Below are 125,707 nucleotides of genomic sequence, written 5' to 3' on the forward strand. Positions count from 1 at the left end.
ACAAAGAACCAAGTGTGCCACAAACTTCCCCTCCAGCCCCTTCGAACACAGTTCCATCAAACACCACAGAATTGGCCCCAAAACTGCACCCTGCTCGAAAGCGCTGACGCGATCGCAACGCCTCCTCTACAGGGAGCTTCTGAAAACTCCGTCTCCACAACGCTGCCTGCGAGAAAGCGACCAATCAGAATGAGGTTGGGGGAGGACGTTGCATTCTTCGCTCCTGTGCCTGTGCCGGCGGACGCCCCGAACTTTGTCTCTGTCTCGCAGAGCCTGCGGGCGGGGGCGGTCATGGACGCGGGCGCAGACAACCCCGTGCGAGGCCTGCAAAAGGCAGCCGTTTGCTCTATCTGCCTAGAATACTTCAAAGACCCGGTCTCCATAGAGTGCGGGCACAATTTCTGCCTGGGCTGCATCACGCAATGCTGCGAGAAGTCCAGGAGACGGTTCTGTTGTCCCCACTGCCGGCGAAGAGCTTGCAAGAGAGATTTCAGGCCCAACAGGGAGCTGGCGAGCATGGTCGACATCGCCAAGCGGTTCAAGCTGCAGGCCGACCAAGCGGCAGGAGGGAAGGGAGCTTGCGGCAGGCACCAGGAGGCCCTGAAGCTCTTCTGTGAAGATGACCAGACCCTCATCTGCGTGGTATGCGATCGATCCAAGGAACACCGAGCTCACGCTGTGCTTCCCATAGAGGAGGCTGCCGTGGACTATAGGGTAAGACAGCGCTGGTCACAGACCCCAGCTGCACTTGCACTAGCGGCTGACCTTTCTCTGTGTGAGAGTTTGGTCGCCAATTGGATTCTGTTAAAACAGGAACGGTACAGTTATACTTCCAGGGGAATCAGAATTTTCAAAGACGTGATTTGCACAGAGACAAATTCTGGAAGGGTAGCTTTGTTAGGGCCAAAGCTTGATGTGATACCATTCATGCAATTAGCAATTGCGGGAATTTTCAAAGGTGTGGAAGCCTTGGATCCAGATTAGGATTCGGCGGGGGCGGGGCTGCTTTAAGACTTTGCCTTCTGCTGCAGATCCAATCCAGATTGGGACTCCTGCACCTCCTATTTGCCTTGAAAGGAAAGTTTTCATCCGCATAAATGGGAACTTTCCTTCCAGTAGAAAAAGGAGCTGCAGGTGGTAAGGGCGTGGGGAGAGAGGGTGATGGGGGAGGGTGCTTCCAGACTCTCCTGTGTTTGTGGCCATGCAATGCTTTCCCACCTCTTCTTCCATCTTATTTCTTCCCAGAAGAAAACCTCTTAAGGAGCAAAAGATGGAATAGCCTCACAGTGCCTTTTGCCTCTTAGCGCTCAGGAGCCCTCTGTTTGGAAGCTCCCTGGGATCTGCCAGGGTCCCAATCCAAACTGAGGGCCCTACACCTGTGATTTACTTCAAAAAGAAAACAAAAATACGCATTGCCTCATTGTGTGAATGGTGTCCTATTTATTTTTGTCATTGCAAAATTATTTCATTTTTTCCAGGAACAAATTCGGAATCAATCCCACAGTCTTCAGCAAGAGAGAGCAAAGCTGCAGGAGCTTAAACAGGCTGGTGAGAGGACAACTGAGGAGGAACTGGTAAGTCCCTGTTTCAGTTAGCTAACACAGACTTGTGGGGAGGAAAAGCCTTGGAAGTCAGTTACTGGATGAAGAGCCACTGTGAGGGGAAGAGATGATCTGCCTTATCTGAGTTTGCTCACCAGTTGCAGATTGAGTTCTGGGCCTGTGTGAGCTCTTAATCGTGGAATGTGATACGTGGGAGTTCCTGTTAGGCATTGGCTGCCCTAACTGCTGTTGCAAAGTATAACTGGGCACACGTTATATGCTGGGCTGAGGGTATCTGGTGTGAAAAACAAATCCCTCCTATGCTGCAACCACTAAATACTTATTTTTAAATTTTCTAAACTGCTCTTCATCCAAGGGTTCCCAGGCCAGTGCACTAAACATTAAAAAAAAAACACAAATCCAATATAAAAGAAAAATTAAAAGACAAAAAATCATAAAGGCAGTGATAAAATGCATTAACTGTGCAGTCCTATGTCTTCTCAGAAGTAAGCTCAACTGAGTCGAATGAGACTTACACCCAGGTAGGTGATTAAGATTGCAGCATAAAACATTTTTTTAAGATTTAAAAGCAGCAACAATAATTTAAAATAGTTTTAAAAGTAGAAATAAATATCCAAGCAGCTCAAACATGGGAAAATAGTTTTAAAACATAGCATTAATCATATCATTAAAAATAAATTAAGAAGCAGTTTAATAATTATTTTAAAAGGCCTGGGAGAATAAAAAGGTCTTTGCCCAGCACTGGAAAGTGTTTTTATTTTTCTAATTCCATTTCTATATCGCCTAGTAGCCAAAGCTCTCTGGGCGGTTCACAAAACTTAAAACCACAAAGTACAGTATAAAACAATATAAAATATAAACACTTAAAACTACAATACAAAACTAAAATGACAACCAGAATAAAATCTAGCAGCAATGAAGAGATATAAAATACAGATTTAAAACAGCAGAGCTAAAAGACTAGAATGCTAAAATGCTAAAATTCCTGGGAAAATAAAAAGGTCTTCACCTGGTGCCAAAAGGAATACAACGTGGCCACCAGGTGAACCTCTCTAGGGAGCTCATTCCACAACCAATGTGCCATAGCAGAAAAGGCCCTCTTCCTTGTAGCCACCCACCTCACTTTGGCAAGGACTCTTGGAGAAGGATCGCTGAAGATGATCTTAGGGTCCGGGCAGGCACATATGGGAGGAGGCGATCCTTCAGATTCCCTGGCCCCAAGCTGTTTAGGGCTTTGAATGTGAATACCTGCACTTTGAATTGGGCCCAGACATGGACTGGCAGCCATATGATCTCATTGGCCAGTCCCCATTAACAATCTCTCTGCCCTGTTTTGGACCAGCTGAAGTTTCCAGACCATTTTCAAAGGCAGCCCCATGTGTAATGCGTTGCAGTGATCCAAGTTAACAGAGTAGGTGTCAGGCAGATCTCCCTGAGGAGAGCATTCCATAAGTTGGGGGCCAGCACAGAAAAAGCCCACACATGAGCAGACACACCAAGAAATATAAAGAATATAATATATAATATAATATAATACAGAAATATATCAGACTATCTTGCATTTATGTAAGGCTTTTCCTAGCTGCTTCACATATATTGTTATAGTAATCATTCCATTAGCACAGCAATATTGTATCACGAAGAAGGAGCAGATGCCAAACAACTTGCTGAAAGCCATTCAGTGAGTTCCTAGCAAAGCTGACTGACATTTGATGTTGAAGTGTGGGTGGGGGAGAGACTTCCAGCTTGCTGTTAATTCATTTATACTATGGGGCCCAGAGAATGTCCTTTGATTACTTAGTATTGTAGCACTGCTGAAGCAGGAAGCTACGCACGTGCGACCGGATCAGTGCTGTAATGGGAAACCGCCGCATAAAACCACTCTGAACTGTTAACCACACCTGCTCAGGCACACGTGTATTGAACAGGATTCATAATCCGGTTCTGTGGCCAGTGAGTGCACCCCTCAGGAACAATACATGATTGGGGAATTAGTCTGTTACATCATTCCTCTTCAGCCTTTGGCTGTATTTTCACCAGAGGGCAGGCAGCTATCTGTCTGGTAAAGCTGGCTCAGAAAACTTTCACCTTGGCCAAAGTAACAGGAATTTGCATGCATAACTTAGGTTGAGGTGGGCAACTTGTAGCCCTCCAGATGTTTTGGCCTACAACTCCCATCACTTCCAGCCAGCATAGCCAATGGTGAGGGATTATGGGAGTTGTTGGCCACCCCTGGTCTAAATAGTGGCCTTTCATCACAAGGTTAGAGGAAGGACAGGGCAAGGATTTCAGGACGTAATCAAGTAAGTATGTTTATTAAAAGAAAGACAGAGACCACACCAGCTTCTGAATGCAACATTACAAGTTAAGGGTATGATGCTGAAGGCTGTCCCAAAGGAGAGGGGAAGCATAATGGGTAAGACGGCTGGAACAGAGGTGATGGGGCATGTGAATGAATGAGAACAAGCACTCAGCCCAGTGGGAGTTTCAGGAGTGAGTTGGGCAAAACAGCTCCCAGCAAGACTGCTCTCAAAAGCATATCAAGTACTCTCAGCCAAGGACAATGGTTATCTGAAGAAAATAAAAGACAGGGTGAGTCTTCTGAAAAGAGGATATTCTTCTGTGTATTTTAGGGGGGCGGGGGTCCCCAGGAAAAGTTTTTTGCCCCTTTGTTGGGAGGCATATCTGATAGAAATTGGCTGAGCAAACATGTGAACTACTTGTAAATACTGATCTTTATGTATCTGATCAAATAGCTTTATTTGCTGTGGTTGCTAAAAATATTAGAGCAAAGGTCCTAAAAAACATTGCTGTAAGCTGCACACATGATGAATTGATTTGATTGGCTTGCTCAATCTTTGTGTGTGTGTGTGACTATGTCTCTTTTGTGGTCAAACAATAAGAACCTATGGTTATATGCAATAAAATTAGCAGACTGACTCAAAAGGGAGTTTTCATGAGAAACAAAATGCTTCATGCAAGTAAAAAAAATTCCAAAACACCTCCTCGCAACTCAGGAGAAAGAATCTAAGCTGGCCCTATTCCTTGTCATGCTGGTTTCTACTTGCAGGGGAACTTTAATTTTTTTAACCCCTACCTGCAGTCTGAAGTGGTACAATCCAGAATTCTACCACGTCATTCTTCCCTCATTGTGCTGCATATGTGGATCAGTCCTCTCTTGGGAGTAAGTTGAAGAGATGCATTTGTAATGTAAAAATAAACAAACTTGTGGCACATTAAAGACAAACACGTTTATGTATTTTATTGCTGTAAGCCGCCTTGGGAGGGCTTCTGCCCAGAAAGGCAGCCAAGAAATATTTTAAATAAATAAATTAGTTTATTTTGGCATAAGCTTAGGTGCACTTCATCTGATGCAAGTGATGACGTGGGAAGTGTGAGCCCAGGCTTAATGCCACAATAAATTTGTTAAATCTTTAAGATGTCACACGACTCTGTTGTTTTTGCTGCAACAGACTAACAGGGCTACCCCTCCTGAATTTGTAATGTAAATGAGCATTGACATTAGGGAGGTAGTGGGCTCTCCCACACTGGAGGCATTCAAGATGAAGCTGGACAGCCACTTGTCAGGGATGCTTTGGATTCCTGCATTGAGCAGGGGGTTGAACTCTATGGTCTTATAGGCCCCTTCCAACCCTGTTGTTCTATGATTCATTCTGGCCAATATAAACCTTAAATTTGCATTACAATATGCCAAATGAAACAAGATCACTAACCATCCTGTGTGAAAACCAAGAGATCATGGCAGGAAAGTCCTTAAACATTTAAAATAATGAAAGCCAGAAAATAAGGATATATACACTTAGGTACAGAGCTGTTGTAGTATATTTATTTCAGTTCTATTACCAGTGTCACTGCATTCTGTCTCAAAGATTCCACCTCCTATTTCTGTAGCTGTCTTTCACACTAGAAAAGACTAACAGCCAAGGGGAGGAGACCTTGTGCCAGGAACAGCACGTACCCTAAAGATCTGATATTGGACTGGACACTTGAATTGACTCCAGAGCACTGGAGTTCCTGAGTGGAGGGGAAGGGGAAGGGGCTGTGGCTGAATGGCAGAGCACATGCCTTGCAGGCAGAAGGGCCCAGGTTAGATCTCCAGCATCTCCAGGTAGGCTTCAGAAAGACTCCTGCCTGAAACCCTTGAGAGCCATGCCAGTCATGTTGACAATACTGGGCTAATGGACCCATGGTCCAACTCCATATAAGGCAGCTTCCTGTGTTCCTGATCCTGCCAAGCCAATCACGAACTCCATCCCCACAGGCAATCAGGATAACACCCTCTCACTCATTAATTGACATTACTAAGAGCCTTTCCAGTCATCCTGCTTAGTTGGTTGCTCACCCATTCAGCACCCACAACATTTCATTTCAGAAATAATTCCTGGCAACTCTGAATTTGGCTGGCTTAGAATCTTTTTCCTGAGGCGAGATTTTTAAAACTTGCATGAAGTATTTTATATAGGGGAGAAACAGCCCTTGAATATATGAACTACCCATCTGCAGTACAGTCCATTCTGTCACCTCATTCCACTGTCCGTGTAGGCCAGTCCCCAAGTGTTCATTGGAACGCATTGTTAGTACTTACCTCTACCTCTGTTGGCCTTTTAATTGTAGGAAAAGTTAGATGCTGAAAGGAGGAAGGTGGCTTCTGAATTTGAACGGCTGCATCAATTTCTTGAAGAAATGGAGGAGGGCCTTCTAGACCAACTGAATGTGCTGGAGCTGGAGATTAATAAAGGGCAGAAGGAAAATAACACCAAATTTTCTGAGGGGATTTCTGTTCTTGAGGACCTGATCAGTGAGATGGAGGAGAAGTGTAAAAAGCCGGATAGTGAATTCCTGCAGGTGCAAACATGAATCTTTGCCAAGAAATGTTGACTAAGGACTAATAATGGGTAAAATATTTGGGTCTGAATGTCCTGGATTCAGCAGTGACGATAGAATTCAGGGGTTATCATATAAGGTCTGTTTGCACATCATGGCAGCCCACCCTGGCTTAATTTACCCACAAAGGCATTGTGTTGTGCTAGGTGCCCACAGGCATAATTTTTTCGTGGCGTCTGTGGGCGCCAGGCTTGCTGTGCGAACCCAGGCGGCAGGGATTGGTTGAGGGTTGGACAACCCAAGAATAACCCTAAAACCTGTGATATATTTGGGGGTCTTACCCCAAGCCATGGCAAGCCTGGGATCATGTGACAGCCCCTGTAAGTAAATGAAGCCACTGTGGGTTGTTATGTCAGCAAACCAGGCCATAGATTAGGGCTGTAAGGCCCAGTCTGTTGGCGAGATGCCCCAGGGCATGTTTGTGCGATGCAAGGGCTTTTGTTAAAATGCTAGCCTTAGAAGTACTGCACCTGCACAACCCTGCAGCTGTTAAACCTGCAACATTTAGCATCTTTAATCCCCACGAACTCCTGCCCTGAGTTTTAACAGCAGCGTAGTAAAAAGGAGTTCAGCAGGTGCTACAGTGCACAGGATGGAGTGCTAGTGTCCCACTGCCAGTTCAACACCATAGCAGATGGTGTTTCACCTGTAGGACCTGAACATAGATGCCCCTGATGTGATGGAGTCGTGAATCTTTATGTAACATTCTAAGGCTGATTTGCTGCCTCAGAAATGGCACCTTAAAGACTAGCACATTTATTCTGGCAGAAGCATTTGGGGACTATAGCCCATTTCATCAGATGCATGGAGTGTTATCAAGAATTTCAGGTATATATACAGCACATATGGGGAGTGGGGGGAGAATTGTATACAGTGAGGTCAGAAGGAAATGAAATGCAGACAGTACTGACAGTGACAATCACATTATTAATAGTGGTCATTCACTATTAATTTCTTGGTGGGACTTCTCGTTGCAGCTGCAGCCATGATTGGGGTGTGGCAGGGGTGTGGTGTAGCTTCTCGTTGCGTGCAAACCTGGTGAGGGTGGGTTGTTGGGGTGCCACCTGCAACCCTAGAATAGCCCATGGGTTCTGGGTGGCAGCAGCTTGAATGGCCAACTTGGTGCCCATGGGCACCACAATCCACCATGGCTAATAAGTGAAACACGTCACAGGCCAGATCACTAATGTTGCCTAGCACATTTCCCCTCAGTGTTAGGGGCTTCTTACAGTGTTACCAATTAGCTAGTAGAAAACCCGCCTGGCCTACTCTGTCCCTTTAAAAGAGGCTCAGCTGTGCAGAAATTAGCAAAGCAGGCAATTCCTTTCATGGCAAGGAGGTAAGTATTATCACCTGCTAATTGCTGCAGCTCCACCTGCTGTTAAAGGGAGGGGGGTGGATGGGCCATCCTTACTTGCCTTGCCATGGAATTATGGGAGGAGCAGGAAGGCTGTTGGTTGCTTACCAGTTGTATGATATAGTTACTACCAATGTTGCTTACCGATTGTAGCCATGGTACTATGGCTCTGTTCAAGAGATTTAGATGTATGACCATTCTTCAGATTAGCTAAAGGAAGAAGAATCTCCTAGACCAGATGCTGGACATCCTGTGGTCTTCCAGGTGATATTGGACTCCAACTTCCATCAGCCCCAGCCAGCATGGGCAATGGTCAGGGATAATGGGAGCTGTATTCTAGCTCCCACTGGAAGCCTACAGGTTCACTACCCCATTTCAGACAGGGGCTGTTTGCACAACATGACAGCCCGCTGCAGGATACAACACTGCGCCGTGTATGGGGCATATGCGACTGCCATTTTGAATATGCAACCCCCACTCAGGGTTGAGTCATGCGAACTCGGCAAGCATGGGCTATGCAAAAGTTAAATAACCCTCATATAATCTATGTCCTGTCTTAGGCTTATGCAAGGATTGCTTAACCCTCAGCTAACCCACACTCGCCAGGTTTGCATGACATGACAACCACTGGGTGGGTGGACCTGTAACATGGCACCTGGATGTGCAGTGGCTCATCATGGGTTAAATAACCCATGACGAACCATGGTGTCTTATCCGAACCAGTCGCTATGACAGCAGAATATACTTGGAAAGTTTACATGTTCATAATGTGAACTCTGTCTTCTTTCTCATCCCTCCAGAACGTCAAGGAGTTACTGACCAGGTATGTGGTTTTTTCCAGCTCCTCTTTACAAAGGGTCCAAGGGCTGGTTCACACATGCACCTACATCACTTGATTCCTGAACACATGATAGTTCATAGCGAAGTATATACATTGGCTCCACTGAAAAGTTTTTGACCATCGAATCATAGAATAGTAGGGTTGGAAGAGGCCTACAAGGCCATCGAGTCCAACCACCTGCTCAATGCAGGAATCCATTGCCAGCTTTTAAGTGCACCAACAGAAGGATTCAGATGGCTGTCAGAAGGTAAAGATTTGGAACAACAGGCAGGAGTTGGAGTATAGCAATGTAATCTTCGGTTTATGAGGAGGTGGTCTGGACAGACAGAAAAGCAGATAGATAAGTGGGAATAAGGCAATTACAACATTTAACAGTTAAGAAATTTTAAAGAAGTAGGATGTGAGAAGAGAGCGCCAATGCAGAGAGCAGAAAAGAGACGTGATGAGCAGATTAGGGGAACTGAAGAATTCAAGACAGTGAGAAAAAGTTTGATGAAAGAGACAGGAAGGCCAATCAAAAAAATCTTATGAGGGTATTTTGATGAACCATAGCAGGGGAAGCTTGCCAGACTTACTTCCTGTGTTGTATCTGCTCCCAGGCCAAAATGATCTTGCCTCAGAATGCATACAAAAATAATTTAGTTTTGAGTTTTCTCTTTGCTAGGTCATTTGATCTGCCATCAGAGGCTTCTCCAGATCTGAAAAAGGAACTTAGTACATTTGCTAAGAAAACCATTTCCCTAGCAGAAACCCTGAAGAAATTCAAAGGTAAAGGAAAACTGACCATTTCTGTTCATAACTGTACCAAGCTGCTTCTGTCTGGGTTTCTCTCCCCTCGTCAGAAATGTGCCAGCTTTTGTCACTGACCTGGTTCACACAATCCCTGCAGCAGCCCACTATGACTTACTTAACTCTCAGTGGATTGTGGCACCTCTTGGGGCCAGGTTCCCGATTCACAAGGGAACGCTATTGCTTGTGGGCTTCTTGGAGGCGTCTGGTTGGCCACTGTGGGAAGTCAGATGCTGGACTGCAAGGACCTCCAAGGTCTGATCCAGCAGGGATCTGTTGTCTCCCTTTCATTTATTTTATAAAATGCAGCCTCTGGGGCTGCAATTGAAGCAGGGACTGGCATGGCAATGGGGAGAGGGGGCTTGATCTGACCCTGGGCTGTTTCTCTATGAAAAAGCACCCCCCCTCTTGTTGCTTTTGCCCCTATGAGGAAAAAGGCACAGCTACCCCATTGGTGGTAGGCAAGAACGCAGAAGTTCCGATCTGAGCAGAAGGATTCTTTGGGGGTGGGATGGGGGTTCTTCCAGTTGGAGATTATATTTATAGCGCTATCGGAAATGCACTACCTAATATATCAACCCCTCTCGTTGGCAAAGGGGACACACATGGATTCTTCACAGCGGAGGATCTAAAACAGGAGTGTACAACCTCTTTCTCCCTGAGGGCAAATTCAGTGTCAGAGAAGCTGTCAGGGGCTGCATTCTAGTAGTGGGTGGGGTTGAAGGCAGTAAAAGGTGTGGCCGGGGCAAAGGGGGCAGGGCCAAAATGCCAGCATATTTAGCCTAAAGCACTTACTGCCAGTAACTAAGCCTTAGGAGAGGCACTAATGGGGAAGAACTGCATAAAACATGGGAAACCACCAAACTATTGTCAGTTCAGGGTGGGATGAGGGGAAGGGGGTGGGGCCATCTGGGGAACCCAGGATGGTCCGATTTGCCCCCCACCCCGCCCTGAAGTTCAGCACCCCTGATCTAAAAGGTACCTGCAAAGACGATCCATTTGGGAGAGATTGGACACTGCAGATCTGCATGTAACGCTTCCATTTCATGTCCTCAAAGCCCAGCTGCTCTTTCTCCTTCATCAAGTGGAAGGGGGAAGACATGACAGAGAGCTGACTGGTGAGTGGGGAAGGACCCTCAACCCTTCTGCCACTCCCCCCTCCCCCCCCCCCCCGAGCCCAGGTTCCAGATACCTGTTGGTGATGGAAAGACAGCTCTAGAAATTCCGCTGGAGGGAAAGTGACTGGAGAGAGGGGCAGGTGGGTGGGAGTTGGAGAGGAAAGTCAGGAGCTGAGGGGAGGGTTTAACATCCTCTGCCTGCCTGCCAGCCATTCCTGTCGTGAACGTATCCCCTCCAACCCCACAGTGGGCAACCTGTGGCCCTCCAAATGATGATGATGATGATGTTGGACTCCCCTTAGCCCCAGCCAGCATGGTCAATGGTCAGGGATAATGGGAGTTGGAGTCCAACAACATCTAGAGGGCCACAGGTTCCCCAATCCCTGAGGTGGGGGGCAGTGCATATGCTCTGAACGTATATTTCTGCCTTGAAAGGCTTGCTAAATTCAGGCATCACCCACCTTCTACTACTACTTGCTTATCCTGCTGCACATGCTTCTCTTGCCCCATCCCACCACCTGAAATATTTGGAGGGGGAATATGGATTGGCAATGGGAGGGTACTTAAATTTAAATATTACTAACTTGCAAAATTGACAAGGACTGTGGAATTTGGGTCTTTTGGTGGTACTGCAGGTATTGCGGCACATTGGATTCCAGATTTCCTGGTAATAAATCTGGGCTCATTCTCTGCCTCTGCACATCAGCTTCTTCCTCCATGATTGTTGTCCCGTAATAGCATCATAACGCATAACATATCAAACAATGTACATGTAGTTTCACTCCCCCCATTTTTTTTTTTTTTGCTTTTCTCTAGACTCTTTATTCACTGAACTTCAAGAAAAAGAAGAGAAAGTGCCTTCAGCAATAGGTGTGCAGGACCTAAAGAAAGATGGGATTTTCCATGAATATATTCTCAGACTACAGATTATTCCAGCTATTCGTCTTTGGGGCTCTGAATTAATTTGCTAAAGTATGACGAAGCTACTGTGATTGATCCAGTATAGAGAAGCACCTTTCCAAGAAAGACAGATAAATTCCTTATATCTGCTGTTATTGAAAAGACCCCATGTGGAAGCAGGGCTGGCCTGGGCAAACTTCCTTCTGTCCACTCCCATGGCATCCTGGTGTCACCCCCCGCCCCCAAGGGAAATGAAGATAGTGGCGGCTGCGCTAACTGCTGTGCTTGGTGCTTCTCTGCTGATCGCTGCTAGCTGCCACTGCACGCCCCCCCACCTGCCCCTGTGCTCACCAGGTGACAGTGGGCAGCAGCACTCGGTCTAGCACTCAGCAAAGAAGCACTGAATGGAGCAGCTGTAGCAGTTCCTGCCATCTTCATTACCTCACAGTGTCTCTAGGCTCCAGCATAGGCCTAGACCTCTAAGCCCAGAAGCCTTCTGAGGTAATGAGACAATGGTCGTTGAAGCTGCTTTGCTTGGCACTTCTCTCCAGTGCAGTAGGCCAAAACAAAAGTTTATCATATTTTAAAAACGTTGAAAGGTTTTACGGTGTCAGCCCTGTGGGCCCTAGCGTTTGCCTCACCGTGCCTGGTGCTGACACTGGGCCTGTATGGGAGTGACAGTGATTTATAATTACGCAGTGTAACCTTGTTGGCAATATACCTCTTTGGACAGCCGGTGGAGGATTGCTTTTAGAGTGGCACCCAAGATAATTTCCACAAGTGCTAGTTATTACATTTTTTATCCTGCCCTTCCTCCAAAGAGCTCATAGTGCCATACATAATGGACTTCTTGTATCATAGAATCATAGAATAGTAGGGTTGGAAGGGGCCTACAAGGCCATCGAGTCCAACCCCCTGCTCAATGCAGGAATCCAAGTCAGAGCATCCCCGACAAATGGCTGTCCAGCCTCGTCTTGAAGGCCTCCAGTGTGGGAGAGCCCACCACCTCCCCAGGTAATTGGTTCCATTGTCGTATTGCTCTGACACTCAGGAAGTTTTTCCTGATGTTCAGCCGGAATCTGGCTTCCTGTAACTTGAGCCCATTATTCCGTGTCCTGCACTCTGGGATGATCAAGAAGAGATCCTGGCCGCCTTCTCTGTGACAACCTTTCAAGTACTTGAAGAGTGCTATCATATCTCCCCTCAGTCTTCTCTTCTCAAGGCTAAACATGCCCAGTTCTTTCAGTCTCTCTTCATAGGGCTTTGTTTCCAGTCCCCTGATCATCTTTGTTGCCCTCCTCTGAACCCTCTCCAGTTTGTCTGCATCCTTCTTAAAGTGTGGTGCCCAGAACTGGACACAGTACTCCAGATGAGGCCTAACCAGTGCTGAGTAGAGGGGAACTAGTACTTCCTGGGATTTGGTAGCTATGCTTCTATGAATGCAGCCCAAAATAGCATTTGCCTTTTTTGCAGCCACATCACATTGTTGGCTCATATTCAGCTTGTGATCGACAACAATTCCAAGATCCTTCTCGCTCGTAGTGTGGTTGAGCCACGTATCCCCCATCTCGTAACTGTGCATTTGGTTTCTTTTTCCTAGGTGCAGAACTTGCCATTGTCCCTATTAAATGCCATTCTGTTGTTTTCTGCCCAGCGCTCCAGTCTATCCAGATCACTTTGAATTTTGTTTCTGTCTTCCAAAGTATTAGCTATCCCTCCCAATTTTGTGTCATCTGCAAATTTGATCAGCATTCCCTGCACCTCCTCCTCCAAGTCATTAATAAAAATGTTGAAGAGCACTGGGCCCAGGACTGAGCCCTGCGGTACCCCACTCGTTACCTCTCCCCAGCTTGAGAAGGTCCCATTGATAAGCACTCTTTGAGTCCGATTCTGTAGCCAACTGTGGATCCACCGGATCGTTGTTGCATCTAGCCTACTTCAAGCTAGTTTGCTCATCAGGATATCAGGGGTGAGCAACCTATGGTCCTCCAGATGTTTGGGCCTACAGCTCCTATCATCCTGCACCATTGGCTATGCTGCCTGGGGCTGATGGAAGCTGTAGGCCAAAACAACTGGAGCCACAAGTTGTCCACCCCTTCCTTGTATGGAAAAAAAAATCAAGCACATTAGAGACTGGAGTAGGATAGCATTTTTGTAAGGTATCTGTATGATGGTTATGGCTTGAATGGGGCCCAATAAACTGAAGCTGAATCCCATTAAGACAGAGACCCTACAGGTTGACAGTTCCCAGGTCCAGGAACTGATGTGTTTGCCTGCTCTAGATGGGGTTGTGTTCCCTCTGAAAGAGCAAGTCCATAGTTTGGGGATGTTCCTGGATCTATCTCTGTCGGTGGAGGCCCAGTTGGCTTCTGGCCCGAAGCGCTCATTACCAACTTCGGTGGGTATACCAGCTATGCCTGTTCCTGGATGGGGACAGCCTAGCCATGGTGATCCATGCACTGGTAACCTCACGATTAGACTATGGCAATGCGCTCTGGGGCTGCCTGGTGCATGGTTCAGAAGCTGCAGCTAGTGCAGAATGCAGCAGCTAGGGTACTCACTGGGACAGCTAGCAATGCTCACATAACACCTGTGTCAAAAGAAGCACACTGGCTGCCTGTTCGTTACTGAGCCACGTACAAGGTTATGTTATTGTCGTATAAAGCCCTAAACATCTTGGGACCAGGATACCTAGCAGACCACCTTCCCTTATAGGCGATCTTAAAGATATCAGAGGAGGCCTTGCTGGTCATTCCAAAATGAACGGAATGTCGCCATGAAGTACCCCAATGGCAGGCCTTTTCTGTTGCAGCACCCACCCTTTGGAAACGCCTCCCTTGAGCAGTTCAGGAGGCAGAAAATGTGGCATCTTTTAAACACCTCCTGAAAACACACTTGCTCACCCAGCTTTTCCCTGGGCTGTAATTAAATTAATCATGCCACTCCATTTTACTGCTCCTTGAATAGTTTTTATTATAGTTGGAACTGTTTTTAATGTGTTTTTAATGTTGTATTTTAAATGTGATTTTAATATTTATTGTGAACTGCTGAGGGGTGTCATTATATTCGGCAGTATATAAGTGTTGGAAATAAATAACAATAAATACGTTTCCCTCTGTGGGACAGATAACTTCGGGGGCAGGGGGAAGAGAGATTTTCACTGTGAAAATGGTGAAAGATTTATTTTATTTATTTATTTATTATACTTATATCCCACCTTGCTTTCATTGTGGAATTCAAGGTGGCTACATGTGTTTCCCAGGTGGTCTCCCCTCCAAGCACTGACCAGAGCCAGACCTGCTTAGCTTCTGCAAGGTGGCTGCCTCAAGTGCCTTTAGACCATGTCTTTAACCCCTTTCCACCACGACTGTAGTCTTGATCCTAACTGGACCCTGCTGAAGCTCCTATTAAGCCTTCAAAAAAATCCTGAGAGATCGTATACTGTACATAGATCTCCCAAGTCGCCTCTAATTTAGCCCTTAGGCTGGGATTCAAATCCCAGATTGGCCCTAAGCCTTACTTTCGGCCAGTTGCTCTCCAGCTAACTTACTTCATAGGGCTCTTGCAAGATAAAAGGAGAGGGGCCATGTGTGATACCCTGAGCTTTTTGGAGGAAGGGCGGGATAACAAATGTAATAAATAATACTTGTGGAAAACTTGTCGGGTGCCCATATTATCACAAGGTAGGCAGTTCCTAGGACCACCCTTTGCTGAAGTGGCAGAAAGAAGGAACTCTTGCTAATTAATGCGTTGCCGCAAGATGTGGTGATGGTCACCCTCTTAGATGGCCTTTTTTTTAAGTGTCAGGCAAATGAATGGAGGATAGGTTAAGTATTAGACATGATTGTTAAATAGAACCTCCATGTTCAAAGGCAGTATACCTTCAAGTACTAGATACCAGAAATAACAGGGGAAAGACACTGCCTTGGTCCACAGCTTCTGAGCTTCTCTGAGGCACCTGGCTGGCTGCTGCTGGAAACAGAATATTGGGCTAGAGGATGGACCTTCTAACAGTACATCCAGTGCGGCTCTGGAATGGTAAAGGAAAGGACAGACCCTCCAACCAGGTCCTAGATGTAAGTTTGCTGTGAGTGCGATCAGCTTAAACATAGTGCCTGCCCATCTGTCCTTGTCAGACCTAGAGGTTCAGCTGTGATAGGTTACTGCACTGGAGAAGTTTGGTTTTGTAACCTTTGTCATACAGAGAAGCTGAATGCCTGAAAAGGGGGCGAGAGAGGCATTGGTTGGTAGCCCAGAGAATGATGAAGTGACAAGGTTAGGAGAGATGCTCAGATGGAATTTAACATGCGCTGAAAATCTGGGTGAACAGAAAGATGGGGAAAATTCTGTGATGAACATAGAAACCCAAGAATGGGAAAGTTGGATAGGTTCTCTTTCTTAGAAACTGACAAAGGAGAACAGAGCATTAGATCTCTTAATATTTACAGAGACTATGAGCTGTTGTGAAACTTAGAATGAGTCAGGACAGTTTAGCTTTTAAGTAGATGGACACGGGCAGGGAATCTGTCCCACCGCCAGTGATGCTGGGCTCCAGCTTCCATCAGCCTTAGCCAGCATGGTCAGTAGTCAGGGATGATGGGAGTTGGAGTCGAACAAGATCTGGAGGGCCACACATTTCCCCACCCCTGCTGCAACCTAATAAGCAAATGGGAGTCAGTGTGGTATAGTGGTTAGAGTGTTGGACTGGGATTCGGGAGATTTGGGCTCTTATCCTCATTTGGCCATGAAGTTCACTGAGTGACTTTGGGCCAGTCGCTGACTCTCAGCTTAGCCTACATTACAGGATTGTTGTGAGGATAAAATGGAGAGGAGGAAAACCATGTAAGCCGCCTTGGTTTCCTTGCAAGAGGAAAAAAAGTGGAATATAAATGTAATAATAAGTAGGACTGGAGTTTACTTCGGTCTATGCTTGAGAAGTTGCTTTTATTTTTTATCCATGGCCCTTCTGTTCAGTAATGTACCTCAATAAACTACCTACTTCGTTCCTGTTATAATACTGAGTCAGTGGTCTAACTGGTTTGGCCATACCCACTGGGGTGCTGTTTTGAACTCTAATTTTCATTGGTGGATTGGCCAGGAAGGCTAGATGCTAGGACAGGGATGGACAACTTGTTATGGTTAGAGTGTTGGACTAGGACAGAGGAGACCCAAGTTCAAATCCCCTCTCGGCCATGAAGCTCATTGGGTAACTTTGGGGCCAGGGGCCAGTCACTGTCTCTCAGCCTAACCTACCCCACAAGGTTGTTGTTAGAATAAAATGGAGAGGAGGAGGAATATGTACAACACTTTGGGCTCCTTGGAGGAAAAGGCGGGATGTAAGCGTAATAAATAAAAACACAAAACAAATACATTATCCCTAGCCAGGATCGCCAGTGGTGAGGGCTGATGGCAGTTGTAGGCCAAAACATCAGGAGGCCTCCAAGTTGTTCGCCCCTTTTGCTAGGGGACCCCACCATAAGAATCCTGTGCCACCCTGTGGTAAAGTAGTGTTGCAGGCCACCCACCCTTACCCTATGTTCCTCTCTCATCTCTTCACAGCTGATGTGACGCTGGATCTGGACACAGCAGGCCCTTACGTCATCCTGTCTGACAATGGGAAAAGCGTGTGGTTGGGAGGCACACGGCAGAAACGCACCTGCTCTCGGGACCAGTTTAATGTGTACCCCTGTGTGCTAGGCTGCAACGGGTTTACCTCAGGGAGGCACTCCTGGGAGGTCGAAGTGGTGGAAAGGGGGTGTTGGGCAGTGGGCGTAGCCAGAGAGTCTGTGAAGAGGAAGAAGAGATTCAGCTTCCGGCCTGAAGAGGGCATCTGGGCTTTAGAGCACTTTGGGGCTGATCATTACAGGGCTCTGACCTCCCCTCCAACCCCCCTGCCCCTGAGCAAGGCCTACAGAAGAGTCCGGGTGTGTCTGGACTATGAAGGAGGCGAGGTGGCATTTTTTGATGCAGTGAATGACAACTGGATCTTCACATTCCCAACGAGCCTTTTTGCAGGGGAGAGAATTCATCCTTGGTTGTGGGTGGGGCTCAGGTCCCACCTCAGACTATTTCCCTAGGTTTGCATAGACTTTCTTTTAACAGCGACAACCAGGAGTAAAATTGCCCATTGATTATTGTTGTACAGCAAGTTGGCCCTCCAGAAGCAGAGAAAAAACATGCTGTATCTGTCTCATGCTTCCTTGTCTGCCCCCCAGTATGTTTCAAATTAATGCCTTTCTAGGCATCTACAATGCTGTGATGAGAGACACACCACCTCTGGTTTAAATGTGAATACATTTGTTATTTGAAGTACATTATTTCTAAAAGCTGCAAGAGATCTACCTGCAAGAGGCAGCTAGATCTATGAGCAATCTGAGAATCTATACAGTTCTTATGTTCCTGTTGCAAGAACAGTACATGACAATCTACACAATTGAGGAAGCTACATTCCCATTCATAAGGGAACTCTTGACTTTTGTAACATTTGGTGATACTTGCTTGGCTAGGGACAGGTGACTCAGTATCCTAGAAACTGTAACTTGTGAAGAGGGATAGATCTGCACTGATAGTTTAATGTAGACTCACCCCTAAAGGACCCAAACTAAAGCAGATTTCTTTTTTTTAAGCAACACAGATTGATTTCAAGCTCTGAGAAAGATTTGTCTCCTTTGAAGGAGACATATGGATGAAATAGCTCACTGAGGTTCTTAGTCAAATCATTGGCTCCTTCAGCCTTTTGAGTTGTAAGAATCTGCAGAAGAGCTTATATCACAGCTGCTGAATATAGTGATGGGAATGCAGCACAGACTTTTCGAAAGATGTTCTGTTTGATTTGATGGGGCAGGGAAAGGGGATTTTTCAAATCCTTAAAATCATATGGCTGGGGAGGGGGGCACTAGGGTCTGAAACCAAATCTTTACCTTAAGTGCTGTCAGTTTACATAACAGCTAAAGAAATTTAAAATAAAGAGACATAATATATTCTTATCGGTAGTTCGTGTTTGCATAGTAGGCCTTAAGGGACAAGTCTCGGTTATGGGCAAGTGAAAGAAGAGGCCCATCACCCCACCCCACATGGGATGCTCACCCCGTGTTAGAACTAGACTGGCAAGTTTACCAGGGACAATTCTTATTTATAACAGGGATGGGGAAATGTAGATCCTTCTGTGGGTTGCTGCTCCATCTGTAATCCTTGGAGGGATGTGTGGGGAGATGGAAGATAAAATGTAGGGAACACCACAGCATTTCCAGTTTATACTTGATTATCAGTACCCAGTTCAATTATATCGTTTGAATTCAGGAATAACCTTGTCCTTTAATGATCCCACCAAGATATAAAACCAGCTCATGTTTGTAGACAGTTGGGTAATTAATCTTTTCCAATACCTAGCCATAATACCATGATAAAACCAGAACATTTATTTTTAAGGAGTTCATGCCACAGGAACACCCCTGCCTCCCTAAATGTTTCTAGTACAGCATTGAAAAGGCAGATATAGCTTCAAGCATTACTTTGTGTAGTCCAGTCTTTCCAAACCGTGGCCCCCCAGAAGTTGTTGGACTACAACTACCATTGCCTATGCTGGCTGTGGGTGATGGGAGTTGTAGTCCAGCAACATCTGGGAACCCAAAGTTGGTTGGGTATGTCTGGCCCATATCCATATCTGAAGTCCACCCTCCATCCAAACTCTGAACATGCACCATATAATTCATATACTTGGGAAAACTACCGTTGCGGGGGATCACACAAGATTTGACTATACATTTTTGAATAGGTTTAAAGTTTGTTGCACCTAATACTGATCTCTAGCTGTGTCCTTTCACAAGCATTACACTTATGTTAAAATCAGTCAATTCACTCAGCTAAGTTAGTATAGTCGGCCTTTTAGAGTAAGACAGACACCTGCCCAATATTTTTAAAACATAAACAAAACGTTTATTAAGTAGAATTAATAATACAAGAACAAAAAAAGTTTGGCTTACTGACTGCTGGCGAAGACATAAAACGCACTTCCAAAACTAGGAATGCTCTCACAAATTTGGGTCTCTTACCTTTCCATGGTATTTTGCCTGTATATCTTGTATATCCAGTCCTCAGATCACTCACTATGAGGGACCTGTTCACCCACTAGAACCCTTTGTTCTCTATGAAAATAATTTTGAAGAGCCTAATTAATCAATCTGATCAGGCCCAAGCAGCAACTTTCATCCCCTGAACAAAAGTGGCTTCCTTTTCCCGGCAAAGAGGAGCCGAGCCGTCTGACTCTGCCACTTCTGTTAGATTATGGTGACATGTAAACATTTCCCATCAGTCTGCTTCTAGGAGTGTGGAACATGCTTCACCCCCACAAAAAAAGATCAGATTTGACAAGTGCAAAATTATTTGCTGTAGCGTTATCATGCACCTACCCCTGTATTTTGTTTGGTACGATATTCCTATAAGCTCTGATCTTGCACCAATAATGCAACTGGAGTCTGATTGGGGATGGGTGAGAAGCCTTGCTATGCTGCTGTTCACAACCTTTTTTAAAAAGCGTTGAATGCTCCAGTATTGCAAGGAGAACAGAGCCAGCTTTTTCTTCTTTTTTAAGGTTCCTGAAATGCCAAGACAGAGGGAGAGCGTGGGTATGTTTGTGTAGCAGCCTTATTGCTTTTCAAACTTAAAAACCAAAATTTGCATGGGAAGAGTACTGTAATGGCTAGACTTGTAGAATGAGAGTGCATATAAGACCAAAATCATGAATGGGGAAAAACCCCATCACAAAATGTGATAGGCATTATATAGCTTAGGGGTGTTAAACCTGTTTCAGGCCAATAGTCACATTCTATTTTGGAGAAGCTCTGAGGGACCACATTGCAATCCTATGCACACTTAACTGGGCATAAAAACAACAAAGAGTTTTGTTGCATCTTAAAGACTAACATATTCATTGCGACATAAGATTCCATGTGCCAGACCCCACTTTGTCAGATTTATTAAGTGGTCACCCATGTGTGGAACTGTAGATACCCTGAGTAAAGCGAGAGAAAGAAATTGCAGGGTTTGGGAGATTTGCGATTTTTGGGGCAGAGCGAGGCCAAGAGATCAAGCAATTCAACAGAAATCTTTAGGTGCATCACCATACTAGGTGGAGCACAAATGAATATGGAATCCAATTAAAAGAGAACGATCCAATCAGCTGAACATAGGAGTAAGTGACTTCTGAATAAACACCAATAGGACCCTGCTGTAACATTCTAAGCCGGCTTATGCCTGAAATCAGTGGGACCTGCTTCCACAGAAACACAGCGAGGACTGAACTGCAAAGGTTCTTGAGTTTAATTCCTCATACTGCAAGTAAAACACACTAAAGAAAAGGGATAAAATTTGAATGTACTGCAAAGCATGTACATTTTCAAATAATAGCTGCTCCATAGCACATTTTGGACACAACCAGGGCCAGCGTCACAGGTCAACATGGTTGGGCACCTGCCAAGTGTCTACACCTCAGCAGGGCTCCACCAACAAGAGTCCCTTGGAGTTTCTCGGCCTCTTCACAATTGCAACTTATCATTCACCTGCCTGTCACTCTGGCCAGACAATGGTAGTGGTGAGAAGGAGTCACAGCAGATGCACGGCCTACTTGCTCCCTGGCTCCCTGCCTGTCAAGCAAGCAAGTGGCAGCAATGATGAGAAAGAGGATGAGGAGCAACAGCAGCTGGTGACAATGGCGGCGAAAAGGCAGACTCACTGGGGCCCACAGACGATGCCTTGCCTAAAGGCTCTCAAAAACCTGGAGCCAGCAGTGGGCATAACAAACCCTCTCTGATTCTGGTTGGTTGTGCCATCAGGTAGCTTTGCAGTACCTGGACAGAATTTCAAGCAGAATGAAAGGACACTTCAGTTTCAGGTGGAGAGGGGGCAAGGCTCAACAGACTGGAAAATATGATGCCCAAATTAGATGTGACAAATGGAATCCAAAAGAAATCTCACATAAACACAGTAGGTTTCCTAATGAGAATTGCGGGCGCCGGGGGGGGGCACTTATTATTTCAGATTTGGTATCCAAGTTCCAGAAGCACTTTTCGGCTGAAGCAAATGTATACACACTGAAGTTTTAGTGGTTGCACATACACATACCCTCTACCTCAAAATAAAGTCATCGAAATGTCAAAATTAGAAATGTAAAATTAGAATTTCTACATACAGATTAGGCATTTGGGCTGCAAACTACATCCAATTGAATAGGGATGATCACTTTGTGGCTTTCCAGATGTTTGGCCTACAATCCATCAACCCTGGTCAAAATAGTCAATGGTGAGGGATGCTAGGAATTGTAGGCCAAAACTCCTAGACAGCCACAAAGTGCCCACCCCTATCAACGGCAAAATTCCCATGATGTAATTTCTTTTTTAAAAAGAGAAATGGACTGCACGCTTTGATGCTGGATTATTTGTTCCGCATTTGCCTCAGCTATGATGAAATGTCAGTAAGTGCCTGATAAAGGTTTATAGAACAAGACAGTATATACGTACATTAGTATATTCTACAGGAATTATCATCAATGGCCATATTCTTTAATAATTCAACCATTGTCTCTTGGAAAGTGCACGGGGGGGCGGGGGAGGCAACAATTAGTTTCCATCATCCAACTAATCCATTTTATTTCATGACTGAGTTACAAAATTTAGATAGCCATTTATTTCTTTTAAAAATACAGCTCTTCTTCCTGGTTAAGACTATTCTTCATCTCTAATGTTTTATTAAGATACAGGAAAAAGCTGTAATGAAACGTGGTTATTAAAAGCTGGCTGGATCTCTATTCATTTTGAAAGCAAATCGCTGGAAGTACATACAAACAAGACTCACAGAAAATAAACTATTCCAGTTTAATCTGACCCTTTGTTTCTCTGTACCTTTGGTGAGGAGATCATTAAAGCTTCCTGCCCTTCCCCTCCCTCCCACAAATTCTCTGACCTTTAAGTTTCAGTTTGATCAGCTAGTCTTATTGGCAAGGTTTCTCTCATATTAAAAAAATAAAAGGAAAACTTAACAAGCCTGACCAAGACACACTGTTCTGCCTCACTTGCCTTAAATAGTATGTGCAAGACTGTGTATTCCATACGCTCACAAGGACACATAGTAGTGGGCACAAGAATCTCACTTCTAATTAAAAACAACAACCCAAGTTTCTAGCCTTCATAGCAACAAAAATAGACTTGAAAACATGTAGACAATGCCTGGGAAAATCTCAGAAGCCAGAGAAAGGCCAAGCAGGATCTCCCACCAGCAGGATTTCTCAGTGCCTTGCCATCTCTCTTTGCCCTTTCCTGTGACCTGCAGAAATGGAACAAATTATTCAAATATATGTAACTTTGTTTAATGTGCATAGGGCATCCAGGCCACAGAACTCAGCAATCCTTGATGGAGAATCTGAACTGCCTTGGAGCAGAGTTTTGTTTAGTTGGGAAACATGGAATAAAACACAGTCCTCTTTGTAGTTCAGTGCAATGCTATGCAAGTTTACTCAGAAGTCCCACTGTGTCCAATGGGATTTGTTCCCTGGTAAGTGTGCACAGCACTGCAGCCTGAACAACGGACCAGCAGAGGGATGTTACAAGGAGGATCTTCAGGAAGACTCTATTTCCTGCTCCCCCGGGGCACTCGCATTCGCGTCGGGAGTTTTCGCGGCGCCTTTGAAGTGGACTCTCCGATGGCTAACCAGGTGTGAGCTCTGGTTAAACCTCTTCCCGCACTCAGGGCACTCGTAGGGCTTCTCGCCTGTGTGGATTCGCTGGTGCTTGCTCAAGTCCGAGTTCCGGATGAAGCTCCTGCCGCACTCGAGGCACTTGAACGGCCTGTCCCCTGTGTGCATCCGCTGGTGGGCCAGCAGGGCGGAGCTGTAGCTGAAGGTCTTCCCGCACACCAGGCATTTGTAGCGCCGGTCTTCCTGGTGGGACTTGCGGTGGACCAGGAGCTGGTGGATCATGCGGAAGCTGGCCGGGCAGTCGGGACAAGCGTGCAGCTTCTCGGTGTGAGTCTTCTGGTGGGAGATGAGGTGGGACTTGTGGCCAAATGGCCGGTCGCACTCGGTGCAGATGTAGGGTTTCTCGCCCGTGTGGATCCGCTGGTGGGCTGAGAGGTTGGAGCTGGTGCTGAAGCATTTCCCACAGTCCGGGCACTCATAGGGCTTCTCGCCCGTGTGGGTCCGCTCGTGGGCCCGGAGCTGCGAGCTTTGCCGGAAGCCCCGGCCACAGATGGAGCACTTGTACGGCTTCTCCCCCGTGTGGATCCGCCAGTGCTTGATGAGCACCGATCCTTCGCTGAAGCACCGGCCGCAGTCCGAGCAGACGTACGACTTCTCCCCGGTGTGGGTCCGGCGGTGCACGATGAGCGCTGAGCTGGTGTTGAAGCTTTTCCCGCAGTCGGTGCACTTGTACGGCTTCTCCCCAGTGTGGAGCCGCCGGTGGGTCAAAAGGCTGGAGCTGTGGCGGAAGCTTTTGTCGCAGACGTCACACTTGAATGGTCGGTCATTCGGGTGGATTCTCGGAGGGCCATTCTCATAGCCGAAACAGATGTCCCCTGCGAACGTATCCCCAGGAGGTTCCAGATCCCCCTTGTGGGCTTCTGGCTGCTCAGAATCCAACAAATCCTCACTCTCCTCTGACAACATCTCAGGTGGTTGTTCAGGATCCACCGGTACAGGACCCGTTTGCTCGGCAGTCTCCTCTTCATTTTCTCTCTTGATCCAATCTTCACCTGTTATGACAGTTAAAAAAAAAAGAAAAGAGTCTACCATCAGCTGGTCCCTGTCCACAATGAGGCCAAAGGCAATCTGAGATATTGGGAGTGTAGTGGTGGTGGCAGGGTGTGTGTGTGTGAGTGAAGTGTAAAAAGATTAAGCTTCTAGGGAGAAGGAAGACTTGAAAGACAGAGATTTGTTCTGAGAAGCCCAACAGCAAACTCTTTGGCCACTAGGTAATACTCAAATGTGACCTGCATTGACTTAAAAAAACAAAAACGAATTTCCTCCACTACCAAGTTTATAAACACAGTATTAAAATTTCCCTCCCTTCCAGTGCAGAATAATCCATTGTCTCTGTTACCACAAGCTTCGGACTATACTGAGTTAGTATAGGAAAACAGGGAAAGGGGTAGGAGTGAAAAAAAGGAAGTGGAGGAGTAAAAAAGGACATGAACAGCTATAGGGTGGTAGGATATTGGGGGATCTTCCTCAATGGTTATATCAACCCTGACCTGATGGCACTTTCCATATGTATCCCCAGCACTATGAAGTAATGAACGTTGTGTTTTGCCTTGCCTTCTCACACAATTGCAAGGGTATTAAGAGGCCCAGATGAGAGAAGGATCATTCGCAGTGCTTTTGAAGTGCTGGGGGGTGGGGAGGGGGGGAGCAGCTGTGGCTAGAGCACAAGCTTTACATGCAGAAGGCCACAGGTTCAATCCCTGGCTTCTCTGGAAGGGTTAGAAAAACCCCTGCCTGAAACCCTGGGGAGCTGGTTCCAGTCAGTGGCGACAATACTGGGATAAATGAACCCATGATCTGACTCAGCATGAGGCAGCTTCCCATGTTCCTAAGTGGACTCTCCAATGGCTAATGAGGTGCGCACTCCAATTAAACCTCTTCCTGCGCTCAGAGCATTCGCTGGGCTTCTCCACCTGAGTGGATTCTCTGGTGTTTGCTCAAGTCCAAATTTCAAGTGACATGCTTCCTGCGCTCAAGGTGCTTGAAAGGCGTGTCTCCAGCATGCATCCTCTGACAGTCAAGTTGAGACTGGTTACTATGTTATTTTTCTGACTGTCCCCTTCAAACCTTCTCTGGAAGGCTGATACAAGGGCACGTGAATGAGAACATGCCTCAGAAGCACCCTTAATATGGTATGCAAGGCCCAGAAAAGATGGTCCCAAGGAGCCTTTGTTGGATATAAAGGAAGCCAAAGCAGTTTACCTGCAAATCCCACTTTGGAAGTAGGCAGTGGCTCATATATATTAGATGCGGAGGGAGAAGGGAAGAGATGGACATGTATCGGCTCATAGGACATCAATGCAGACCTGTGTGTTTTGAGCCTCGTTCTTCTTGGCTTAAAGGACCAGCAAAGGGGACAATGTGTTTGTTGCCAGCCCTGCTTGTTCTTGCTTTATTCAGGCCAGGTTCCAAAGAAGGAAACACAAGCGTACCGGAGAGACCCACACACATAGCCAAGGACATTGTGTACAGTTTGGCCATCATTGAGTATTTGCTTACAACAAATCCCAGGGCCACAGAGACAAGCTGCTGTTCGATATTTTTTTTAGCAGGGTGTCTCTTTGGCGGTGGAGGGAACTGCTGCATTGAAAATAACAAGTGATGGTCCGGCTGAGCATGTGGTTCTCGCCTTTACACACATCACTGCTTTGGATCCCAGACTGTAAGGAGAAAGATAATGCAGTATCAGAACTGCAAATTTAGATCAGCTTGATTGTTTGGCAGGCCTGCCCAGTGTTGTGCAGAGCCCTTCAGATGGGCTCACATGCTATACCAAACTGGGCCCTCTTATTATATAGCAAAAGGCCACCTCCCTAGAATGTGCTTTTGCGGGATTGTAAACCATGTCAAACTTCCAGACAAACACATACACAAATGTACCTCCTATGTGCACCTCTGTGTCACAGTAGTTTCAGCAGCATAGGAAGCTGTCTTATACTGAGTCAGTCCATTGGTCCATCTACCCCAATATTTCACTTATGGTCTGAAACAATGCAACCTGTGTCACTTCAATGACACAAGGATCTCCCCCCCCACACACACACACCCTAAATTTCTCCCATGTTTAAATTTGATTTGTGAGCCTTCTTGGGACATAGCACCCATCTCATGACCTTAGGGGTTGAGCAGTCTTGTAAGTGTGAAAAATAAATTTGGATTAAACCATGAGCTAGGCAGGCAATCGATAGCACAGGGATGGGCAACTTCAGCCAGTCCGAGGGCCAGTTTCCAGTTCCTGGACACCCGTCCCACCAGAGGCTGCACTCTTGCCACTGCACAGCCTACAGCGACAAAAAACTTGGTGATTTGCCACCAAAATGTGGCAGCAAATCACTAAAGAGGCACAAAAGAACCACATTTAGCTTGAAAACAAGTGAAATTTGGCACTTCTGACTCTCTGTAGCAGTTTGCTACCAAATTTCAATAGCATCTGAAATTTGGTAGCAAATTGTGGCTTTTTCCTGCACAGCAGCACTGAATTATAGTAGTATGGGAGTGGAGGGGCTGCACTCAAGGCCATGTGGTGGCCATGAGGGAACACCCTGTGATAGCACAACCTGTTTAGCATGTGGCAACTCTGTCTACCTGGACCTGGCTGGCTCACCATGCCACTTTTGTAGTGGCAATCTGCCCTTATCTACCTCTCCATTCTGCCAGGTTAAGAATTTTATGTTACTCCAGAACACTTTTGCCCACAGTCTAGCCCAATGACCTCCCTACCCATTTTCTCTCACGAAGAGGCACATACTGAAGATCGCTTCCTTAACACGAGATCAGTTGCCTCTTGAGCACCACTGCTATAATCAGGGAATACAGCCCACTCAGTCAGGGATTTTAAAACTAGAAGGATGAAAACGGGTTGGAATTTTCGACCCTTCCAATATTTGGGTGACAGGTGAAACCAGGATCCTAACCTAGGTTGCAAATTGCAAGTAAACAGCCTGGGTGTGGTAAGTAAGCCAACTCAAAAACGAGCGTAGAGGGTGTGTATGGGTCATTCATTTTGAGATGGTAAAGAGGAAGTAAAAATATAATGCAATAAAAATAAAACAACGTGGTTACAGGAAGCGTTTCTAGAAAAAAAGGTAAACAAAGGCTATGCAACAACGATCTTTCTGCCTGCTCACAGGTGTTTCAGGATACAGGGCTTGGCGTTTTCCCTCGACAGGAAGCAAGCAAGTTCTCCACCTGCCTTGGCCCTGCCGTCTCAACGCCCACGGGAGCGCTCCTCTCCCGATGCGAGCTGAGCCGACAAAGCGGCCAGCAAAACGCTCCAGTCCTGACCGTGTGCACTGGCGGCATCAGATTCCTTGGGACGCTCCCGCAGAGCTGCCCTCATCAGTTCTCCCCCTCCAGCCCCATCTCAGGCACTCACCGGGGTCCATCCTGTCCGCAGGCGCCTGCTTAGGGTTTTAGCCTGATGAGGATCCGGGGCGCAGCGCAACAGCGCGAACACCCATCTCACCGTCAGGGTCCGTCCGCATTCCTGTGGCCTTTTGTGTCGCCCCCGCTAAGCACCATGGGAAATGTAGTCTTGGTGGCAAAGAGGCGGAAGGGCTCCGGGCAGGGCACGCTGGGAATTGTTGTTCTGTTTGGGCTGGCCTGCTTTGCGCGCTCTTGGGCTCATTATGGGCTCCTTGAAAACAGTGGTGCCGCCAGGGGAGGACTTGAGGGCAGAAGTCCAAGGGCCCCTGTCAGAAGAATGAGGACGAGGGCCCGCAAACGGAGCAGGGCTGGCTTACCACATTTTGAAGAGAGTGAAGGAGTGCACATTACAGTCAAAAGAAGACCCCCCTGCAAAGTTCAAAGTCTCTACCCAATAAGACCACTGAGTAAAATCCAACACAAGCCTTACTTCGAGTAGACCCATTGAAATGAATGAGACTTAAGTTAGTCATGGCTAACTCAAGTCTCATTCACTTATAACTTAACTTGAGTTAGTCATGGCTAACTCAAGTCTCATTCATTTCAATGGGTCTACTCTAAGTAGGACTTATGTTGGATTTTTCCCATTAAGTCCAGAATTTAAAATTACCTAACTGCACCACTGTCTGAAAATCCCAACATTCTTGCAGGTCGCACGACTGGTTCTGAAATTCCTTTCCCAGATCCTTAAATGTGAGTTCTAGTGGTGTTCAAGATTCACTCTGCACATGCTTGGGTGCACTTTTTCCCTATTATTGTTCCATATTCTTGATAGTTACAATTGTTTAGATATATGTGTGTTCTGTCTGTTTATATGTTTGTACGTAAACGGTTTTTATATTGTGTACAATATTGTATTGTTAAGGTTTTTAATCTTTGTAAACTGCTCAGAGAGCTTTGGCTATTGGGCAGTATAGAAATGTAATAAATGTAATAAAATGAAAAATATGCCCCAAGGCTCCGTCTTGACTCCGATTATATGTACCAGTGTTGAGCCCGCGCAAAAATTAAAGCATTCTGAAAAGCGATGGAACAATGAAGAGTCCAATTAGAGTAGTATTTGATTTACCTGGGGGCAGCATGCAAAAGAGAAAGGCAAAAACGGGTACAAGGAAGAAAGCCTCCTGTACTCACAGCTCTGCTTCGCAAACAAAAGTTGGGGAAACGTATGCACAGGATTATTATAAAATCGTTATTTAGGAATGAAAAGGGGAAGGAGAGGTTAAATAATTCTCCTTTTCCTTATAAATCGCGAAGCTCATCGATATACTAAACACGCTTTCGGAGGGTTCTGTCTTTGCCATAACACAGAGAAAGGCAAAAGCCGATTTTGGTGATTTGCCTTAAAAAGCGTAGTTTATAAGGGAAAGACTTAAAAATGACGCTACGCCCAACGTGGGGCTCGAACCCACGACCCTGAGATTAAGAGTCTCATGCTCTACCGACTGAGCTAGCCGGGCCGCTGGTAAATGTAGGTGCGAATTCTGTACTTAGAATGTAGTGACTGCAAGTTTTGTCGCTGCCGTCCCTATGTATCATACGAACCACAGCACAAATCTAGCCTAACTATGTATGTCGCTCTAGAAAGCAGAGTTTAATGTACATCCCAATATGCACATGGCACAGCTGGATTAATTGTGTCAAAGCGTTGCCATTTTTCTTTAGCTTTAAAATAATTCCCTCATCAAAATAATACAACCCACTTCTCAAATCATCCCAAGATTCTTCTCTGTTTTTTTCTCAAGTCTTCACCATTTGTCATTCATTCTTTCTATTTGTTCACTGTTGTTGATGTTGCTGTAATCATGACTTCATAATTAGAATCCTGCTTATTTGAAGCATGTGTGATCAGCACTTTTCTTGCTGCTTTTACATATTATGTATCCGGAGCAACATTTTTTTGTGAGAAAATATTTGAAGAATATTATAGTGGAGACGGGGAGAAAAAAACGTGCTGTTTCTGCCCGGTTTCGAACCGGGGACCTTTCGCGTGTGAGGCGAACGTGATAACCACTACACTACAGAAACCAGCTGGCTACCAACTTTTCCATATTAGCTACAACACTCTGTAAATGCGGATTGGCGATTTAGTAAAAATGGTTTTGTGGTTTGTCACTACTATATATTTTTCAATACCAGCTGATCAATAGGGAACCCTCAGAGCATCCTCCAGCCAAAATGGCAGTGAGATGCGGCAAAATGGCAGTGCCTGAGATGTGAGAAGCCGCAGAGGGACAGTTTTACTTCACTACCACAGTCTGACCAAGTAGTTCCAACCAGGGTTTGGCAGATGAAGGAACAGCGCCATTAATATCCTGACATAGCATATTACTACCACTGGGAAATGCATTTGAACCGTGCGATCTACAGCAGCATCAGTGTTCGTATGAAGCCTTGGAAGGCAGAGGCATTGCTCCCCTACAGAAAACTCAGTGCAAGAAGTTGTCCTAAGACAAGCCTGGTGCCCACCAGACAATGTGCTATACTACAACTCCCATCATTCCCAGCCATCATGACCATGATGGCTGGGAATGATGGGGATTGCACTCCAATACATTCGGAGGGCAGCTGGTTGGGGAAGGCTGTCCTAGAGGAAATCTGTCTCCCAAATCTGCAATATGCCTCACTTGTTGCCTTGAGATTTAAAAACAACAAAAGCATGGCAGGACTGGGTCAGGAAACACCATTACAGGCAGCAGGGCTTAATGGGCGATGGGCGATGCTGGAGGAGCTCAATTTTTTTCTGGAACCACCACCTCCTGATCTGGAAGTCCTCAACTCTCTGAAGTTCCTCAATGATGAAAAGAATGCACTGAGCAAAAGCTCAGAGGCCTTTTCAACTTTTCTTACTTCACGTATTCCAGGGTAGAGTCCCGGCACTGAAAGCAGATGCTGGGACCAAGCTTTGGCAAGCCCTGCTGTAAATAGAGCCCTGCTGTAAATAGAGCCCTGCTGCCGGGTGGGTTTCTTGCTACCTGTTTTGCTCTGATTTTGTTTTGCTTTCAGCTTTAGCGAATGTGGCATTACAGAGTTTCAGCTTTAGCGAATATGGCATTACAGACTTTCTTTGGCTTTATTCTTATCTCCATCATAGAAGGTGTTCGTGTGGGGCCAACATCAGGGGTCGGCCTCATAGGGGACCTGCTGAGACCCACACTCCAGTAGCCCCCCCCCCCATGCCTCACTGCTGACCCCTGGAGCCTCTTGGCCCTGCTATTGCTTCCGTTGTTGACTTTTTACCTTAGTCCCACTATGTTCAATGGGGCATACTTGACGTATGAGTGAAAGAGGTAGGGGTGCCATGCTCCCCGCCCCCTGGTAATCTGTGCTGGAAAAACCTGGTGAAATCTGCATACATGACCTGTTTGCCATGCGTATCTTGCTGGCAACCACAACTTTCCAGTGTATGCATGCAATAAAAGAGGTATGTCATGATTTTCACACATGAAAGTGTACTAATTGGCGCCCCTTCCCCCCACAGTTTGTCCCAGGCTCCTGAATATTATGAATATTACCATGATTTTGAGAAAAGGAAAAATATCGTATACAAAATGACCTCGAGCAGAGATAAATTGTGACCACCTTCAGCAATTAATGCAAGCAGCCGTTAAAGGCACAGGAGCCCTTCTGGGGCAAAAACGTTTTTCAATGCCATGTGCAGTGCAGGGGGAAAACATGTCCCAGATAATGCTTACACAGCTAGTTATCAGGCTGCAACCATTTGTCTCATAGAGCTCTGTATCTTTAACGGCTGTGTGTTAAGCATCAGAACTCTTTCACAGATGGAGTTCTCTCCAACTCTACATCTACATGCCAGGAAAAATGGTGTCTGTTGATTTTTGCAAGACCTGCTTCCGTTAAGCACCCTGCCCCAGGTAGCAAGTGTTCTATAAGGTATAAGACATTAAAAATAGGTGTTGGTGACACAGTGTGATTTTATTTTTCCTATTTTTTTCATGTTTTCTTCCCTATATCTCCTTACATCCACATATATTTCCTTTAAATATTTAAGTTTATACTTTACTTCTAATACCTTATCACTTTCATTAATTTCTCTCATTTCTTAAATCTACCTTTACTTGATTTTTGCCAATGATTGCTTCCCTCTATAACTTCTCTTTCTGCTCCTAGTATATAACCTTGTAGGCTTCAGATGCTACAATGAACTCTTGTCCTCTTTTTCAATGTAACAAACATGGTATGAAGCAAGTAGAATGCAAAGTTTGACCCTGAATATAGCTTGAATCGTAAACATCCTGAATGTACCCTGTAACCCAAAACATTTAAGTGTCCATTCAGAACATGATGAAATGTGAAAAGGTTAACTTTCAACCATTCCATGTCATGTACATATGAAGTATTCTAGCCCAGGTCAGGAAGGGGAGGAGCGAATGGAGAATGAATGGCTTTATTGCAGGAGGGCCAAATGCAGATGCTCTGGCATGTGCTGAAGATTGCCAAAGTATCAGTTACAGAAGATGGAAATGGGCCAGTAAAAGAGGGGTATCTGCAGACCTTTGATAATGAAGGACGGCGCTTTATGACCACAGAAACAACTTTGGGAAATGTTGGGGAGTCGGAGAGAGGTGCCAGTCTGTCTTCAACAACGGTCTATCCTGGAAATTGGGAACATGATGTATTATCAACAAAGAACGTATTGAACCCCTTTTTGATCTCATGAGCCTCAACGAGGGAAAAGGGTATAAAACCCCTGAATCTGCCATTGGTCAGGAGGAGCGTGGTTGCATCTGGATCATTTGTATGTGCACATAGCAGCAGTACCCTTGGTCCACGGGACACGTATTAAGCTCTCTGGCCAAGTACTTGATAGTGTGTGGTGAGTATGTGTTGGGTAGAATTCAGGGAAAGGATTTTTAGATAAAGCGCAATTATCTTTGTTTTGTCATATTTACTGTTTGGGTTTGGATATAAGACAGCAGGCTTAGGTTTGGGTCTGGCTGACACTGTATCACTGTTGCCTCAGTGGGCCGGTTGCGGCACAGACTGAACCGGGAGCTGTGCAACAAACAGGGACTAATTGTATATTTAGTCATTTAATGCACCACATTTGGGTAACTAAGTTTTGACCAAGAAGTGCGCAGCTTCTTGAGGATTGATTTGTGATAAGCTCTTGCCTGAGAGACGCACAACCTCTTAAGCCTCAGAGAGAGTGCAACTATGATTCTACTTTTGCTTATTTCTTCTATTTCAATAAATCTCCTTTTCTTTCATTTACATTGGTTATGTGTGTGTCCTTCTACACCTCATAAGATCTCAAACCTCTCAGTCTGATCAACTGAGTCGTCCTGGGTAAATTGAAATCCATATTTCACATTGGGGCTTTGCTTTGGAACAAACTGAACTCCATGGGTGCAGAACAGGACACTTTGCTTGTTAACAGAGCTGGCAATGTGTTGGGTTAGGGAGGCAGAGAGTGTAAGATAAACAACCTCACAGCTGAAGGTTGTTTACCTCTCTTACCTCATCCCACTCTGATATATTGCTTCTACTCTCCCATGAGAAACTGGAGCTGACACCCCCTTCTCCTGAGGGGAGTGATTTGTTTCCCAGCTTGTGTTTGTCCTGACAGTTTTTGGAACTCAGGACAGACACCTATAAAATCTAGCAGACCCATTTGCTTTTTTTGTTCACACTTGGGGAAGAGGAAGAGTGCTCGCCTGCCCAGAGACTGTAGGCCCTTGGAACGACACCCTATTGCATCCTGGGAACCAATACAACACCAACTACTTGGACAACTACTTGGTTTTCCCGCCTCCCAGCTGAGCAGAGCAGAGCAGAGCAAGCTGCTCCAGCTGGTCCAGGGACTACAGAAGCAGGCAAGCTCCCAGAGAGCGAGCGAACAGAGCGAGCAGACAGGGGGAGCAAACAGGAGTTGGCCAGGGGAGTTCGGCAGGGGAGGTCAAGGGGGAGGCCCCTAACATTTTTTATTTTATTTTATTTTATTTTACTAACTTTTTTTCATTTATTTGTCTTGTAACACACACTTCCACACCAGTGGGACTCTGCTTTTAACCTCTACTGAGTAGAGGAGCAGGCACAGGCTAGTCTAGAACAATCACAAAGCTAGACACAAAAAGGGAAAAGAGGCTATGGAAGGACAAGACTCTCCAGTGGTGGTGACCTGCAAGGTGTGTGCAATGTTTGTTTTCTTGCCTGAGAACAACATGGCCTACACCTGCAACAAGTGCAAGTTGATCACGCTGCTGGAGGAAAAAGTAAGTGGACTGGAGCGGCGACTGTCAACCCTCCGGGGAATAAGAGAACACGAAGAGTTCTTGGACAGAATGGGGGAACTACAGCAGCAAAGGGCAGACCAGAAGCTTGAAGAGCAACAGCAAGATGAGGCAGTGGGAAATGCTGAGGTGAAGAAAAATGGAGTAGAGGATACTCCTTGGAAAACGGTGACAGGAGAAGAAGAACTAGACGACACTCTGCACCAGTGGAAGCGGTGGAGCTGTGGAACCGATTCCAGGTACTTGCAGATGAGACTGGAGGACAGCCTGCAGAGGAAGAATCACAGGGGAACCTGCATGAGAGTGAGCAAGAGGTTAAAGGTCAGTCAAACAGAGGCGATGAAACCCAGGCCTACAAGAAGAAGAAGAGAAGAGTGGTAGTAGTGGGAGACTCCTTGCTGCGTGGGATCGAGACCCAAGTATGTCGCGAAGACCCGTGGACTCGCCAGGTATGTTGTCTCCCGGGAGGACAGATTAGAGACGTGACTGAAAGGTTGCCTGCACTCATAAAGCCCACTGACAGGTATCCCTTTCTTCTCATCCATGTGGGAACAAATGATACCGCCAAGCGGAGCTACGAAGAGATCACGTCAGACTTTGAAGCTTTGGGAAGGAAACTCAAGAACTTTGGGGCCCAGATAGTTTTCTCATCCATCCTTCCAGTAGGTAGAAGAGGGATAGAAAGGGAACGAAAAATACTCCGGGTGAATGACTGGCTACGAAGGTGGTGCCGACGAGAGAGATTTGGATTCTGGGACCACGGGCTATACTTCCTGGAAGATGGGCTGTTGGCTAGGGATGGGTTGCACCTCACAAAGGCTGGGAAGAATGTGTTTGGCCACAGCATGAAGAACTTCATCAGGAGGGCTTTAAACTGAATCCTACGGGGAAGGGAGATGTAATGTTGGGGGTAACAATGGACGTAGGCGCATGCACTGCAATGGAGAGAACAGCTCTGATAGCGTCCAATAATAGTCTTCAGACACAGGTAGGAAGAAAGCCAGACTATGAAGCACATGGTCTTCGATGTCTATATACTAATGCCCAGAGTATGGGAAACAAACAGAACGAACTTGAACTCTTAATACAGGAGGGAAATTATGACTTGATAGGTATAACTGAGACTTGGTGGGATGACTCTTATGACTGGAATACAGCAATTGAAGGATATAACTTGTTCAAAAAGAACAGGAGGAACAGAAAGGGAGGTGGGGTTGCACTGTATGTGAAAAATACATATCTCTGCACAGAAATACAGGAGGAGGAGCTTGGTAGCCCCATCGAGAGCATCTGGGTTGAAATAAATGGAGCAAAGAATAAAAGGAACCTGGTGGTCGGAGTCTACTACCGGCCACCCAATCCAGGAGAAGACAAGGATGAAACTTTTGAAAAGCAAATAGCCAATGTTTTAAGGAAGCATGATGTAGTAGTAATGGGGGACTTCAATTTCCCTGATATTTGTTGGGAGACAAATTCTGCAAAACATGGCCCCTCCAGGAAATTCCTGACTTGTGTGGCGGATAACTTCCTCCTACAGAAAGTAGAGGAAGGAACTAGAGGATCGGCTATCCTTGACTTGATCCTAACCAACAGAGATGACTTAGTGGAGAAAGTAGCAGTTACAGGAACTCTGGGGGAAAGCGACCATGTTGTACTTGAGTTCTTGGTTCTAAGGGAAGCAAAAGCCGAGTGTACTCAAACGCGTACCCTGGATTTTAGGAAAGCTGATTTTAATAAACTCAGAACAATGATCAGTAAGGTCCCATGGCAAGCAATGCTAGCGAGAAAAGGAGTCCAAGATGGGTGGGAACTTTTAAAAAAGGAAATTCTCAAGGCACAATCACAAACAATTCCAACAAGAAGAAAAGGTGGAAGACAACAGAAGAAGCCAATGTGGCTTCACAAAAAGCTTAGGGATGACCTGAAAACAAAAAAGGACACATATAGGAAGTGGAAAGAAGGCCAAGTAACAAAGGAAGAGTACAGGCAGGTAGCACAGAATTGCAGGGATGGCGTCAGGAAGGCTAAAGCGGAGAACGAGGTGAGGTTAGCGAGGGATGCTAAAAACAACAAAAAGGCTTTCTTCAGCTACGTGCATAGTAAAAGGCAGAGGAAAGAAATGGTTGTTCAGCTATTAAATAAGGATGGCAAAATGATAACAGAGGACAAAGAAAAGGCAGAGGTGCTCAATTCCTACTTTGGCTCAGTCTTCTCCCAAAAGAGGGTCTATGACCCCCCTGGCAAAGGCGAAGTACAGGCTGAAGGGGCAGGATTGCAGCTTGAGATCGACAGGCATATGGTCAAGGAACACCTCATTACTTTGAATGAGTTCAAATCTCCAGGGCCAGATGAACTGCATCCTAGAGTCATAAAGGAACTGGCAGAAGAACTCTCAGAACCGCTGTCTATTCTCTTTGAGAAATCATGGAGGACCGGGGAAGTGCCAGATGACTGGAGGAGGGCTAACGTTGTCCCTATCTTCAAAAAGGGTAAAAAGGAGGAACCTGGGAACTACAGACCAGTCAGTCTGACATCAATCCCTGGGAAAATTCTGGAGCAGATCATAAAGCAATCCATCTGGAAGCACCTTGACAACAATGCCGTGATTACTCGAAGCCAACATGGATTTGTCAAAAACAAGTCCTGCCAGACAAATCTGATCTCATTTTTTGATCAAGTCACCTCCCTTGTAGACCGTGGGAATGCTGTAGACATCATATACCTCGACTTCAGCAAAGCTTTCGACAAAGTGCCCCATGATATCCTGATGAGCAAACTTGCTCGAAGTGGGCTAGATGAAACAACGATCCGGTGGATCCACAGTTGGCTACAGAATCGGACTCAAAGAGTACTTATCAATGGGACCTTCTCAAGCTGGGGAGAGGTAACGAGTGGGGTACCGCAGGACTCAGTCCTGGGCCCAGTGCTCTTCAACATTTTTATTAATGACTTGGAGGAGGAGGTGCAGGGAATGCTGATCAAATTTGCAGATGACACAAAATTGGGAGGGATAGCTAATACTTTGGAAGACAGAAACAAAATTCAAAGTGATCTGGATAGACTGGAGTGCTGGGCAGAAAACAACAGAATGACATTTAATAGGGACAAATGCCAAGTTCTGCACCTAGGAAAAAGAAACCAAATGCACAGTTACAAGATGGGGGATACGTGGCTCAACCACACTACGAGCGAGAAGGATCTTGGAATTGTTGTCGATCACAAGCTGAATATGAGCCAACAATGTGATGTGGCTGCAAAAAAGGCAAATGCTATTTTGGGCTGCATTCATAGAAGCATCGCTTCCAAATCCCGGGAAGTACTAGTTCCCCTCTACTCAGCACTGGTTAGGCCTCATCTGGAGTACTGTGTCCAGTTCTGGGCACCACACTTTAAGAAGGATGCAGACAAGCTGGAGAGGGTTCAAAGGAGGGCAACAAAGATGATCAGGGGACTGGAAACAAAGCCCTATGAAGAGAGACTGAAAGAACTGGGCATGTTTAGCCTTGAGAAGAGAAGACTGAGGGGAGATATGATAGCACTCTTCAAGTACTTGAAAGGTTGTCACAGAGAAGAAGGTCAGGATCTCTTCTTGATCATCCCAGAGTGCAGGACACGGAATAATGGGCTCAAGTTACAGGAAGCCAGATTCCGACTGAACATCAGGAAAAACTTCCTGAGTGTCAGAGCAATACGGCAATGGAACCAATTACCTGGGGAGGTGGTGGGCTCTCCCACACTGGAGGCCTTCAAGACGAGGCTGGACAGCCATTTGTCAGGGATACTCTGACTTGGATTCCTGCATTGAGCAGGGGGTTGGACTCGATGGCCTTGTAGGCCCCTTCCAACCCTACTATTCTATGATTCTATGACCATGATCTACCAACTGAGGGGTGTGTGTAAGCTTCCTTTCGCATTCATTGTGTAGCAGCCATGTCGGGGGTCAGACTAAGTGGTCTCCTGTTCTTGCTGAGCTAGCATAGTTTGGCAGGAACAGCAATGTAGAGACTTCCCCCGTCAGCAAGCCGAATTGCACAACACAGTCATGATTTTGCCTTTTTGCTTACTGCAAGACTGTATCGTTGTTCTCAGGATAGACTGTCCTACGGCCCATTTCCTGTACTATAAACAGCTGTACCAACTGTAAAACCACAGGAGAGGGGGTGGGAGAAAGGGTCGCTTGTGTGTCATCATCTCTATGAAAGCAATGTGTGGCTACGCCTCGGGGCTTCTGGCTCTTTGGAAGTGATTCCAGCCTTGAGCCCGCGCGTTAAATAAAGTACTCATTTTCCTTCACTCCGTGGTCTCTCTGACTCTGGGTTCTGCTACAATCGTTTTTATCCAGCATCCACATTCCGACTGCATATTCAATAAACTGTATACAAACTATTCTTTTACGGAAGAGGTCTTGTTTCTTCTTGGTAACCCCCAAATCCATTTTAACTGGGCCTTGAGTGGATCGGGCTCTCCAGTTAATACAGGAACATGGGGCGGGGGGGAGACGTGGGGGCGGTTCCAGATCTGCTATGACTCCCCGCAGCATTAAGCTACTAATTTCCCCCAGAAGCCATTATTTTATATAATAATATTAAAACATCAGGATGTTTTCCCGAGTTTCACAAGGAAGCCGTGCACAGGTCTCCAGTTTATAATGTAAAATCCCCAATCGGAAAGACAACAAAGGAAGGGGAGGGAGATAGGAAAAGGATAGCGTGGGATGAATGTGCGCAAATGCGGGGCCACTTCCGGCGGCCGACCTTAATTATGTAAAAAAGAGCCTTTTCCTATCTCTATGGTGCCGGCCTAGATTGGAAGTGGAATCCTCGGGAACCATAGAGACGAAATATAGAAAGCCGTCAGGCTTCCGGCGCACTTCCGGGAAACCTTCTTGTTAGTGACCATAGCGACGTTCGCTATGGTGACGTCATGTCATTTCCGGCATGCCCGCGAGTCGAAATCGCAGCAGGTCTCTGCAGCTCCTCCTGTTTAAACTTTGTGCTGTCAGCCTCCCACGCAGCCACTGACTGCGGAGATTTGGTTGCGGGTAGAAAGGTCCCACGCGTTAAACAAAGCCTAGCGCAGCCCAGAGTCCTTCGGCCGGGCGCCCTCGTATCATAGAGACGAGCAATGGGAGCCTAGAAAGGCTCCTAGAATTTCCCCTTCGGTTCCGGTGTCAAGGCGCCCTTAACCACTATAGAGTCGCGGCTGCGGGGGTTGATAGAGCGTCGCGTGGCTACTTTGGCGGTGGGAGTTCGGCCGGTGCACGGAACGTCTGTGCATTCGGGGCTGTTACTGTTTCAGCGGGGCAGGAAGGGGGGAGCGAGTTCGTCAGGGGCAAGAGGGGGCTGGGAGGACTGACGAACCTGAGGCCAGGTAGGAGGGAGGGAAGGAGAAAAGTAGCTGTAGGGGAGGGAAGGGAAGCAGCTCTGCTGGCAGAAGGCAGGTGCGTGCCCCCTCCCTCCCGAGTGTCTTTGGGCTGGACAAGGTTCTGTGTGGAGGAGGGAGGAGAGAGGCTGGAAGTCCTGGGACACTGACAGCAGGGCAGAGAGAAGCAGCCCATTAGGGAGTGCTCCCTTCCGGGGGGGGGGTGCTTCTAGGAAGGGAGGCATAGGGGGTACCCAGTAGAGGGGTTACTCTGAAGGAATTTGGGATCCTATGGCGGCGGCAGCAGCACCTGCAGGCAGTGGGTATGGGGGCCCCCTGAACCCTGTGGCAACCCTACACGAGGAGGCTGTTTGTGCCATCTGCCTAGACTATTTCATAGATCCGGTATCCATTGGATGTGGCCACAATTTCTGTCGTGTCTGCATCACCCAGCTGTGGGGCTCAGGTGAAGGCCAGGGTGAAGAAGAAGGAGATGATGTGGGAGCATCTGGCTCAGATGGAGGGTATGGGCCTGGTAATGAGGGCGCTGTCGACGATGGAGGAATAGATGACCTGGGACCTGAGGAAGATGGGGATGATGAGGAAGACGATGACCTAGAGGATGATGAGTACTTGGATGATGGAGACATGGGAGAAGAGGACGAGGACGTGTCTCAAGATGAGTATGATGATGAAGATGAGGAAGTGTGGGATGAGGAAGATGACAGAGAGTACTGGGACCAGGACCCTGGGTCAGATGAGATGTGGGACGATGCTATGGTGAGTGATTTATTGTTTGATAATTATGAGGAGGAGGAGGAAGTCATGGATGAGGAAGAAGAACCAGAGGAAGAGGTAGAGTATACCGTGTCGGCAACCCCACCCACTCCCCCGCAACGCCAGCCTTTTACTTGCCCCCAGTGCCGCAAAACGTTCCCCCGCCGCAACTTCCGCCCCAACCTTCAGCTGGCCAATATGGTGCAGATCATCCGCCAGATGCATCCGCAGCCCTTCAAGCCTGTGACAGCATCAACCGAGGCAGTGGAGTTGGCAGCAGCAGGGGATTCATCTGGAGCACCATCCGCTTTAGCTGCAGGCAGAACTCCGAGTGTTGAGCGCACCCTGTGCGAGAAACACCAGGAGCCCCTCAAGCTTTTCTGTGAGACAGATGAGGAGCCCATCTGTGTGGTGTGCAGGGAATCACGAACCCATAAACACCACAGTGTCATGCCACTGGAAGAAGTTGTGCAAGAATACAAGGTGTGTAGAGTGATGGAGCATTGTGAATGTTAGTCTTGTTCAACAGGAGTCCATAATATGTGCCTCTTGGTTATAAAGGCACTTACGGTGTGTGCTGTGGTATTGGCAAACAGGTGGGGGTGGGATAACCTAGTGGTAGAGCTCATGGTTTGCCTGCAAAAGGTCTCGTGTTCCATCCCCAACATCTCTAATGAAATTATCTAGGGGATTTTAAAGGATTTCTTTAGTGAGAGGTAGAATCTCTGCCTGAGATCTTGGAGAGCCTCTACCAGTCAGAATATTAGATCATACTAGGCTATATGGACCCTTATGGTCTGACCGTATAAGGTAGCTTTATATGTTAATTATTAACAATCTGGACTACAACAATAAACAATAGCCGGGTATTAATGCTCCTTTGTTAATGCTTTGTAAATTAATGGACGTTCTGTTCACATTTTTTTCCTGAAGTCCAGTTATATTTCCAGGAAAATTTGTACTAAGAACATTTAAATTCCATGTTCTATGTTATGGAGATCAGTGATGCTCATGTTACTTGCAGTTAATACTTATGGTGTGTTCGAGGTTGTGTTCTTAAAAATATTTTAAATGCTTAATCTGTTGTGATTCTTTGGGGTGTTATTACTTACATAATCTAGAATTTTGCAAGTCAGAATTTTTTATTAAGTACTGAGGGACTAGGTACAGAAAGCTCAAGACCCCTGAAAGATGATGTGTGTTTATGCATGTGCACATGCATGTAGGTCAGTAAGAGCCTGAGGAATAGGGCAGAAGGATGAGAGACATGCTGAGCAACAGTTCTCCACTGAACACTCTCTGGTTTCTAATTCTTTAGCAAAAATGGGCAGTCAACCCTTTTGGGCGGTTTTCTTCAATAATAAAAGCAGAGAGATTCAAGATTTTGCAGAAGCTGTTGCATTCTATTGTATAGGCTAGAAATCTTTTTATACCAGTTGCATCCAAGTGTGACAACTTTGTGGCTAGGAAGTGGGGTCATGATGCAACTTCCCCCAAAGTGGGATTTGTACTAAATAAAAAAGATTCTGCCTAAGCTCCTACTCCTTATAATTCAGAAATTCCTGAGAATTATAATTGCATTGTTTATCCTACTCATAGTGTCTACCTAATTCAAATGCTGCAACAACCATTATGGTTGTCTCTTCAAGATGAAGTGTTCTAGTTAGTTGTGTGTTTTTTAAAGGCCAAACTCCAGGGTCACTTGGATCCGCTCAAGAAGAAACTGGAGACTGTTCTGAAGCAGAAGTCAAGTGAAGAGGAGAAGATAGCAGATCTCAAGGTATATGAGAAGCGTCCCTTAATTATCCTTCTACGGTCTTGACTGGTCAGTCTCTTGTTTGACAGGCTGACCACCGTGTCCTTGGTGTGTTGCTAATTTGAGCAGACATATCCTTGATTAGAGCTTAGGAGTCTCTTTTTTGGCCTGAGGAGCAGATAACTTCTGTCATAAGAAGAATATTGTGTTTGGGAGTTACGGCCTTGAGCTTGGGGGTTCCTAGGGCTAAAAAATCCAGATTTCTAATTGTCACACCTGGGTTTGATCTGAACCATAGGGAAACTCTGTGCACCCTAAACCAGCCTACCTTTGCATGTGTATTATGGGGAGTGGCTCATGTTAGACACCAGCTCTGCCAGCATCAAGGATTGTGTGATTGTATGATTCATGTGCATGCACCATGGGAGAACCTCCAGGTACAAGCTGCTAATCTTTAGAGTGGATGGAATCAAAGGTATTGGAACTGGTGTAGGTATTTCAGTTCTAACATCATAGTTTTCTGTTCTGTGATTCCCTTAATACCCCTTAGTGCTCACCCGGAGGTGGTGTTACAGCAACCTTCCAGATCCTGGCTAGGGGGACCGCCCCCCTCACATCAATAAATGATCAAATGAAATAGTTCTGATCTGCATATTTTATTACTTTTGCAGCATGTGGGGTTTTCTCATTGTAAAATGTGTAATTTTTAGGGCTGCTGTCCAGTTAAAGAAATATTAATCAATGCATCATGTGAGTTCTGGTTGGTTGATTAAGGGTGCAATCCTATGCAGTTTAGACAGAAATAAGGCCTACAACTCCCAGCATCCCCCAGCCAATGGACTTATTTCTGTCTAAACTTGCATAGGATTGTACCCTAAATTTGCATTCAACTAAAGCGAGATTCTGAAAGGGAAAAAGGTTTCCTTTTTATGTGGTGGACTCATGTCACACAGGTGACGTCTTGGAAGAGGCCTTTCCTTGTAAATGAGAGAAAAGGGGAAATATCTTTTCTGAGATGATGTCTATCACCTTCTGTTTTTCTAAGCTGTTGTACCAACAATAATTTAACATTTAAAAACAGAGACACATTTTTAGTTTATCAAAGGCTAATTGGCTAACAATTAAGCACTACAGGCCTAGTCACCTTGTTTCAGTCAAGAATACAGGGATTTATTTATTTATTTCATTTCTATACCGCCCAATAGCCAAAGCTTTCTGGGCGGTTCACAAAAATTAAAACCAAACAGCACACAATAAAACAGTTTAAAATATATAGAACATTAAAACCACAATATAACAATACAACCACAATAAAACCTAGCAGCAGTGCAGGAGTTTAAAATACAGGAACCATGCATGTACTGTGAATACTGTTGCTCTTAATGACAAGGACTTTATCAGATCCTAATTCCTGTTAAAGAAAGTGGTATGTAATTTGACTGTGCTTTGCTGTGAACTAGGGTATTCCCAAACCTCTGCTCCAGCCACCCTCAACCTTGCCTTCCTTACCCCCTTTTCCCTTCCCACAGAACAAGATGAAGCTTGATATGAAAGAGTTTGAGTCAGACTTTGAGCGGCTGCACCAGTTCCTCATTGGGGAGCAGGCACTGCTGCTGCACCAGCTGGAGGACCGCTATGAGGTGCTGCTAGCCAGCCAGAGTAGCAACATCACCCACCTTGAGGAGCAAGGTGCTGCGCTCAGCAGGCTCATTGCTGAAGCAGAAGACAAGAGCAAACAGGATGGCTTGCAATTGCTCAAGGTGACTTCCCCATTTGCCTGGGTTCAGGGTGGCCGCTGGTCAGGAATTGTAGCACTGTGATTTAGAAGTGGTGTTGTTTGGACATGAGTCTCTAAATGTTGGGGTGTTTTAAAATGTGAGTTTGCCATATGAGATTTGCATATCTCCAGAAGCTGCCTGGCCAGTTCCATGTGATGGGCTTGCCTTTGAAAATCCCAATACTAGAAAGCCTGCTGTTCCCTACCCCTACCCCCCTTTCTTAGACACGCATGGGGAACAGTAATGTTGATGTTCATCCCTGGAAGAGTCTAAGGGAGTAGACGTTACAACCTCCCTGGATATATAATCCTATGATCTGGTCATCTTAGGGAGTATCATCCAACCCACATTCCTTTTTCTGGTCTTGAAAACCACCGCTTTACGCCTCCTCTCAGTAAGCTTGGAAAATGGTCTGTCTCCATCTTAAAAGAAGCTACAGATTTTTAACTTTGCTGTTGTTGTTCCCACACTGCCTATCTTTTTAACCTATTTTTTCCTCCTCCTCCTAGGATTTCAAAGGCACTTTAGTCAGGTTGGTTGAATTTCTTATGCTGCTTCTACTTTAAATTTCTCACTGATTTCTGATTTATGGGTAACCTGGGTGCATCTGGAAAGTCTCTTTAGAACTTGGTGGCTTGCCTCAGGGTCCTTTGAGCAAATTCTATGGGTGATTGAGATCTGATACTCCATAGTACTGTTTTCTCAAGGAAGGTTGCACTAAATCTTAAGTTAAACTCAGCTTCTTTAGTATTACATGAGCTGAGGTTCTCAAATTTTGTCATCAGCTACCCATCACAGGAAAAATATACACCTGAGGGCATGGTCTGAAGATACATGGTGCAGTAACCTTGCTAAAGCTAAGTAGGTCTGGGACTAGTCAGTGCTGCCTGAGAATTCTTTGTACACTTATTTCATGGGAAAAGGTGGGGTATAATTTATTCTTTTCAGCTGCTATCAGATGGAAGCATCATGAAATCGGTAAAAAGCAACTAGAATTATTCTAATGTTTGCTGCAATGTAGTTTATCTAGTTGCTGCACCATAAAACCCTGATCTGCATCAAATCTTTTTCACAGTGAGTTAGTTTAAATGAAGTCTTATAACTATGTTTAACTCTCCCAAATCAAGGGATGGCAGAATAACTTGAAATAATAAATCTCAGCTGTGTGGCTATTCATACACATACTAAAGACCTATCCCATAATTTCCCCTCTCTGTCAAGAGAGAGTAGTATTTGTGTAAGCTGTTAAATACCTAGAGAATTACCCTACACTACTGCAGTGCTAGGATAAGGCCCAGAGAATCGATAGGTTTTTCAATACTGTTTGATGCCCTGCTTTTTGTTGCAAAGCAGTTGTTGCTGTCAGCATGGGAGTATTTAAACATACCCTGGTAACTGATGGAACAAAAATGTTTGAGCTTACTGTTATGAAGAGCATAGCGTAAAAAGGGTAAGGTTGAAATCTTTGCATGTATATGGACAGAATTTCTTGAAGCCTGTGGAGAAACAAAAAGACAACTATGACGACGTACCAACAATTTTTTTTCTGTTGTTCTCCCTCTGTTTTCCTTCACTTAGGCTGCAATCCTGTACCTACTTATATGGAAGTCAGCCCCATTAAACTCAGCGGGACTTGCTTCTGAATAGACATTTATAGGATTGCACTGTTAATCTCGTTGCTTCTGTTCCCTCTCTGTGTACCATGTGCTTGGGTTAAAATACATAACTGGGAGGGGCATTAGGAAGAAGTAGGTACTACCATAGCAATGGAGAGGAGGCTGGAAGGACTGCACTTGGTTCCAAGTACCATGTTGCATTTTCCCTTCTGACTCAATGCTCTGTCTGCTGATTGCCATCTCCATACCTTACTTGTTGGCTCTCTGCATGATCACCTTGCCAGGTGTGAGAATATTAAGTTCCAGGATCCAGAGATGGTGCCAGTGGACACAGGAAAGAAATACCGGAACTACTTCCTAATAGACGTCTTAATGCGGAAGATGGAGAAAGTCTTCTGCAAAGCCCCTCAAGGTAAAAGTGGGCTCTGTCTCCTTTCCCCTTGCTTTTGGGTTGCCTGGTGCTGTAGGTTATGAGAATTTTACAGTTACAGAATTTGGACTAGCTTCTTATAATCTTTGTAGCGCTGCTATCTGTCCTGTGGCCAACAGAGGCCAGGAATCTCCTTTTGTGAAATAGCATTATGAAATGCAGGAAATGACTGGTGCTTTTCAGTGGTGTACTAGATGCCGTGCAGAACTAAGATAGTCCTGTTAGCTGGACAAGATTTTGGATGGGGAGGAGAGAGAGGTCAGGAATTGACAATGAGACGTTTGGATGGGGGAAGAATTGTGTGGAGTGGCAGTGGAAGACCTAAAGAAGCATATGTTGAAGAACGTGGAAAGGAGACTTGGAGGTGGGAATGGGCGAGGGAGTCCGCTGCGGGCTGGTTGGAGATGTGACTGAGAAGAAAAGGCCAGGGAGGTGGGAATTAGACAGGGGGGATGGGACAGAGAGCTGACAAGCTTCAAAAATGAGGACAAGAATTTCAAAATGCAAGTCTTCTCTTACAGAACCAGTGTAGCATAGTGGCTAAGATGCGAACCAGGAAGTGTCACCTATACCGTGAACTCGCTAGATGGCCTTAGGCAGGTGACGGTTGTGTAAGCCTCAGCCCTGCAACTGCAGTATGTGTATAATACCTGGCCTATCTTAACAAGGAATTTGTAAGGGTTATTGAGAGTGCATGTAAAATGCTCTGAATACTCAATGCTCTGAAGAATTCTGACTTAGCGCAATCGAGCCAGTGTGCTGGTGCATGCTGCTTGCTTGCTCCCACTTGGCTCCTCTTGCAAGGAGGGGCAGCGAAATAAACAGTGGACCTTCCATCCATGGTTTGTTTGTTCATGATGTGTGAACCAGGAACTCTGGCTTGTTTCTCCCCAGACAAGCCAGAATTGTAAGCTGTAGTTCGTTCTTGGTTTATGACTCTGGCTTCTCTGGGGAGAGACAAGCCAGAGTTCCTGGTTTGCATGTCACAATAAACGAACTGTATGATTGGTATATGATTTACACCTGGAGTTGCCACGTGGCTACTTCTGCATAAAATGCTTCAAGGCTGACCATACTTGCATAGTACACTAAACCTTTCATCCTCTTATTGTGGTTGACATGGTAGCTATATATTTCTCTAGCTGAAGAGGAAGGAAAAGATGGGTCTGCAGTTACTGCAGGCAGGAACTATGGTTTCTGCCACATTGGTGAGGCAAGCTAAAGAACCTCTCTTCCCAATAGAATCCCCACCTGGATAACTTTGTTCTGAGTTTACTGGCAAACAGCGTCTTGCCTCTTCAAATGTTCTCCACACCCATGTTGGCTAGAAATGTTTTAGTTAAAATTAACATCTGAGATTGTCCAGAAATGTGAGAGGAAACCAATGCCATGCCAGAGGCCTTTTGCAGACTTGGTTCCACCGATCTATACAGGTACAAACACTGCTACTTTTCCTGGGCCATTTGGATAGGGCAGGCTGTGAATCTGAAGAAACTCCATGCTCAGTCCATGTTATCTGTACAAGGAACAAATACACAACCTCCTACTTAAGTTTTTTTCTTCCTCTTTCACCTGCAGCTGATTTGACCCTGGACCCAGAGACAGCCCATCCACGGCTCACCCTTTCCTCCGACTGCCGCATTGTCCGACTGGGAGAGCGCTGGCGAGACCTGCCTGATAACCCCAAACGCTTCGACTCTGACTACTGCGTGCTGGCCTTGCAAGGTTTCACCTACGGTCGCCACTACTGGGAGGTGGAGGTGGGTGGCCGGCGGGGATGGGCTGTGGGGGCGGCCCGCGAATCAGCCCGCCGCAAAGAGAAGTCCAGTGGAGGGCTCCACCAGAAACGGGAGATCTGGTGTGTGGGGACCAATGGCAAGAAGTACCAGGCACTGACCACCACCGAGCAGACTTCCCTCTCTCCAGCTGAGAAGCTCCGGCGCTTCTGTGTCTACCTGGACTATGAACGGGGCCAGCTAGGTTTCTACAATGCTGAAAGCATGGCCCATATCCACACCTTCAATGCCTCATTCCGCGAGCGCATCTTCCCATTCTTCCGCATTCTTTCTAAGGGGACCCGCATCAAAATCTGCAATTGATACTGTCACTGGTGTTGCTATTGCTGTTGCACGTAGTTGGGTTTTCTCCCCAACAAGGCCTCATGATAAGTCCTCCTGTCCCAGCTGATAATCTTTGATGAGAGATCCCTAATCCTCATCACTCTTGGACATTGGTGGATTCCTTATCTTTCACTTTGGCAGGGATTCTCCCCTTCTACAGATCCATCATTGCACAGATGTCCTTCCACAGTGCTTGACCAGATCTGATTTTCTTTCTCGGTTGTGGCTCAGATCCATCTTGGCAAGAATCTTGCTCTCTCCCTTCACCTTTGGGTTTCTGATGGGAGCTGACTACATCCCTCTTCCTTCCTCTCCTCAAGGATCTCTTGAGTCCTTGATCTCTCTTAACTTCTCAGAAGGGATATGAGTTGACCCTTATTCAGCCTGTGATTCTCTCGCTCTCTGCTTGGTGGGATTTGCTGTGGCACAGTGCCTGGGACAGAGCAATCCAGGGCTCGTCTTTGACATTCCAAAGCCACCTGAATCTTCTTAAGCCAGGCACTCGAGTCTTACAAAATTCCCGTGAGTCCAGATTGTCCTAACTTTTTTGGTGCCCAAATAGGTTGACCGTTCCCAACATGTTCCTGGAGCTGGATCGAGTTGATGCTGTTAAAACCAGTTCTGTTTCTGTCTTGTCCCAAGACCAGTGATCTTCCAGCAGCTCTCTGAAACAACTTCATGGCGCTGTCTACAGCTGAATACAACTTTACAGAAACATCCTATCTGGTTTTCAGATCCAGGGTCCTTCAGTTGCAAAACTGCTATTTTCTAATCTCCTATTTTTGCTTTTATTCTTTACTAACATCAGGTTTTTTAAAAAAACCAGAACCACCAGGTCTGTCCCACTGCTCCATGTGTGTGGTTTGACGTAATGTCCCAGCTGTTTGTCTCCCATTCTTCGATGTTATCCCCACCCCTTTTGCCTGGAGGGGGAGATCTTTATCAATACTACTAGTGTGATGTTCAGGCCATTTGGGGGCAATGGCAAATGCAAATGCTGCTGTGCTCTTGGATGTCATTGAAGGTCCCTGCCTCTAGGGATGAGTGTAACCCCACCCCTAAAGCATTGGTGATTGACCTTCATCACTGCTTCCTTGCCCACAACCTCTCCCACCATCCCCCCGTTTAGCTAACTTATTTTAAATAGCTTTCCCATCACTCCACAGACTTGCAGTGTGGAATTCTTCTCCCTCATCCTGCAGACTGCTGGAGGCTTCAGCTGTGCCAGCTGTATATGTTGTTTTCCTGATTCTTTTTGGCATTACAGAGCTCATTTTGAACTATTTTTCGCTAAAAAAAGAAAAGAAAAAAGACTTAAAATGGATATCTAGTTTTTTGGGAAAGTTGAGAGAAATAAACAAATTGTACAAATTGTCTTTTGCCTTTATGGTCTGTCCAGACGTTGATAACAGATAGACGAGGGCACTCAAAATGTAGTTCATGCTCCCAAAGGAAGCTGGCTTATGGTAGTCAACCACCTGGTCTATCTAGCCCAGTGTTATCTACACGGACTGGCAGTGGCTCTCCAGAGTTTCAGGCAGGGATCTTTCCCAGGATGACTTGGAGATGCCAACAATTGAACCTGGGAGCTTCTGTGTGCAAAGCACATGCTCTAATACTGAGCCACAGCCTTTCCCAGATGTGTGTAAAAGCTGTGGGCTCCTGGTCCTCGGCCAGTAGTGCCAATCATACCAGGAGGGATAGGAGGTGAAGTCTCTTGCTTCTTCCTTCCGAACAGATGACCTGACTGGAGGAGAGATTTCAGCAAATGTCAACAACCAAAATGGCAGTGTTCATTTAAAATATTTATATCCAGCCGAACAGGCCTGTGTGGCAGCTGATGCCGTGAAAATGAATACATAGCGGGTTGAAGCCAGAATTTGCATCTCACAGATAGAAGGGTTCCTTCTATTCATGGGTGGCTTCTAATCCAGCAGAATACTGCTGATGGAATGGGCAAGGTGGTCTTCGTAGAGTCCTCGTCTCCTATGTCCCCAAAATCTGCTCTAATCTACAGCATTGGGAGACCCTCTGGAACACTGAAAAACATGGTGCTGGGGACTGCAGAGTGGAGGAAGCTGGTAAAGATTGTTTCTTCCCCCTGCCCCTCCCCTCCTGCTGTCAGGACCATTCTGCATGGAACTCCACCCAGGGAATGCTCTGGCTCCCACCCAGTAAATGTAAGATTCTTTCTTCAAGGTAGTTGTGTTTTATGAAGGGAGATGCTGCTGCTGGGCTGCTTCATATCTCCAGTGGTATGCTCAGATACTGCCTTTCGATGTTCTTCAGGCTTACCTGCGTATCTACCAGCTGACAACACATGCTGCTTTTTAAATTGTAGGAGAGGGTCTCCAGCTAACTGCTCCTTTGAGTGGTGTGCATGCAAATCTGCACAGCCGTATCCAACCAGGTATCAGTAATTCAATACTAAAAGTTCCCCAAATCAAATTGTAACCCAGACCATAGTAGCAAATGCATGCAAACTCAGGGTTGGATCCAGGGTCTACCTTCTGCAAGAGGAATGGCTCTGCTTGCAGAAGAACCCTCTGCAGATTTTGGGGGATCATTCCCCCACATACCACAGCTCAACCTGTTCAGCACGGTCTCCTGATTCTCCATGTAGGCTTTTCATGGTGCTGGAGGGGCTGTCATAGATAAGAGGTGAGGAAGTCCACTTCCACTAGCACAGCTGATCAAGCTTAATCTGGATCTGACCCTAGATATTTAACTGAGATAAATAAGTTTTTATTGTATAATTCGTGTGTTTAAATCTGGCAGACCAATGGGCTGTTTCATGCTGCCCCCACATGCTTCCTCTAGTTTACATGCTGCTTTTCTGTGGTGGATGGTGACCAAATCAGTTCTCAATAAAATATCAAGGATGTCAAAATACAGAACTGTACTGGTAAAAAAAAAAGCATCACAGACCAAACTGGAGCAGTTTAAAGCCATCAATTCAATAAACAAAGTAGCATACTTACAGTGAAATGATACAATCACACTTAATACATACCAAATACAAAAGCAAGATCAAAATTAACAGTAAATAACTAACCCAACCCTCATGGCTAGAGTGGTTCTTGCTGCACTCCAGGAAGTGGCCACAGCAGCCTGACTTGAATCCAGTTTGGGATCATATGAGGTAGAAAGGCAGGCTAACTCATGTACAGCTGGCTCCCTCATCTCTGGCAGCAGCAAAGGGGAAAATGCTGTGTTTTGGCAGTGGTGTTCTCTCCATCTCCCAGGGATTCTGACTGCCAGTCGGCCATTGCATGCAGTATTTTTGTTTACTGAGCTGCTGCCCCCAATATGGTTCACATAGGAAACTGCCTTTATACCACATCAGATCGCTGGTTGTCTTGGCTGGGGATGTAAGCTGCTTTGGTCTTCCTCCTCTCCATTTTATTCTCACAACAACCCTGTGAGGTAGGTTAGGCCAAGAGTCAAGTGACTGGCCCAAAGTCACCCAGTGAGCCTCATGGCAGAGTGGGGACTAGAACCCAGATCTCTTGAGTCTGACCATTACACCACACTGGTTTTTATAGATTCCTTTATTCTTAATTATCCTGGCATCTTCTGAAAGGTGGTACATTTTCTAATTTTAGCATTGCACCTGAGCTTATCGTCCTGATTTCAAATAACCACCAAGTGACTCTCACTTTCAACTTCCTTTTAGGTTAACCTCTTATTTCAGATAATGAAATATAAACATGCTAGATTTTTCTAGATAACTTGCCACTAGCAAACATACTGATCTTAATTGTTCTACCAGGTTTCTGATATGTTCACTATGCTGGAGCATCTCCCCTATGAGGGAAGGTTAAAACAGCTGGGTTTAGCTTTGAAAAAAGGCAAGGAAGGAGAGAAGTGTACAAAAGTATGCATGGTGTGGAGAATGTGGATAAGGAGACATTTTTCTCCCTCTCTCATAGTACTAGAAGCTGGGGTCATCCCATGAAGCTGATTGGTGGGAGATTCAGGACAGATAGAAGGAAGTACTTCTTCACACAGCCAACTATGAAATTCACTTCCACAAGATACGGTGATGGACACCAATTTGGATGGATTTAAAAGGGGGTTAGACAGATTCCTGGAGAAGACTATCAATGGCTACTAGTCCTGATGGCTATATGCTACCAGCAGTATGGCTACGTACACCGGTTGCTGAGGAACATGGGTAGCAGACTCCTTTTACACTCATGTCCTGCTTTTGAGTCTCCTGTCAGCAGCTGGTTGGCCACTGTGTGAACAGAATGCTGGACTAGATGGACCCTTGGGCTGATCCAGCATGGCTCTTCTTATGTTCACTATATTTGCTTCCCTTTCAGACCTATGCCAGAAAAGCCAAAAGCAAACAGGTAGAGAAAAGGGACATTTAATTCAATGAAAACAATTCCAATGTGTTTTGGACCCACAGGTCCTTCTTCCTTTTTAGACCTAGCAAAGCAAATTCCCTAATCTTGGTGTTGAGGCTTCTGGCAGTAGCGTATAGAAACAGAGTACCAGCTGGGTCTGCTGTGACTTATTCGGGCTAAGCTCAAAATCTTTTGTCCAAGACAGGCAGGATTATCTTCTACTGCAGGGTCACCTGTGGTTGCCTTCCCAACCAGGTTCCTCCAGATGTCTGGGAGTTGTCATCCAACTCACCTAAAGGGCCCCAGGTTGGGGAAGGGTAACCAAGGGGAGAACACATCTGTCCTTTTCCTGGTGGAAGGGATCGTTTTACCTGCTAGGAACCTCTTACCAGCTCTGACTTCCATTTCCTGACATTTTGCAAGGAGGACACAAATTGCTTTCAGCACAAAAAAAAGGTTTTTATTGAATTCTTTTTTACATAATTATAGCCTGTGCCCTGTGGTCAATTGCACTCTCATCTGGTCCCGATAGTGACCTGCCAGACACGAACCAGGTTATCTGTGTAGCCTGCAAACAGAGTCTGATTGGGGGGGGGAGGAAGAGAGGGAGAGAGAAGCAATGTTAACAAGTGAGTTGGTGAAATACTGCCAAGGGGGCAATCTTCGGGGGGGGGGGGGCTTATTTGGGCAAACCACGGCACGCAATGATCACTTTAAATTCTTTCACGTGGAAGACTATGGCAAGCTAGTCATGCTTTGTGGATGTCACATATCAGCCCAACACAAAACTGCTCAGCACATCACCCCTGCAACTGCTCAGAGTAACAGATACTAGGATGTGGGGGACAGAGGCAGGTGACAGTCTATAGGAAGCTACTTAAACCTGGGAGGAGTAATGTGCTCCCCCCTTCAAAGGGAAGACCAGAAAGTGGTAAGATGCAAACATTCCTACTCTGCAAGTGGAGCTGTAAGGGGGGGGGGGGCTTGTAAGAGGCACTTTGGTTGCTGAATGCTCTTGTCCTATCAGCTGACAGCTTTAGACCAGCTTGGCTGTTTTGCGATCTTCCATCCCTTTTCCCCGAAAATCGAAAGCCAGGCAGGACCCAATGTCGCCGGAGTGGGATGAGGGAAGAAGACAGCAGACAACACAAAGAGGTGGATGCTGGTGATCTTTCCATCCATGCCCCCCTTCTTACGACTGTACCTAAAGCACCCCAAGCAGATGCCAGTCCAAACATACACATCCATCCGTCCACAAAGTATGTCACTGTCAAGTTTTTAGGAGCCCAGGAACCAGGAGCATGAGATTTTTCCAGTCCTAACACCATTCTCTAGAGTGTCTTAAGACGTGCCAAGTGACTTAGACGGTGGCAGCTGTAGCTGCAAAGCAGGACCCCGTGCTTTCCCTTGAGAACTAAACACTTTGCAAGCACCATATGGCAAACTCAAAAGTGCAGACACGGACAATTCCTGCCTCCTTGGGTGGAGAAAGCTACAGCATGACTCTCCACGGCCCACTTGCAATCTTACACATTCCTGCTCTTACCTGTCCGTCAGCAGACCAGGCCAATGAGGTGCACTGGGGAGGCTCTGCCTTGCTGCTGGTGCTGATCACCTCCTGCTTGAGCTCATCCACAATGATCTTGCCTTCCAGGTCCTGAGAAGAAAGGGGGTGAGCAGGGAAGGGTCAAAATGGAGTCATGGACTTCCAGGCTTGAGTCTTACTCAATTTTCGCCAACAATGTCTTTATTATTACATTTATAACCTGCCTATTTTTCCTCTTGCAAGGAACTCAAGGTGGCTTACATGGTCCTCTTCCTCTCCATTTTATCCTCACAACAACAACCCTGAGATTAAGTTAGGATACAAGCCAGTGACTGGCCCAAAGTCCCCCAGTGAGCTTTATGGCCGAGTGGGGACTGGAACCCAGATCTCCCAGGTCCTAGTCCCCAGTCCAACATGCTAACTGTTACACCACACTGGCTATTTGTACTTCCAATGTCATTTGGGCAACAGGCTCAGAAACAGCCTCTGGTTTTCCACATGGAAGCAGCGTCAGACGGCATAGTGTGTTTCATCACAGCACAGGCAAGCCCGTGAAATCACAGCACATTCTCCAAACCACATGAACATGTCCGTGTTGTACAGTGCTAATTCAAGAGACAGCAACCCCCCCCACCAAGTAAAACTAAACCTAAATAGCTATCACTGCATTTGCACATATTTGTCCTCTGCTAAAGACCTTCCCCTGTCTTTTTTGTCCTTCACTCCGGTCCCTATGTAGTTTCTGGCACTGTCAAATATTAAATTGTAAGCTCTTTGGGGCAGAGACTTTGCAGGTCTCTGCTTCATTCTGTAAAATACCACGTGAATAGCTGGTTTATTTATTTAATATTTATTACATTTCCATACCGCCCATAGCCGAAGCTCTCTGGGCGGTTTACAAAGACTTAAAACATTAAAAATACAATACACAAAGTTTAAAAACCATTTACATTTTGCATTCAAACCACGTGCTCTACCACTCAGCTATGCCCCTTCCTCTGCTTTCCCTTAGTAACTCTCCCCAGTCCTCTTCCTTTGTTCTGCTATGATCAACTGTTCGATGCCAGTCAAAACATCAGCAGGCACTTGCATAACCTGAAGGAGTTACCCCTGCAGTCATGAAAGCACGCAGTCTGGTGGTAGAGTACTGTAGGTCATGGCTATGATCGATGTGACGAGAAACTGGAGGCCTACCCCAGAGGAGTTCTTTGAAGCCCTGCTAACATGTTCTGGCCGTTCATTTTGATCCAATCCTAGAGGGGGTGGCCTCATACCCAGAGTCCCTGCACCTTGCCTTCGTCACCAGAATGCAGGAGCTGAATGCCAAGCTGAATGAGAACCGGCTGGAATCCTTCAGACCTCAAATGCCCACTTTCATCAAGAAGTTTCAAGAATTCCAGACGTCCCTCGAGACGTATGCCGACCAGGTCCAGGAGCAGTTCAAACCAGGAGTGGAGGTTGTCAAGTAGACCATGAAGCCTTACACTGTCCCCATTCTGGAGAAAAGCCATGTGATGCAGAAGGGCTGTGTCTTCCAGGTTCCCAGGCTCTCATCCTCGGAAGTGAACCGGACTCCTCCAGGCTGGCCAGGGTAGTGGAGGCAGCCAAGGACTATGTGAGAAACAGTAGCTTGGCACTCAACGAAAAGTGGATGGTAGTCACAAGGTCAGAGCTTGGCCGGGAACTCACAGAAATATCACAGGTTCTACAGAAATAACAAGCAATAAAGCCCAGGGGACCCAAGACCACACTGGCATAGGGGAAATGTGCAGCTTCCACATGTGTCAGCATTATACTGCTTCAGTGTAATGGGTGGGATTGGAAGGAAGGCTTCTCTGTGAGCAGCCAACACAAAGCTCCCATCAGCCAGACAGGGCGCTGCTGCTGCAGCACTTGCTTTCTTCCTTCCCCACGGCTTTTGCTGTTTGTATTTTATCTTATTAGATCATGAGCCTGCGGGCAGGGACTACCTTATCTTTTAATTTTAGGCGTTGAATAAAAAAACAAAAGCATTAAAAAATAATAATGACTTACCCATATCTTGATGCTGGGCCCAGTGGCAGCACACAGCCAGTAGCGGTTGGGGCTGAAGCACAAAGCGTTGATGATGTCCCCACCATCCAGTGTGTACAGATGCTTGCCTTCATTCAGGTCCCACAACATGGCCTGGCCATCCTAGAGCAGAAGAAAGAAGTCAGTAGACAGAAGACAGTTTTAAGCTGAATATGGCAATAAGCAAGTGAAGCAACCGGAACGTCAAACAGAATGCCATTGCCCCCTCCCCCAAATCCAGCAAGCACATTATTTATTTAAAGGATGAAGAAACACGCTCAGAGACAAGGCTGGGTGACATATTACATTATCTGTGCCCGCATGACCAATTTCCACCCCTGTGAACTATTATCATGCAACGTCTCGTTATTGCATGGAGTTTCCTAGCTAGAAACCGCTAAACCAGGGGCAGGTCACTTGGTGCTCTCCAGATTTTTTTTTTTTGGGGGGGGGACGACTACAACTTCCATAATCCCTGACCATTGGCCATGCTGACTGGGAGTTGTAATCCAAAACATCTGGAGGACACTAGGTTGCCTACTTCTGCACTAAAATGGGGCGGCTCTCACTCTGGAGTGCGGTAAATGTGAATATGGAAATATATAAACCAGTTCTTAACAACCACTCATGGTCCAGAGTAACTTTGGGTTGTATCCAATGTGAGTCTAACTTAAGTCTCATTCATTTACTGAAGTACGACCAACACTGGATAAAACCTTCCACAATGAAAAGGGCACCAGACCTCCATACTGCAAGCTAGCACACTGAATTGTGGACCTGCCCTTCAAATAATAGTTGTCAGAAAAATGCCTTTCTCCAAATAAAGCAACTCCCATCTAAAGTTTGGGCCGCTCAGAAACAGCCTCTGAGTATCAGCACAGTGATAAGGAATCAGATGGCGCTCGTAGGTTTCATCACAGCTGAGCCAAGACCTTCCGGCAATAGCCTGAGATGGGTAAGGAACAAATGTCACCAACCAGGACAACAGCTCCTGTTGGGCAGGAGGTTACGGGACACCTAACTCAAGGCTTCCTTTCCAAGGTAAGACATCAGGTACATCAAGCAACCCCAGCCAGAGCTTTCTTGAAAAACCTCCCCCAAAATGGGATTTCCTAACTTATTTATTACATTTACATTTAATATCCCACCTGTTTTCCTCCTAAGGAGCCCAAGGCAGCATACATAATCCTCCTCTCCATTCTATCCTCACAACAACCCTGTGAGGTAGGTTGGGCTGAGAGTCTGTGACTGGCTTAAGTCACCCAGTGAGCTTCCATGGCCAAGTGGGGACTAGAACCCGGATCTCCTGACTCCCAGTCCAACACTCCAACCAGCTAACTTGCCAAGGAAGCTTGTTCTGATTCTAAATCGTTCTTTGTTATTAAATTCTTCTGCCTGTTTGTTCTAAAAGCACTTCCATGCTACAACCATCACACACGTAACTGAAATACGGTGAGAATCCTCAGCCTTCTCACAAAACCACCACTCCTGAGATCCCTTGGAACTGTTCCGGGCAGCTGAACCAGAATGCGCTCCATAGCAGTGTTTATATCTACCTGCAGTCTTAAACCAGCTGCTTCTTGCTTATTTTGGATGGACAGTGCCCTCACCCCTCTCTTCCTTATCCCCAACAGATGAATACTGCGCATTTTCTCGAAAAACCACCAAGGAGATCTCACAGCATCCCTAGGGTGGCTTGTTGCATAGCTTCAAACAGCTTTTTGTCATTCAGATATCCCATCCTTGCGCTGCTTTTTCTTTACTTTGCAGATTTATATAACACACACACACACATACACACACACACACACACAGAGTTAAAGAATCTGTCCTTTCCTCACCTTAATCTACACTTTCACAAACAAAACCAAGCTGCACTGGGACAACCTTGTAAGCCTAACCCCCAAGCCAAAAAAGTTGTGCACTCCTGCTGCAAAGCAACGGTGAAGCAACTGGAGAAACGGTGCCGTATTTCTGCAACGTTTAACTGCTACCTAGAAAAGTACACTTCCCATTTCTTCACCACACTGAGGATCACATTTCGCTAATATAACATAGGGTATATTCACATCCCATGAAATGGCAAACCCCAGGTGTCTTGAGTTAATGCCTGGCTCCTAGTTATGAGCCCAGCCTCCTCTCTCCCCCCAGTAAGCACATGCCCAGATAGCTTTGCATGGAAGAAGTGAGCACAACACAAGATAAGCAGGAATGTGGAAAAAGTAAAGAAGTGCATCTCCCTGCCCGCCACCCCTGAGATGGAGCAGAGACCTACCTTGCCTCCAGATGCACACAGGGAGCCATCAGGTGAGACAGTCACTGTGTTCAGGTAACCCGTGTGCCCAATATGGTTGGTCTTCAGCTTGCAGTTGGCCAAGTTCCAGACCTACAAGATGGAGGACACAGAAGCAGATCAGGAAGCCATCATGCAACTGCTTGGAGGTTCTATAAGTTAGTGTGTGAACACTTAAGACCAGAGACATGGCTGAGGTTTGTGTGCTGGTGGTGTGTTTTAGGCATCTGCATAGTTGCGCTTCTATGAAAACGGCAGCAAAGGGCCTCAAACAACCCGCAAGAGGTCAGAATTTCAGCATTCCAAGACTGTTTGTGTTAAAAGTAAGATCAGTTTCTCATATCAGCAGAGAAAATCAAAATGTCTGGAGTTGTTTTTATTTGTTTCATTTCTATACTGCTCAATAGCTGATGCTCTCTGGTCACGACTGGGCGGTTCACAAGTTGTTTCTACCTAAGGCTTAGAAACAGGCGTGAATCTGGGTCAGAGTTATGTGGGGATAACCAAGCCCCTAGCCAGCAAGCTAGGTGTTTCTGGACCAGCCACTGTGTCAAGCCAGAAAAGAAGTGCTACAATAAACGAGTGATTTGCAACTTCCACAGAGGAAAGGCTGGAGATATAAAACTAGGATATGCATGTGAAAAGCAAACATATTGTTGGGAAAGCTTTTCACAACCGTGTCCTGCAGCACCTTCAAGACTTAAAAAAACCCAATCCCTTCCCCTTCACTTCTATTCAGTGACTGTCCTCCAGTGTCGAACAACAAGGGCTTTTACAGATTGATGTGGGCCTACTTAGGGAAATGGAAGCCCTCCAATGTATCTCCCCCGTACAGAAGGCTTCAGACCCCCCCCCCCAACTCCCCCTGCGTAAGTCACTGCAAACGAGAGGCTATGTTACTCATCGGGCTGTCAGTGCTGGGGGGGCAGGGGGGTTGATTGCCAATGGAACAACATCCTTCCATTTACAACAGGGGTGGGCAACTTGTAGGCCAGAACATCTGGAGGGCCGCAACTCCCGTAAGCCCTACCCAGCATAGCCAAAGGTGAGGGTTGATTGGCGTTGTAGGCCAAAATGCCTGGAGGGCCACAAGTTGCTCAACCCCGGTTTGCAAGCTTTTTCTTCACCAGAGTGCCCTCCGCACAGACCTGATGGGCCCATGAGGTCCCAGTGACCCTGCTTAACTGATGGAGAGATCATGGAATCCCAGACTGCCCTCAAACTTGGAAGAACTCTCTACATTCCAAGGTTCATTGGGCTGGTTGTGGTTTCTCAAAATTTTGGGGGTGGGGGTGCTGGGCCCTGGAGACAAGGTTCTAGTGTTAATGATCCCCAGCTCACCTTCACCAGCTTGTCCCAGCCACAGGAGACAATGATGGGGTTGCTGCTGTTGGGGGAGAAGCGCACGCAGGACACCCACTCAGAGTGGCTTTCATCCTGGGGGAGAAAGGAATGGAGGTCAGGAAAAACATCACAGTACTCCATACCAGATGGTAATATATTACAAATGAAATGACCCTTTCAAGAAATGAACACCATTTGAGCACCATTTATCCTTCCAGACTTCACTCCCTACTAAAATGTAAGCCTATGTACGTATAACTGCAGTTGCACCTATTCTTCCCATTACCGCCCCCCCTCGTTCCTCCCTTCCCCTCTGCTGTCATCTCCTCCTGTCGAAATGTGGCTTGCAAGTTCCTTGGGGTCACAGCCTGTTTCTTTTGTATAAGAACTTCTGTAAAGTGCTGTTTACACTGATGATGCTACATCAATACACAACAGTGACAAAAAGATCACTAAAAGCTAACTGAAAGGAACACACTCTGGGGCTGTTCCAACCTAACACGAAGCCACCGTGTGTTACTTAACCTGTGGTGCTGGCAGCCATTCTGAATATGAAAGCTGTGTCATGCATGCGCTGTGGCTTGTCATGTCATGTGAACCTGGGAGGCATGTGTTATGCACGGGTTAAACAGCCTGACAATAACCTTAGAAAAGCCCATGGGGTATCTTGAGAGTTGTTTAACCCTTGCACAACCCATGCTGCCCAGGCCTGCAAGCCATGACAAGCCACCGTGTGCATACCGTGGCTTGCATATTCAAAATGGCGCCCAGCACACACCGCAACCATGGTGGGCTGTGGTAACTGCGTGAACCCTGTCCTTAACTCTGGCTTTCTAAAAGCCTGAGGGCTTAGGCTCAAGTAGATCTCTCTCTCTCTCTCAACCCCCATAAGACTACAGCTACCTTCCCCTACTTGATGCCCTCCAGATGTTTTGGACTACAACTCCCAGGGTTCCTGACCACCGGCAATGCTGGCTGGGGCTGATAGGAACTGAAGCCCAAAACATCTGGAGGGCACTAGTTTGGGGAAGGGTGGACAAGAGCCACCAATGAGAATTCACACGGTGTCCTCGTCCTGGTGATTTCGCATTGAGGGGGTTCCCAGATGATCCTGTTCCTGCCAGCAGACCAAATGTCACACTGCTTTCCTCATACAGCTGGAAAGTTCCTTGGGGTCACAGCCACCTTCGTATAAGAACTTCTGCAAAGTGCTGTGTACATCGACGGGGTGTGTGTCAATTGCAGCTTTACTTATGACCATCTAATTGAGTCTGTGGGACTGTGCTTGGATCTGAACCTTGAGTTCCCAAGCACACGCTGCACCCTACTCAGACAGTCGTGACCCAGCCCTGTCATGCTCTGGGACGCACATGACATGAAACCAGATTCCAAATAACCACTGGACTATCCCGCCACTTCTTCCTTTGTGCAATAGCAGGACTAGCCCAGTGCGACTCTGCAGTCTACACCTTCGTGTGCCCAAATCCCCCAAGGGCGTCATTAATACTTGCAGAACTTTCCCCCACCCTCTTTCCATACCGGCTGGAGCTGATGGGCACTGAAGTCCAAAACACCAGGAGCGCACCAGGCTGGTCTGAACCAACAGTCGCACTGAGGCTTTTGTGCACCCGCTGCCTCTCCTAAAAGGCTACCACGAGAACTGAAGTTTAGGGGCAGTCAGCGCCCAGGTTTGGGAGGAAGGGAGGAGGGACTCACCTGCACGGTGTACTTGCAGACACCCAGGGTGTTCCAGAGCTTAATGGTTTTGTCCCTGGAGCCCGAGACAATCTGGCGGTTGTCAGAGGAGAAAGCCACGCTCAGCACGTCCTTGGTGTGGCCCACAAAGCGCCGGGTGGTGGTGCCTCTGCATGGGAGGAGATTCCACACCTCAGTCCCCTCCCAGCGTAGGGCAGGAAAAGAGGAAGAGGCTATCCTATTTCAAGGGGTCTTTTCCCTGGAGAATGACACCCTTGCGATGGGACGGGGCCATGCTGATGGGATCAAGTTCCTCGCTGCAATTTCAGCAGCTAGTGAGCGCGAGGGAGGAGGGAGACCAAAGTCGCTCCTAGCATCTCATGCAGTTTTATTGGGATGGGGAAGCCAGCCAATAAGAGATTCTGGCCTTTGATCCCCACCGATCACTGCCTGCTGAACGGGGATTTGTGTGACCCCCATGGATGTGCCTGCACTCCCAATGTGAAGCAATTTACTAGCTCTTTCCGTGCTTGAACTTTGGAGAGCAAAAAGGATGCAACAGATCGGACAATTTCTCATCTCCCCCCGTCCCCAAATCAGGGAACCTTGACAGCCACACTGCTTTAAAACCACTCGAAAGGTACAGCACAGATGGGTTCCAAAACTGCAGATGAAATTGTTCCCCCGCCCCCTCCATTGTTTCCAGGAACAAAACTGGAAAGCTTCCAATTTCTTGACTCTCCTCTATAATGTCCCATCATAATTGCAGGACATTTCATCAAACTCCAATGGAGTCTGTAGATGTGTATCAGATCTAATCATTGGGACAGGAGGAAGCCAACAGAACCCCTAATCCCAAAAGCAACGGGGAGGGGGGGGGGAGAGACAGGGAAGAAAAATCTAGACCAGCCTTTCCCAACTTGGTACCCCTCCAGATGTGTCTGATTACAACTCCCATCATGCAGGCTGGGGATGATGGGAGACGAAGATCAACACATCTGGAGGGCCACCAGGATGACGAAGGTTGATCCAGACGGTAAGTGGCAAACTAACTGGCACTATGTAAAAACCAAAACTCTTCTGCCTAGAGCAAGATACTCCCCCACTCCCTACATTTCCTTTACCCCAACTAACACTCACGTGGTAAGGTCCCAGAGACGCAGGGTGCCATCCCAGGAGCCAGAGAGGGCAAACTGCCCGTCCGAAGAGATAACCACATCACTGACGAAGTGGGAGTGGCCCCGCAGAGCTCGCTGGGGGATCCCATAGTTGGTTTCATCCCGAGTTAGCTTCCACATGATGATCGTCTTGTCTGCAAGAGGAGAGGACAGCAAATGGTTCTCCCATAGATTTCCTCACAAATTCAGTCAGACAGACAGATCTGTGGGGGAGGCATCCCATTTCCTTACTACCCACCCCCTTGGTTAGAAAGAGAACTGCACCCAAGACCCCACATTCCACTGTGGCTTTGGCCCTGGTAGAAGTGATTGAAAGCTCCCACAGGAATAGATTCCTGAATACAAAAAACTAGTATGGCGGGGAATCCAGACATAGGCAGAACTCTCCTCCCTGCCATCTAGTTTTCTCTGTGAAAGGCAGCTCTTGTCTGGAAGAGCATTCAATCCCCACCTGCATTTTGAAGTATTACAGTCCAGGCACAGTTTTATCATCTCAGCGAGAATCAGGCCTCTGTCAAAGTCTCCAAATGTAACATACCCTCACTTGGATCCACATCAGAGCTGTAAGCATAACCACGCTTACTGGGAGGCAAGCCCCCTTAAATGAGTGGGGCATCCTGTACATGAACATGGTTATGATCCACATTTTACACCTTCACTACTATACCAGGATCTAGGGTTTAACTTTTTGACTTGCAAAAGGCCTCAACATCCTGGGCCCAAGAAACCATCCTATCCTCTACATCTCAGTGTCAACCTGACCCCTTTAAGCCATCTATGTGTGCACTAAAAGAGCACAGGCAGAGCACAAACAGTTGTGGGAACTCCTCTGGCCTATTGCTAAAGATTTAGTATTGAACTCCTCTTTCTCGTGTGCCCTTCAGTGCTGAACAAACTGCTCAGCCCCTTCTCTGGCATAATAACCTAGAGCAACCTTCCCCAACCTTTCAAACCACAACTCCCATCGTGGCTGGGAGTCCAAAATATCTGGCAGGAACCACGTTGGGGAAGTCTGAGCTAGGGTCCGGTAGCGCCCACCCTAAGATCAATGCTCCAAAGGTGTAATGCCTGTCTGCCCCATGTCTGGAATCAGTTCTCCTAAAATGAAGCTGCCCACTAACAATAAACACTCATTACCCTCTTCCTTTAAGCCAGTGGTAGGCAGCAAGTAGATCTACCCGCCCCCCCCAAAGGCTGCTGAAACAGAATAGTTTGGGGAAAAGCCAGGAGCATATTTTTGTGTGAAAGGACTTGTGAGTTTGGTTCTGGAATTCATCATGAATTTCTGGGTTGAGCATGAGCTGAGAGGCACGCTGTTCCTTAGCCACTAGTTCACACCTGCCTACAGTTGTTGACCTAATTAAAAAAGAAGTACATCTCCACAAGCCTGAGAGATCTGAGGCAATGCCTTATTATTCCTGAACTGGGGGCCCGATCACTGTTAACTTTTGGATAGACAGTTTCCAGTTAAGGGTTTTGAGCAAGCTGGACCCAAAGGAAGCCATCTGTTTTCTTGGCTGATCCTCTCCTGTCCCATCATAATTGCAGGACGTGTCTTCAGACCCCAATTAAGAAGATCAGCAGACAATGTCAGGTTTAATCATTGGGACTGGGAAGAAAAGAAGCAGATGGGCACAACATTCTTTTCCACGTGGAACTGTTGCACATCGCTAAACTCGCCATTAGCAAACTCCTTAGTATTAGTTGGTATGTTTCAATGCTTCCCATTTAACTTCCCCATACCTTAACCTTCCTAGGAGATGATGGGAGGCAGTTAGGGAAGGCCACGATCATATACTCTGGGGTGGCGGGTGGGGACACTTTCTCCCCAGAAAGGCAAGCCATGTTATCCATATTGGCCTTTGCTCATTTCTATAAGCGTCGCGCCCCCATGCGAGAGCTGGTCCCTTCCACGCGGTTCCCCCCACCTCCGCCCAGCGCGTAGACTGAGACAGCTGGCCTCCCCCTCCCACGGTGGTCTCTCCCGCTTCTTTCTACCCCCGCCCGCCTTATCAGTTGGTTCTCCCCGCGCCGCCTTACCGCGCGAGGCGGAGAGGATCATGTCTGGAAACTGCGGGGTGGTGGCGATCTGGGTCACCCAGCCGTTGTGGCCCTTGAGGGTGCCACGCAGGGTCATCTGCTCCGTCATGGCGGCGGCTGAGAGAGCTCGAGCTCCCGCGGCAGACGGAGGATGGCGGCGGATTCCGCGGCGGCCCTTAGCCCGGACCTGCCAGCTCGCGTAGGCCGAGAGAGAAAGGAAGCGGCAGCTTCTTCCGGAAGCGGAAATAGCCTCTCCTCGCGAGCCGGCGCCGTACAACAAGATGGCTGCCTCCGCATCACCGGTACGGCTGAACTGAGAAGGGCCGCCCGTGGGAAGCACGTTGTCAACAATGCGGAGTCAGACTGCGATTTATAATTCTCTACATCTATCCCATCATAAGTGCAAAGGCCGGCGACACGCTTCTTAGATAAGGCGATGGCGACGCTAGCTCTTCACAGACACCCGACATGGCGGCGCTCTGGCGGCTTACATCTCGCGATGTTCTGTGACGGGACTCCTCCGGGCACGGCGAGAACGCGGTGTCCTCCTAGAGAGGATCACGGCATATAGAAAGTGGCCGGGTCTAGTGGGTAGTTCTGCACACGGAACTCCCTGCTGTAAGGGAAGGAGTCCCGGCTGCCTCCTTGCTCGGAGATCTGGCTCATCCATCTGGGATCGGCGCTTCTTTCTTTTAGATAGAGTCACGTTTAGAGGTTTGGGTGCACTAAGGTTGCAGCCCTATACACATTTACGTGGGAGTAAGCGCTATTGAACTCAGTGGGGTTTACTTTGGGGTAGACATGCGTAGGATTACATTGTAAGTTTGAAAAATGGAGCTCCCTACAACAGGTGGGAAAGGAGGAGCAGGCGATACTCAAGGAGCCTGCGAGTGTTGTAGATCTGTTTGGTACAAGTAGAATCCTATACATGTCTACTCTGAAGTAAGAGCGTTGGTTTCAACGAGGCTTCTAGCTAAGTGGGCCTAAGAATGCAGCCCCAGATAGATATCTAATTCTTAACTGCAGCCTTACTCAACCTGGTGTCCTCCAGATGTGAGCTATATGCTGGCTGGGGATGATGGGAATTGTAGCCCAACACATTTGGAGGGTAGCCAACTGGGAAAGGCTACTGAAGACACTTCTCTGGGTGCCTTCCAAAGATGAAGAAAAAAATGACATAAAGTTTAAGTCTAGTCATTGACAGAGGGTAGTATATTTAGGGCACAATCCTATCATCCTGGGAGAGCATCCCAGGGACCACAGGATTTTTTGGAGCCCACCTCCCAAGGCCATAGATGCTACTATGATCTCAAGAGGGGACGCTGTGTTCTGATCCCCTGCCATGAAAAGGACCACAGAGGCTTCTTCCTGAGGCCCCAAATACAACTTTAGGGAGAGTGTAAAGGAAGCGTTCCAGTGGGCAGAGAAAAGAGAGGCATAGATACACAGTATCCTGTGACTTCTCCAGCCTGGTCCCGCCACGGACTGTACCTTCTCTTCTTCTTGTTGTTGTTCAGTCGTTCAGTCATGTCCGACTCTTCGTGACCCCATAGATCATAGCACGCCAGGCCTTCCTGTCCTGCGCTCTCTCCCGGAGTGTGCTCAAGTCCATATTCATTGCATTGGTGATGCTATCTAGCCATCTCATCTTCTGCCGCCCCCTTCGCCTTTTGCCTTCAATCTTTCCCAGCATCAGGGTCTTTTCCAGGGAGTTTTCTCTTCGCATTAGGTGGCCAAAATATTGGAGCTTCAGCTTCACTATCTGTCCTTCCAAGGAGCACTCAGGGTTGATTTCCTTTAGGATTGACTGATTTGACCTCCTTGCAGTCCAGGGGACTCGTAACAGTCTTCTCCAGCACCACAGTTTGAAAGCTCAAATGCCAATCTAGAGAAAATGGCAACAATGAGGATGGAGAGCCAAAAATTGCCTCTTGCTCCTCCTGCTCTGCTGGGCATAGGATATTTGGAGTGCTCCTTCAAAAGATTTGGATTTCACCCTCAACGTATCCCCCCTTTACTTTATAGGCAAAAATATGGGCAGAATCCATTGGCTTCTTGGAGATTTTCTTTATAGTTCTTCATAATAGCAAATTATATTTAGTCTCTCTTCCATAATCTGAGAAAAGGCTTTGATAGATGCTGCACATTCCCTGATTTGTATATGAAATAAAACCATGCCATAGTTTATAAAAATCTGATATTTTAACTTTGCCTTTAGCCAATTTAAATTGTTATAACAATTTGTCTGCCACAGCTATTTGCTACAGCTCCATGTATCAAGACCTCAAGTTATAGCAACCAGTTGATATCCAACTCTTCCCTTTCTTTTCCTCTCCTTCAGCAGTTGCCTGCTTGCAGAAGCCACTGTTGCCATGATATTCTTATGACCTAAGATTAAGACACAGTCCCTGTTCTTGACATACTCTATGCTCTGCATTTTCCACACAAATCTATACATGTTGCTGCTGTGGATTCAGAGAATTGTCCTTCTGCAGAGTTGTAGCTGGATGTAGATACTTGTGAGCTGCTGTAAGAATAAACTCAGGCTACAATCCTACACACATCATAAACTCAGTTTAAAGATCTCAGCGGTGGCAGTAATTACAGGCATGCCTAACACCCACTGAGAATGTGTAGCTTGACTAGAATGACTCAGACCCAAGAATGATGTGCCAGCAGATTCTTCGTCATGGGCTTCTTTCCAGTCATGCTTTACTATCAGTCAGACCAGCTCAGAGAAAGCTTTCAGTTGGGTTTCTGTAGTGTAGTGGTTATCACGTTCGCCTCACACGCGAAAGGTCCCCGGTTCGAAACCGGGCAGAAACAACAAACAATGGCTTTTTAAAAACTCTTTTACCCCCCCCCCCTTTATCTTATGGAGGATATAGATCAAAATTTCAGTTGAGCAGTCTAGTTTTAAAATGTCTCATGCTTTATAAATTAATTCAAATAGACAAATAGTCACTGTTCAATTAAAAATCTATCCCATTGTTTTCCAATTACTATTTAAATTTGTAAATCCATTAAGAAAATCTATCTTGTTTCGATATGGGACTTTATTCTGATATTGAGAAATTAAATTCACTTGAGTAGCAAGCTCATGAAATAATGAAGATCTGTAAAAGCTAAACAAAGTCTGTGAATTGGTTTAAAAAGAATGTACACATTTATACAAACCTCCATTCATAGTTTTATTTCTTGTACATAGTGAGTTCTGTCAGTCAAGTCTGAATACAAACTCTGATCTGCCAAGTGTGCTCAGTCATTAAAATGATCACTCATTCTTTTTTCATACTTTAAGGCTGAAATTCTAAATACACTTACTAGGAAGGAAGTCCCATTGAACTCAGTGGGGCTTACTTCTGACTAGACATGCTTAGGATGCACTGTAAATCTGCAGTCCTGTATCTGGGAGCAAGCCCTATTGAAATCAACAGGACTTATTTCTGAATAGACATGTTTGGATCTCCCTTGCTAGCTCTTCACATTCGACCCATTACACCAAGTTGAGTCTCTTCTCCCTTTGCAATATTCTGAAAATGTGACCCTTCCTCTCCATTCTCTTGATGAAAGCTCTGGTCCATGATCTTGTCATCTCTCACCTCTTTCTCTCATCTTCTGTTGTTCCATCTTGGTCCCGCTCGCCTCTATTCAAAACTCTGGTGCCCAACTTGGCTTTGGATGATAGGAACTGCAGTCTAACATCTGGAGGATGGCAGATTGGAGAAGGCTGCCGTAGTCCAAATACCCTGCTGAAACCAAGTCCAAATATGTGTAATCGAACTAAACACAATGGGTTGGATCCAGACCAGGTTTGTTGATCTTTGGTCTGAAATCGATGGGACAAGTTAGGCATGACTTAAGACCCATTGATTTCAGTGGGAACTAACAGTCCAATCCAGGGTCTGGCTTGTGGGGAGCAATGAAGCAGATATACGTCCCCAGCCTTGCCGACTGTGCCAGCCAGGACAGAATGGGGCTGTTTCCAAAATAGGACAGCCCACCATTTAACCCATGGTGGGCTGTCATGTGCAAATTATTTAACCCATAGTGAGGCTGCGGCATGTGTGGCCACCATTTTGAATATGCAACCCCTGGTCAGGGTGTGTGTGTGTGTGTTGCATATTCATGCAAACCCAGGAAGCGTGGGTTCTGTGAGGGTTAAACAAGTGAATACAGCAGTACATATCTGATATAGCTGACATGCAATGGCATTAAGTATCTTGGAGCTGACACAGCTTATGAGATTTGATATTTGAAGCACATGAAAAACAAAGAGCCCTACTGAAAGATCTGCCCCATGAAGGCTTCTCCTCCTTCAACTGTAACTACCAACGGCCATTCCAACAGGATGTACTGAGGAAGGTGTGAGGGGGAAGCGGTCCTGATGAAAGACTTAGTTTTTTCCTCTTCCCTCCCCATTCTTTTTTCCTTGTATGTTATGTCCTTATGAATTGTAAGCCTGTGGAAAGGACTGTCTTGTTTTACTGATTTTATGTACGCCACTCTGGGAGACTTTTTGGTTGAGAAGTGGGATAAACATACTTTAAACAAACAGTCACACTCGTAAATATTGCTTCACTAATTACAATTTGATATCATGTGTTACAAGCTGTCCTCAGCCCTCTGTATAAAATGGGATAAAAGTCCAAATAAATACAGTAAATAAATGCTTTGTTTTAAACTGGTTATATGTAGTCAGTGTCAGATTACTTTCTCCAAAGAAACAGTTCTTGGTGAAATGTTAGAATGTCTGGACTCAAGCACTCCCAATGTAATGTGGGTTGCAATCCTATACCCACTTACATGGGAGTAAGACTCAGTGAGACTTACTTCTGAGTAGATATGTAGAGGGTTGTGCTGTCAGGATGCAATCATTTGCACACTGTGGGGCCCACTTTCTAATAACTATGCATAGGAGTGGGCTATTAGGTTTAGAACAGCTGGCAAGGGAGGCAATTTCACTGAAATCAGCGGGGCTTTCTTCCGGGAGAACTTGAATAGGATTACGCTGTTAGTAGCATTCACACGGCAATGTAGAAACAGTTGAGGGTTGAAAAAACGAAACAAAGAAAGAAAACGGGTATTGCAGTAAAACTTACCGCTGTCCCTCCCGTTCCTTCATGAGTGGGGCAAGTCCCTCATCATCCATTTCAGACTACGTGGAATAAAATTCCAGGAGCGCTCATACCTCTTAACGACGCCACAGTGTTCTATACGCCGACTAGCTGAATTTTAACTATCACCTTCACCCCATGACGCTCCTCCACTTTCTCCCACCTGGAAAGTGGGGGACAGACGCACCCCCAAACCTCCGATATACATTTATGAAACATAAATGACTAGGTAATTTTTTTAAAGGTTGAAAGAGTATCCACATCCATTTTTAAAGGCAGTATAGAAGCTAGAATTGTAGTCAGCAAGTGCGATACACGGGACTGGACCTGAGTGAAAACCAATACCGTTAAGGTCCTCTTCAACTAGCAAAAAAAAAAGCGCGGAGGAGGAGCAGTGGCAAGTTGATTCGTTTTACGTCATACCCAACGCTATATAAATAACTCTTGCCGGGCTCGTTTCTCAGTGTGGCTTTCAGCAAGTGGCAGAATGGTCCATGGAAAGCGGCAGGGAAATCCTTTTCCGGCAGAAGCTTCAACCTCAACTACATCTGAGCCACCGAAAAGAGGAAAGAACCGTGTTTCTGGTCCTCTGTCTCAGCTTATTCTTCAGGCTTTCCAGACTTCCAGTACGCCACGAAAAGGTCTGTCGTTGGCAGCTCTCAAGAAGTTTCTCACCGAAGCCGGGTACAATGTAAGCAAGAACAACAGCCGTCTCAAAAGGGAGCTGCATAACTTGGTTTCTAACGGGTTGTTGATCCGCATAACCGGCAGCGGTGCATCGGGCTCCTTCAAGTTCAGCGGCAATCAGGCGAGAAAGACCGGCAAATCGGGAAAGGGGGACCTGAAAAAAACGGCCGCTAAAACATCGGCGGGGAACAGAGAGCCTAAAAAGGCCAGGAAGAAGCAGGCGGCAGTTAATAAACCCAAAGGTCTCCAGAGCAGAACACCAGCCGTCCCTGGTAGAAGACGTCAGCTCAACAAGCATCCAACTGGGAAAGGTGGTTACTAGCAAAACTCCACCTTAGCCATCAACAAAAGGCTCTTTTAAGAGCCACTCAGAACTTTCTGGAAGAGCTGGCGCATCTTCAGATTTTATACACAATATCACAGACGTTATAAAACCCTTCAATGCACTGTTAAGAAAGCCAGCACTTTGCCATCAACACTGCTTGCTTCTTGAAATTTAGTAACGTTAAGAAATACTAAAATGCATGTTGTGTTCTGAAAATCTAAGTGCCCCCCCATTAATTACTTAGGTGACATGGCTAGGTGGAATGAAGCATTTTGCATGCTATATACAACCATATACATTCAATGAGACTTAGGGGTAGGCTGGTAGGACGGCAGCCTTAAAATAGTACTAGGTGACTGGTTATTCTACAAGGACCTGTGGAATATAAGAACTATCAAGGAAGGTGGCAAAAGTATAGGTAGGTACAATAGGGGTTTCATATTAAGGATTTAGGTATTTTCTCCCTCACCGATACTAATCCAAGAAAGAGATTAAAAAGGCAACAGTTGACTTTAGTCATATTCTATATGCATCATACCAAAACAAAATAGTAAAGGCGCAATCCAAAGCAAATTGCTTTAAATCTTATTCCAAAAGTAGGGAGCAACACATATGCTTTATTCCTCCACTGAACCAAATAGCGCACAAACGTTCTTAAATTTGTCTGAATTGTGCCTCTTTTTTTTGTCAGTTACATACATTCCTTCAATCTGTGAAGACTAGATTAAAGATATGCCTCAGGTAAATGAACTGCCTAAGCCAAAATATCAATTGGTATCTTAACTATTTTATTCCAACTCTCAGCATGGTATTGAGACAAAAGGAATCCCTATTGGTTTTGACAAGGTACTAAATTAAAAAATTCATGAAAACCCCAACTTCAGGTTTTAGAAACTGGTCTGATTCCAACTGTAGTAGGGTTTTACTTGTTTTCCAACTTCCTTGCGTACAAACTCTATCAGCCCTATAACTTTATTCTAATTTTTTTGTGATCCGAATAGTTCAGTGTAAGTCATATCCAGAAAAAAAATAGAAACTTAAGGCACGTCGTCTTTGACAAATGCATGTTCATCGTACACAACTTAAGACTCGCAACACAATCCTATGCATGTCTACTCAGAAATAAGCCCCATTTATTTTAATGGAACTTACTTACAGGTAAGCATACATAGGATTGCAGCCTAAGTAAAGGAAGGGCCGCTAGGGATTCCCCAACAGATGGTTCCTTCCAACTGCATCTAAGCCCAGCTTTACTTAAATGAAAATGTGTTTTTCAACATTCCCACTTCAGCTCCCTTAGAAACACTTGAGGTGGCTCTTAAAAGAACCTTTGGGTCTTGGTTTAGTATACTGCACAGTCAGAAGTCCTTACTGCACTTTGGCAAGAACAGAACTGGATTTTAGTCTGATGTCTTTTAAGATTTAGCTGCTTTGCCACTACTAGCACTGATATCTTCAGGTTTCTTTGACAAAAATGCAGTATGAATGTTAGGCATTGCCTGCCCTACACAATGACAACTCCTTCCATTAGTTTGTGAAGCTCCTTGTTATTCCCTACAGCCAACTGGAGGTGGTGCAGGATAATCCAGCTCCTGTTGTTGTCCCTGGCTGCATTGCCTGCCAACTCCAGGATCTCTGTGCAAAGGTATTCAAGAACACCAGCTAGATAAACAGGACCTCCTCCTCTGATACTCTCTACATACTTCCCTTTCCTAAGAAGCTGATGCATTCTGCCTACTAGAAACTGCAGCCTGCCCTTGAAGACTAGGACTTTGCCTTGGCCCTCATTTTTCCACCAGCCATGCCACAACCTGATGTAACTCTACCTTCTAAATCCTAAATTCTCCTCCCTAGGCTACACTACAGCTGAATGTAAAAGCTTACCACTTTGCCTGATTTTATAGACTAGAAAATAAAGCCTCCTAAATGTGATTGGCCAGGGCCTATGAACGAATAGGGAACAAGATCGTGTTTTATCCAATAAGAAGCAAAGACCGAGACCCTTGTGAGATTTGACAGGCCCATGTTCTTCTGAATTAAGAACTAATAAAACAAAACAGTTTAGCCTACATTTTCAGATACAAAACTATTTAGGGTGGTTAAAACAAAAAGGGATTGTGAAGAGCTCCAAAAGGATCTCTCCAAACTGGGAGAATGGACAACTAAATGGTAATTGCGGTTCAATGTAAGCAAGTGTAAAGTGATGCACGTTGGGGCAAAAAATCCCAACTTCAAGTATAGCCTGATAGGATCTGAGCTAGTGTTGACTGACCAGGAAAGAGATCTTGGGGTTGTGGTGGACACCTTGATGAAAATGTCAACCCAGTGTGCAAAAAGGCAAACTCCATGTTAGGCATAATTAGAAAAGGAACTGAGAATAAAACTGCCAATATCATACTGCCCCTATACAAATCTATGGTGCGGCCACACTTGGAATACTGTGTCTAGTTCTGGTCACCACACCTAAAAAAAGATACTGTAGAGCTGGAAAAAGTGCAGAAAAGGGCAACTAAAATGATCAAAGGGCTGGAGCATCTCCCCTATGACAGCAGGTTATAACAGCTGGGTTAACTTAGCTTGGAAAAAAGGAGGGTAATGGTAGACATGATAGAGGTGTACAACATTATGCATGGGGTGGAGAATGTGGATAGGGAGACTTTGTTCTCCCTCTCTCAAAATACTAGAACCCAGGGTCATCCCATGAAGCTGATTTGTGGGAAATTTAGGACAGATAAAAGGAAGGACTTCTTCACACAGCACATAGTTAAACTATGGAATTCGCTACCACAGTAGTGATTGGTAGTGATGGCTACCAATTCGGATGGCTTTAAAAGGGGGTTGGACAAATACATGGAGGAGAGGGCTATCGATGACTACTAGTCCTGATGGCTATGTGCCTATCTACCTATGGCCAGCCACCAGTTGCTGGGGAACATGGGTGGGAGGGTGCTGTTGCGCTCATGCCCTGCTTGTGGGTTCCTGGTCAGGAGCTGGTTGGCCACTGTGTAAACAGAATCCTGGACTAGATGAACCCTTGGTCTGATCCAGCATGGCTCTTCTTATGTTCTTATGAGTGACAAAACAAGTCCACACAACACACTTTCCTCTTTCCATGACCTCAGATTTAATTTTTGAGTAGAAATGGGTAACCAAAATAATCAAGTGGCTGGAGACACTCCCCTACAAGGAGAGGCCACAAATTTGGGGCTTTTTAGTTTAGATAAAAAGCAAGGAGGAGCATGTTAGAGGTGTATTGAAGTATGCACAGTGTTTCTCTCTGTCTGTCTGTCTCATATGAGAATCCTGGGTCATCCAATAAGGCTGAATTTGGGGGGGGGGGATTAGGACAGACAAAAGGGAGTACTTCTTCACACAGCACATACTTAAACTATGGGATTTGGTACCACAAGATGTAGTGATGCCCAAAGTTCCACCTTTCTCTAGCCTTCTCAGAAACTGAGAACCAAACTCCTCAGAAATGCCTGCGTTTACTTTGGGACAGCTGTACCCACTGTCCCACAAGCTTCAGCCCTTTTACTCTCTCTGGGTTCCAGAGAAACTCAGTATGCTCAATTGGTTCTCTCAACCCACTACAGCAGAAGTAACAAGGATACAGATATAATAAAGGTGGCGCAAAATCAAACAAGTTGGAAGTTGGTTTTTTAAAAACAAATACAGATTTATTTAAAACATGAAGTTGTTGTTAATCAATGCTTGTTCCTAACTTCCCCACCTACTCTACCCTCCCAAAATCCTAAACACAAACCCCACTAACCAGATGTTGTTTGCACACTCCCTAAGGCTCTAACTCCCCAAGTAATTGTCAGCTCACCCTGTATATAACCTTAGAATCCTCACACACACTCAGGCCCCTCCCACCTTTCACTCACTCTCAGGCATACTATTAACCCTGTCTTACCTGGGTTAAAGTTGCCAGTAAAAACACATGCATTAATAGAATAGGCATATGTTACACGCACCAACTTGGGAGGCTTTAAAAATGGAGAATAAGGCTATCAGTGGCTACTACCATGATATATACTACCACCAGGATCAGAGGCAGCATGTCTCTGAATATCACTTTCTGGGGAACAGCAGCAGGAAAAGACTATTACCCTCATATCCTGCTTCTGTGCTTCTCAGAGGCATGTTTGGCTACTGTGGGAAGCAGGAAGCTGGAACAGATAGGCCTTTGTTCTGATCCACCAAGGCTGTTCTTATGTTCTCATGTAGAATCTTATCTCTTGAGATCGATAGGCATATGGTCAAGAACACCTAATTACTTTGAATGAGTTCAAATCTCCAGGGCCAGATGAACTGCATCCTAGAGTAATAAAGGTACTGGCAGAAGAACTCTCAGAACCACTGTCTATTCTCTTTGAGAAATCATGGAGGATGGGGGAAGTGCCAGATGACTGCAGGAGGGCTAATGTTGTCCCTGTCTTCAAAAAGGGAAAAGGGGAGGAACCTGGGAACTATAGACCAGTCAGTCTGACATCAATCCCTGGGAAAATTCTGGAGCAGATGATAAAGCAATCAGGCTGTAAGCACATTGAGAACAATGCAGTGATGACTCGAAGCCAACATGGATTTGTCAAGTACAAATCCTACCAGATTAATCTGATCTCATTTTTTGATCAGGTAACCTCCCTTGTGGACTGTGGGAATGTTGTGGACATAATATACCTCAACTTCAGCAAAGCTTTTGACAAAGTGCCCCATGATCTCCTGATGAGCAAACTAGCTCAAAGTGGGCTAGATGAAATGACAACCAGGTGAATCCACAGTTGGCTATAGGATTGGACTCAAAGAGTGCTTATCAATGGTATCTTCTCAAACTGGGGAGAGGTAACAAGCAGGGTACCACAGGGCTCAGTCCTGGGCCCAGTGCTCTTTAACATTTTTATTAATGACTTGGATGAAGAGGTGCAGGGAATGCTTATCAGATTTGCGGATGACACAAAATTGGGCGGGATAGCTAATACCCTGGAAGACAGAAACAAAATCCAAAGTGATCTTGATAGGCTGGAGCGCTGGGTGGAAAACAAGAGAATGAAATTTAATGCCAAGCTCTGCACCTAGGAAAAAGTAAACAAATGCACAGTTACAAGATGGGGGATACTTGGTTCAACAATACTAGAAGAGAGAAGGATCTTGGAATTGTTGTAGATCACAAGCTGAATATGAGCCAACCATGTGATATGGCTGCAAAAAAGGCAAATGCTATTTTGGGCTGCATTAATAGACGTATAGCTTCCAAATCCCGGGAAGTACTAGTTCCCCTCTACTCAGCACTGGTTAGGCCTCATCTTGATTACCATGTCCAGTTCTGGGCACCACACTTTAAGAAGGATGCAGACAAACTGGCAAGGGTTCAGAGGAAGATGAACAGGGGACTGGAAACAAAGCCCTATGAGGAGAGAGTGAAAGAACGGGGCATGTTTAGCCTTGTGAAGAGAAGATTGAAGGGAGATAGGATAGCGCTCTTCAAGTACTTGAAAGGCTGTCACAGAGAGGAAAGTCAGGATCTCTTCTCGATCATCCCAGAGAATAATGGGCTCAAGTTAGAGGAAGCCAGATTCTGGCTGATCAACAGGAAAAACCTCCTGACTGTTGGAGCAATACGACAATGGAACCAATTCCATAGGGAGGTAGTGGGCTCTCCCACGCTGGAGGCATTCAAGATGAAGCTGGACAGCCACTTGCTTTGACTTGGATTCCTGCATTGAGCAGGGGGTTGGACTCACTGGTCTTGTAGGCCCCTTCCAACCCTACTATTCTATGATTCTATGATCTCACTGTAACTATCCATTGTGAAAATGATGGGTGACTATTGTTTCTGATGTTTTTTTAATCAGCATTTTCATGGAGCCAAAAAAGTGCTGTCCCCCCACCCAATGTTTACTATAAGAGCAAAATAAATCTTGTTTTTATTAACTGTATACCCACCCACCCCATTTTATTATAATAAACAACCCTGTCAGGTAGGTTAGGCTGAGAGAATGACTGGCCCATGTTCACTCAGTAAGCTTCTCAGCTACGTACAGCTTTGAAGTCAGTTGTCCCCAGTCCTACTCTGATATTCTAACCACTATACCACATTGGCTCTATATGCTAAGAAACAGGTCTGGATCCAGTCTATGGCCAGAAGGGAGACTGCCTGGTTACCCCATGATTTATGCCTTAAGTTCCATGATGAAACAAAGTGGAGTGTAAACGTAATATTTTATAAAATAATAGTTTCACACATCACTTCAAAATTTCAGATTTTTCCATCTGAATTTTTAGGTAGGTTTACCATCAATAACAGCTTCTCTCTGTCTCTTAAATGTTTACAAGCCTAGCAAGAGGCACAAAAAACTAGTGGATGAACTGGAGCAAGAAGGAATTTTATTGGCCCTTTGCATGACCATGTTTGAATCTGTTGTGGACAAATTCAAACACGTACACTTTAGAAGCCTTAGCACAGAGCCAGGTCCCCACCTCTTTGGGCCTCTAGACATGCTTTGAATTTTGAGAAAGGGCTGTGGCCTTTGTTACAAAATGGCTGCCATAGGGGAACACGCCCACTCACAAAATGGCTGCCATGATGACATGGCCAATCACAATCACCCATTTTACAGAAGGCAAACTGGTGAGACTAAAAAACAAGCAACTTGCCCAAGAAACTGTGTACAAGCCAGAAGTGAAGTTTTAGCCCCAGAATGCAAAAGCCCTCAGCTGAACACTGTTTTCTGCTCCAACAAAAAAACACTTCACAGGAGGCAAACACCGTTTCTACACAAGGCATTTATCGCGTACTTGTGATTGGCCACTCATGGAAGCTTGTGGGTCCTTTCTATAATGTTGTCAACCTCCAGGACATCTTCCAAGGGGTTTCCCTGTTTTCCCCCCTTAAAAAAGACTGGAGATAAACTGGAATATTTTTAAAAACCCACCATTTAGCATGTAGAGCTGTCATATGGTACTAATTTTGCCACTAGATGGCGCTGTTTCATTGAAAACTATAGAAAGCCTGGGTAAGGCACAGATTAGCCATCGAAAGGAGCCAATCCTAATCACGCCACAGAAAAGGAAGCAAAATGCTCCAGTAGGGCTGTAGGATTTTCCACTAACGTAGAGACACTCAAACTTGTGTTGCTAAAAGAAACGTAATTTGCCCCAAATCCTGAGCACAAGGTAGGGTTTGGGTCTAATCTCTAACAAAACTGCTTTCAGCCCACATCTCTCTCTCTCTCTCTTTGAGGATGATCCTCCAGACACACACATCTCTAGCACCTGAAGTCCATTCAACTTCACACCCTAGTCACTCATTTTTTTCTTTCTTTCAGGATCAACCCCTTCCCCCAAACACACACACCCCTCCACACTTTCTCCCCGTCCCTTCAGTTAGGTCATCTTGCAGGACTCCCCAGCCCCTCTACTCTCCTCCCTAGTCAAGTCCACCCAATCCTTACCCACCCAGCCAGGTCACCCCAGAGTTCTCCCCCCGCCCCTGAATTAGGTCGCTGCAATCTTCCCCAACCAATCCTCGCTGGGTCACCCCAGTCCTCCGCACTTCTCCTCCGGTTGCCCCATTGCTATCCCCAAGCCTTACCAGGCAGCACTGACAAAGTCCTTTTCTTTTTTCTTTTGGACAGCTGGGAGCCCTTCAAAGCCAAGCTCTGGCCTCCAGCTCCCCATCATCTTCACTTCCTAAGAATGTCTCTGGGCCTACATAGGGCCTAGAAGTATACTGGGGAATAAAGAGTGCCACCCAAAATCAGCAACCCAGCCCACCCGAGGGTATCGTCGAGGCACTTTGCAGGTGCCAAGGGAATGTCTAAGGCTGTGGACAAGGATGGCAAAGTGTAGGACTCAAATAATGGCAGAAGAACTGCAAAATAACTGTCCTGGTGTTAGGAAATATTATCGTCTATGCAGCAAACAGTAGTTTTAATCTCTCCCTCTTAATAGTAAATCCAGGTGCTATGTGGTGACGGAAATGGAGCCAAAATGGGGCCATTGAGAAACAAGAGGGAGGTATGCATGCTTGGGAGAAACCTCAAAGTTTGCATATATATATATATATATATATATACATTGCATACATATATACATGCTATTTAAAAAAACAAAAACAAATCAAACCTATGGGGACAAAACAACCCACAACCCTAAAACAGTGACATGTAGACTAAATATATTCATTAGCCATGGAATGTTGAAAGTCAGCTGGAAAGGAAAAATCAGGGAAGAGGAAATGGAATGGTGTATCTTGGAGAAGGGCATTACTAGCTGGAACCAAGAACACTAGCACTTCTGATAGATGGTGAAGATACTTTGCACTATTTTGTTGCAGGTTCCACAGTGCCAGGCTTCTAATGATGAGACAGTAAAATCACCCATTGCAAACTGCTACTTGGGCATATTAATTATCTTTATTGAATATTTCTGTGCTTCTGAATATATATTATTTTTTAAGAAAAAATCAATCTCTCTAAGGCCTTCTGCCTTGAAACTTGGTAACACTATTTCCTGCTTGGCCTTTTAGGACTGGATGTAGCTTTCCTGTTGGGCCTTCGTTGGGGGAATGAAGCTTTCCCCCTTGGGCTTCTCTGACCTTTAGCAGGAGGTGCGTTCTCACTCCTGCAATAGCCAGTTTTCTTCCTGCTGAGTTTTTCTTTGCCGTAGGGACTTCCCTGTCGCTTTGCTGAGGCTGTGACATGGCTGTTAGAACATCTCGATCTTTTAGAAGTTATTTTGCCAGCAGGCCTTTCTGCTTTCTTTGAAGAGGAGGTGCCTTTACTGCCTGTGTTTCTGCGGCTCTTTGATGTAGAAGCAGCTCTCCCATTGGAATGATGTGGTCGTTTAGCAGTGGCCAAAGCATTGCTACCATAACTAATTGATCTTTTAGCAGAAGAAACAGCTTTTTTGAGGAGACTTTGCGATCTCTTCGCAGAGCGGCTTCTGCTGCAGGATCGTCTTTGTTGCTTTTCTCCTGGCTGCAGTTTCCTGTTGGGGCCCCGGCACTTTCTGCTAGCTTCTCCAGTCTTCCATCCAGAGCTCCTTGCTTGTTCGGCTGCTCCTCTTGCCTTTACTGGAGCACGCATGGTGCTTCGTCTCTCTACTCCTGCCTTCTTGGTCCCTATGATTTTCTCAGAGGTTCCAGATACGCTGGTGGCCGTTTCCTGATACTTTCTGACTACAAAAAACGTTGAGCCGTTGCTGCGCGTCATACGCACCAAGGCGCCTTTGGTCACCATTGAGTGCAGTTTTCTCTTAATGTTGGGGCAGTGTCTGCTCACATCGTAGCCCTTTGCGCTGAGCACTTCCTTCAGCTCTGCGAAGCTGAAGCCATTGTCCTTCTGACATGAGGCAATCGCTCGGACAAGGGCCCCTGAGATACTAGGGAGGGACTCAATGGACTTACAAGGAATCAGGCTTCTCTTTTTTTGCATTGATCTTGTCGTTACTGTTGGGCCTCCAATGAAATTAGTTTCTCCTTTCTTCCTTCGGCCCGGCACCTTTCTTCCAGGGTCTGGTGCCTGCATTCCTGCAGGCATAACCACTTCCTGCACTGTCATTTCTTGTCTTGGGGATGCTGCCACCGTTCCCGCCATTACTCATCATGTGACTTCTCTGCTGAGACTGGTCCCTGTGGCTACTGCCTGAACTATTTATAGAGCTGAAGCTGAGACAATGGAATCCCTCTCGCTAGCTTCTGTTCCCAAGAGCCAATCACCTTCCTCCATTCTGTTCTTGAGAACTCACCTTTCATAAACCTGCCCTGCCCACCCCACCACTTTCATCCAATCAAGAAGGTCATTTAGAATATGACACTTTCCCCACCACCCAACTCCATACCAGGAAAAGCTGCTTCTTTTATAACCTGTGTATCAGGTTAGTTTTAGAGGCACCAGGAGCAAGGTCAATAAGAAATGAGATGGCCCAATCTGGGAACCACTAGCCACCTACCCATGGGCACTCCTGCGAGAAGGAGGTGTGCCGTGGCTGGGAAGACACTATGTGTCTCTAAACAACTCCGCCTGCAGCTCACATTCTTCAGAGCCCAATCTTTTGTCTTCCTGTGTAAAGCAGGGGTGTTGAACCTCTTTCAGCCCGAGGGCCAAATTCAATTTTAGAGAAGCTCTTGGGGGCCACATTCCTGTGGTGGGCGGGGCCAGAGGCGGGGCCAAAACACCAGCCTATTTTAACTTGAAGCCCTTACTGCCAGTAACTAAGCCTCAAGAGAGGCATTTTAACAATGCAAAAGCTGGAAAACCACCAAAGGATTGGTAGTTGGAGGAAAGGGGAAGGGGGCATGGCCATCTGGAAGAGCCCCGGAGGACAGGACTGGCATCCCAGGTGAGCCAGAATTGGCCTACGAGCCTGAGGTTACCCACCCCTGCTGTAAATGAAACATGTATAAATCTGATAAATCTTTGTAAACTGCCCAGACAGCTTTGGCTATTGGGCGGTATAGAAATGTGCAATAAATGGCGCGAGATGACATGAAACATTAGCCCTGTTCACCTGTCCGAAACGAGGGTTAGTCAATATGTGTAGGGGAGGGGCAGAGTTGCGCCCACTGGCCCCATCTCTGATCTCCACGTGTTGTTTTGGCTCTTCCGCGCAGAGCCTTTGCATGTAAAAGGTGTACACATGTAGACTCTGTGCCGAAGAGCCAGATCAACATGTAGTGGTCAGGGACAGGACCAGCGGGCACAATCCTGACATCCATTACACACATTAACTATCCCATTTTGGTCCATCCAATAGCACAATGATGATAATAAAAATCTTATTAAAAAAGGGAGCTTATCTCCCAATTATTCCAGGAACAGCTCCATGGGTTTTAGAAGATGTGTGCCTTGTTTCTAGGAGCCATTATGTCATCATAACGTTGGTTGTGATGCAATCATGTGGGTATGTGCTGTGTGCAGTGGGTATCCAACACATCTGGAGGGTCCCAGGTTCAGGGAGGCTGGTGTTGACTGATTGGCAACAGTTCTCCAGGCTTTCAGAGAGGTGTAAGGTCTGCAATGCCATGGTAGAGCACATGTTTGGCACATGCTTCAAGTCCCAATTCAACCCCTAGCATTTCCAGTTAAAGGACATCATGTAACAGCCAGGGCTGGGAACCAATACAGCCCTGCCTGGCAGCCTGGAGAGCTGCAACCTGTCGGGGCACTTCTCACTGGGCTAAATGGATCAGTGGTCTGGTTCCATATAAGCCACTTCCATACGATCTGGGCCCTGGAACCTATTTTTAATCCCAGATTCAGAGGTGGGAACTATGAAGCAAGTAGTGGCGGTAGTTCAGTGAATGGCTCTGGTTCTATAGTTCTCAGAGTTTTAATGCTCCAGCCCAAATGAGAGCCATAGGTACATGGAAGCAGGCTTCTGTGGGCCTATTCCTAGCTAAGCAAGGAGTATGTGGTGTAGCGGCGAGAGTGTTGGACTGGGAGCCGGGGGATCCGGGTTCTAGTCCCCACTCGGCCATGGAAGCTCACTGGGTGACTTTGGGCCAGTCACAGGCTCTCAGCCCAACCCACCTCACAGGGTTGTTGTTGTGAGGATAAAACGGAGGAGAAGGAGGACTATGTATGCCGCCTTGGGTTCCTTAAGGAGGAAAAAAGGCAGGACAGAAATGTAATAAATAAATAAGTGGCACCTTAAAGATGAACAAATTTATCCTGGCATAAGTTTTCGTGGGTACTGTCGGGAGGAGATGTGAACTGTGTTGTCAGAAGGAACTGAAATGCAGAAAGCGCAGAGACCTTTTGTTGCTCTTGCTGCACGGCCAGATGAGGATGCACAAACAGGCGCTGCACACAGGCTTCCTCAACTGAATTTAGCAGATGGAGCGGTGTGCACGTAGCCTGCTAAACAAAGCCGGAACCTAGGCATTAGGGGCGGGGGGGGGGGGATTCAGTCCCCATCCCTTCTTCCCCAGTCACCTGATTGATTGGCAAGATTCTGGCTCCTTTCAAGCTGTACGGTACACTTTGTTGGAACTGGCTGAGTGTTTTATTGCTGTTTTTAATTGCTGTACATCCCTCCATGTGCCCTGTGGGTAGAAGATGCAGGCTGATCTGCAGCTGTTCTATGGTGCTCTGGCTGGCCCACCCGGTTCCTTTTGTGAAGCTGAAGCAGATTACTGCTCAGTAGCCAGGACGATTGACAGATGTTTCCTCCACAGGAGCTCACTGGAGTTATCTCTCGAGTGTTTTGAACGTGAGAGCCATCAGAGGTTAGGGAAGGTGTGGCATGCATCTCACCTCCTCCACCTGATAGCAGTGTTTATGCTACCCGTATATTTGGAAATAAAGCAACTCAAATTAAATCGGCCAATTTGAGGTTGGCACTTGATATATCTGATGGACAGTGTCCATGAAAGCTTAGGCCAGAATAATTTCTTTAATCTGCCCAGTAACCAAGGTTCTCTGGTTGTGGTTAGCCTTTAAGGTGCCACAAGACTCTTGGTTGTTAAAGCAACTTAGAGCACAATCCTATGCATGTTTAGACAGAGGAAAAGGCCTACAACTCCCAGCATGCCCCAGCCAGCATGGCTGGCTGGGGCATGCTGGGAGTTGTAGGCTTTTTCTCTGTCTAAACATGCATAGGATTGTGCCCTGAAGTCTTCAATTTTCTCTCTTTTAAAGGAACCCCAAATCCCAATAGCGCTCCTGCCCCAGGAACTTCTTACAGCTTGGAGGAGTGGGGAGTGCACAACAAAATTATCTACCATCATTCATTCATTCATTATAAAATGTCTAAATCGTGAGATATTAGAGTAGTGTATAATAAATTAAAACACAAAATGCAAAAAGTTACAGTAAAAACAAATAGATCAATAAAACACTGGGTGGAATTTACTCATCAGGCAGGAAACGCTTGCCTGAAAAGAAAAGTCTTCAGCCAACGCTGAAAACAAAGCAATGTAGGTGCCTAATCTCAGTCGGAAGGGCATTCCATAGGGTGGGATCCACACACTAAAGCCCCTGATATACATACTGTGATATATTAAATACTGAAGACTGTACTATATCCTACTATAGGTGCTATACCTGTTGAAAGAAATACCTTCTCTTGTTCAAGTTAAAGTAGACCCACCTGGGGGATGCCAATTTCTCCTGAAATTGCTTTACCTGTGACATAGGGTGCTTCTAGATGACCCTTTTAATGCCTCCTTCATGCATTTTTACAGTGGTCCCAGACATCATCATCACCCATTTCTAATCCTCCCATGTTTCCCCATCACTTCTTTCATCTTTGTACTTATCACAGAAAACCTGCTAAGGAAGAAAAGAGTGGAATAGCAGCACTATCTCTTTGCAGGTGTGGACCGGAAAATACAGGATAAAAGCACAGGGGGAAGTTTTCTCCCTGTGGAAAGGCAGATGACGTGTTGGGGGTGACCCTCTTTTCTCTATTGCTTGCCTTGTATTTCCAGCTTCAGAAACGCCTGCATGTCCTGCACTTCAAGTCCTTTCCCCTGATCTACTGGTCAGTCTTCGATTGATTGCAGGGAAAATCAAGGCAGTTGCTGGGTTGTGAAGCTGTCTAGAGTGGATTTCTACGTTCTAGTCCAGTTTCTGATTAAATCCGCTTGTGAAATTGATTAGGCTAGAGATCAGGCATTCTCAGGTGAAACTGATGGCACTTACAGCCCAATCTGTAATGATGTTTACTCAGAAGTAAATTTAGATGCAGTCCTCGTGACCTGTGCTGGAGGCACTCTTTTTACAAACAACAACTTTTAAAATGTTCATTTGTGCTGCTTTAAATACTGTAAACACATGTGTACACACAAAACAGTTCTAAAATGGCACTGAAAAACACCCACCCCAAAACGTTAGGAAAAGGGTGTATGTGGAGAACAATGAGGGGTGGGGGAAGGGGAGGGGACAACAGTGCTAAGACTGCTATGTCACACCAACCAGGAGGATGGAACATGGCGAGATGCACATACCAACTGGAATTCAGCATGTAGCTTTCTGCCAAAGAGCAATGACTTTGGGAGCCCTCTTACTGGAAGCACTTTTGAAGGCCTTAAAAATAAATAAAAAGCAAACCTCCACCCACCCAAGCCATTTGGAGAATGTTATAGAACAGATCGTACCATTCCATTTGCAGTCTTGGAAAGGGAGGAACAAAACCCCGCATCCGAAGGAGTGTTTAAGAGCCTTCAGTGAAATGGGCTGAAATCATCAGCCACAGAGAAGCCACGCCACGCCACCTTGGAGCTGTTATGGTGGGGCTTGTTTTCAGAAATGCTGATCACCCAGCCATCGCTTGAGAAACTAAAAGCAGCGTGTACTGAGCATCCCGGGAAGGGTCTTATGGTGAAAGGGATCTTTACTGTTTTATTTTGGATGGAGGTGGGGTGGCTTAAAAGCCTTAAATTACTGCTGAAGTTCTGCAACATATCCAAATCCAGCTTTTTGAACATTGCTACTGGTTGGGGTGTTTTTGTTTTGGTGTTGACATTCACCTTTTTTTGAAATGAAGGGATCACTTTTAAAGAAAAATTGTCAAGGCATGATCCATTTAAACATTTGAATCCATTTAAGCATTCACCCCATTTAGGGGTGAATGCTCCTTCCTTGTTCTCCTCGACCTCTCAGCGGCTTTTGATACCGTAGACCACGGTATCCTCCTGGACCGCCTGGAGGGGTTGGGCATTGGAGACACCGTATTGCAGTGGTTCCGGTCCTTCCTCTCCGGCAGGTACCAGAGGGTAGCACTGGGAGAGGAGGTTTCGGACCCGTGGCCGCTCACTTGTGGGGTGCCACAGGGTTCCATCCTCTCCCCAATGCTATTTAATATCTATGTGAAGCCGCTGGGGGCTATCATCAGGAGGTTTGGGGTGCAGTGTCACCAATATGTGGATGACACGCAGCTCTGCCTCTCTCGTTCAAACCTTCACCAAGGTTGGCCGTGGAATCCCTGTCCAAATGTCTGGAGACGGTGAGTGGCTGGATGGGGAGGAATAAGCTGAAGCTGAACCCTGACAAGACCGAGGTACTTTTGGTGGGAGACAAGAGGAGGCTGGGGGATGTTGACCTGGTGTTGAATGGGGTACGGCTACCCTTGAAAGACCAGGTCCACAGCCTGGGGGCTATTTTGGACTCCCAGCTGTCCATGGAGGCTCAGGTGTCAGCTGTGAGCCGGACAGCGCTGTATCAACTCCATCTGATACGGTGGCTGCGCCCCTTCCTTCCCGACCATCTGCTCCCATCGGTAGTACATCCCCTGGTCTCCTCTTGTTTAGACTACTGTAATGCGCTCTACGTGGGGTTACCCTTGAAGACGGTTCGGAAGCTGCAGCTGGTACAGAACACGGTAGCTCGCCTAATTAAAGGCAGCCGCTGGCGGGATCACATCACTCCAGTGCTGAAGGAGTTGCACTGGTTACCAGTTGTTTTCTGGGCCAAATTCAAGGTGTTGGTTTTGACCTTTAAAACCCTATATGGTTCCGGCCCAGCCTATCTTAAGGAACACCTCCAGCAACACCAGACAGGCCGCTTAACAAGATCAGCCTCGGATGGCCTTCTCTCTGTCCCATCAGCCAGGACAGCTAGACTGGTGGGGATGAGGGAGAGGGCCTTTTCTGTGGTGGCCCCCACTCTGTGGAGCTCCTTCCCTAGGGAACTCCGCCATGCCCCCTCTTTAATGAGCTTCCGCTGTGCATTAAAAACGTGGTTGTTCAGGCAGGCATTTGGGGTGGGTTAGGGTATTTTAGAAAATGTTTTTATTGTAGAATTTTATTGTTTTAAACTGTTTTATTGTACGCTGTACATTGCTCAGAGTGGCTGGGTGACCAGCCAGATGGGCGATTAATAAATTTAATAAATAAATAATAATTATAAACAAACACAGCCACCTGCATGTGGAGTGATCAGCATAGGGCTCAATAAAGCCCTGTTCCTCCACCACCGCCCCTTAGTGTGTGTGCGCATGCCAAAGTAACGCACCTGCCCGGGCACAACACCTGAATCCTCTTGACTAGGAGCAAAGTACATCTCTACTGCGCGGGCGGGCATCTCTTGTTGTTTGTTGTTGTTCAGTCGTTCAGTCGTGTCCGACTCTTCGTGACCCCATGGACCATAGCACTCCAGGCCTTCCTGTCCTGCGCTCTCTCCCGGAGCGTGCTCAAGTTCATATTCATTGCATCCGTGATGCTATCTAGCCATCTCATCCTCTGCCGTCCCCTTCTCCTTTTGCCTTCAGTCTTTCCCAGCATCAGGGTCTTTTCCAGGGAGTTTTCTCTTCGCATTAGGTGGCCAAAATATTGGAGCTTCAGCTTCATTATCTGTCCTTCCAATGAGCACTCAGGGTTGATTTCCTTTAGGATGGACTGGTTTGACCTCCTTGCAGTCCAGGGGACTCGTGAGAGTCTTCTCCAGCACCACAGTTCGAAAGCATCAATTCTTCGGCGCTCAGCCTTCCTTATAGTCCAGCTCTCACAGCCATACATTACTACTGGGAAAACCATAGCTTTGATTAGACGGACCTTTGTCGGCAAGGTGATGTCTCTGCTTCTTACTATGCTGTCTAGGTTGGCCATAGCTTTCCTCCCAAGGAGCAAGCGTCTTTTAATTTCATGGCTACAGTCACTGTCTGCGGTGATCTTGGAGCCCAAGAAAGTAAAATCTGTCACTGCTTCCATTTCTTCCCCTTCTATATGCCAGGAAGTGATGGGGACAGATGCCATGATCTTCGTTTTTTTAATGTTGAGTTTCAAACCAGCTTTTGCACTCTCCTCTTTCACCCTCAACAAGAGGCTCTTTAGATCCTCTTCGCTTTCTGCCATTAGGGTGGTATCGTCTGCATATCGGAGGTTGTTGATAATTCTCCCGGCAATCTTAATTCCGACCTGTGATTCATCCACCCTGGCATTTCTCATGATGTACTCTGCATATAAGTTAAATAAGCAGGATGGGGCTTTCTGCTTCCGTTTTAAATGCAGGATCACAACGGACTCCGTTTTTCACTGGCTTCCTTTCCCCGCTCCCCTTCCCCTCTGGGTCCTCTGTACTCTTTCATTGATCTCGCTCCTCTTCTTGCAGCTTTTACTCTTTTCAGGGAGGGAACTGACTGAAGTGGAAGACAACAAGGTAATTTGAGAGCTCATTAGCTGCAATCTATTTAAAAACAGAACAAAGGGCATTTAGTGCAGGAGATGCCCTGGAGGGTCATGGTGTCATGTAAAGAGCCCGAAAACTTCCCTGAAGGAGCAATCTCAATCGCATGTGAAGGAGCCCACCTCAGGCCTACCTTCACAACAGAAAGGCAAACTGGTGATGCTAAAAGACAAGCAACTTGCTCAAGCACCTCAGTACAAGGCAGAGGTGGGGTCTGAGCCCTCAAATCACAAACACACTACTTGGAACCCACAGCTTGCTCTCTAGTTCAGGGTCAACACCCCCCCCCCCCACCCCAAGCCTCTCTTTCATCCCATTCTCCCAGCACACAAGATCCACTCACTCCAGTCACTCATTTCTCACACACTTTTAGGATAATCACTCTCTGGGACTGTTTGCATGTCACAACAAGCCACCATAGGTTAATTAACCCACGGGGCTTTGCAATGAGTGCTGGCCACCATTTTGAAGATGCAAGCTGTAGCAGGTGGGCACCATGGCTTGTTGTGCGAACCTGAGTAGTGTGGGTTATCTGAGGGTTGTTTAACCCTTGTATAACCCATGATGCCCAGAGTGGGGAATGCTGGGAATTGTAGAACTTTTTTTCTGTCTAAACATGCATTGGATTGGTACCTTAGCCTCCCACTTTAAAAAAAAAAAAATCACAAGTCATCTGCTGGGCACTTTGTTGGCATAAGGACAGGTGTTAACGGGCACCACATTGCCAACCCCTGCCTTAAATCTTGAGATCTAATGTTTAAGGGTGCAATCCTATGCATGTTTAGACAGAAAAAAAAGCCCTACAACTCCCAGCATGCTCTGCTGGCTGGGGCATGCTGGGAGTTGTAGGACTTTTTTTCTGTCTAAACATACATAGGATTGTGCCCTAAGGCAAGTATTGTCATGCCAGGTTTGGTGCTTTTTGATTTTTTTTTTTTTAAGCTTGTTATTTCTCCCCAATTTACCTAGTATCCATAACTGGAAATGCAAGGGAAAAAAGTTCACATTGAGGGGACATAAATTAAAACAGTTGAAAGCACTTTCAATAATTTATGGGGAATTTCTTTTCCCCCATATACATACAAGCTTGCTTCACGGCCAGCTTTGATCTCCATAGGTTGGATCATCCAGAGAAAAGCAAGCAAAACAAGCAGTGCTGTTCCTTACACTCTAGTGCAAAGGTCAGAGGAAAACACAGTGTGGCCTTCTGCAAAAGTTTGTGCGAGGCCTTGTCCTAGTATGCATATTGAACAGTGGTGGAAGGCCATGTGCAAGAGACTGTGCGGCCTGGGTTTCATTTGTCTTACCTTGTGCAAGGACCTGGGGCCAGGTCAGAAGAGGCCCTTTCGGATGCAGAAGATGCCTTCTTCTCACTGATGGGCATCTCTGGATCCAATCCTGTAACCCCAAGTAACTCATGCCCTTCTCCAAAACATGAAGGAACTGGAGAGGAGGGTATCTAACAGGTATTCATAAGTTTGCTCTACAGGGCAAATAAGCAGCTTAAGGGGAGGAGCCGTAGCTCAGTGGCAGAGCACCTACTTTGCATGCAAAAAGTGGTCCCAGGTTGGATCCCTGGCATCTCCAGGTAGGGCTAGGAAAGAATCCTGCCTGAAACCCTGGAGAGCTGCTGCCAGTCAGTGTTGACAACACTGGTTGAGATGGACCAACGGACTGACTCACAATAAGGCCGCTTCCTATGCTCCTACGGTGGTGGTGGGGTTAACTGGGAATACAACAAAACTTTAACCCTCCCCAGCCCTTCCTCACTGTAGACCTGACCCAGATCCCCCCTACAGTTCCTATTTATACCTTTAAAAACCACTGGCCTCCTGCATTGCTAACTAGACAGCAATGCAGGAGATCAGTGGTTTTTAAAGGTATAGATAGGATTACCCTGTTGTGTCCCCTTCATGGATCACTGCCTTGTTGTGGCGAAGGGGCTTGCGTAACTCAGTGAAGCCATAACCTATGCCGTGCAGGGCCACCCAAGACGGACAGGTCATGGCAGAGAGTTCTGACAAAATGTGGTCCACTGGAGAAGGAAATGGCAACCCACTCCAGTATTCTTGCCAAGAAAACCCCATGGAACGTATCACAAGGCTAAAAGAGATGACGCTGGAAGATGAGCTCCTCAGGTCGGAAGGTGTCCAATATACTACTGGGGAAGAGCAGAGGGAATTTCCAAGTAGCGCCAGAAAGCGTGAAGCAGCTGGGCCATACCCGAAAGGACACTCAGCTGTGGATGTGTCTGGTGGTGAAAAGAAAATCCGATGCTGTAAAGAACAATATTGTTTAGGAACCTGGAATGTCAGATCAGTGAATCAAGGTAAGCTGGAGGTGGTCAAACATGAGATGGCAAGACTGAACATCGACATCTTGGGAATCAGCGAACCAAAATGGACAGGCATGGGCGAATTTAATTCAGGTGACCATCATATCTACTACTGTGGGCAAGAATCCCTTAGAAGAAATGGAGTAGCACTCATAGTCAACAAAAGGGTGGGAAAAGCAGTTCTGGGGTACAATCTTAAAAACGATAGAATGATCTCAGTACGAATCCAAGGCAAACCATTCAACATCACAGTAATTCAAGTCTATGCCCCAATCACTGAGGCCGAAGAAGCGGAGGTTGATCGGTTCTATGAAGACCTACAACACCTTCTAGAACTAACACCAAAAAAAGATGTCCTCTTCATCATAGGGGATTGGAATGCTAAAGTAGGAAGTCAAGAAATCACCGGGATAACAGGCAGGCATGGTCTTGGTGTACAAAATGAAGCAGGACAAAAGCTAATAGAGTTTTGCCAAGAGAACACGCTGATCATAGCAAACACTCTTTTCCAACAGCACAAGAGGCGACTCTACACATGGACATCACCAGATGGTCAATATCGAAATCAGATTGATTATGTCTTTTGCAGCCAAAGATGGAGAAGCTCTATACAGTCAGTAAAAACAAGACCTGGAGCTGACTGTGGCTCAGATCATGAGCTTCTTGTTGCAAAATTTCGGCTTAAATTGAAGAACGTAGGGAAAACCACTAAACCATTCAGGTATGACCTAAATCATATCCCTTATGAATATACAGTGGAGGTGAGGAATAGATTTAAGGGATTAGACCTGATAGACAGAGTGCCTGAGGAACTATGGACGGAGGTCCGTAACATTGTTCAGGAGGCAGCAACTCAATCCATCCCAAAGAAAAAGAAGTGCAAGAAAGCCAAGTGGCTGTCTGATGAAGCTTTACAAGTAGCTGACGAAAGAAGGGAAGCGAAAAGCAAGGGAGAAAGGGGAAGATATATCCAACTGAATGCAGAGTTCCAGAGAATAGCAAGGAGAGACAAGAAGGCCTTCTTAAATGAACAATGCAAAGAAATCGAGGAAAACAACAGAATGGGAAAGACTAGAGATCTCTTCAAGAAAGTTGGAGACCTCAAGGGAACGTTTTGTGCAAAGATGGGCATGATAAAGGACAAAGAAGGCAGGGACCTAACAGAAGCAGATGAGATTAAGAAGAGGTGGCAAGAATACACAGAAGAACTATACAGGAAAGATCTGAATGTCCCTGATAGCCATGATAGTGCGGTCACTGAACTTGAGCCGGACATCCTCGAGAGTGAAGTCAAGTGGGCCTTAGGAAGCATTAGTAACAACAAAGCTAGCGGAGATGACAGTATGCCAGCTGAGCTATTTCAAATCCTAAAAGATGATGCTGTTAAAGTGCTGCATTCAATATGCCAGCAAATTTGGAACACTCAACAATGGCCGCAAGACTGGAAAAGGTCAGTTTACATTCCTATTCCAAAGAAGGGCAACGCCAAAGAGTGTTCAAACTACCGCATAATTGCGCTCATTTCACATGCCAGCAAGGTGATGCTCAAAATCCTACAAGCTAGGCTTCAGCAGTATGTGAACCGAGAACTACCGGAAGTACAAGCAGGGTTTCGAAGAGGCAGAGGAACTAGAGATCAAATCGCCAACTTTCGCTGGATCATGGAGAAAGTAAGAGAATTCCAGAAAAACATCTATTTCTGCTTCATTGACTACGCTAAAGCCTTTGATTGTGTGGATCACAACAAACTGTGGCAAATTCTTAAAGTGATGGGAGTACCAGACCACCTTACCTGTCTCCTGAGAAACCTGTACGAGGGTCAAGAAGCAACAGTAAGAACCGGACATGGAACAACCGAGTGGTTCAAAATTGGGAAAGGGGTACGACAAGGCTGCATATTGTCGCCCTGCTTATTTAACTTATATGCAGAGTACATCATGAGAAACGCCGGGTTGGATGAATCAGAGGTCGCAATTAAGATTGCCGGGAGAATTATCAACAACCTCCGATATGCAGACGATACCACCCTAATGGCAGAAAGCGAAGAGGATCTCAAGAGCCTCTTGTTGAGGGTGAAAGAGGAGAGTGCAAAAGCTGGTTTGAAACTCCACATTAAAAAAACTAAGATCATGGCATCTGGCCCCATCACTTCCTGGCATATAGAAGGGGAAGAAATGGAAGCAGTGACAGATTTTACTTTCTTGGGCTCCAAGATCACCGCAGATGGTGACTGTAGCCATGAAATTAAAAGACGCTTGCTCCTTGGGTGGAAAGCTATGGCAAACCTAGACAGCATAGTAAGAAGCAGAGACATCACCTTGGCGACAAAGGTCCGTCTAATCAAAGCTATGGTTTTCCCAGTAGTAATGTATGGCTCTGAGAGCTGGACTATAAGGAAGGCTGAGTGCCGAAGAATTGATGCTTTCGAACTGTGGTGCTGGAGAAGACTCTTACGAGTCCCCTGGATTGCAAGGAGGTCAAATCAGTCAATCCTAAAGGAAATCAACCCTGACTGCTCATTGGAAGGACAGATACTGAAGCTGAAGCTCAAATATTTTGGCCACCTAATGCGAAGAGAAAACTGTCTGGAAAAGACCCTGATGCTGGGAAAGATTGAAGGCAAAAGGAGAAGGGGACAGCAGAGGATGAGATGGCTAGATAGTATCACCGATGCAATGAATATTAACTTGAGCACACTCCGGGAGAGAATGCAGGACAGGAAGGCCTGGCGTGCTATGGTCCATGGGGTCACGAAGAGTCGGACACGACTGAACGACTGAAGAACAACAACAACCCTGTTGTGTTCTGCTTGAGTTCCCTCAGTGAATAGAGGCAAGTAGAGGAGAGAGATCAAGGAAAGATAATGGTAGACACAGACACGGGGAGAAGGAGGGGGAAAGGAAGCACATGAAAAAGGGAGTCGTGATCCTGCATTTAAAACGGAAGCAGCAAGCCCCGTTTTAAATGCAGGATTTTAGGCTGGTGTAGAGATGCCCAGAGTGCGCACGCAAGCTCAGGTGAAAGATCTCAAGGGAAAACACAGCCCTCCTTTAGAATCCCTGGAGAACGGACCCTGCTGTGCTCACCTGCCTACTGGTCTAAACCTCAGAGTAAAAGAGATCTGTGTGCTTTTCACGCATGACGCTTGATTATTGTGTTGAGGGTGGGATGAACTACTGGATCAAAAACGAGTTCTTTCTCTCTCCCTCTCTCCTGTGTCTCCCTCTCTCTAAGAAGAAAGACTTTCTGACTGCCATGCCTCTTTCTAGTGCCTCTCATCTAATCTTCCTGCAGACAAGCAGTGTCCTCCCGAACTTCAAAGGTAATGAATGAAAATACGGCTGTTCATTCTCCTCCCAGAACCTGCTGGATTGGACTTCATAAGGCAGTGCTGGTATAGTCCACACAGAGGCTAATGAGCTGGGTCTGGGTTTGAGGGTATTGTCCACAATCCAACCCAGAGTCAAGCATTGATGTGTGTGTGTGTGTGTGTGTGTGAGGGGGTGCTCAATCAAATCACCCTCACACACACCCTTAATCTGAGGATTCTCTTGTACCACCTCTGATAGGGTGGACAGATGCAACATAGGACACGGGCTGTGCACCTTTAATAATTGTGTAGAAGAGGGAATTGCAGCTGGTGGAAATTCCCTCTTCAATACAACTGTTAAAGGTGCAGGAGCCCCATCCTCTTTTGCATCTGGCCACTCTACCTCTGAACTGCTTTAGTGCTCCATGCAATGTTAGGCTAATGTTCCCTTTTTGGTCTTGAAACCACAGCAAATATCTGACCAGATTACCCTTTGGAGCCAGCAGTGGGAAGGTGCTATCCCTGAGCTCACCATCTGTGTCCTACCTCACAAGGTTGGTGTGAGGGCAGACACAATAAAGACTGTAAGGGAGCAATCCTATGCATGTTTAGACAGATTTAAAAAAGTCCTACAATTCACAGCATGCAACAGACAGCCATCCTGGCCGGGGCATGCTGGGAATTGTAGGACTTTTTTTCTGTCTAAACATGCATAGGATTGTGCCCTAAGTCACTCCGCAAAGATGATAATGGACAGAAAGGCAACACCATCGCCTCCCCTATTGCTTCCTAGGCCAGGAATGAGGATGGTTATACTCTACTGTTTGTTTCTTTATCCGAAGCCTGGCCCATTATTGACTTTTCTCTGTCTCTCCTCAGGACTCTGTTGCATCCTGTGGCTGTTGCTATGCTTTCTTGCTGAGCGGGAAGGTGGTGGAAAGGTCCTGGCTTCATCGCCGAGGGAAAAATACAAAAGTAATTTTGAGTGAAATAAGATGTGTGTGTTGGGGGTGGGGTGGAGTGTTGGAGAAGCGGCCTTGGTAATGGGTAACAATACAATTTTGCAACTCTCTAAAATCAATCTGGTTAAAATGGATAATAACGCTAGAAAATCCAAGTGCACTGAATGTTGCTGTCATTGCTAGACACTTTTTAGCTTTGTTTTCAAGGGACCATCTGTAATGTACGTTATGCATCTAGAGTAGAGGAAGGATAGCAGCAGGGTGCCCAGATGGAAAAGAGGTCAGAGCTCCTGCACCTTCTACACAATCTTCTACACAACTATTAAAGTTGTGTAGAAGGTGCCCGGACCTCTTTGTCATCTGACCACCCTAGATAACCAGAGTAGTGATAAAAGTGCAATTGTTTCATTGCAACCAATAGTCAATGTGTGACAAATGGGAGAAAGTGCTTTTATTTGGCGGAGCGGGGATTTATTTGATTTATTTGTTGCATGTATATGCCACCCTTTCCGCCAAAGTACTCAAGATAGTTCCCAATTTAAAATAATAGCTTACTATCTAATAGACATGACATAAAAGGGATGGGGGCGGAAGAGGAAAATAAGCAAAATTCAAGGACCCGAACTTTCTAGGAGGGCAGAGTGGATGGCCATCGGTCCTCATCAGGCTGATGAAGGGAACCTCGCTGTCATACTTCTGCAGCAGCTGGCTGGAATGGCCACAGATGGAAACAGTTCTTGGACGGGAGGAAGCAAATGGTCCTTGATCACAGCTGACCCAACAGAGGGGGCCTCGCTGTCACACCTTGCCCTCAGATGTAGCCTGCCTTTAACTATGTGGTATACTGTTGCCCAACACTTTGGTTTCGTGTGGACCTTAAGAGCCTTCCAATGTCCCGGAGAAAGATTATCTAATGCAGGGCTAAGCGACATATAGACTAGGGTGCTGTGTTCACCTCAGTAAGTCCTTCCCCTTGTGCCTGGTCCACACATCACATCCCCACCTTCAGAGCCCCAGGAGTAGAGGCTGTAGTCACCCAACAGAGCTACAATGCCATCTAACAGCTGCATAACCAGACAGAAAACCAACAGGAGAATCTTTGCAGTGATGTGTGTGTCCAGGTGGGTGGGTGCGTGCATGTGTGAAGCTACCCTTGTTGACCCATTGTTACTCATCAGGTAAGGCTTTTCCCCATCACTGTAACTCTGTGCCAAAGAAAGGAGGTCTTGGGTTCAGTTCTTGAGAATGTCCAGTTTAAAGGATCTCAAGGCTGGAAAAGAGCCTTGCTTGAGACAGAGCCACTGGCGATCGAAATAGAGAATACTATATATATTGTGTGTGTGTGTGTGTGTGTATGAGAGAGAGACGCACACACCCAAACAGATGCAATCTTACCCAGGAAGATTGGTGGGAGTTGGAGCAAGTTTCCATGTTGCCTTCCTTAAATCTCCACTTGGGGAAAAATTATGTCCGTCAATGACATTGTCAAACCCGCAAAGAGTCTTGTCACACCTTAAAGATGAACAAATTTATTATGGCGTAAGGTTCCGTGGATTACATTCTACCTTGTCAGATGCATGAAATGCCATCAAGAATTTCAGGTATATATGTATGTAAGCTGAGTAAGTGATCAGCTGCCCTACAATCCGATGCGCCATCAGAGCGGGCCTTCCCAGGGTGAGGCTGAAGATGCCGAGGGCACTGGAGGAGGGGGAAAGAGTTTCAGGGCAGGTAAGGAAGAGAATGAAAAAAGTAAAAAGCACTGTTAAGCTGAATGGAGATTACCATCATATATGTTTGCTCATTTGGTTCAATATATATTTTCAATATTTATTTATTTATTTTCGATTTATTTATGAAGGTTTTTAATTATTTAAGGGCGCAATCCTATGGGGATAGGCGGCCGCCTCCGAACTCGGAGGCCACTGCTTATCCAATGCAGGGCAGGAGAAGCACAGAGGGGATCGTTCCCTCCATGCTTCTTCTGCCCTGCATTTGTGGCTAGACAGCCGATTTTGGCTGTCTAGCTGCGGGAAGGTAGAGCAGGGGAGGAGGCTGCCAGATGACACATAGGATATGTCGCACCAGCATTTCCGCCTTCATCCCCCCGGAACGTCCCATTTTGGCTGCTCCGCACTCCTCTTGCAAGCACGGAACTTGGGACTGTTCTGTGCTGGCTGCGAGGCAGCGCGGAAGGGGGGAAGGTCGGTTCCCAGAAAACCACATATCCTATGGCCGTCTAGCCACTGACTAATGGCCATAAGATCGCTCCCTCCATCACACTTCATATGTTACCTAATGCCAGGATGTTTGTTTTATCAACAACAACTGTTTTGTGAGTGGCTGCTGTTAATAATAATGTGATTGTAACTGTCAGTATATCCCGCATTTAATTTCCCTCTAACCTTGCTGTTTACAATTCTTGCTATCCTTCCAACCATGTGTACTATATATCTGAAACTTTCAATAATACTTTGTGCATCTGCAGAGGTGGCTTATGGTCCATGAAAGCCTACATCAGGATAAATGGGTTAGTTTTGAAGATGCCAAAAGGCTCTTGGTTGTTTCTCCGGCAACAGACTAACACGGCTGCCCCTCGGAAAATTATAAAACCCTCCTTCCCGAGAATTTGGTTCTGCCTCTAATGCTCTGATGATCTGTCCTTTTCCCTGCAGCTGACGTGAGGTTTGATCCAGACACAGCATATCGAAAGCTTCTTGTGTCCAAAGACAAAAAGAATGTGAAAGTGGGACATGAAACCCAAGATGTGCCTGACAATCCAGAGAGATTCAAGAGTACTCCCTGTTTGCTGCGTTCTCCAGGATTCACATCAGGGAAACATTACTGGGAGGTGGTGTATGGAAACCAGCGGGAATGGGCAGTAGGGGTGGCCAGGAAGTCTGTGAGAAGGAAAGGATCTCTCACCCTTGTCCCCGAGGAAGGGATCTGGCAACAGGGTCGCTGGTGGCTTCGGCGGGTGGAAACCGACTCGCACAGGCCTTCCAATTCATCTGGAAAGATTGGGGTCTTCCTGGATTATGACTTGGATAATGTGGTTCTTTACATTGATAACGAAGTCACTGAATTCAAGACCTCTTTCAATGGGGAGGAAGTTTTCCCCTTCTTCTATGTGGGAGCAACTGTTTCACTCAGTTTAAATCTCTGACACGGTAGGAGCTATGTAGGTGGGTGGGTGGGGTGTTTCCTAGAACTCCACGCAGCTGCATTGTTAAAGGGTTTAACAATCTCTTTGACATGTGGAGGACTATAATGTTCCAGAAGTGATTTTCCCCTCTGCCTGCCCCATCACACACCTTTCAAATTATAGGCCTAGAGGTCTCCTTTGCCATCCATTTCACACTTCCTTGCACAAGTTATGCTAAGACTGAAGATAGGTATGTCTTTTTCCAGAGAGTTGATGTTGGCGCAAAACAGGAATCATGGCTTGTTTAACCAATGGGACAAAAAGGATGAGCATGTACATGATAGGCAGCAAAAGTCTCTGTTGTACCACCATCAACTCTTAAAAGTATGGCCTGTTTCCAGCCTGGGATGATCATGCAAAAGGCTGTTCAGTATCTTTAATAATTTTAGAGGCCTTCTGCATCCAAAATGTGTTCTCTACTACAGAGCTATACTCTTTAAGTTATAGAAGCTCAGCCATTCTTTGCATTTTTACTCAAACTTAGACTAAGGGAAAAGGCAGAGGAAAAATTAGGAATGATGAAAATGTGCATAAAATGAAAAACATTAGGCTTCTTGATTAGTTGTTCTTTATATCTCTGTAAAATGCAGTTTTAAAGTCCTAAAAAGTCTCGTGTTCAGACTCCTTTATTTCCCAAGCCCTTCAATTATTTGAAATGTGAATCCTATGGGTACAGCAGGAACAGCCCCCCTCCCCCCCCCGAGGTGGGGCATATTTCCTGCCTCAGGAGGTGAAGCGGGAGGAGTGGCAAATTGCACACTAATTCACCAGGATGCCCCTCCATGGGTGCCACTGTCTAGGCAGCTGGGTGGGTGAGTGCTGCTGGGTGGGTGCTCCAGAGAGCCCCACCAGTCGCTCTCCTACTGTATTTGCCACAGTGGGAGAGCACAGCTGACAGGGCTCTCTGGAGCTGCCACCCTGTGCCACTACACTGGGTGCTTCAAATGCCACAGGGGGAGCAGCCACCCACCCTCTGACTCGGCCTGAGAGCTTCTCTAGGCATTCCAGAGGGCAGGCGTGCTCTCTGAAGAGAGAGCATTTTACGGCCAACCCAGCTCTTCAGGGAGCAGCAGTAGTGGCAGTGGCAATGTAGAGGGTAAGTGGACGATAAGGGAGATGCAATAGGGATCTGGGAGATGCAATGGGGGGTGGGGGTCCTAGAAATGGACTCATGCAAGCTTTCCAAAGAATCTGGGAAGATTGGTGTACTCTTGGATTATGAATGGGATATGGTGACTTTTTACATGGATAAAGAAGAAGTCACTGAAGTCAGGACCTCTTTCAATGGGGAGGAAGTTTTGCCCTTCTTCTATGTGAGGGGAACCAGTTCGCTCCGTTTAAATCCCTGATATGCTAGGAGCTACGTGTGTGTGTGTGGGTGGGGGAGACATTTCCCTAGAACTCCATGCAATTGCATTATTTACTGTTTAAGGGTGCAGTCCTATGCATGTCTAGACAAAGAAAAAGTCCTACAACTTGTAGCATGGCCCAGCCTAGGAGTTTTAGGACTTTTTTTTGTCTAAACATGCATAGGATTGGGCCTTAATGGTCTCTTTGATATTTGGAGGACCGTACTGTTCCAGAAGTGATTCCCCTTCCCCCATCTTTCAAATTGCAGACCTAGAGGACTTCTTTGCCATCCATTTCACACCTCCTTGCACAAGTCATGCTAACACTGAAGACAGGTGTGTCTTTTTCAGAGAGTTCAAGCTGGTGCAAACAAGAATCATGGCTTGTTTAACCAGTGGGACAAAAAAGATGAGCATGTACATGATATGCAGCAAAAATCTCTGTTGTACCATCTTCAGCAATTAAAAATATTATTTCCATCCTGGAGCAATCATGCAAAAGACGGGAGGGCTCTTCAGCACTTTTAATAATTTTGTAGAAGAGGGATTTTCAGCACAGTTCATGTTTCTTAGAATCATAGAATAGTAGGGTTGGAAGGGGCCTACAAGGCCATCAAGTCCAACACCCTGCTCAATGCAGGAATCCAAGTCAGAGCATCCCTGACAGGTGGCTGTCCAGCCTCGTCTTGAATGCCTCCAGTGTGGGAGAGCCCACCACCTCCCTAAGTAATTCGTTCTGTTGTTGTATTGCTCTAACAGTCAGGAGATTTTTCCTGATGTTCAGCTGGAATCTGGCTTCCTGTCACTTGAGCCCATTATTCCGTGTCCTGCACTCTGGCATGATCAAGAAGAGATCCTGGCCTTCCTCTCTGTGACAACTTTTCAAGTGACAACCTTTCAAGTACTGAAGAGCGCTATCCTGTTTCGTCACAGTCCTCTTCTAAAGGCTAAACATGCCCAGTTCTTTCAGTCTCTCTCCATAGGGCTTTGTTTCCAGTCCCCTGATCATCTTTGTTGCCATCCTCTGAACCCTCTCCAGTTTGTCTGCATCCTTCTTAAAATGTGGTGCCCAGAACTGGACACAGTACTTCAGATGAGGCCTAACCAGTGCTGAGTAGAGGGGAACTAGTACTTCCCGGGATTTGGAAGCTCTGCTTCTATTAATGCAGCCCAAAATAGCATTTGCCTTTTTTTGCAGCCACATCACATGGTTGGCTCATATTCAGCTTGTGACCTACAACAGTTCCAAGATTCTTCTCTCTTGTAGTGTTGTTGAGCCAAGTATCCCCCATCTTGTAACTGTGCATTTGGTTTCTTTTTCCTAGGTGCAGAACTTGGCATTTATCCCTATTAAATTTCATTCTGTTGTTTTCTGCCCAGCGCTCCAGCCTATCAAGATCACTTTGGATTTTGTTTCTGTCTTCCAAGGTATTAGCTATCCCGCCCAATTTTGTGTCATCTGCAAATTTTATCAGCATTCCCTGCATCTCCTCCTCCAAGTCATTAATAAAAATGTTGAAGAGTGCTGGGCCCAGGACTGAGCCCTGCGGTACCCCGCTCGTTACCTTTCTCCAGTTGGAGAAGATCCCATTGATAAGCACTCTTTGAGTCCTATTCTGTGCTACCTGCCTGTATTACCTGCCTTTGTTGCTTGTTCTTCCTTCCACTTCCTATATGTATGCTTTCTTGTTTCCAGGTCATCTCTAAGCTTTTTGTGAAGCCACATTGGCTTCTTCTGTTATCTTCCACCTTTTCTTCTTGTTGGAATTGTTTGTAATTGTGCCTTGAGAATTTCCTTTTTTAAAAGCTCCCACCCATCTTAGACTCCTTTTCTCGTTAGAGTTGCTTGCCATGGGACCTTACTTATCTTAACCCTTCATTAATAGGTAGAAAATCCCAACCACTTTGGGATATTTTGTTAAGATGAAAAGCTGTATAGAAATTCTCTGAAATAAATAAATATAATAAGTAGAAGAGGGAATTTTCACCAGGTCGTGCAGGAGTTCTGCTCAAGAAAAGGATGTAAGAGATTGCCTTAGTGACGGCAAAGCTAGACTGTATGTTAAGTGTACATATCCATTTAGTAATCTGTCTGAGTTTGGTTTATTTAAATAGCAACCATGGGATGGGATCACAATCAGGACTGCATCACATGGGGGAGGGCCTTTAGCCCTCCTCCCCTCATCACTGTCCTGATGAAAATTGTGGGACCCTCGAATTGCTATTAGGCCTGGGAGGGAAACTTTCATAGGTACCAACTGAAGCTTGGTACCTTGGTTTTTTGCTTCCTCCAGGGGCAAATAACAGGGGTGAGGCGTGAAAGAGTGGACTTTTTTTCTGGATGTGCAGGGAGGAGGGGCAATTTCCTTTGGGAGTTCAGCCCAAGCGAAAAGGCTTAACTCCCCCGTGTGGCGGCTAATTACTTTTTAATAGTCCAGCATATCAAATGCATACACACATTCTAGTCTGGCCCTGGGTGTGAACAATGGGGCATCTAGTTTGCTGTGGTCCACTCTGATTGGCTATAGCTCCCAAGGGGGCATTTCTTAGCCCTCCTACTTAGCCCTCCTACCTTCTTAGCATCCTTTGAACCGGAGATGCTAAGAATTCAGCTTGGGAGCCTATTGCATGCAAAATGTGTTTTCTGTCCCTGAGCAAAACACCTTTAAAAACATGATCTATCTTTGTATTTGTTACCCAAAGTCAATCTAAGGGTAGGGACAGAGAAAACATTGGGAATGGTGGAAATGTGCATAAAATGAGGAAATTATTGATTATTTGTAGTTTATCTCTGTGTAAAATACCATTTTAAAAGTCCTCATTTGTGTTTGGTCTCCTTTACTTCCCAAGCCCTTCAGTTATTTGGAATGTGAATCCTCAGGGGACAGAAATGTTGTCCTTGCCTTCAAACGGGTTTTACTGACCCTCAGTCTATGAGACTGAGCAAGCTGAAAATCATTTACTATTGTTTTGTGTTTTAAATCCACTAGACTTTCAATGACTGAGGAGAGAATAATCCCAAAAATCTTGTAGTTTTTTCTTGCCACTTCTTTTCATATATCTGTCGGAAACCATTTTTCTGCTGTTTCCATAACTGAAATACAATAAATTCAATCTCTGACTCAACAAATTTGTATTCAGAAATTTTCCGTATTTCTGGAATAACTTGTTTGTCATTTCTCAGTGATTTTACCGGCTTCTCTAAAGTTAGGATAATCTCATCCATGTAGATTGTCATTTTAGCTTTTAACTACCTAATTCTGCTCTCCTTCTCTCATTATCTCTTGACAAAATTCTAGTGCCAAACTTTCAGTAAAAATTAAAATAATACCACTGGTTGATATGACTTAACATTTAAACAATCTTTACCTTCTTTCAAAATTAAGAGTTATTCTTGCACATGACCAAGAATCATCTGGTATCCTCTTATTATGTCATTAATTGCTAACATCAATACCTGCACTATATCATCTTTAAATGTCAAATATAATTCTACTGGACTCTTGTTTCTCTTCAGCCCTTCAATTACGTTCTCAACCTCTTCCAAAGTAACTTCTGTATCTAATTTTTCAGTATCCTTTTTACTAACTTTGGGAATGGCTTTGTTCCTTATAATTTGCTGTTGTCTTGGTTTGCTAAGGGTGCAATCCTATGCAGGTTTAGACAGAAATAAGTCCTACAACTCCCAGTGTTCCCCAGGCAACCATGGCTGACTGGGGAATGCTGGGAGTTGTAGTACTTTTTTTCTGTCTAAACATGCATAGGATTACGCCCTAAGACTCATAAAGTTCTTCACACTTTACTTTTGTAGGTGTAAACCTCAAGTATGATGCATCCCACAGAAATGAGTTTGGACAAGGCTGTTACCATTAGCATTGCCAGCTAACCAGAAGAAAATCAGTATAATCTGCTCTCCCCCACCCCCTGCGCCCCCACTTTTAACATCAGCTTGTGGTATAGACGTCAGCACGTGCCACTTTTCACAGCATGGACATAAAACATGACTTGCTAACTGTCTCCACATCAAACTGCTGTTAAATGCAGTTAACAGAGCCCATTTGAAACACTGGCAGCCCTCCTTCAGCTCCATGAACCATAGGAATATCCATTTTTAAAACTCCCTTTAGGAAACAAGGTTACACAGTGAATTCCACAAGGTGTACAGAAGATATTTCTTTGCCAATAATATTTGCTATCCTATCACATTTTGGGGAACTTATTTGGGGAAGCCAGATTCTGGCTGAACATCAGGAAAAACTTCCTGACTGTTAGAGCAATATGACAATGGAACCAATTACCTAGGGAGTTTACCTAGGTAATTACCTCTCCCACACTGGAGGCCTTCAAGATGAGGCTGGACAGCCATCTGTCAGGGATGCTCTGACTTGGATTCCTGCACTGAGCAGGGGGTTGGACTCGATGGCCTTGTAGGCCCCTTCCAACCCTACTATTCTATGAAATGTAGCTGCATTGTAAAAAAATTAATAAATAAACAAAACTGCCTTAGATTTAAACAGGGTGGATTCTATGGTGGTCTTTCTGTTGAGCAAAGTAATTTTCAGTGCTTGATGGTCACCCCAGGCAGCTGATCTTGTGTCATAAAAACTTAAGGCAACAAATTGATTATTATTTTCTGCCTCTAATGCCAAAATAACTTCGCTTGCTTTGGATACTATGCACTTTGAACAGGAGCAGGTTAGTGTGCCATTTGCTGCTCCATCTCAGGCAGCAAAAGGTTGTGGGCCATCCCTGCTTTTTTTATTTAAAAAAATCTCGTATTTGTTGTCCAGTGACTCCAACGCAGAAAAAAATTCAGAATGGCTCCAGAGAATAATACCACTGTCAATATTCATTAGTCTTTAGTGTCTTTTGAGTAGCCTTCCACAACCTGATGCCCTCCAGGGCCGTGTTTCCATGACAACAGAAGGAGAAGCTAATGGTGGAGTATTGGATTTTTAAAAAGGAATCAGCTTTGCTGTGAGCAGGGTTCCACTAGCAGATTCCCTGCAGCAGTAATAATCACATCACAGATCATACTTCCCAGTGGGGGTGGGAGTTAGAGTGAACATCATTGGACTGGCAGGGGCTGCTCAACCAACAAGAGAGGCTTCCCCCAATCCCCCTCTTTTCTCCTTTCCCCTGAAAGTCCAGATGCACCTGCATTTCAGAAGCAAGCTTCACTGAGCGCAATGGGAGTTACTTCCAAGTAGACACACGTATGCTTGTGCTGGGAAAGAGGGGGGCAGAGAACACAAAGATGGAAACCAGCCCCCATAATAACCCGCAGGACCTCATTGACCACAATGGGAGTTACTTCTGAGGAGACAGCAATGGGTTTGTTGTGGGAAAGAGAGCAGTAAGCACAAAGACAGACAGAAACCAGCCCCCATTGTAACCTGCAGGGTATCTATAATGAAGCTGTGAAGTAGTTACTTCTTAAGGCAATGAATCTGAGCCTGGAGATCGAGCTTAATCGCATTTATGGAATTGGGCTTTAAAATGTGATTGAGGGGCTTCTCTGTTATTTCTATGGGCATTCAGAGGGCAAGCCTCATTCAGTACAATGGGAGGAAACACCCCTTGACTGGGGTCATGGTGAAAGGCACACCCCTGGGCAGGGCTAGCATACCCAAGCTAAATGCTGGGGTTGGGGCATACAACAACTATACCGGGGAGAACCCAACTTAAGGAAAAGAATCAGACTTTGAGCAGTCTCAGGAAACCTGTTTTTTCCCTGATAAGGTCCAGGGTGGCTGCTGGACGGCCACCACGACATCATGTATCCCTAACGACCTCAACACGCAGCCAGCTCAGAGTAAATCACTGGTGGAAACACCCCCCAGATGTGTCAGACTACAACTCCCATCATTCCTAGCTGGTATGGCCAAATGTCCATTCTGACTGGGGCTTATGGGGATTGTAGTCTAAAACATCTGGAGGGCATTGGGTTGAGGAAGAATGCTTTAGAAACACTGGCAATTAGATTCTTTCTCTTCAGAAATCCTGGCACCATCTGATCAGAGACTTCCTGCTAGACAACAGTAGCCCCAATGATACAGGAAGAACCATATAGCAAACTGTGAGGAATAGATTGACTTATGCTATTTTTTATTTCTGCTCAAGGAAGAAGAAAAGCAGTCTACTTTTCAGCTATGTACTTAAGTAAGCTGAAGAAGAAGGGAAACCATACAATAGGTTTTTCCTCAAAAACAGTGTAAAACAATGAATTTCCAAATACTGGGGCAGTAGTTTTCACTGTGGCTTCCATCTTTTTGACTGGTCCTCTTTGGATTGTCATGCAAATACCACCTTGATGAGGACCAGTAGCTATAAGACTCACTATTCCATCTTTTAATCTTACCTCGTTTTACTGCCACCATCAAACATAACCACTTTTATTTACCTATTACCCTTATTCCCTATAGTACCTGGGCACAGACACAGGGCAAAATAGTCCAATGATTCATATAAGTAAAACAAATATAGGTCATCTCTACACCAGCGTAAAATCCTACATTTAAAACGGGGCTTTCTGCTTCCATTTTAAATGCAGGATCACAACCACTCCCTTTTTCATCCGCTTCCTTTCCCCCCACCCCCTTCCCCCTCCTTCTGCCCGATGTTCCATTATCTTTCATTGATCTCGCTCCTCTTCTTGCCGCTTTTACTCTTTTCCCAACAGGATAATTTGATAGCTCATTATCTGCAGTCTATTTAAAAATGGAACAAAGGGCATTTAGTGCAGGAGATGCCTTGAACGATCACTGCGTCATTAAAGAGCCCGCAAACTTCCGTGAAGGAGCCATTACAATAGCAGGATAAAAGCTCAGTGTGAAGGAGTGCATAATTGCTTTTATTGTTTAAAATATGATAATTTTCATGGATCGCTCATGAAGAAAGGTGTTATTGTTGCCTTAAGAAGCTGACTATGCGTTAGCTCATGTTCCACCCTCTGTTCAACCTTAAGCCAATTTCCCCAAAGTTCAAGATATACTGAGGGTGTATGTTGCAGTTTTCCCTCTGGTAGGGTTCCCTTCACTCTGGTACCTTCAAGGCTTTCTCAAGACTTTACCAGCAGTCTTCAGTTTGGTCCAGCATCACCATTGCCTCAGGCCCACTGCACCCTATCACTTCTGTTTCAGCTCTTTCCTGAAGGCTGCCCCAGGAGCCTCTCACTCCTTATTTGCAGACCTTCTTTAGTTCTTGCCTCAGGTGATTTCAGCCTGGAGGATGTTCTTCAGTTTTCCTTCAGCCCTCCTTCCAGCTTTGGCTTCTCCAGACTCAGACTGCCTGCCCCCTCCCTCTGCTTGTGCTGAACCTGTCCTTATACACCCTGCAGTCAATCAGCTGATTTGGGGATAGAATTCCCACCACACACACACACACACACACACACACACGGAATTCTAACAATGTACCCATAGAGGTGAATGGAATGCCCACAAGTTAGCCAATCATATCTGTCCACATTTGGATTCCACATGTCTGTATAACATGAAGGAAATCTCACAAAACATACCCATCTTCTAGGTAACAATAAGCAGCAAAATGGCTGATTATCAGTTGGCAGACTGATATAACATTCTATTGCTTCTCTGGCCTAAAAGACACCATCATTTCTCTCTTTACAGTTAACCTTTCTCATATCAGTCACTGTTCCAAAACAAAACCCATGAACAGATGTAACTTATTACCCCAGGTAAACACAGTTTCTTCATAAATCAACCCTGACTGCTCATTGGAAGGACAGATACTGAAACTGAAGCTCAAGTATTTTGGCCACCTAATGAGAAAAGTCACTGGAAAAGACCCTGATGCTGGGAAAGACTGAAGGCAAAAGGAGAAGGGGACGGCAGAGGATGAGATGGCTAGATAGCATCACCGATGCAATGAATATGAACTTGAGCACACTCCGGGAGAGAGCAGAGGACAGGAAGGCCTGGCGTGCTATGGTCCATGGGGTCACGAAGAGTCGGACATGACTGAACGACTGAACAACAATAACAAACTAGATATGATGCTGTGGTTTCTTGTCTGGTGTCCATCCCATTCACATAAGAACCCTCCTGAATCAGACCAAAGGCCCATCTAGCAGAGCACCCTGCTTCCCACAGTGGTCAGATTTGTCCACAAGCAACTTTGTCCCTTGGTGTTTGATGCCCAGCATCAAAGATGTTAATGATATATAACATAATTATCAGTCTGTATTTTTTTGCATTTCCCTCTCATTCCCTTTCTTGCCTCTAGCCTTGCTCTTTCTCTCCCCTCTACCCCTTAGCCTTGCTGTTTTCCCCTCCCTCCCTCCCGGCCTCTGTCTTTGCTATTTCCTCCCAACACCTCTTTACTTTGCTGTTTCTCCCCCTCCTACCCTATAGATTTGCTTTTTCTCTTTTTCTCTACCCCTTTGCCTTATTTCCCCTTCCCTCCAAGCCTCTAGCCCCACTATTTCTTTCCCCTGCCTGTCTTTAGCTCCCTTTTGACTAGCTAGGTCCCCATGGCAGCCATTTTGTGACTAGCCACATCCTACATGAGAGTCATTTTGTGGTGGAGCCCACAGCAGTTTCTCAAATTCCCAAATGTGCCCATGGGTCCAAAACGGTTGGGGACCCCTGCTGTAGTCATTCAGGAGTCACGTCAGACTTTGAAGCTTTGGGAAGGAAACTCAAGAACTTTGGGGCACAGATAGTTTTCTCATCCATCCTTCCAGTAGTTAGAAGAGGGATAGAAAGGGAAAGAAAAATTCTCCGGGTGAATGACTGGCTACGAAGGTGGTGCCAACGAGAGAGATTTGGATTCTGGGACCACGGGCTATACTTCCTGGAAGATGGACTGTTGGCAAGGGATGGGTTGTGCCTCACAAAGGCTGGGAAGAATGTGTTTGGCCACTGCATGAAGAACTTTATCAGGAGGGCTTTAAACTAAATCCTACAGGGAAGGGAGATGTAAAGTTGGGGGTAACAATGGATGTAGGCTCATGCACTGCAACGGAGAGAACATCTCTAATAGCGCCCAATAATAGTCTTCAGACACATGTAGGAAGAAAGCCAGACTACGAAGCACATGGTCTTCGATGTCTATATACTAATGCCCAGAGTATGGGAAACAAACAGAATGAACTTGAACTCACGGGGGAGTTCATACAGGAGGGAAATGATGACTTGATAGGTGTAACTGAGACTTGGTGGGATGACTCTCATGATTGGAATACAGCACCTGAAGGATATAACTTGTTCAAAAAGAACAGGAGCAACAGAAAGGGAAGTGGGGTTGCACTATATGTTAAAAATACATATCTCTGCACAGAAATACAGGAGGATGAGCTTGGTAGCCCCATCGAGAGCATCTGGGTTAAAATAAATGGAGCAAAGAATAAAAGGAACCTGGTGGTCGGAGTCTACTACCGGCCACCCAATCAAGGAGAAGACGAGGATGAAACTTTTGAAAAGCAAATAGCCAATATTTCAAGGAAGCATGATGTAGTAGTAATGTGGGACCCCAATATTTGTTGGGAGACAAATTCTGCAAACTATGGCCCTTCCAAGAAATTCCTGACTTGTGTGGCAGATAGCTTCCTCCTACAGAAAGTAGAGGAAGGAACTAGAGGATCGGCTATCCTTGACTTGATCCTAACCAACAGAGATGACTTAGTGGATAAAGTAGCAGTTACACGAACTCTGGGGGAAAACAACCATGTTATGTTGCTGTTGTTCAGTCATTAAGTCGTGTCTTACTCTTCGTGACCCCATGGACCATAGTACACCAGGCCTTCCTGTCCTCCGCTCTCTCTCACAGTGTGCTCAAGTTCATATTCATTGCATCGGAGATGCTATCTAGCCATCTCATCCTCTGCCGTCCCCTTCTCCTTTTGCCTTCAGTCTTTCCCAGCATCAGGGTCTTTTCCAGACAGTTTTCTCTTCGCATTAGGTGGCCAAAATATTTGAGCTTCAGCTTCAGTATCTGTCATTCCAATGGGCACTCAGGATTGATTTCCTTTAGGATGGACTGATTTGACCTCCTTGCAGTCCAGGGGACTTGTAAGAGTCTTCTCTAGCACCACAGTTCGAAAGCATCAGTTCTTCGGCGCTCAGCCTTCCTTATAGTCCAGCTCTCACAGCCATACATTACTACTGGGAAAACCATAGCTTTGATGATACGGACCTTTGTCGGCAAGGTGATGTCTCTGCTTTTTACTATGCTGTCTAGGTTTGCCATAGCTTTCCTCCCAGGGAGCAAGTGTCTTTTAATTTCATGGCTACGGTCACCGTCTGTGGTGATCTTGGAGCCCAAGAAAATAAATTCGTCACCGCTTCCATTTCTTCCCCTTCTATATGTCAGGAAATGATTGGGCCAGATGCCATTATCTTAGTTTATTTAATGTTGAGTTTCAAACCAGCTTTCGCACTCTCCTCTTTCACCCTCAACAAGAGGCTCTTTAGATCTTCTTCGCTTTCTGCCATTAGGGTGGTATCATCTGCGTTTCTGACGTTGTTGATAATTCTCCCGGCAATCTTAATTGCGACCTGTGATTCATCCAACCCGGCGTTTCTCATGATGTACTCTGCATGTAAGTTAAATAAGTAGGGCAACAATATGCAGCCTTGTTGTACTCCTTTCCCAATTTTGAACCAATTGGTTGTTCCATGTCTGGTTCTTACTGTTGCTTCTTGACCCTCATACAGGTTTCTCAGGAGACAGGTAAGGTGGTCTGGTACTCCCATCTCTTTCAGAACTTGCCAGTTTGTTGTGATCCACACAATCAAAGGCTTTAGCGTAGTCAATGAAGCAGAAATAGACGTTTTTCTGGAATTCTCTTGCTTTCTCCATGATCCAGCAAATGTTGGCGATTTGATCTCTAGTTCCTCTGCCTCTTTGAAACCCAGCTTGTACTTCCAGTAGTTCTTGGTTCACATACTGCTGAAGCCTAGCTTGTAGGATTTTGAGCATCACCTTGCTGGCATGTGAAATGAGCACAATTGTACGGTAGTCTGAACACTCTTTGGCATTGCCCTTCTTTGCAATTGGAATGTAAACTGACCTTTTCCAGTCTTGTTGCCACTGTTGAGTGTTCCAAATTTGTTGGCATATTGAGTGCAGCGCTTTAACAGCATCATCTTTTAGGATTTTAAATAGCTCAGCTGGAATTCTGTCATTTCCGCCAGCTTTGTTGTTAGTAATGCTTCCTAAGGCCCACTTGACTTCACTCTCGAGGATGTCCGGCTCAAGTTCAGTGACCGCACTATCATGGCTATCAGGGACATTAAGATCTTTCCTGTCTTCTGTGTGTTCTTTCCACCTCTTCTTAATCTCATCTGCTTCTGTTAGGTCCCTGCCTTCTTTGTCCTTTATCATGCCCGTCTTTGCACAAAATGTTCCCTTGAGAGCTCCGATTTTCTTGAAAAGATCTCTAGTCTTTCCCATTCTATTGTTTTCCTTGATTTCTTTGCATTGTTCATTTAAGAAGGCCTTCTCTCTCCTTGCTATTCTCTGGAACTCTGCATACAGTTGGATATATCTTCCCCTTTCTCCCTTGCTTTTCACTTCCCTTCTTTCCTCAGCTACTTGTAAAGCCTCATCAGACAGCCACTTTGCTTTCTTGCATTTCTTTTTCTTTGGGATGGATTTCGTTGCTGCCTCCTGAACAATGTTACGGACCTCCATCCATAGTTCCTCAGGCACTCTGTCTATCAGGTCTAATCCCTGAAATCTATTCCTCACCTCCATTGTATATTCATAGGGGATATGATTTAGGTCATACCTGAATGATTTAGTGGTTTTCCCTACGTTCTTCAATTTAAGCCGAAATTTTACAAGAAGCAGCTCATGATCTGAGCTACAGTCAGCTCCAGGTCTTGTTTTTACTGACTGTATAGAGCTTCCCCATCTTTGGCTGCAAAGTACATAATCAATCTGATTTCAGTATTGACCATCTGGTGATGTCCATGTGTAGAGTCGCCTCTTGTGCTGTTGGAAAAGAATGTTTGGTATGATCAGCGTGTTCTCTTGGCAAAACCCTATTAGCCTTTGTCCTGCTTCATTTTGTACAACAAGGCCATGCTTGCCTGTTATCCTGGTGATTTCTTGACTTCCTACTTCAGCATTCCAATCCCCTATGATGAAGAGGACATCTTTTTTTGGTGTTAGTTCTAGAAGGTGTTGTAGGTCTTCATAGAACTGATCAACCTCAGCTTCTTCGGCCTCAGTGATTGGGGCATAGACTTGAATTACTGTTATGTTGAATGGTTTGCCTTGGATTCGTACTGAGATCATTCTATCGTTTTTGAGATTGTACCCCAGTACTGCTTTTCCCACCCTTTTGTTGACTATGAGTGCTACTCCATTTCTTCTAAGGGATTCTTGCCCACAGTAGTAGATATAATGGTCACCTGAATTGAGTTCGCCCATGCTTGTCCATTTTGGTGCGCTGATTCTCAAGATGTCAATGTTCAATCTTGCCATCTCATGTTTGACCACCTCCAGCTTACCTTGATTCATTGATCTGACATTCCAGGTTCCTAAACAATATTGTTCTTTACAGCATCGGATTTTCTTTTCACCACCAGACACATCCACAGCTGAGTGTCCTTTCGGCTTTGGCCCAGCCGCTTCACTCTTTCTGGTGCTACTTGGAAATACCCTCTGCTCTTCCCCTGTAGTATATTGGACACCTTCCGACCTGAGGGGCTCATCTTCCGATGTCATCTCTTTTAGCCTTGTGATACGTTCCATGGGGTTTTCTTGGCAAGAATACTGGAGTGAGTTGCCATTTCCTTCTCCAGTGGACCACATTTTGTCAGAACTCTCTGCCATGACCTGTCCATCTTGGGTGGCCCTGCACGGCATAGGTTATGGCTTCACTGAGTTATGCAAGCCCCTTCGCCACAACAAGGCAGTGATCCATGAAGGGGAACCATGTTATACTTGGTTCTAAAGGCAGCAAAAGCTGAGTGTAGCCAAACATGTACCCTGGATTTTAGGAAAGCTGATTTTAATAAACTCAGAACATTGATAAGTAAGGTCCCATGGCAAGCGACTCTAATAAGAAAAGGAGTCCAAGATGGGTGGGAGTTTTTAAAAAGGGAAATTCTCAAGGCACAATTACAAACAATTCCAACAAGGAAAAAAGGTGGAAGACAACAGAAGAAGCCAATGTGGCTTCACAAAAAGCTTAGAGATGACCTTAAAACAAGAAAGCATACACATAGGAACTGGAAGAAAGAACAAGCAACAAAGGCAGGTAATACAGGCAGGTAGCACAGAATAGCAGGGACAGTGTCAGGAAGGCTAAAGCTAAGAACGAGCTGAGGTTAGCAAGGGATGCTAAAAGCAACAAAAAGGCTTTCTTCAGGTATGTGCATAGTAAAAGACAGAGGAAAGAAATGGTTGTTCAGCTATTAAATAAGGATGGCAAAATGATAACAGATGACAATGAAAAGACAGAAGTGCTCAATTCCTACTTTGGTTCAGTCTTCTCCCAAAAGAGGGTCTATGACACACACACACCCCGGCCAAGGTGAAGTACAGGCTGAAGGAGCAGGATTGCAGCTTGAGATTGATAGGCATATGGGCAAGGAACACCTAATTACTTTGAATGAGTTCAAGTCTCCAGGGCCAGATGAACTGCATCCTAGAGTAATTAAGGAACTGGCAGAAGAACTCTCAGAACCACTGTCTATTCTCTTTGAGAAATCATGGAGGACGGGGGAAGTGCCAGATGACTGGAGAAGGGCTAATGTTGTCCCTATCTTCAAAAAGGGCCAAAAGGAGAAACCTGGGAACTACAGACCAATCAGTCTGAAATCGATCCCTGGGAAAATTCTGGAGCAGGTTATAAAAGAATCAGTCTGTAAGCACCTTGAAAACAATGTAGTGATGACTCGAAGCCAACATGGATTTGTCAAGAACAAATCCTGCCAGAATCATCTGATCTCATTTTTGGATCAAGTCACCTCCCTTGTGGACTGTGGGAATGCTGTGGACATAATATACTTTGACTTCAGCAAAGCTTTCAACAAAGTGCCCCATGATCTCCTGATGAGCAAACGAGCTCAAAGTGGGCTAGATGAAACAATGATCAGGTGGATCCGCAGTTGGCTGCAGAATCAAACTCAAAGAGTGTTTATCAATGGGATCTTCTCAAACTGGGGAGAGGGGTACCGCAGGGCTCAGTCCTGGGCCCAGTGCTCTTCAACATTTGTATTAATGACTTGGAAAAGGAGGTGCAGGGAATGCTGATCAGATTTGCAGATGACACAAAATTGGGCGGGATAGCTAATACCTTGGAAGACAGAAACAAAATCCAAAGTGATCTTGATAGGCTGGAGCTCTGGGCAGAAAACAACAGAATGACATTTAATAGGGATAAATGCCAAGTTCTGCACCTAGGAAAAAGAAACCAAATGCACAGTTACAAGATGGGGGACACTTGGCTCAATGACGCTACAAGCAAGAAGGATCTTGGAATTGTTGTAGATCACAAGCTGAATATGAGCCAACCATGTGATGTTGCTGCAAAAAAGGCAAATGCTATTTTGGGCTGCATTAATAGAAGCATCGCTTCCAAATCCTGGGAAGTACTGAGTAGAGGGGAACCTCTACTCAGCACTGGTTAGACCTCATCTGTAGTACTGTGTCCAGTTCTGGGCACCGCACTTTAAGAAGAATGAAGACAAGCTGGAGAGGGTTCAAAGGAGGGCAACAAAGATGATCAGGGGACTGGAAACAAAGCCCTGTGAAGAGAGACTGAAAGAACTGGGCATGTTTAGCCTTGAGAAGAGAAGACTGAGGGCATGTTTAGCCTTGAGAAGAGAAGACATGATAGCGCTCTTCGGGCCGATCTACATTGCGCCCGCCATCGCAATGAGTTCGGTGTCCTGTCAGGTTAAACGCTCTCGCATTAAAATGTGATTATTCACACTCACCCATTTCCCCCATTGCAGTGCTTCATCGAATGCACGAGCTCGGTTCACACTCGAGCGCTGTGCTGTTTTCCTGCGTGCGCTTGTCTGATTTGGATGCTAAGATTCACAACTTCGAATCTTCGAAGATCATGCCTGAATTAGAAAAAAAAATATCGCGGAGAAGCCCCGATTCTGCGAGGATAACACCTTAATTTAAAAAACAAACAAACCAGGAGCGGGGGGATAGGAGGGGGTAAAACTTAGTCTCATTTGTAAAACTTAGTCTCATTTGAAGGGATAGAATAACCCCCTGCTCAATGCAGGAAGCCTGATTCCCAGGGGGTCACCCATCCAACTGCTGATTGGGGCTGACCCCACTTAGCTTCTGAGATCAGATGAGCATGCGCACATCCAGCCCTTTGCTTGTTGCTGAGCAAACAGGGGCTGCTGAGGAAGCTATGCGATTGGTACCTGGAAGAAGACATGGGGCCATCAAGAGCTGTGATTGGACAGGAGGGAAATACAAACACCGCCATATATGGACAGGCAGGGGAAGGGACTACGACTGGATACAGTAGCGAAGGCGGAAAATCAGAGCACATTAAGGGGAAATAACGGGATATTAGGGTATTGAGATCGGGAGCACGGAAGTGGGAAATTCCAGTTTCAGTTCGAGGCGGGTCCTGCGTAGTGTGAAAGGCAGGCGGTGAAACCTCATTGGAAGTGAAAAAAGGTGGTAAGTGTAGATCCAGCCTTCAAGTACTTGAAAGGTTGTCACAGAGAGGAAGGCCAGGATCTCTTCTCAATCATCCCAGAAAGCAGGACATGGAATAATGGGCTCAAGTGACAGGAAGCCAGATTCCAGCTGAACATCAGGAAACACCTCCTGGCCGTTAGAGCAATATGACAATGGAACCAATTACCTAGGGAGGTGAGGCATTCAAGATGAGGCTGGACAGCCACCTGTCAGGGATGCTCTGACTTGGATTCCTGCATTGAGCAAGGGGTTGGACTCTTATAGTGGTCCTATAGGCCCCTTCCAACCCTACTATTCTATGATTCTCTGATTCTATATGGGAGATGCTCCAACCCCTTGATCATACGTTTCCCCCTTTCTGTACCTTGTTCAGCTCTACAATATCCTTTTTCAGGTACAGTAACCAGAACTCTGAACAGTATTTCAAATGCAGTCACACCATAGATTTATGTTATTTTCTATCTCCTTCTTAAGGATCCCTAACATGGAATTTTCTCTTTTTTTCACAGCTGCCACATCATGACCACCAAATCCCTTTTTCTGCTAAGTCACTACCAGCTCAGACCCCATCAGTGTGTATAAGACGTTTGGATCTTTCTTTCTTTCTTTCTTTCTTTCTTTCTTTCTCTCTCTCTCTTTCTTGCTGCAGTGTGCAGCACTGTACATTTACTTAGGTTGAGCTGCTTTTGCCATTTTGTTGCCCATTCACTCAATTTGGCAAGGTCCTTTTGGAGCTTGTTGCAATCCCCTTTTGTTTTTATCACCCTAGATAATTTGGTGTCATCAGCAAACTTGTTCACCTCATTGCTCACCCCTAACTACAAATTATTAATGAACAAGTTAAAAAGCAATTATCCCAGTGCAGATGCTTGGGTGGTGGGACCTTTCCTACATCTCTCCATTGTGACTATTGTCCGTTTATTCCAATTCTCTGCTTCCAGTTTTTTAGCCACATATAGATCTTCATAAGAAGACTCCTCTTATTCCATGCTGCTAGATTTTCTCAGAAGCCTTCAGAAAGTCACTTGTCAAAGGTGTGTATGTTTTTTAATCCTTCTTCAGCAAGACCACCTTCTCTACATGCTTGTTAATTTTATCTTTAATAATGTTTCCCACCAATATGTATTCGACATGACAAATCTCATCATGTAAATAAAAAAAATAATTAGGTGGTTTTATGTTACTATGCACTGGATGTTTGAACTGTGCATCAAATGGAGTGCTTTCTTCGTTTAACTAGCACCATGAATGGAATGTGACACAACAGACAGATTTGTAGTTGGCAATAAAAATGTAAGAAAATAAAAATTAAAAAATATATAGAAAAAAGGAAGTTTAGTTCATAAGAAGTGTATCTTCAGCTGTTTGTTTATTAAGATTTTTAGCTTGTCCCACTTTATGGACTGAGGACCAGTATCACCGGTTTAACAACAGGAACACATTTCTGTCCCCCAGGGCAGGTGCAAGCTCTCCTACCATGTCTCCCGCCACCCCCCCCCCATTGCATCTCCCAGCTCCCTGTCGCATCTCCCTTATCATCCACTTACCCTCTACATTGCCACTGCCACTACTGCTGCTCTCTGAAGAGCTGGGTTGGCTGTAAAAAGCTCTCTCTTCAGAGAGCACGCCTGCCCTCTGGAATGCCCTGAGAGGCTCTCAGGCAGAGTCAGAGGGTGGGTGGCTGCTCCCCCTGTGGCATTTGAAGCACCCAGTGTAGTGGCACAGGGTGGCAGCTCCAGAGAGCCCTGTCAGCTGTGCTCTCCCACTATGGCAAATACAGTAGGAGAGCGGCTGGTGGGGCTCTCTGGAGCACCCACCCAGTGGCACTCACCCACTCAGCTGTCTAGACAGTGGCACCCATGGAGGGGCATCCTGGTGAATTAGCGTGCAATTTGCCACTCCTCCCGCTTTACCTCCTGAGGCAGGAAATATGCCCCACCGGGGGTGGGGGTGGGGCTGTTCCTGCTGTACCCATAGGATTCACATTTCAAATAACTGAAGGGCTTGGGAAATAAAGGAGTCCGAACATGAGACTTTTAAGGACTTTAAAGCTGCATTTTACAGAGATATAAAGAACAACTAATCAAGAAGCCTAATGTTTTTCATTTTATGCACATTTTCATCATTCCTAATTTTTCCTCTGCCTTTTCCCTTAGTCTGAGTTTCAGTAAAAATGCAAAGAATGGCTGAGCTTCTATCACTTAAGGAGTATAGCTCTGTAGTAGAGAACACATTTTGGATGCAGAAGGCCTCTAAAATTATTAAAGATACTGAACAGCCTTTTGCATGATCATCCCAGGCTGGAAACAGGCCATACTTTTAAGAGTTGATGGTGGTACAACAGAGACTTTTGCTGCCTATCATGTACATGCTCATCCTTTTTGTCCCATTGGTTAAACAAGCCATGATTCCTGTTTTGCGCCAACATCAACTCTCTGGAAAAAGACATACCTATCTTCAGTCTTAGCATAACTTGTGCAAGGAAGTGTGAAATGGATGGCAAAGGAGACCTCTAGGCCTATAATTTGAAAGGTGTGTGATGGGGCAGGCAGAGGGGAAAATCACTTCTGGAACATTATAGTCCTCCACATGTCAAAGAGACTGTTAAACCCTTTAACAACGCAGCTGCGCGGAGTTCTAGGAAACACCCCACCCACCCACCTACGTAGCTCCTAGCATGTCAGGGATCTAAACTGAGTGAAACAGTTGCTCCCACATAGAAGAAGGGGAAAACTTCCTCCCCATTGAAAGAGGTCTTGAATTCAGTGACTTCGTTATCAATGTAAAGAACCACATTATCCAAGTCATAATCCAGGAAGACCCCAATCTTTCCAGATGAATTGGAAGGCCTGTGCGAGTCGGTTTCCACCCGCCGAAGCCACCAGCGACCCTGTTGCCAGATCCCTTCCTCGGGGACAAGGGTGAGAGATCCTTTCCTTCTCACAGACTTCCTGGCCACCCCTACTGCCCATTCCCGCTGGTTTCCATACACCACCTCCCAGTAATGTTTCCCTGATGTGAATCCTGGAGAACCCAGCAAACAGGGAGTAGTGTTGAATCTCTCTGGATTGTCAGGCACATGTCTGGGTGTAGGTATGGATACAACTTTCTTCTCGTTTTGAGACACAACAAGATCTGGATGTGCTGTTTTGGGGTCAAACCTCACGTCAGCTGCAGGGGAGAAAGAAGAACAGCAGAACATTAGAGGGAGAGCCCAATACTTGGGGAGGGGAGTGCGACAATGTCATGGAGGGAGGTGCAAAATTGCATTCTTGCACATTATTAAGGCCCCTTGTCCGGCACACCCCACCCCACCCTTATCTAACCCATCCTTTACTTGTGTAAGTTTTCTTTGGTGATGAAGCCAGGACCTTTCCACCACCGTCCTGCTCAGCAAGGAAGCATAAAAACAGCCACAGGATGAAGCAGAGACCTAAAGAGGGATAGAGAGAGGTCAGTAACGGGCTCTGCAAGTGCTTTATAATCTTTATTGTGTTTGGCCTCACACCAACTCTGTGAGGTAGGTCTCTATATTTCCCTATACTACAGATGGTGAACTGAGGCACAGCAACTCACCCACCACTGGCTCCAGATGGTAGTGAGGTCAGACGTTTGCCATGCCCTCAAGACCAGCAAAGGAACCACTCCCCCAACAGTACTTGCTCCTTGTTTTGCATGGATCGCCCAAGATGTTCGGAGGATGTGCTAGAGAATTCTCAGGTTGTACACCCCAGCTCTTTCAGATTAAAGGAATTAACTGGTGGTGTTTTGTCTGAGCTCCCCTGTAGCCATCTGACACTGGACCCACCCAAGAACACAGTGGGCTTAAGCAGGCCTGACTCTGGGTTGGATTGCGGCCCACATCTTCAAACCAAGATCTAGCTCACTAGTTTCTATGTGGACGATGCCTTATGAAGCCGAGTCCAGCAGCTTCTGGGAGGAAAATGAACAGCAGTGTTTTCATTCATTACCTTTGAACTTCTGTAGGACATTGCTTGTCTGCGGGAAATTTGGGAAGCTAAGATGGGAGGCAAGAGCAAGAGGCATGGCAGCCAGAAAATCTTCCTTCTGAGAGAGGGTGACAGAGAAGTAAAAAAAGAGAGAGAACTCATTTTTGGTCCAGTAGCTCGTCCCACCCTTGACATCAGACTCAAGCTTCATGGGTGAAAAGCACACAGATCCCCTCTTATTCTGAGGTTTAGACCAATAGGCAGTTGAGCACAGCAGGGTCCGTTCTGCGGGGATTCTAATGGAGCTATGTTTTCTAATGTGTTTTCTCCATCATTTGCAGCCCCTCACCCGGAGACCAAACCACGTGCATTCCACCATGCTAGACTGTGATGCAGGGGATATGAATAGCAACTGCCAGGGAGAGATTTGGGTCAGGACTACAGTGCAGGGGGAGGAGGGATAAGCTTTTCCCCTATGCTGTATTCCATTAACCCACAAGTACCTGTTTGATCTTGCTGCCACCAGTTCCTTCATGTTTGGGAGGAGGGCTTGCATCCCTTGGGATACAGGGTTGGATCCAGAGGTGTCTCCCGGAGAGCAAAAAGCCTCTTCCACATGCAGGAGGGCTTTTCCTGACTCAGTACAGGATTCCAGAGGTGTCCTTCCACTTGCTCAGTGACTTGGTTGCAGATTCTCATGCACAAGGGTTCAAGTTTCATGCCAGCACAAGGCTTTGCACAATGTCTACTAGGAGCCCTTGCACAACAGTTTACAGAACTGCACCACTGCCAGTATTTCATATCTCTGGATCCACCCCACAGTTTTAAAGAACTTAAAGCCAGAGATGAAATGTGGGTTTGTGTGTGTTTGTATGTGCGAGAGAGGGGGGAAGGGGAGATTCAGCATAAAATTATTCTAATATAAAGGTTTTGCTTTCAACCATTTTAATTTCTGTTCCCTCAGTGTCAACTCCCTACCACCATGACATCTTTTTTCCAACCATGGAGGCAACAGTAAATCAAAGGAAGGAAGGAAGGAAGGAAGGAAGGAAGGAAGGAAGGGAACCTAATTTGATGAGTTCCCTTGATCATCAGGGCTCAAGATTTAAGGTGCAAACACACCTTCCCACATGCAAACGGAGCCAGCTCTCAATAGTTCCGCACTTTGTCATGCATGTACTGCTGCACACCAGGCTGTTGCTGGGGAGTTCCAAGTTCACCTGGGCTGTCCCCATCCTGCTTTTCCTCTTGAGTACTTTGCTCTTAGTCAAGAGAATACAAGAGTTGTGCTCGGGCAGGTGCATGGTGTTTCTCTGGCACACACACCAAGGGATGGAGGAGGAACAGGGTGCTGTTGAGCCCTGAGCCCTTGTGCCTGTGTGTGAATGGATTGTGCTTTTCTTGGGTCATAACACTAGGGGGCGACAGAGAATATCCTATAGCAGCGGTCCCCAACCTTTTTGGCGCCAGGGACCAGTCCAATTTTTCCACGGACCGTTTTTGTTTTTTTTTTCTGCTGGTGGACTTCTGGCCACTGGGACGCAAATGGCATCCGCTACTCGGACACCATTTGCATCCCTATTCTTTGCAGTAATCGGCTACGTAAAGATTTACGTGGCCTATTACTTGTAGAAAGGAAAGGTTCCTCCTGTGCAAGCACTGGGTCATTACTGACCCCTAGAGGGATGCTGCTCGAGCTGGCGTTTTCATGGCAGACTATAGTGGGGTGGTTTGCCATTGCCTTCCCCAGTCGTGACTACCTTTCCCCCAGCAAGCTGGGTACTCATTTTACTGATCTCGGAAGGATGGAGGGCTGAGTCGACCTGAGCCGGCTACCCGAGGCTTCCGCTGGGATCGAACTCAGGTCGTGGGGAGAGTTTCGGTTGCAATACTGCCGCCTACCACTCTGCACCACACGAGGCTCTATTACTTGTAGAACAGGGAAGCAAATGGCGTCCGCATAGCGGATGCCATTTGCATCCTGGTGGCCGGAAGTCTGCCAGCGGCCGAAGCCAGCTGGCAGCTCCACGGACTCGCCGTGGAATGGAGCTGGCCAGGGAGGATTCTGGGGGGGGGGGGATGGATTGCCCCCCCCTGCAGATCCTCCGCGGACCCAAGGTGAGGGGGTTTTGCACACCCCTGCGGTCCGGTTGCTGACAGGCCACGGACTGGTACCGGTCCGCAGCCCAGGGGTTGGGGACCCCTGTCCTATAGCTTGATCAGTTCCTTTTTCCTGGTCCTTCCCTTTCCTCTTCTTCCTTCTCCCTTCTGCCTCTGCAACAAAGACCATGTGGTTCTCTCCCATAAGGAAGCAAGTAAGCATATCTCATTCCTTCTCTTACTTACACTCACGCACCCAGCTTTAGGGGATGCTTGTAGTTAAGTAGTGTTAGATAACCTTCTCTGATGATGTGTATAAATGCACTAATAAAGTAAGTTCATTTGAGCCTCTTTTCAACTGGCTCTAGCCTGCCATACTTTCTCTATATAGAGCAGCTCTGCTTAAGTCACACCAGACTTTCCAGCAGCCCTGACATTTTTCTTAAAAGGGGATCCCTTCATTTCCAAAAAGGTGAATGTCAAAAACTTTCAACATTCAAAAAGCTGAATTCTGATTTGTTGCTGAACTTTGAATTTCAGCAGTAATTTAAAGCCTGTTAAGCCATTGCACCCACATCAAAAATAAAGCACAGAAAAGATCCCTTTTACTGTATGACCCTGCCCAGTATGCTCAGTACGTGCTGCATTTTGTTTCACAGGCAATTGCTGGGTAATCAGGGCTTCTAAAAACACACCTCAGCATAACATCTTACCTTGTTTTCCAGAAAAGTATCCCGTATTGAGAGATAGCACCAGGGAGCTCCAAGATGCTGCAACCGCTCTGTAGCTAATGACTTCAGCCCACTTCACTGAAGGCTCTTATACACTCCTGAGAAGGAAGTAGATTTATATTCCCTGCTTTGAAAGATTGCAAACTGAACTGTCCAGCCTGCTCTACAGCATTCTCCATGTGGCTTGTGAGCTGCGTGGGCACAGGGGGGTGCGGTTTGCTCTTTCATTTACGTTCTCTACGTCATGAGTGAAGGTCTCCTCCAACCAGGCTATGCTACCTTGGGATGGGAGAAGTTATTTTCCCCCAACAGGTGTACCAGTTATTGGTCAATGTTATGGTTGTGCCATGTGTTCTCCGCTTCTCCAATTTCCAGGGGCAGAGAGCCCCGTTTTAAATGCGGGACGGAGGTCCGTAACATTGTTCAGGAGGCAGCAACGAAATCCATCCCAAAGAAAAAGAAAAGCAAGAAAGCCAAGTGGCTGTCTGAGGAGGCTTTACAAGTAGCTGACGAAAGAAGGGAAGCGAAAAGCAAGGGAGAAAGGGGAAGATATACCCAACTGAATGCAGAGTTCCAGAGAATAGCAAGGAGAGACAAGAAGGCCTTCTTAAATGAACAATGCAAAGAAATCGAGGAAAACAACAGAATGGGAAAGACTAGAGATCTCTTCAAGAAAATTGGAGATCTCAAGGGAACGTTTTGTGCAAAGACGGGCATGATAAAGGACAAAGAAGGCAGGGACCTAACAGAAGCAGATGAGATTAAGAAGAGGTGGAAAGAATACACAGAAGAACTATACAGGAAAGATCTTAATGTCCCTGATAGCCATGATAGTGCGGTCACTGAACTTGAGCTGGACATCCTCGAGAGTGAAGTCAAGTGGGCCTTAGGAAGCATTACTAACAACAAAGCTAGTGGAGATGACAGTATTCCAGCTGAGCTATTTAAGATCCTAAAAGATGATGCTGTTAAAGTGCTGCATTCAATATGCCAACAAATTTGGAACACTCAACAATGGCCGCAAGACTGGAAAAGGTCAGTTTACATTCCAATTCCAAAGAAGGGCAATGCCAAAGAGTGTTCAAACTAGCACACAATTGCGCTCATTTCACATGCCAGCAAGGTGATGCTCAAAATCCTACAAGCTAGGCTTCAGCAGTATGCGAACCGAGAACTACTGGAAGTACAAGCTGGGTTTCGAAGAGGCAGAGGAACTAGAGATCAAATCGCCAACTTTCGCTGGATCATGGAGAAAGCAAGAGAATTCCAGAAAAACGTCTATTTCTGCTTCATTGACTACACTAAAGCCTTTGATTGTGTGGATCACAACAAACTGTGGCAAATTCTTAAAGTGATGGGAGTACCAGACCACCTTACCTGTCTCCTGAGAAACCTGTACGAGGGTCAAGAAGCAACAGTAAGAACCAGACATGGAACAACCGAGTGGTTCAAAATTGGGAAAGGAGTACGACAAGGCTGTACATTGTCACCCTGCTTATTTAACTTATATGCAGAGTACATCATGAGAAATGCCGGGTTGGATGAATCACAGGTCGGAATTAAGATTGCCGGGAGAATTATCAACAACCTCCAATACGCAGACGATACCACCCTAATGGCAGAAAGTGAAGAGGATCTAAAGAGCCTCTTGTTGAGGGTGAAAGAGGAGAGTGCAAAAGCTGGTTTGAAACTCAACATTAACAAAACTAAGATCATGGCATCTGGCCCCATCACTTCCTGGCATATAGAAGGGGAAGAAATGGAAGCAGTGTCTGATTTTACTTTCTTGGGCTCCAAGATCACCGCAGACGGTGACTGTAGCCATTAAATTAAAAGACGCTTGCTCCTTGGGAGGAAAGCTATGGCAAACCTAGACAGCATAGTAAGAAGCAGAGACATCACCTTGCCGACAAAGGTCCGTATCATCAAAGCTATGGTTTTCCCAGTAGCAACCTATGGCTGTGAGAGCTGGACTGTAAGGAAGGCTGAGCGCCAAAGAATTGATGCTTTCTAATTGTGGTGCTGGAGAAGACTCTTACGAGTGCCCTGGACTGCAAGGAGGTCAAATCAGTCCATCCTAAAGGAAATCAACCCTGAGTGCTCATTGGAAGGACAGATACTGAAGCTGAAGCTGAAATATTTTGGCCACCTAATGCGAAGAGAAAACTCCCTGGAAAAGAACCTGATGCTGGGAAAGACTGAGGGCAAAAGAAGAAGGGGACGGCAGAGGATGAGATGGCTAGATAGCATCACGGATGCAATGAATATGAACTTGAGCACGCTCCGGGAGAGAGCGCAGGACAGGAGGGCCTGGCGTGCTATGGTCCGTGGGGTCACGAGGAGTCGGACACGACTGAATGACTGAACAACAACAAGGCTGGTGTAGAAATGCTCAGAGTTACCTGTTGTAACTGGCTGGAATCTTTGATGACGGTGGAGACGTGAAGAACTGAGTCAGACCACCAATCCGTCCAGCTCAGAGTTACCTGTTCCGGCTGGTTACAAGCGTCTCAGGCAGGGCATCCTTCCCAGCCCTACCTGAGTACCTGAGAACAGGTAATTGGAAACACTAGGAATTGAACTGAGACTTTCTGTATGCCAAACATGTGCCCTGCCATGGTGTTACAGACCTTAGTTCAGTGCCAGAGCACGTGCTTTGCAGGGGCGGCCCTAGACTAGCTGCAGAGCACCGGCACCCTAGGAGAACCATGCGGTTGGCACCCCGCCTACAAACTCCAAGGGCAGATCTAAGCTGAGGGTTTTGGTAAACTGGGAAATATTTTGCCCCTATTTCCCAGTGAATGAAGAGGCAACACACACACACCCCATCTTTGGAAGCAGAAAAGCTATTATTTATAAGAAAACACCCCCCCAAAATAGTTTTTTTATGTTATTACTAAGCACTGTGTCAGCACAGAGGGTCTGAGAAAATTAGAGAAGGAGACAACCACAGCCCTGGGAGGAGGGTCCCTCCCAGTTGCATCCAGGGGGCGACCTGGCCAACAAGGCGCCGCCAAAAGGAACCTGCTGCTCGGGGCGGGGCGTGGGGGACTTTCACTCCCTGCCTCCAGCTGGGAGCAGCAGTGGAGCAGAAAGATACCATGCGTTGCCTCAGGAAGGACAGGGTCCCAAATGTGGGCGGGCGGGCGGCCTGACATAGCCCCACCGTCTACATAGCCCCAGTCGATCCCTCCTCACTCACCTCCACGGCCTCAGCCATATTCCCTCTGCATACACACAGAGGAATTGAAATAATGACATCTTTGTTATTTCTTTATTTTTAATTTGTATTCCCCCCCCTCAAATTTGGCGCCCCACTTAACTTGGCAGCCTAGGCAACCACCTAGTTGACCTATACGGATTGGCCGCCGCTGATGCTTTGCATGCAGAAAGCCCCAGATTCAAACCCCGGCAACAAAGTAGGGCTGGGGAAAACCCCTTTCTATATCCCTGCCTACACTAGGTGCACCAATGCTCTGACTTGGTATAAGGCAGCTTCCGATGTTCCCAAGCTCTGTTTATGAGTGTCACTTAAGTCCTTTCCTACTAGCACAACACGCAGCAGCTCTAGTGGCTGCAAATAATTAAAACTATTTATCAAAGTAGCACAGTGGGTGCTTTATTGCTGTGCGGGAAGAAAAGCAGACCTCCCCCCGCCCCCATTCACATAGAATCATCATAGAATCATAGAATCATAGGGTTGGAAGGGGCCTACAAGACCATCGAGTCCAACCCCCTGCTCAGTGCAGGAAGCCTGATTTCCAGGCGGTCTCACATCCAAGTACTAACCAGGGCTGACCCTGCTTAGCTTCTGAGATCAGATGAGATCAGGCACATCCAGCCCTTTGATATTACAAAATATTGCTGGAAGAATGTGATTTGCCCATGTCACCTTCCCATTCAGTAAAACTGCTGGAGATTCCCAATAAGGTATTTTCTTTCCGCTCTCATCCTGCCCTAGAGTTGCAGCTAAAAGCACAGATCAAGCAGAGAGTGTGTGGGGGGGGGGGGCAGGCAACCTTGCCCACCTTCTCCATCCTCTTTCCTTTTATCTGTCACCTCCCCACAGCAGGCAAAACCTCTTTGCTGCAGGTGGGGAGGAGCAGACAGTATTTATTATTTTTCAGTTAAGGCATCTCTATGCCACCCTTCAATAGAAACTCTAGAACAGTTTGCATACGAGGAAAAATAGAGATAACACAAATCAGAATCATCATATAACACAACTAAAAGGCAGCAAGATCTTAAAAGTCACAAAAGAACAAAAAGTAACCCTTACAATACGGGTGTTGAACCTCAGTCCCATAGACCAAATTCCAGATGGCCACATTCCCTTTCCTCCAAATGTTTGGTGGTTTCCTGGCTTTGTGCAGTCCCCCCCCCCCCCCCGAAATGCCTTGCCTAAGGGTTCATTACTGGCCATAAATGCTTTAAGCTAAAAATATATATGCTGGTATTCCCCCCCCCCCCCCCGGATTCCCCTTTTGTCTTTTGCATTCACCAGCCTCAGAGAGTTTCTCTGAAATGGAATTCAGCCCTTGAGCTGAAAGAGGTCCAACACCCCTTGTGGTGTATGGCCTGGTTCAGAGGTTCTCTCAAATTATGTTCCCAG

At 46.0% G+C, this 125,707-nt stretch overlaps 7 protein-coding genes and 3 non-coding genes across 15 annotated transcripts; 5 read left to right on the forward strand and 5 right to left on the reverse strand.

Annotated features, from left to right (window-relative positions):
- The first annotated feature begins 255 nt into the window (after window positions 1-255).
- On the forward strand, window positions 256-21,231 carry LOC146355211 (zinc finger protein RFP-like). 4 transcript variants are annotated; one of them, XM_084830337.1, is made up of 7 exons: window positions 256-714; window positions 1,479-1,574; window positions 6,198-6,428; window positions 8,625-8,647; window positions 9,330-9,433; window positions 11,389-11,442; window positions 17,032-21,231. In XM_084830337.1, exons 1-7 carry the CDS (start codon window positions 292-294, stop codon window positions 17,547-17,549), a joined length of 1,449 nt encoding a protein of 482 aa, XP_084686463.1. In that variant the 5' UTR covers window positions 256-291; the 3' UTR covers window positions 17,550-21,231. The 4 variants fall into 4 exon arrangements, with proteins under 4 accessions (XP_084686463.1, XP_084686464.1, XP_084686465.1 ...); XM_084830338.1 differs by lacking the exon at window positions 11,389-11,442; XM_084830339.1 differs by lacking the exon at window positions 6,198-6,428.
- On the reverse strand, window positions 19,383-27,687 carry LOC146355212 (uncharacterized). 2 transcript variants are annotated; one of them, XM_084830371.1, is made up of 2 exons: window positions 27,594-27,687; window positions 19,383-24,210 (listed from the first exon to the last, which is right to left on the reverse strand). In XM_084830371.1, exons 1-2 carry the CDS (start codon window positions 27,601-27,603, stop codon window positions 23,081-23,083), a joined length of 1,140 nt encoding a protein of 379 aa, XP_084686497.1. In that variant the 5' UTR covers window positions 27,604-27,687; the 3' UTR covers window positions 19,383-23,080. The 2 variants fall into 2 exon arrangements, with proteins under 2 accessions (XP_084686497.1, XP_084686498.1); XM_084830372.1 differs by having other exon boundaries at window positions 26,099-27,687.
- A 1,343-nt stretch (window positions 27,688-29,030) lies between these two features.
- On the reverse strand, window positions 29,031-29,103 carry TRNAK-CUU (transfer RNA lysine (anticodon CUU)). Its single transcript has one exon. It is a non-coding gene; the product is annotated as a tRNA-Lys (tRNA).
- Window positions 29,104-29,598: 495 nt separating this feature from the next.
- On the reverse strand, window positions 29,599-29,671 carry TRNAV-CAC (transfer RNA valine (anticodon CAC)). The gene has a single exon. It is a non-coding gene; the product is annotated as a tRNA-Val (tRNA).
- Window positions 29,672-38,911: 9,240 nt separating this feature from the next.
- On the forward strand, window positions 38,912-52,674 carry TRIM41 (tripartite motif containing 41). Of its 2 annotated transcripts, XM_084830303.1 has the most exons (7): window positions 38,912-40,518; window positions 41,720-41,815; window positions 43,321-43,551; window positions 44,079-44,101; window positions 45,470-45,597; window positions 47,194-47,340; window positions 51,668-52,674. In XM_084830303.1, exons 1-7 carry the CDS (start codon window positions 39,550-39,552, stop codon window positions 51,691-51,693), a joined length of 1,620 nt encoding a protein of 539 aa, XP_084686429.1. In that variant the 5' UTR covers window positions 38,912-39,549; the 3' UTR covers window positions 51,694-52,674. The 2 variants fall into 2 exon arrangements, with proteins under 2 accessions (XP_084686429.1, XP_084686428.1); XM_084830302.1 differs by having other exon boundaries at window positions 38,913-40,518; window positions 47,194-52,674.
- Window positions 52,529-64,455, reverse strand: RACK1 (receptor for activated C kinase 1). The gene is made up of 8 exons (XM_084830373.1): window positions 64,239-64,455; window positions 62,161-62,332; window positions 61,042-61,189; window positions 59,323-59,418; window positions 57,964-58,074; window positions 55,671-55,811; window positions 53,637-53,747; window positions 52,529-52,671 (listed from the first exon to the last, which is right to left on the reverse strand). The coding sequence occupies exons 1-8, from the start codon at window positions 64,345-64,347 to the stop codon at window positions 52,606-52,608; spliced, it is 954 nt and encodes a 317-aa protein (XP_084686499.1). The 5' UTR covers window positions 64,348-64,455; the 3' UTR covers window positions 52,529-52,605.
- A 2,536-nt stretch (window positions 64,456-66,991) lies between these two features.
- Window positions 66,992-67,064, forward strand: TRNAV-CAC (transfer RNA valine (anticodon CAC)). Its single transcript has one exon. It is a non-coding gene; the product is annotated as a tRNA-Val (tRNA).
- Window positions 67,065-69,842: 2,778 nt separating this feature from the next.
- Window positions 69,843-70,414, forward strand: LOC146355218 (histone H1t-like). The gene has a single exon (XM_084830381.1). It carries the CDS (start codon window positions 69,843-69,845, stop codon window positions 70,362-70,364), a length of 522 nt encoding a protein of 173 aa, XP_084686507.1. The 3' UTR covers window positions 70,365-70,414.
- Window positions 70,415-93,077: 22,663 nt separating this feature from the next.
- LOC146355219 (vespryn-like) lies at window positions 93,078-97,913 on the forward strand. Its single transcript, XM_084830379.1, has 3 exons — window positions 93,078-93,156; window positions 94,024-94,119; window positions 96,782-97,913. Exons 1-3 carry the CDS (start codon window positions 93,090-93,092, stop codon window positions 97,270-97,272), a joined length of 654 nt encoding a protein of 217 aa, XP_084686505.1. The 5' UTR covers window positions 93,078-93,089; the 3' UTR covers window positions 97,273-97,913.
- A 17,483-nt stretch (window positions 97,914-115,396) lies between these two features.
- Window positions 115,397-121,157, reverse strand: LOC146355220 (vespryn-like). The gene is made up of 4 exons (XM_084830378.1): window positions 121,078-121,157; window positions 118,286-118,382; window positions 117,652-117,747; window positions 115,397-117,485 (listed from the first exon to the last, which is right to left on the reverse strand). The coding sequence occupies exons 2-4, from the start codon at window positions 118,359-118,361 to the stop codon at window positions 116,995-116,997; spliced, it is 663 nt and encodes a 220-aa protein (XP_084686504.1). The 5' UTR covers window positions 118,362-118,382; window positions 121,078-121,157; the 3' UTR covers window positions 115,397-116,994.
- Window positions 121,158-125,707: the final 4,550 nt, after the last annotated feature.

The sequence above is a fragment of the Heloderma suspectum genome, chromosome 2 (assembly GCF_057233095.1).
Source record: "Heloderma suspectum isolate Gila_16-S chromosome 2, 16-S_ref, whole genome shotgun sequence".
NCBI lineage: Eukaryota > Metazoa > Chordata > Lepidosauria > Squamata > Helodermatidae > Heloderma > Heloderma suspectum.

Coding starts and splice junctions, on each gene's coding strand:
- LOC146355211 (XM_084830337.1), top strand. CDS start 292: ATGGACGCGGGCGCAGACAACCCCGTGCGAGGCCTGCAAAAGGCAGCC. Junction 715..1,478: donor AGGCTGCCGTGGACTATAGG/GTAAGACAGCGC, acceptor CATTTTTTCCAG/GAACAAATTCGGAATCAATC. Junction 8,648..9,329: donor GTCAAGGAGTTACTGACCAG/GTATGTGGTTTT, acceptor TCTCTTTGCTAG/GTCATTTGATCTGCCATCAG.
- TRIM41 (XM_084830302.1), top strand. CDS start 39,550: ATGGCGGCGGCAGCAGCACCTGCAGGCAGTGGGTATGGGGGCCCCCTG. Junction 40,519..41,719: donor AAGTTGTGCAAGAATACAAG/GTGTGTAGAGTG, acceptor TGTTTTTTAAAG/GCCAAACTCCAGGGTCACTT. Junction 41,816..43,320: donor AGAAGATAGCAGATCTCAAG/GTATATGAGAAG, acceptor CCCTTCCCACAG/AACAAGATGAAGCTTGATAT.
- RACK1 (XM_084830373.1), bottom strand. CDS start 64,347: ATGACGGAGCAGATGACCCTGCGTGGCACCCTCAAGGGCCACAACGGC. Junction 58,075..59,322: donor GCTGGGACAAGCTGGTGAAG/GTGAGCTGGGGA, acceptor TCCATCTTGTAG/GTCTGGAACTTGGCCAACTG. Junction 52,672..53,636: donor CCTGGTCTGCTGACGGACAG/GTAAGAGCAGGA, acceptor CCCCCCAATCAG/ACTCTGTTTGCAGGCTACAC.
- LOC146355218 (XM_084830381.1), top strand. CDS start 69,843: ATGGTCCATGGAAAGCGGCAGGGAAATCCTTTTCCGGCAGAAGCTTCA.
- LOC146355219 (XM_084830379.1), top strand. CDS start 93,090: ATGCCTCTTTCTAGTGCCTCTCATCTAATCTTCCTGCAGACAAGCAGT. Junction 93,157..94,023: donor TGTCCTCCCGAACTTCAAAG/GTAATGAATGAA, acceptor GTCTCTCCTCAG/GACTCTGTTGCATCCTGTGG. Junction 94,120..96,781: donor GCCGAGGGAAAAATACAAAA/GTAATTTTGAGT, acceptor TTTTCCCTGCAG/CTGACGTGAGGTTTGATCCA.
- LOC146355220 (XM_084830378.1), bottom strand. CDS start 118,361: ATGCCTCTTGCTCTTGCCTCCCATCTTAGCTTCCCAAATTTCCCGCAG. Junction 117,748..118,285: donor TGTCCTACAGAAGTTCAAAG/GTAATGAATGAA, acceptor ATCCCTCTTTAG/GTCTCTGCTTCATCCTGTGG. Junction 117,486..117,651: donor ACCAAAGAAAACTTACACAA/GTAAAGGATGGG, acceptor TCTCCCCTGCAG/CTGACGTGAGGTTTGACCCC.